This window comes from Ornithorhynchus anatinus, chromosome 2 (genome assembly GCF_004115215.2).
Source record: "Ornithorhynchus anatinus isolate Pmale09 chromosome 2, mOrnAna1.pri.v4, whole genome shotgun sequence".
Taxonomy (NCBI): Eukaryota; Metazoa; Chordata; class Mammalia; order Monotremata; family Ornithorhynchidae; genus Ornithorhynchus; species Ornithorhynchus anatinus.
Genome location: NC_041729.1, coordinates 42654254 through 42798432, shown reverse-complemented (window position 1 = coordinate 42798432; position 144179 = coordinate 42654254). Strand labels below are relative to the sequence as shown.

Below are 144179 nucleotides of genomic sequence, written 5' to 3'. Positions count from 1 at the left end.
CAAAAACTCCTCACTAGTGACTTTGAAGCTCTGCATTGCCTTGCCCCCCCTTACCTCACCTCCCTTCTCTCCTCCTTCTACATCCCAGCCCGCACACTCTACTCATCTGGTACTAACCTTATCACTGTGCCTCATTCTCACCTGTCTGGCCGTCAACCCCTGGCCTATGTCCTGCCTCTGGCCTGGAATGCCCACCCTCCTCAAATCCGCAAATCACACTTCCCCCCCTTCAAAGCCCTACTGAAGTCTCACCTCCTTCAAGAGGCCTGCAGTATATTAACAGCCCATGAATATCTTGCTCCTGCCTTCTGGAGGCTGGGACCGAGACTCTGAAATCTTAACAGAAACCCTCCCCCAAACATCCAGTTCTATATCACAGGGGTTGTATTCTTGAGAAATCTCACGTGAAGGAAATCTCAAGCTGTAGAACTCAACAACTCTGCCGTCATGCGAATGCATCCAAGGAGTTTGCTCAACCTCCTGATTTGCTGAGCTCAAAAAGGCTCCTGGTGTTGGAAGAGCACTCCCCCATTCTCTAATCACATTTAGGCATGAAATCAAGCACCAGAACACATAATAATTTTGACACTCTGTTCCAGGCACTGTACTAAGCAGTGGGTTAGATACCAGATAATCAGGTCAGATACTGTCCCTGTCCCATATGAGACTCCCAGTCTAAGGGGGAAGAACAGATATTGAACTCAATACTGATATTGAATTTCATAGATGATGAAATTGAGGCACAGAGAAGTTAATCGACTTGCCCAAGATCACATAGCAGGCAAGAGGCAGAGTCAGGATTAGAACCCAGATCCCCTGCCTACCAAGCCAGTGCTCTTTCCATTAGGCTACACTGCTGCTATCTGTTTACATTCCCAATCCCATTCTCTTCTATCTGGAATATTACAATGAAAGGCATTATAATAGAATACATTAGGAGGAAAACTATGAAAATATCCTAAGGCATAATTTTTTTCATTACAGTTGAAGAATCCACCCTCAGCTATGCAAATTAGACCAAAGACACAAAGAAATCAGGCAGCGTACAAATCCAGAAAATTAATGAATACTGAGCATACAGCCTCCCAGTTCTGATGGTGCTCTCCTCCTCAAGTGACTGGGGCACCTCAGCTCCAAGATCTCCGAGCCATGCCTGAGGGAAGCCGTTGCTGGGGAGGATGGCTGCAGGCCTGAAGGTTTTACAAAAAAATACTTGTGCCCTCAGAGAATTTCTGAATCCACCAAGAAGGTTGTCCTAATGATAAAATTACTCTTCAGGGAGGGCAGTCTGCCATCTTTCAGCTTAGGGCCACAGAAACAGCCAACTTATAATGGCCAACGGGGGCAAGGAAATAAACAAGGAGAGGGAGAGAAGGAGAGGAAGAGGGAGAGGAAGGGAGAGAGGGACAAAGAGAGAGAGAGATTAAAGTGAGAGAGAGGAGGGAGGGAAGGGAGAGGGAGAGGAAGAAAGGGACAGATGAATATAGAGACAGAGGGAGAGAGGGAGGGAAAGAGAGAGACACAGAGAGAGAGAGAGAGCTGTCAAGGCAATCTCACTGCTGAAGAAAAGACTGCACTGAACCCTGAGGGATCCAGCTTCTTCGACTTTTCAATTTCCATGACCAATTTGCAAAAAGAAATTGCAATGTGGCTCAGAAGGTCAGATGTCAGGAGGTTTTGAAAAGGGAGGAACTTGGTTAGATGAGTATATTAGCCATGGTGAAGTTCCAAAGGGCAGTCTGAGCATGTGTACCATGTGGTGAATCAAACCCGGGCATTAGCCCTTTCATCTCAGAAAATAAATAGAAAGCAAAATGCAGCAAGTGTTCTCTCCCAGTAACACCCCATCACAGTCCTACATGTATAGCTTCACCCTTTAATTAGCATGGGGTAAAGCAGCAGACTCCACACCTGAAACCAAAAAAAAAAAATATTTCCAGGCTTCCAAATTACTCCCTTTTCTCAAATTTCCCTTGTTCACACTGTACCTTTTGCATGTTCTTGGAGAGAATTTGTGGCTTCCGCGTAACATTCCAGCCACAAAATACCCATTCCCCCTACCAGACAGCTTGAAATTGTGAGTTTACAAGCCACCTTGTTTCTACACTTTGATGCCAAAGGTGGAAATCAACTCAGCCTCTCACATTCAACCAGATGTGACCTGCTGTTACGTTAGCTTGCATCATCGTAGTGGTGCCTAGTTGATTCGCAGACTCAACAGACCAAGCCCTCCTTATTTAAGTTACGAAGCAGTGTGACAAGCAGTGTGGCCTAATGGATAGAGCAAGAACCTGGAATCCTGAAGGACCTGCTTTTTAATCTCGCCTCGTGTCTGCTGGCTGACCTTGGACCAGTCATTTAACTTCTCTGTGCCTCAGTTACTTCATCTGTAAATTGGGGATTAAGACTTTGAGGCCCATGTAGGACATGTATAGTGCCCAGCCTGATTACCTTGTATCTACCCCAATACTTAGAACAGTGCCTAGCACATAGTAAGTGCTTAACAAATATTATTTCAAAAAGTTAGCTAAGCTCCATTATATTAGGGAGCATGTAGGTGTTTGGGTCTTTTTCTTTGACTCCATAAGTGGATTCCACTGATTCCCTCCATTTCTGACAACCTGCTCAAGTCAAAGCCAGAGAGAGAGAGAGGTTGCAAAAATCCAGATTATCAATCCATCAATCATATTTATTGAGATTTATTCTATGCAGAACTCTGTATTTAGCGCTTGGGAGAGTACAATATAACAGGCTTAGCAGACACATTCCCTGCCTTTAAGTAGATCATTTAGTTCCCTAAAAGTTATTTCATCAATGGTGAAATTGATAATGTCCCATTAAGAAGGCAAAAAGGAATTGAAAGTTTAGTAGATAGAGCACAAATCTAGGAGTCAGAAGGACCTGGATTCTAATCCCTGTTCCACCACTTGTCTGCTGTTCTTGAGCTAGTCTCTTAACTCCTCAGTGCCTCAGTTACCTCATCTGTAAAATGGGGATTAAGACTGTGAGCCCCACCTGGGACATGATTTTTGTACAGTCTGATTATTTTGTATCTACCATAATGCTTAGTACAAAGCCCAGCAAATAGTAAATGTTTAACAAACACCATTAAAAAAGAGAGCTTTTAATATAGAGTATGCATTGCTGTTTCTGTGTATACTTTGTGTCTGTCTTCCTCCTCCACCCTGAGGGCAAGGACCATATTCCCATATACCTCCTATATTGCTCTGCACTTGGTAGCCTCCCAGTGGATTCTAGTAAACAAATAATCAAAAATGAAGGATTGTTATTCAGGTGTGTGAATATCCGTCCATATAATAATAATGTTGGCATTTGTTAAGCGCTTACTATGTGCCGAGCACTGTTCTAAGTGCTGGGGTAGATACAGGGTAATGAGGTTGTCCCATGTGAGGCTCACAATCTTAATCCCCATTTTACAGATGAGGTAACTGAGGCACAGAGAAGTAAAGTGGCTTGCCCACAGTCACACAGCTGACAAGTGGCAGAGCCATGATTCGAACCCATGTCCTCTGACTCCCAAGCCCGTGCTCTTTCCACTGAGCCATGCATATGTGGCTATCTCTTCCCAGCCCTATGGCAACTTTGCTCTGAAAAAGCCCCATCAGGTTGGTTGAAGAATATCAAGTCAATCTCTCCGCTGATGGTGCTTCCCAGAATCCCACAGCTAATCTAAGTCATACAAAACAGTCTTTGGTGCATTAATAACGAAGCCCATCCACCTTTATCATATATCCCAAGCATCAACTGTTAGAATTCCCAGGTCCTCCAAGGATCACTGCTAGAACCTGAGACGATGTCAGCAGGAAAGTGAGTCCTTTTCCCACCTCCCTGCTATGTTGTCCTTCAAGCTGGAGGATGAAGCTACTAAGATTTTTTTAAAAAATCAGAATTTGGAAATATGCCTGGTATGGCCAATATGTGATAGTGAAATCCTTCCAAATCGAAGCAGGTAATATTTATTAAGCATCAACTTGGTACAGTGCACTGGAATAACTCGTAATAATTGTGGTAATAATAAATAATAATTGTGGTAGTAATAATAATAATAACTGTGGTATATGTTAAGTGTTTACTATGTGCCAAGCACTGTTATAAACTCTGGGGTAGGTATAAGGTAATCAGGTTAGACCTAGTACCTGTCTCACATGGGGCTCACAGTCTTAGTTCCCAATTTACAGATGAGCTAACTGAGGCACAGAGAACTGAAGTTGCTGGCTCAAGATCACACAGCAGACAAGGGATGGGGTCAGGATTAGAACCCATGACCTTCTGACTCCCAGACTCGGTCTCTATGCTTCTCATGTATTTAAGTATTTTTAATCACTTTATGTCAAGCACTGAGTTGGGCATTTTGGTAGCTACATGAAACAGACCCAGAGGACTAAAGGAAGATGAGCAGAGGCGCAAGAGGGGAGAGAGGGGAGCGGGGACAGAAGGACATAGAGCCACTTGGGAAATTCAGAATAAAAGAGTGACATATTCCCTGCTCACCGGAAAAGGCTAGTAGTAGTTGTAAAAGTATTCATTAAGTGCTTACTGTGTGCAGAACACTGTACTGAGTCCTGCAAGCGCATACACAGGTGAGAATTAGACATGGTCCCTGTCCCTCGAGGGGATGTTGCCCCTTGCTGAACTCTTGCATTTCCTGCCTCCATGTAAGTTGATAGCACTAGATGGCAAATGACCTTTATTACCCCTAGTTTCCCAGGAACCCCTAACTGAATCACAGCATCACAGCATTAGAAATGAAGGGCACCTGACCAGCAGCAATCCCCAGCCCTCAAATTCACTGGGCACTTGTTATAGATGGCGGTGGGGGAGGGATGGTCAGGAAGGCTTAGGCACCACCAGAAGAGGTGCTTTAGGGATCTGCAGACCTCACAGACTATGAACACCTCCTCCCCAGACACCATCAAGTTACCCAAATAACCAGTCCTCTAAAACTGCAAGCCAACTTCTTGCCCCATTCACCAGAATTTATACCCTGTCTGCACTTTGTCCTGCTCACTATTCTGTTGAGCACAAGAATCTGGACATTTGCACCTGGTGTCTTTTACTCATTGCAGGCAGTCTAGTAAAGTAGTTAGTAATAATAATAATAACAATAATAATAATAACTGGTATTTGTTATGCATTTACTATGTACCAAGCACTCTAGTACCCACAAAGATAATTAGGTCAGACATAGTCCCTGTCCCACATGGGGCTTACAGCCTAAGGCAGAAGGAGAATAGCTATTGAATCCCCATTTTACAGGTAAGGAAACCTAGGCACAGAGAAGTTAAGTGATTTGCCCAAGGTTAAACAGCAGATAAGTGGCAGAGTCAGGATTAGAATCCAGGTCCTCTGACTCCCAGGCCCGTACTCTTTCCACCAGACCATGGTCCTGCGTCTCCTCATTCTGAAGAACCCAACCACTCTGGCATCCACCCCTTGTCAGTTCTCCAAAAATAAATGATCCTGGGATTTTCCACTGGGGATTGGGTGCTGATAAACAAGCTCACTAGCATTAGGGAAGCAGCATGGCCTAATGGCAAGAGCCCAGGCTCGGGAATCAGAGGACTTGGGTTCCAATCTCAGCTCCTCCACTTAACTGTCATGTAACATTGGGCAAGTTACTTAACTTCTCTGTGCCGCAGTTACCTCACCTGTAAAATGGGGATTAAGACTGTGCGCCTCATGTGGGACAGGGACTGTGACCAACCTGATAACCTTGCATCTACCCCAGCACTTAGAACAGTGCATGGCACATAGTAGATGCTTAACTAATACCATAAATATTACTCCCACATAAAGCAGGCAATACTGCACCTTCCCCCTATGCCAAGGTCCAGGGCCAGGAACGGTGGGCTCTCAGCCTTCTCACAGTATTTTCCAAAGAAGCCGTCAGCCTTCTGATTACCACCCCAGCTCTTGTCCTTTAACTCTGGACCCCTCCAGAAACAATGGGTTGACCTCCTCTGCATTTTCCCCAGGTGTTAACAGAGACATTTCTGATTGTTTTGTATTTGGTTTCGAAGCTTCACTGGCCACACTCAAGCTCATCAAAGTTCAGTTTTTCCTCTTCTTTTTAGACAAAGGGCCATCTGCTTCCTCTACACACCAACACCCACACACACCCATCCTTAGTCAGGGCAGCCCACACCCCAGGGCCTGGTACTGTTTTGGTTTCTTACCTCAGCCTCCTGAAGCCACTAAGGCCAAGAGAGAGGAATATCAGTACTGTTACTTCATAGTACTGTTCATCTATCTATTTTGCCTTTGATCTAAAATCCTTGCATTTTAAATGCCCCCACTGTCTGTAATTTATTCATGTTTTCCACAAATTTGTCATCCCACCCCCTAGATGATGAGTCCTGGGTAAGATGGGGCCAGGTCTGAACTCTTTCATCTTGTATTCTCCCCAGCATTTACTACAGTGCTGGGTACATAGTAAGCACTTAATAAATACCATAACTAACTTTATGTTTACCCTATTTCAGCTCACCAGGGAACAGGTGTTTCTCCTCATGTGTCCTGTCTGGCAAAAGAGTAGTGGCAAGAACGTTCCTTTGATTCTGGAAGATGGACAGTGTTCCTCTAGATCGTGAGTTTGTTATGGACAGAGAACGTCTGCTAGGTCTGTTGTATTTTACTCTCCCGAGCACTTAGTACAGTGCTCTACATACAGATTAATGAGGCGATTAATTGCTCCAGCTACATTTTTTTGTCCTACTACCTCACTATCTCTTGTGAATTCTATCTTCCCTGGTACACCCCTAAGCTCCTTGAGGTCAGGGATCACAACTCCCAACTCAAAATATATTGTACTTTCCCAAGTACTTAGTACAGGGGTCTGCACAGTGTAGGCACTCAATAAATACCACTGATGAGTGGATTAGCGGAACTGCTCTAGAAGTTAAATGTGACGACTGGGGGAGCATCAAGTCTGACAACCATGAATAAAATTGGACCCTAAAATAACCCTACAGCCTAGAGGATAGCTCCATTGGGGGCGTCAGGGACAATTGCCTCCACTGGGATGAAACAGAGGGGACAGAGCTAATTAATGCCTTTGCTTCCAGAGCATTTAGTCCAGCATGAGCACCCATAGCAAGCATCCTGCACCCTTCCCCTTGGAGTCAAAGAGGGATTGGAGGTGCATCCTCAATGCTAACACCTCCTTTTGTCCCCTTTCATCAGAAGGAGGGAGAAGAAGAGGATGCCACTGCTTCTTGGATCTTCACCCAGGCACTGAGTTTGGGGGCAAGCAGCTCCCATTACCCGTTCATCCTGCCCCAGTCCACTTAGTTGAGAATAAGATGGCCCCTCCCACCTGGGTTCCTGAGGAGGGAGGCAGGAGGGGCTTGACCGTGCCCAGCAGAGACCCAGAAAGTGATGGTGGTGGTGGTGGTGGAGGAGGAAGAGGATGAGGAGGAGGAGGAGGAGGAAAAGGAGGAAGAGGAGAAGCACCTGTGAATACATTTTTCTTCCTTTTGGCATAATGGATAGAGAATGGGTCTGGGAGTCAGAGGATCATGAGTTTTAATCTGACTCAACCATTTGTCTGCTGTGAGACCTTGGTCAAGTCATTTCACTTCTCTGGGCCTCAGTTACCTCATCTGTAAAATGAGAATTGAGACTAGGACAGGTACTGTGTCCAACCCAGTTTGCTTGTATCCACCCCAGTGCTTAGTGCAGTGCCTGGCACTTAGTAAGTGCTTAACAAATACCACAGTCATTATTATTCTCCCTTCACCACTTTCACCTTTTTCTTCCCCCTCTTCACTCTTCCTCACACCTAGTTCTCCTTCCTCCCCACATCTGCCTATGTTCCCCTACTTTTCATCCCTGATCCTCCTCTTGTCATCCTTTCACCACCTTTCTTTGTTTGTCCCCTCAAAACACCATTTTAATGTCTAGCATTCCCCTAAGATTCCACTCCCAGGTTTGCCACCATGCTCACAATGAATAAATATCCCTCTGGCTCTGCAGCCTTCAGCTCTTTGATCTGAATCTTCACTACATTGGTACCATGTTCTGTCTCTTTGTCTGTCAAAGGACCTATTAGCCTTTTTGGTTTGTTTTGCTCACTCTTTGTCCATTCTTGTTTGTGAAGACAGGGTGCTGTTTAAGTAGCAAACTTGGGAGCAGCCTGCATCTCAATGATGATGATAGAAGCATTCATTCATTCATATTTACTGAGCCCTTACTGTGTGCTTCCCAGTGGAAATAGTACAGGCATGGGAGACAGAAGACCTCAATTCTAATCCTGGCTTTTCCACTTTGCTGTATGACCTTGGGAAAGTCACTTAATTTCTCTGTGCCTCAGTTTCCTCACCTGTAAAATCGGGGGTAAAAACTACCTATTCTCCCTTCTACTCAGACTTTGAGTTCCATATGGGACAGGGACTGTGTCCAACTCAAGTATCTTGAATCAACCCCTGTACCTTAATACATTGCCTTAATAAATACCACAATTATCATTATCATTATTATCAATTAAACAACATGAGTTGCGTGCAAGGTTATGAACCCATCGGCACCTGGAAAACCCAGAGTTTCAGGCAATGTCAGTCTTTTGCACTTTGCTGGTTCTTTGGTTTTTACCATGTTGAATTGCCTTGCCAGACTGGGAGCCAGAAATAGTGACTCAAACTCAACGTCCCAAGTATACAGAATCCCCAGCCCAGTCCCTGGTGGACGGGATCAGAATCAACCATTTCTTAGGCCAATATGGACTCCCAGAGTTCACCTCCCAATGTCCCAAAAGATGGATTTCTAGTGGAAATCCCAGGTTGCCCCAGTTCTGATCTAAAAACCAAACAGTTAGAGAGAAACAAAATTACACCTGAGAGCTCAGAGAGGAAAGTAGTAAATCATTTGGCTACTGGCTCATTTCTTCTACAGATCTCTGTGAACTAGAGAAGCAGCTTGGCCTAGAAGAAAGATCACAAGTATGGGAGTCAGAGGACCTGGGTTCTAATTCCACCTCTCCCATTTGTCTGCTGTGTGACCTTGGGCATATCACTTATTGTCTCTATCTCAGTTTCCTCCTTTGCAAAATGGGAATTCAATACCTGTTCATCCTTTTCTTTTGAATATGAACCCCATGTGTCTGACTGTGTCTGACCTGATTGTCGAGTACCTACCCCAATGTTTGATACATAGTAAGCATTTTAATAAATATCATTATTATTATGATGATTATTTCATAGACATCTTCCAACATATGTGGCTTCATGGGTAGTGCATTCATTACACATGCTTTCTCACTGGGTAGAGGCTGCTTATCCATCCACATCTCCAAGTACTATCTCAGCAAAGGATACTATATCTGTCCAGAGAGATATATTTTCAGTTGTGAAGGGAAGGGATTGACTTCATATCTGTCTCTAGGAAAAATATTTAGTCTGGAGATTAGACTCTTTTAGGTTTTAGTCAATTTTGAAGGCATGTCAATGAATACGTGCTAGTATGGTAGCTCATTCTGGGACATACAGTCAAGCTCGCAACTTGCCATTTCATCTTCATGAGCTATAGTCCATAGAACAAGTTTCAGCAAGAAAGCTTAAACAAAGCCAGATTTTATTTTGCTTAGGAGTTAGCTATTTGTCATGACTTCAACCTGATTTCCGCTTTTTAATCAAATCTAGAAAACAGTGCCAGTCTGTGTAAACAATCTGTGTTTGCACAAAAGGGGCAACTCTGCTTACTTAACTGAGAACCAAATATCAGTGAAAATCTAGGAATGAGGATGGACTGGTGACCCATGCCACCTCCATGCTCTGCCTGCAGCCTCTTCTCTCTTCGATCAGTCTCGTATCACCTTTCCAAAATGCCAAACAGACCACGTCACTCTCCTCCCCCAAAATTTCCAGTGGCATCTCACATCAAACAAAACATACTACCTATTAACTTCAACACTCTCCATCAGCTATCTCTTTGTTACATATCAACGTTCTTCTCCTGCTATGACCAACTCGTGCTCCTCCCAAGAAAACCCTCTAAATGAATCTTGTTTGGGTCTCTCCTGCCTTTGATCCAACCACTCAGTCCTTTCCGCCTGCTTGAACTGCCTTCCCTCCTCGGCTTCGGCACATTACGTGACTCCCCTTCTTGTCAGTACTACTAAAAGTCACTTCCTTGAAAAGCCATTCCCTAAAACCGATCTTCCTGATCAGGCTATTCCCTCCTCCACATTAGCATTCCTGTATCTGTAGGAGTCTCAGAATATATTTATAGACATATGCTCACACACTCACATACACATATTCATTTGTTCATTCAATCATATTTATTTAGCGCTTACTGTGTGTAAAACACTGTACTAAGCACTTAGAAAATACAATTCAACAATAAGGAGAGACAATCCCTGCCCACACCCAGGCTTACAGTCTAGAAGGGGACATTTAAATATATATGTGTGCTTATTCTTTGTATTATTTATGTTTATTATCTCACTTTTATCCATTGAATATTTGCAAATTTTTGTCTATTGTCTTCCCCACTATACTGTAAGCTATTTGAAGGTAGAGGTTGTGTTTTGTTCTACTGCTGTGTGTTCCCTAGTGCAGTATCTTGCACAAAACAGCTGCTCTGTGATTGTTGTATTATTTCATATGAATATACACATTTTATTATACATGTTTTACCTCCAATCTAAAACCTTCCTGCTTCTCTGGGCATATAGCCTGTTATAACATCTGTTTCTCTCATATATCGTAAGTTCCTTGAGGGAAAGGATTGTCTCAAGCAACATTATTGTATTCTCTCAAATGCTTAGTACAGGGGTCTGCACACAGCACTAAATAAATACCATTGATCAATGGATTGATCGATGTAGATAAGTTTATATTTAGCAAAAAGTTCAAAGGAAACTCTTTGCATGATTTTAAGCACATCTATATTAAAGTTTCAAGGTAATTACAGTTGAGTATTGTCATGAATTTGTATTGGCTTATGTTATTTTAATGTTATTTTTAAAATTACATTTTGCTTCCAAAATTGGATTGACTTTTCTGATCCAGTGACCAGATACATTCATGTAATGTTGATGCCAATGGCATGAGGTTTGCCTAGGTGATGGCCAAAAGAAACAGAGCTTGGTTAATTAAAGGTTAAAGCAGCCCACAAATTATACCATTCATAGGTCACACAGTTGCCTTTACAAACTTGTAGCTTACGGCTGTGATGCATATTCCCTCAGCTGCATAGAGGTTTAAAATACACCCCATAAGTTGAAAGAGCAGTTTCTTCAGGTGGATGAATTGATGCCACTAAATCATAGCTTTTATTTTTAGGAAGAAGAAAAATCCAAAAGGGTCCCAAGCTCTGAAATACAATTTGCCAAGAATCATTGACCAGTTTGTTGAATAATCCCAGCCTTTCCAAAACAAATCGAATGTATAGGAATATTGCAAAAGGGGACTGTTTTAACTCGGGAAAAGGAGTTCAGACAGATGTGAAATGTCTTGCACTAATAAGGATGGTATTTGTTTAGCGCTTACTATGTGTCAGGCTGTCCCCGGAAATAAACCAGAGTTGTGGGGAGGAAAGGGAAATCCACCAAAGGAGGAGGAGCATTTAGTGGTGGGAAGAACGTTTTATCTGGACACTCTAGAAGGCACCTTTTGACCAGGATGGGGATGTAGTGACAAAGGCAGCTTTGTGGAGTGTCCAGAAGCCCCCTACAAGCCCTTGATGACATTCATTCCTGGCCACAGGTGCCCCTAGCTTAAATCAATGGAAACCTAAGGTATCTCAGATCAATCAGAACAGGATAAATCCTACTATTAAGGAAAAAGAGGAGTCTGGTTTGAGTGATTCAGCTACTTACCCCAGTCATCGAAGGGTGAAGAAAACATTCTGGAAAGATCTTGTGCTCCAACTTGTGACCGACTCTTATCTTCAAGTTCTGAGGTTCCGGCGATAAGATACTTGGCTTACCGAGGTTGCAGGAGGTAACATTCTATAAAGGAGCAATTACTAGTTTCATGGAGAAAATAAGCGACTGTGATGAGGAAGTGTTGCCATTCTTTTCTTTAACTCAATTCACATGTGTGGCAAGAGAGGTATTTAAAGAATAATATGGTGATTAAATATCTGTGATGATGAGGGTTAAAAATGTTGGTATTTGTTAATAATGTTGGTATTTGTTAAGCGCTTACTATGTGCAGAGCACTGTTCTAAGCGCTGGGGTAGACACAGGGGAATCAGGTTGTCCCACGTGGGGCTCACAGTCTTCATCCCCATTTTACAGATGAGGTAACTGAGGCACAGAGGAAGTGAAGTGACTTGCCCAAGGTCACACAACAGACAAGTGGCAGAGCTGGGTTTCGAACTCATGACCTCTGACTCCAAAGCCCGTGCTCTTTCCACAGCCACGCTGCTTCTAGAGTAGTAGAGAGAGTAGTGCTGGGTGATGAATAAAAGAAAGATTTCACTATCCAAATGTTTTCCCTAAGAAAGAGAATTTAATTTAATGATGTAGTGAATTTTGTCAGAGGCTAGAAAAGATGTTTGCCATTTTCTGAGCGCAAATAAGGGAGTTGTCATTCCAAAAAGAAAGGAAAATACAAAATTTCAACAGGTAAATAACGCTCAGAATAAAACAATAAGCAGTTAGTTGTGGTCAGGGAATGTGTCTATTATATTGTGCCACTATACTCTCCCAAGCATATAGTGCAGTGTTCTGCATTCAGTAAGTGCTCAGTAAATACGATCAATTAGTTAATTGGTGGGTGGTGGATCTCCATTTCCTTGGAAGACCAAAGGAGATGGAATATGTACGTCAGTGCAACTGGAAGGATATAGGACCTAGGTGAGACAATAGAAGAAACTGGCCAGTTCGGCCTCTGCTACTACTGTCTCCCTCAGATAATGTCAGGAAAGAGGTAGGCACCTATCTAGTAGGGTTTGGTGCAGTCCATCCAGGAATCGAAAATAAATTGGATGATCTCATAGTCATTCAGGAATCCATGATTCATTGATCTATTCTAATGTCTGGCCCTCACGACCTTGAAAAGAGAAGGGAGATTATTAATGTACTAGGTTCTATTCCTAAAGATGACGCCGCTAACCTAAAACAAAGGGCTACAATTAGAAATAAGATGGTTGTGTATTAGATTATGACATGGCAGTTGAAAGCTTGAATACCGACCAAACCGCTACCAGTGCTGAGCCGTAATCCTGGCATAATAAATACATTAAAACCTCCTCAGATGACTGTATTACACCTTGGGTCATAAAAATTACAAGGTTCTGATGTCTCGTTTAAAGGTTCAGCTTAGCAGACCAATAAAAATTCCTTACCCGGAATCCTTCAGGACTCCCCTGGTCATGTCATAGGGGGAATAATCAGCAAAGTTAACTGTGAAGATAATGCTGCACGTTCATAGGCTAACTCATTGTTCTTTTCTCAACCTCGCCTTGAATTTTATAGAGCACAGGACAATGTTGCCCAAGTCAGTCAAGTCTAGAACCCCAGGATATTCATCCATTGTCTGTCCCAGGGTCCTCGAGGACGGGAAATCCTGATGAGGAGGTGGAAGGTTCAAGGGTGAGGAACTGGAATGGAAGAAAGGAGAGAGGAATTGAATCATGATTTTATAGAGCAAAGGAATCAGGCTTTCAGGGGCAGAGCCTAAGGTTTGGGGGACTCTGGCCCCGCTCTGCATTCCCTTTTGCCCCCTGAGCCAAGGGTGGGGTTGCAAATGGCAGTGAAGATTTGTGACCCTATAACTTAGGAGTGCCTCCTCCCTGCTCCACAGCAACGAGCAAATAGTGCTCTGTCATAACCCTGAGCTCCAAATGCAGAAGCGATAGTTGTAATAGTCTCGAGGAAACTCTGGGGGCAGAAAAGGTGTGTGAGGAGAAAGAAACCGTGCCCTGGACATTGGAAGGTGAGAAACCGTTCACTTTATGAAATAGTCAATCGATTAAAAAGGCATAGGGGAAACAGAGTGGTCTAGTGGAAAGAGCACAAGCCTGGTGACAACATACCAGCAATCAATTGGTGATATTTACTGAACACTTACCATGTGCAGAAGACTGAACTAAGTACTTGGTAGAGTACAATAGACTTGGGAGACATGATCCTTGCCTGCAAGGAGCTGACAGTGTAGTTGTGGGGCAGGAAGTGGAGATAGATATTAAAATAAAATTACAGATTGGGAAAACTACAAAATATAAGGGTATGTACATAAGTATTGTGGGGGTGAGTGTTGGCTGAGTATGAAAATGCTTAAGGGGTATCGATGGATTCCCCCGGTGCCAGAAGGGAGTGAAAATAAGATGGGGTTAATCAGAGAAGGCTTCTTGAGAAGGTATAATTTTAGAAGGGCTTTGAAGATGTGGAAACAGTGGACTGTTGGATAAGAAGGGAGAGGGGGTTCCAGGTAGGAAGGAAGGCCTTGGCTAGGGGTCGATGGCAGAATAGATGAGATTGAAATACAGGAAATAGGTTGGTGTTAGGGAAGTGAAGTATGTGGGCTGGGTTACAATGGGAGAGGACCGAGAATAGGTGGGGAAAGAGCTGATTGAGTGTCTCAAAGTCAGTGGTGACGAGTTTCTGCTCGATGCAGAGAACAGTACCACGGGCTTTGACCTGGACAAGTCACTTATATTCTCTGTACCTCATTTTCCTCATTTCTAAAATGTGGTTAAAGTATCTGATCTCCTTTCCACTTAGACTGTGAGCCCCACATATGACAGGAACTGTGTCCAATCTGCTATCTTATGTCTACCCCAACACTTGATACAGTGGCTGGCACACAGTAAGCATATAATGAATACCTTAATTATTATTATTACATGAGAAAAAAAGAGATTGAAGTACAAAGAGTAGAAGAAAATTTATTATATAAATGTCTATCTCCCCCTCTAGACTGTAAGCTTGTTATGGGCAGGAAACGTTTTCCCTAATTCTATTGTATTGTACTCTCCCAAGCCCATAGTACAGTGCTCTGCACATAGTAAGTGCTCCATAATTACTACTGATTGATTAATTGAAAAGGGAAAATTACATTCCCCATCCCAAGGTGACACAAAAAGCATCGTCCAATAACCATCCCCTGTTTCCAGTAGAAAATCCACTGCAGAGGTCTGTGGCTAAGGCCCAAGCAAGGCGTGTCCCACATGGACGTTCCTGTGGGAACGATTTCAATCTACATCCATTTTTACTAGATTAATGTAGTTGGATCCTTTCCTTGTGCTGAAGGAGATGAAGGTTCCAAAAACTCCATTTACACCATTTTCCTAGCTGTGTCAGCAAGACGTAACATGTCCAGAAACCTCAGAAGTTACCTTTCCTACCCAATTCATTCAGTTTACTTAGGAGTCAAAAAGTCTTCCCCCCGGCCCCGCAAAAAGTAGCCTGTTTGGCCCTCCCCAGCCCCCTCCAAGGTATTTGACCAACCTGTCAACAAGAGGACGACAGAGAAAAACACTGAAGAAGGAATGTGAATTGAGACACCGATTACCAAAGGCAAAAAGGTAAAGTCTTTGTTTAAGACCAGAGGATTTTGAGGTTAGTAGATGGGACTAAAACCAATCCATCAGTTGTATTTATTGAACACTGACTGTGAGCAAAGCACTGTACTAAGTACTTGGGAGAGTACGCTTTAGCAATATAGCAGACACATTCCCTGGCCCCTCACTGGCCAGTGAGTTTGGCAGAGAGCAACATGGCCTAGTGGATAGAGCATAGACCTGGGAGTCAGAAGGACCTGGGTTTTAATCCCAGCTCTTCCACTTGTCTGCTGTGTGACTTTGGGCAAGTCACTTCACTTCTCTGGGCCTCAATTACTTTATCTGTAAAAGGGGATTAAGACTGTAAACCCCATGCAGGACAGAGACCGTGTCCAAGCCAATTTGCTTGTATCTACCTCAGTGCTTAGAACAGTGCCTGGCACATAGTAAACACTCAACAAAGTACCTCAATTATTATTATTACCATAGAATTCAAGGCTGAGGCACCAGTGTGTTTTTCCCACCTCTGAATCAATCAATGGTACTTACTGAGCACTTACCATATGAACAGCCGTGAACTAAGCACTTGGGAGAGTATAATACAATAGAGTTGGTAGACATGTTCCCTGCCCTCAACAAGCTTACAGTCTACAGGGGAAGACCGATTTTAATATTAATAAATATTATAGACATGTACATGAGTGCTGTGGGGCTGAGGGTGGGGTGAATACCAAATGGCTAAGGGATACAGCTCCAAGTGCATAGATGATGCAGAAGAGAGAGCAAGCCAGAGAATAGAGAGCTTAATCGGGGAAGACCTCTTGGAGGATATGTGACCTTAATAAGGCTTTGATGGGGGGGGGGAGAGCAGTCAAAGCCCAACTGAGAGCTCACCTCCTCCAAGAGGACTTCCCAGACTGAGCTTCCCCTTTTCCCTCTGCTCCCTCTGCTGCCTCTCTGCCCCCCCTTCACCTCCCCTCAGCTAAGCCTCCTTCCCCCCTTCCCTCTCCTCTTCTCCCTCTCCTTTCCCCTCCCCTCAGCACTGTGCTCAACCACTCATTTGTATATATTATTACCCTATTTATTTTGTTAATGAGATGTACATCCCCTTGATTCTATTTATTGCTATTGTTTTTGTCGGTCTCCCCCGATTGGACTGTAAGCCCGTCAATGGGCAGAGATTGTCTCTGCTGCCAAATTGTACATTCCAAGCGCTTAGTACAGTGCTCTGCACATAGTAAGCACTCAATAAATACTATTGAATGAATGAATGAATCTGGCATATACGGAGGGGGAGGGTGTGTTCCAGGCCAAAAGGAGGATGTGGAAAAGAGGATGGGGCGAGATAGCCGAGTACTACTTTACTACTTCCTGAGCTGAGTCTTGGAACTGCTTCACCACCCAAGCCACCAGATGAAAATAACACATTCTCCCAAATTGGCTGCTCAGCATTTCCTTCATCCCCTCAGCCCAACTTCTGCAAACTTATTAATGAACAGAAAACATCTTTCTCTCGGAATCCCCTTGGCCCCATCCGACTATTTCCAAGTTCCATTTGTGGAACTCAGAGGTGAGAGCAGGGACAATTTTTCCAGAATTTCATCCTGGTTGACTTAGGTTGGTTCTGCTAAAACTTGGCTCTGTCCCTACAGCCTGGAATCTGTCCTTCAACAGTGGCTTCTAATAGCGTCCGCCCCTTCTGGAGAAGCCAAAAATATAGGCCAACAGGTTTGGCCAATCTTGTGTTGTTTTATGAATGTGGGGAGCGGACGGAGGCAGGGAGAGGAATAATAACTCGATCTATAGAGTGAAAACGGTCCAGTCCCTTTGGTCAAAAGTGGGAGAGCGGGTTACCATGCTATTCAGCTGGGCCACGACATGCCTCCTTTGATGCCGCAAATACTGGCCCAGTTCTTTTCCACTGAAAAGAGATGGCACAAAAACAACCCTTAGGGTTTGCAAGTTAACCATTGATACCCCTAGTTGCTCATCAGAGTCTGAGTCAGGTGATCTGAGGGAAAAGTTAGGAATTGATGAATCTGCTAAATGATCTCGTTATATCCCGGCTAGACTACTGTGTCAGCCTTCTCTCTGACCTCCCTTCCTCCTCTCTCGCCCCGCTCCAGTCTATTCTTCACTCCGCCGCCCAGCTCATCTTCCTGCAGAAACGATCTGGGCATGTCACTCCCCTTCTTAAACAACTCCAGTGGTTGCCTATCAACCTCCACTCCAAACAAAAACTCCTCACTCTAGGCTTCAAGGCTCTCCATCACCTTGCCCCTTCTTACCTCTCCTCCCTTCTCTCTTTCTACCGCCCACCCCGCACGCTCCGCTCCTCTGCCGCCCACCTCCTCACCGTCTCTCGGTCTCGCCTATCCCGCCGTCGACCCCTGAGTCACGTCCTCCCGCGGTCCTGGAACGCCCTCCCTCCTCACCTCCGCCAAACTGATTCTCTTTCCCTCTTCAAAACCCTACTTAAAACTCACCTCCTCCAAGAGGCGTTCCCAGACTGAGCTCCTCTTCTCCCTCTACTCCCTCTGCCATCCCCCCTTTACCTCTCCGCAGATAAACCCTCATTTTCCCCTTTTCCCTCTGCTCCTCCACCTCTCCCTTCCCATCCCCACGGCACTGTACTCATCCGCTCAACTGTATATATTTTCGTTACCCTATTTATTTTGTTAATGAATTGAACATCGCCTTGATTCTATTTAGTTGCCATGTCTTTACGAGATGTTCTTCCCCTTGACTCTGTTTATTGCCATTGTTCTCGTCTGTCCATCTCCCCCGATTAGACTGTAAGCCCGTCAAACGGCAGGGACTGTCTCTATCTGTTGCCGACTTGTTCATCCCAAGCGCTTAGTACAGTGCTCTGCACATAGTAAGCGCTCAATAAATACTATTGAATGAATGAATGAATCCATGAACTAGAAAATAAAGGGCAGGGAGGACACAGGATCAGAATGTAGCCTGGATGGCCTGGGTAAGGCCCAAGGCGTATAATCTCAGCTCTCCTTACACAATTTGGCCGATATCTGTGAATCCCACTAAAGTGAAGTTCTTCTGTTCACTCCCACTAGGCACAGCCTCTCTTACGGAAATAACCTTTCACCTTTGTGATTTAATTCAGTTTCCTAATGGGGTGGACATCCAAGCAAACCTCTATAAATGACTGAGCCTATGTTATATTAATGTCAGTTAATGCCAATTTCAGCCATGTTGATCCAGCTGACCTTTCTGAAGCCTTTGACCATTTTCACTGGAAGATGGTTCATATACATTAGCATTTTTGAAGTTTATGACTTATTTGAAAAGAGCTAAAAGCATCCAAGGTGCCATTTTTGCCCTTGTTTAACCTGGCTGCAACACTGCATTCTGTGGTAAAAAATGAAGGTAGCATTTCAGCTAATGATTTTGCTGGAATCTATTATTCTCCCAGCTTTTTTTGAACATTATGGAAAGCAAATTGGCCCAACACACCTATAAAACTAATATTTTAACAAACTAACAAAGACAGTAGCCTGAGACCTCAGTATTTTCCCACTGAAAAACTGTTTTTAAATGGAAGTCCCTGTGGTTACTCCAACATTCCTCCAGCCAACGAAAGAGAAACCTAGAAAATGCATTCCTTTAGGTATCTCCTGGAGTTCATCCTTGGCTTAAAAAAAAATAAAAAGAGATGAAGCTGACATAAATTTACTAAAGTGGCTGAAACTGATCAGGAAACTGACATTTATGCTTAATATTAGCCAGGAAAAGTTCTCCAAATTCTTGATATTTCTTTGTTCATCTTAAACCAGCAGAGGATGTGACTGAACAGGCATTTCAACAGCACGACAAATTTTAAATACTTTGAAGGCCAGGACAAATAATTACCTGAAGGTAAGGAGAGGAGAATGAACTGGCTGTATTTCCAGTGGTCTTTTTCCACAACCTTTTTCTATTACAGCCCTTTTTGATGTTTATTTTTACATTTGTTGAGCACTTACTATGTGCCAGGGACTGTACTGAGTGCTGGGTAGATACAAATAATCAGGTTAAACACAATCCCTGTTTCACATAGTGCTCATAGTCTTAATCCCCATTTACAGATGAAGTAACTGAAGCTCAAAAAAGTTCATTGTCTTGCCCAAAGTCACACAGCAGGCAAGTGGCAGAATCAGAATTAGAATTCAGGTCCTCTGACTCTCAGGCTCATGCTCTTTCCACTAGGTCATAAAGGCTTTCTTCACCTTTGGGAACAACACCTTGAGAAACTGGTGGAAAAGTTCAGAGAAGGAAGAGAAAATGTGCAGCAATCAATCAATCAATAGCATTTATTGAGTGCTGACTGTGTGCCAAACACGGAACTGCTTGGGAGAGTATAATAGTCAGTAATCAATCAATCAATCATATTTAATGAGCACTCACTGTGTGCAGAGTACTATACTAAACTCTTGGGTGAGCACAACAGAGTTGGTAGACCCGTTCCCTGCCCATAGACACCATTCCTGCCCGCTGGAAGTTTACCATCTAATGGAACATGTCTGATACTTCTGCAGTACTTTCCCAAGCACAAGAAGCGACGTGGCCTGGTAGATAGAGCACGGGCCTGGGATTCATTAGAACCTGGGTTCTAATCCCAGCTCTGCCACTTATCCGCTACTTATCTGCTGTGTGATCTTGGGCAAATCGCTTAACTTCTCTGTGCCTCAGTTTTCTCATTTGTAAAATGGGGATTGACTTTGAATCCCATGTGGGACATGGACTGTGTTCAAGTGATTAGGTTGTACTTACCCCAGTGCTTACAAGACTGTTTGACCCATAGTAAGCACTTAACAAATACCATTAAAAAAAGCTTTTAGTATTACTGAACCCATCAGTCATTGGTGTTTTTTGGGTGCTTACTTTGTGTAGTGCACTGTACACTACTCACTATTGACTTCAAAACGCTCCATCACCTTGCCGCTTCTTACCTAACCTCCTTTCTCTCCTTCTACAGCCCAGCCCACACACTCTGCTCCTCTGGTGCTAACCTGCTCACTGTGCCTCGTTCTCTCCTGTCCCGCCATCGACCCCTGGCCACTTCCTACCTCTGGCCTGGAATGCCCTTCCTTCTCACATCCACCAACCTAGACACCTCCCCCCTTCAAAGCCCTACTGAAAGCTCGCTTCCTTCAGGAGGCCTTCCCAGACTCAGCCCCCATTTTCCTCCCCTCCCCATCGCCCCGACTCACTCCCTCTGCACTACCTCCCCTCCCCACCCCACAGCACTTGTACATAAATGTTACATATTTATTATTCTATTTATTTAATTAATAATGCATCTATATCTATAATTCTATTTATTCATATTGATACCACTGATGCCTGTTTACTTGTTTTGATGTCTGGTCTCACCCTTCCTTCTAGACTGTGAGCCTTTTGTTGGGTAGGGATTGTCTCTATTGGTTGCTGAATTGTACTTTCCAAGTGCTTAGTACAGTGTTCTGTACACAGTAAGCGCTCAATAAATACGAATGAATGAATGAATGAATGAAGGAATGAAGGAATGAAGGAATGAAGGAAAGAATGAATGAATACTAAGGACTTGGGTGAGTTCATTACAGTTGAAAGACATAATCCCTGCCCTAAAGGAGATTACAGTCTAGCAGGAAATCTTACAATTGCATCACACTCAGTAGGCCCTCAATAAGTACTATTACTTATAAAGAAAGGAAGGGAAAGAGGAGGAAATAAAGCAATAACACTAAGGCCAAAACAAACCAAAAAAAAAACTTCTGGCTTGCCAACAGCCGAATCCTACTGGGCAGCTAAACTCACTCTGGGGAGAAGATGATGGCAAAGCCTTCCACTTGCACAGAATTCTTTCATCTTCCCTGAGCTTACTAATTGAATAATTATTTTGAAAATTGATGTGTTGAGCACTTGGCTCAGTAGAAGACTTACACAAGACTTACACAAGACGTGATCTCTACCTTAAGGACTCACCACCTAAGGGAGACAAACTATTCAGAATAAACTATTCAGAATTACATATGCTGGGATGGGGAACTGATTCCAAAGAGGTTATTCATTTGATTTGTTGTGGTATTGAGGAGGGGAAGAGGAGGCAAAGGGCGGAGGAGGCATTGGGGGAAGAGGAGAAAAGAACCAGGAGGAACTTGCTTAGAAAGAATCTGTGGAAGCAATGAGTTTTTCAGAAGGATCTGAAAAAAGGAAATAGTGGCCAACCAAAAGGGAAGGGAGAGACTGGTTATTCAGGTATTAAGAACAGGAGGGAGGAAAGGGCCGAGAGGAAATGAAAGTCCTGCCTCTGGCCTGGAATGCCCTCTCTCCTCAAATCCGACAATGACTCTCCCCCATTTCAAAGCCTTATTGAAGGCACATCTCTTCCAAGAGGTCTTCCCAGGCTAATCCCCACTTTTCCTCATCTCCCACTCCCTTCTGCATCACCCTGACTTGCTGCCCTGGCTCTTCGCCCCTCCCAGCCCCACAGGACTTATGTACATAACTGCAATTTTATTTATTTGTATTAATGTCTGTCTCCCCCACCCCCCACCCCAGACTGTAAGCTCATCATGGGCAGAGAATGTCACTGTTTGGTATTGTGTTGTACTTTTCCAAGCACTTGGTACAGTGCTCTGCACGGAGTAAGCACTCAATCAATATGATTGAATGAATGAAAGTATGAATGAAATGAGTGAATGAAAGTAGAAAATAAAAGTTAAAGGTGGCCAGCGTTTCCAGATGGAGTTATGGTGCAAGGTAGGGAACAGCAGGAAAGGAGCAGACACAGAAGCAGAGAATGATTAGAGAAACCCCAGAATTGAGAAATCATTAGTGATGTGATGATTCCAAAAGAGTAAGTATCATTTTGTGACTGAAGACCTTGACCGAAAAAGCCTGGTGGTCAATCAAATGCCTAAAATATGAAATCAAGAATTCCCTGCCCTTCAGTTTGAAGCAGTATGGCCTGAAAGAAAGAGTCCACAACTAGGATTAAGGAGACCTGCGTTCTGACCCCAGCTCTGCCACTTGCCTGCTGTGTGACTTTGGGCAAGTCACTTAACTTCTCAGTACCCCAGTTTCTGAATCTGTAAAATGGTGATTAAATATAATTTCTATCTCCCTCTCAGACTGTTAGCCCCATGTGGAACAGAGAATATGTCTGATCTGATCATAATAATATTAATAATAATAATGGCATTTGTTAAGCGCTTACTATGTGCAAAGCACTGTTCTAAGCACTGGGGGATACAGGGTGATCAGGTTGTCCCATGTGGAGCTCACAATCTTCATCCCCATTTTACAGATGAGGTAACTGAGGCACAGAGACGTTAAGTGACTTGCCCAAAGTCACACAACTGACAAGTGGCAGAGCTGGGATTTGAACCCATGATCTCCGACTCCCCAGCCCTTGCTCTTTCCACTGAGCCACGCTACTTCTCTAATCATAATCTTCTCTGATCATCTTGTATCCACCTATGCACAGCGCTTGACATAGCACTTAACAAATACCATAACTATTATTATTAGACACTCCAGTATTCCCAGTGATCACCTGGGGGGGGGGGGGGGGCGGGCTGATCCATTGCCTAGTTTGACCGAGAGTGGCCCTTGAAGGATACTGGTTGAAGAAACAGTAAGCTCTCAATAAGTACGATTGAGTGAATGAATGATTCATCCATTCCTTCATTCATAATTATTGAGCACTTACTGTATGCAGAGCACTGTACTAAGCATTTGGAAAGTATAATACAGCAATAATAATAATAATAATGCAATAATGTTGGTATTTGTTAAGCGCTTACTATGTGCAGAGCACTGTTCTAAGTGCTGGGGTAGACACAGGGGAATCAGGTTGTCCCATGCGGGGCTCACAGTCTTAATCCCCATTTTCCAGATGAGGGAACTGAGGCACAGAGAAGTAAAGTGACTTGCCCACAGTCACACAGCTGACAAGTGGCAGAGCTGGGATTCAAATTTATGACCCGTGACTCCAAAGCCCGAGCTCTTTCCACTGAGCCACGCTGCTTCTCTACCTACGAATCCCTGCCCACAGCGAGCTCACAGTCTAGGGGGAGACAGATATCAATACAAGTAAACAGGCATCAATATAAATAAAAACAATTACAGGTATATACATAATGTGATAGTGCATGCTTTACACTGAGCAGACAGTACAGCGCCAGAAAATCTTACACACCACTTTGTCAAGTTCACTCAAATCTACACCACTTCGTCGGGGAGATTCTGATGACCTCACTTCGTATCCATCAATCAATGGTATTCATTGAGCACTTACTAGGTGCAGAGCACTGTACTAAGCACTTGGGAGAGTACAATACAACAGAATTAGCAGACATCCTCCCTGCCCACAATGACCTTACAGTCAAGAGGAGAGGACAGACAATATGAATAAATAGGTAATTTATATATAATTTAGAGATATATACATAAGTGCTGTGGAGTTGGGAGTGGAACAAACATGAAGTTTCCAAAGGCCACAGATCCAGGTGCATAGGCGACACAGAAGGGGGAGCGAGCCAGGGAAAAATGACTTAAACAGGGAAGGCCTCTTAGAGGAAATGTCACCTTTATAATGCTTTAAAGATGAAGAGAGTGGTCTGGTGCATACAGAGGAGAGGGAGTTCCAGCCTAAAGGGAGATTGTGGGAAAGGGGTCAGTGGCGAAATGGATGAGATCAAGGCAGAGTCAGTAAAGTGGAGCTAAAGGAGTGGAATGTGTGGGCTGGATTGTAGCAGATCAGCGAGGTGAGGAAGGATGGGGCGAGCTGATTGAGTGCTTTACAGCCAATAGTATTTTTTTATCATTATTATTTTTGCATTCGTTAAGCAATTATTAAGTACAGTGTTCTGCACACAGTAAGCGCTCAATAAATACGACATTGAATGAATGAAGCACTGTTCTAAATGCCGGGGTGGATAAAAGTTAGTCAGGATGGACATAATTCCTGTCCCACTTGAGGCTCACAGTTTAAGAAAGAGGACTTAATCCCCATTTTACAGTTGAGGAAACTGAGGTACAGAGAAGTTAAGTGACCTGACCAAGGTCATCCTGCAAGCAATTGGCAGAGCCAGGCGTGGACCCCAGTCCTCTGACTCCAAGGCCCGTGGTCTTTCCACTAGTCCATGCTGCTTCTCCTTGTTACAGCTTTCCCACCCGTGGTCCCTGTGGACCAGGAAGCCATTTTCCCAGCTATGGAACTTGGTGCCAGGAGCCATAGTGGAGGAAGACGGGACACTGAAAATACCATTCTGGACATTCAGGAGCAAGGGGCTGTATCCGTTCTGGGCAGGAGTCAGACCAGCTGAAAATGGGACAACTGCCCACCGGAGCCAGTTCCATCTTCTGGAATTGCCATGCCACCCTAAATAAACAGTAGCCTGAAACTGGGCCCCAGATAGAATCAAAGGAAGAGGAGAACCAGATGATGTGTAACCTGCTTTGTTAACCTTTGCGGCAGGAGCAAGGCAGGAAGAAAGTTGTTCCCAGGGAGGGAACTAAAACCTCTGTTTGATTTAGGGTGGGCAACCTCCCCAGAGCCTTTGGAAACCTTACTCCCCTCCCTCCAGTCTCTTCCTTATCAGGAAAGGGGGAGCTGCCCAGCCCCTGGGGCGTCTCTGGGAGGCAGATTCATGAGGCAGCATTGACAGTGACCTTCAAAGCAAAGGATTAGTCCGCCAGCCTCACCCAGGTGATTAGTAATTGGAGCCGCCTCCCCTGCAGGAAAGAGAAGGGTTTATTGGCCACCCAGAAAGAACAGGAGGCCTCCCAGAATACAGTTCTTTTTTCCCCTCAGCCTGCAGAATACGCTTCAGGCCACAGGCCTTGAGGGTCTTGGCCCAGTTCGATCCAAGGCCGAAGCTTCCTAGGCAACCCAAGCCCAGAACCCCGGCCAAGAGCTCTGGAGTGGGGCAGTCAGTAATAATAACTGTTTTTTGTTAAGTGCTGACTGTGTGCCAAGCAGTGTACTAAGCACTGGGGTAGAAACAAGATAATCAAGTCCCACTTGGGGCTCACAGTCTAAGTGGTAGGGACAGCAGGTGTTGAATTTTGCAGATGAGGGAACTGAGGCACAGAGAAGCTGAGTGAGTTGCCAAGGGACTAGAACCCAGGTACTTTGGACTCCCAGGTTCGTGTTCTACTGACTAGGCCTTGCTGCTTCTCATTGTGTTGTGTTGGGTCAGTAAATTTTGTAGAGAATGGAAGCTAAGGGATTTTCATGAAGCAAGGCAAGAAAGGATTTAATTAGTGGACTCCTGCAAGATAGACCCAAAAGCCACATCTCGAGGGAGAGATTAAACCACTATGAGGGCCACAGGATAAACTGCATATCACTCGCTTATTTCCACCACAAGTCAGTCAGTGGCAAACCAGAACTGGAACCCAGGAGAGCTGAGTCCCAGTACAGTGCTGGTTCCCTCTGTTGCAGCTGTGCACTCAGGATCTGTCTGTCCTTGCTAGGCTCCACAAATTATCCCCCTGACTCAGTGCGAAAAGTGATTTGGTTGAAAATAAAACGTGCCCAAATTAGCCACTGCCATTCACTGTCATCGCTTCTGTCCATGTCTCTAATTAGCTTTTCATTAAGACTTCAGCTGGAACCAACTAATGAATAATAAGGTTAGGTGTGTATAAATCCTTGGGTAGACCAGACTCCATGGCAATACAGAGGTAGCTGTATGTTCCACGGCTATGGTCTTTCCTCCGTTCTTGGTGCCACCCGTGAAATTCTCTTTCATATCAGGCACGCGAAACGAAGTCTGGGCTTCCATTTCCCTGGATTTGGAGTATTTCTTCAGGCCTGAACATATTCAGATGGAATGCCCTTTACAAAGAATTAGCAAAGTGAAACGTTCCCACAATGACTCATGGGGATTGAGAAGAATTATTCTGATAATTTGGGAATTCCTCTTTATCCACTGGGCAATTTCAGACCCTGACCATATTGCAATATGAATAATAATAAAATTTATTTATTTTTGGCACTTACTCTGTCTAGGCATTGTACTAATCGCTGGGGTGGATACAAGCTAATTGGGTTGGACACAGTCCATGTCCCACATGGGGGGGGTCACAGTCTTAATTCTCATTTTTCAGACGAGGTTACTGAGGCCCAGAGAAGTGAAGTGGCTTGCCCAAGGTCACACAGCGGACAAGTGGTAGATCTGGGATTAGAACCCAGGTCCTTCTGGATCCCAGACCCATACTCTATCCACTAGGCCATGCTGCTTCTCATTATTATTACTGTAGTATTTGTTAAGCCCTTGCAATGTGCTAAGCCCTGTGCCAAGTGCTGGGGTAAATACAATCACTTGAGACACAGTCACCATCCCACGTGGGCTAACAGTCTAAATGGAGGGAGAATGGGTATTTAATCCTCATTTTGCAGATGAGGAAAGTGATGTACAGAGAAGTTGAATGACTTGCCCAAGGTCACGCAACAGGCAGGTGGTACAGTGTAGGTCCTCCGACTCCCAGTCCTGTGCTCTTTCCACTAGGCCATAAGAAGAGCAAGAGTGGGGTGGATGGGACCCAGGGGTGGTGATGGGGAGAAGAAAAAAACATCAAAGAAAGGGGAAACCAAAAAAAGTAGTGGCTAGTTCATGCAATCTGATCCAAGCTTTCCAAACTCACTGTGGGCAGGGAATGTGCCTGTTTATCGTTATATTGTACTCTCCCACAAGTTTACTACAGTGCTCTGCACACAGTAAATGCTCAGTAAATGCGATTGACTTGCTTAATTTGCTTGCTTCTTCACCCCAGGGACAGCAAGCAACTAAATGAAAGCCTGAAAGACAATACTTCAGAAGAAGAAGGAGGTGGTGCCGAGACCCAAATGGAGAGAGCCAGCTGAAAGAATGACTGTCCTGTTGTTTGCTAGAAAGGAAGCTGAATGTGTGATAAACGATCCTTGATTCACTCGTTCAAGATTCTACTTTTTGCTGGCTCAGTAGGCAGAGGATCTATTTGCATGAGGTTCTCGGGGTGTTCAGGTGGAATTCACATCCTTTCTTGATATAAACAGCGTCACCACTAAAGGAATTTCACTGTATTTCCTACTGCCGGGTGGCCGAGTTCCCAGAGGCCAGTTCCTACAGGATCTGCGCCAGGATTTCTGGCCAGCCGCCACCACTACCATGGCCTGGGCTGGGCAGTGCATTTGTGACAGCAGCTATAGTTACCTACACTAACCTTCTGCCTCTCTAATAATCATAATAATTATCATAACTGTTAGGTGCTTACTACCTGCCAAGCACTGTTCTAAGCAATGAGGTAGATACTAGTTGATCAGGTGGAAAACAGTCCCTGGGGCTCAGATTCTTAATCCTTATTTTACAGATCAGTTATCTGAGGCCCAGAGAAGTCACTTGCCCAAGATCACACCATAGACATGTGGCCAAGCCAGGATTAGATCCCGGGTAATAATAAAGGTATTTGTTAAGCGCTTATTATGTGTCAAGCACTGTTCTAAGCAATGGGGAAGATATAGGGTAATCAGGTTGTCCCATGTGGGGCTCACAGTTTTAATCCCCATTTTACAGATGAAGTAAATGAGGCACAGAGAAGTTAAGTGGCTTGCCCAAGGTCACATAGCAGACAAGTGGCAGAGCCAGAATTAGAACCCACATCCGCTGACTCCCAAGCCACTAAGCCACTCTCTTTCCACTAAGCCACACTGCTTCTCGGGTCCTTCTAACTCCCAGACCCATGCTCTATCCACTAAGCCAGAGATAATAATAATTAATAATAATTGTAGCATTTGTTAGGCACTCAGTGTCAAGCACTGTTCTAAGTTCTGGGGAAGATACAAGAGCTTCTGTCATACATAGTCTTTGTCCCATACGGGGCTCACGATCTAAGTAGGAAGGAAAACATGTATTGAGTCCTCATTTTATAGGTGGAGTAACTGAGACACAGAGAAGTTAAGTGACTTGTTCAACATCACACAGCAGGCATGTGGCAGACCTGGATTAGGACCCAGGTCCAGTGACTCCCAGGTCTGTGTTATTTCCAAGAGGCCATGCCGCTCCATGCAGCTCTGGAGGTATTTCTCTCTCTTTAGCCTGCGTTTTTGGTAATAATAACTTCAATTTATATAACAATCTTATTTTCCAAAGTTCTTTCTCATTACAAATGTCATTTTTGTCCTCCCAGGACCCCTGGGAGGGATAGGCAGGTTTTCTTCTCCTCATTTTATAGATAAAGAAACCAAGGCAGAGAGGGAGGTTAAGTGACTTGTCCAACATCTCCCCACAGGGCACTAACAGATCTGGGAAAAGAAATCAGGTCTCCTCATATCTTTTCCTACTGTTTCCACTATACCATGCTACCTCTGTGTGATTATGTATAACATGATTATGTGATGATGTATCCATGAGAAGCAGCATGGCTCAGTGGAAAGAACCCGGGTTTAGGAGTCAGAGGTCGTGGGCTCTAATCCCGGCTCCGTCGCTTGCCAGCTGTGTGACTTTAGGCAAGTTACTTAACTTCTCTGTGCCTGTTACCTCATCTGTAAAATGGGGATTAAAACTGTGAGACCCACATGGGACAGCCTGATCACCTTGTATCTCCCCAGCGCTTAGAACAGTGCTTTGCACATAGTAAGCGCTTAAAAAATACCACCATTATTATTGCGTATCCGGTTGAGTGTTAGGGTTGAAGAAGAGAAGAAATTATGGTAGTTTAGTGAGTCACCAATAATAATAATAATTATGGTACTTGTTAAGTTCTTACTATGTGCCAACCATTGTGCTGAGGTAGGTACAAGTTAATCAGCTTGGACACAGTCCCTATTCTATATGGGGCTCACATTCTTAATCCTCATTTTATGGGTGAGTCACTGAGGCCCAGAGAAGAGAAGTTCCTTACTCATGGTCCCACAGCAGAGAAGCTGTAGAAGTGTAGAAGCCAGGATTAAAACTCAGGTCTTTCTGGCTTCCAGATCCATGCACTATCCACTAACCTAAGCTTTACCAGGACAGGAAAACTGGGACCAGTTTCTCCCTCATCCCAGAATTTAACTCTATCTGCCTCTGCACAATTCAGGACTGGCCACAGCTGCTTCCAAGCTTTAGAAGGAATCCTGCGTTTAGGGCGCAAAGCTCTTGCCATTTTGTATGTGACCTTCCTGATCCCAGCAGTCAGTTGCTACCTACGAACCATCTTCCAGTCGATTACAGGGCTTGGAGAGGCAGCCTTGATGGACTCAACATCTACTGGTTCTTCCTACATGACATATCCCAGGTCCGTTCATTCCACTCCACCCAAACAGCTACCACTGAGGTTCAAGCTCTGGCCACATCACAGTTATGCTTTGCTAGTCTCCCTGCTTCCAGCCTCTCCCCTCTCCCAACTATAGTTTATGCTGTTAGGCAGATCACCATCTTGAAGAATCATTCAGCCCACATCGCATCACTCCTCAAAATCACCTAATGGCTTCTCATTCATTCATTCATTCAATCTTTTTTATTGAGCACTTAGTGTGTGCAGAGCACTATTCTAAGCACTTGGAAAGTACAATTCGGCAACAGATAGAGACAATCCCAACCCAACAACAGCTCACAGTCTAGAAGGGGGGAGGCAGACAACAAAACAAACCAAGTAGACAAGCTTCAATAGCATCAATATAAATAGAACTATAGACATAGACACGTGAGGCCCAGAGAGGTGAAGTGATTTACCCAAGGTCACACAGCTGGTCACTGGCAAAGCTGGGACTAGAATCCTGGTCTCCTAGGGCCCTGTTGCCTACTCTTTCCACTAGGCTAAACTGCCCCTCCAGTCAATTAAAACTATTTCCTGAGCATTTACTGTACAGCACTGTACCAAGCACTTTGGACGAGTCACTTCACTTCTCATGCCCCTTCACCTCAAACGATATCTCTTTACAGTCAGTTTCAAGGTTGTCCACCAAGTCCTCCCACTTAACCTAGCTGCTCTCTTCATTCATTCATTCGATTGTATTTATTGAGTGCTTTCTATGTGCAGAGCACTGTACTAAGCCCTTGGGAGAATACAACAAAAAAAGATGCATTCCTGCACCACAACAAACATTGTCTAGAGGGGAGACAGACATTAATGTAAATAAATAAATTATGGATAAGTACATAAGTCAGTAAATACTATTGAATAAGTGCTGTGGGGCAGGGAGGGGGGAAGAACACCTCCTCTCCAACCCGCTCACAAGTCAACCTTCTAGCTCTACCTCACTCTCAAGTATCCCACTTCCACCTTTCACTCATGCTGTTTCCCCATCTTAGAGCTCCAACCTTCCTCACATCAGACAGACAACAGCCCTCCCCTTACTCAAAGCCCTTCTGATACCCCACTTCCCCTGATTAATTCCCAGCACCCCAAATCCTATCAATGCATCAGTCATTACTAGCACTTACAAATTTTTTTGTACTTATCCTCAGGACTTCTGTGTTTGTTTTTTTTAAATCATAAATTCAATATTTAGATTACCCTATTAAAAATGTTTTAATTTTTGTTTCTTCCTTTAGAGAGTAAGCGCTTTGCGGGCAGAGGATATGTTATTTCTTTGATGTGCATTTCCCAAGCGTTTAGTACAGTGTATTGCACCCCTTGGGCTCTCAATAAATGAATGCTCTCATCACTACTACTAATATCGGTCCTCTGTATTGTTAGGAGCATATCTTTGGCTTATGTTGTACTCTCCCAAGGATTGGTCAGTGCTCTGAACACAGTAAAAACTCAATAAATGCCACTGATTAACTGAGATACCTACATATATTTTACCTATTTTATATGCCTTTCTATTATGTAGAGCTATTAAAACTAGAAATTTAGGTTATGTTACAGACTAGCTATGGTTCTGCCCCTTAAAGAGATCACAATCACCTGTGTGTTTGTGTATCTGATCATACACTCAGACATGCAAGATAGAATCTTTACATTGCTTGCATGCTTTGTTGTTTGGGGCTGGGGGTGCTTTCACATTCACCTATTTAAATGTGAAGGAGTAGGGGAAAGGTGAGAGAGTGTGGAGGCATTGCTGGGCAGGGTCAGTACTCAACATTTGCTTCCTCTTAATTGAAGAAAGATTTAGAGAGAAGTGGGTTTAGTGAAAAGCTTTAAGAAAGGAAAGAGACAGGTGCACTACTTGCATTTGAGCAAATTATAGTGAAAAGAAATAAAATATCCTGCAAAATGATACGTAGTAGTCCTACAGTATAATCATACATATCACCCACAAGAATGCTGTGAGGCACAGAGAAGAGAATTAACATCCATAAGTGATCCAGTTAGGGTTCTTTGATTCTCACTCACTGCCCAGGGCTGTCTACTGGAGCTTTTGGAGATCCCAGAATGGTCAGTTCCCAGTAACTAGGCTACAAGAAGTTTTTATTATTATTATTACCATTATTATTGCAATAATAATAATGACAGTACTTGTTGAACACTTACTAGGTGCCAAACACTGTTCTTTGCTCTGGGGTAGATACAAGTTATTCATTCATTGAATCGTATTTATTGAGCGCTTACTGTATGCAGAGCACTGTACTAAATGGTGGAAAATTCTATTATGCAATAAAGACAATCTCTGCCCACACCGGGCTTAAGGTTTAGAAATCTAGAAGTTAAACAGGATGGGAACAATCCCTGTCTTACATGGGCCCCGAAATGAAGAGGACTGAGCTTCTGATGGAGTTTTACCAATGATTTAACTTGCTCTTGGGAAAGTTACTATTGCCTTTGAGAGTTCAGATTATTACAGAACCAAGACCCCTGGTCTTTTGATTAAATATCCTTCTATATGTATAAAAAAAAAACTGAATGCCCAACCCCCCCTCTTTTTTAAGAGTAAAAATTTGAAAAGAGTGATTAAGGATGGATACAAGAAAACAATAAAATCATAGAGGGGAAAATCATCAGAACCTAGAAGGATTTTTTTTTTTAATCCTGGCAACGGTGACACAAATAACAAAGCCTTCAGCCATCTGGGGGAAAGGTGAAGGCTAAGGGAAAAATAGAATAATTTATGAACAGGAACAATATGAGGCAGAACATAGACAGTTCAGGAAGAATTAGCATGTAATTGCCAGGACCTCTAAAATGGATCAAAAATTATCTAGAAGAAATATCTGAAGTTTAGCGTGGTTGCCAATGGAAGGGATATGCGAGACAGCTTCCAGATCATGGAAAAAAAGAAGCATTGAATAACAAACATGATTAAGAATCCAGGAATGGATAAGGTTCATTCTAGGTTACTTCACCAGTTAAGTACAAAACTGGTGTGATCCTTAGTAAAAGTCTGCAATTTTACTTAATGCTTGCTTGGGGGGCACCAGAAGAGTGGAGAAAAGGATAGACAAGATCGAGCCAACTTTGAAAGAAAAGAGCCAGGGAATGCCGGGAGCCACAGAATGGATACTGACTCCAACTCTTGGAAGGATGTGAGCAGTGTTTGTTTGAGATGAACTAGTGAGCTCCTTAGAAGAAATGTGAGTGACAATGGAGACATTTCATTCTTTTCTATGCAGCCATTCATTCATTTGGGTTCAGAGAGAAAGTGAGCCGCAGTAAAACGCAGCCAACAGGGTATTTTCAGATTATTGGTTCGTGCTTCATTTTCCTTCTTCCAGGTCCTTTTGGAGAAATATCCCAAAGTGTTATATTTTCACTAGTTCAGGGGTGCTAGTGTTGGTGGCGGAAGCTTTGCTTAGGAAGAGTGCAAAAAGTCCGCCAGCACATACAATTCAGTGAGAGCAACGAACCTATTAATCAATCAATCTGAACTCTTTCAGGTCCCAGGAGACTAACCAACAGCCCAGGAATGTAGTCCATCTCCTTGAATATAAATGTTTTCCACCATGACCCAGTTTACCTTTACACCCAGGACTGCTCTGACTGAACCCTGTAGTCAGGGAAGCATTTTGGCCTAGTAGGAAGCTTGGTGGGAATAAGAGGATCTGGGTTCTAATTTTGGCTCTGCCACTTTTTCTGCCATGTGATCTTGGGCCAGTCACTTCACTTCTCTGTCCCTCAGTTCCCCCATCTGCAAAGTGGGGTTTCAATACCCATTCTCCCTCCTACTTAACTGTGAGCTCTGTATGGGGCCTGATGGCCTTGTTTTCACTCCAGCACTTAGTACAGTGTTTGACACATAGTAAGAGCTTAAATACCACAATTATTATTATTAGTCTGTGTTGAGATAGTGTTTCTAGCTCCCTTTCCTCTATGAAAGGAAACTTAACCTGGTTGGAAGTAAATATTACCAGGAAGTCAGGAGAACCCACAGGTAGAGTCCCGGCTCTACCACTTGCTTGCTGAGTGAACTTGGAAAGGTCAATTCACTTCTCCGTGCCTCAGATCCCTCATCTGTAAAATATGTCCACCCCCTTAGAATGTGTGTCCTGTAGGACAGGGATTGTGCCCAAACTGATTATCATCTATTTAAACCAGTGCTTGGCATACAGCAAGCACTTTATATATGCTATTATTATTGTTATTCATTCCTACTTCTTGTTAAGGGATTAAGGATGCCAAGGGATGTCCAGAAGTGAGTTTAATTAAACTCATTTCTCTTTAGGACTAGATGGGTTGTCCAAAAGTAGCCGCTTAATCAGACAACTGAAAGGAAACTTTAAGTGTATGGCATGACTTTTTCAATGCCATCAGCTTGCTTTGGTAAAGGATACTCAGTGGTCCATTTTCACTGTGAAAAGTGTGTGGGATGACTTCTCTTTGAATCTTATTGACTCTTGTTCTTAACAAGAATAAAGACTAGTGTCCAGTCTCCCAATTTTGTCCTTGAGAATCTGGATTTTCATCTGGTGTGTCCTCTGCTGGGTAAGAATATGACACAGGCACCTTTGGATCTGGCATTTTTAAAGCCCAGCGGCCATCCACCTCAGCTCCAGTGGCCAAGTTCTGTTAATTGATTCATTCATTCAATCGTATTTATTGAGTGCTTACTGTGTGCAGAACACTGTACTCAGCACTTGGAAGAAGGCAAAAGAATAATAGAACAGACAAAATCCCTGCCCACAATGAGCTTACAGTCTAGAAGGGGAGACAGACATTAATAGAAATAAATTATTCCCAGATTGGTCATCCATTCAGTCATATTTATTGAGCTCTTACTGTGTACAGAATGCTGTGCTAAGTGCTTGGGAAAGGACAATAGAATAACATAACTGCCCACAACAAGCTGACAGTCCTGTTCCTCTCCTCTAGACTTTCCTACCTGAATGGGTTTACCCCACCCAACCCCCTGTCCTGTCTCCCATCATTCATTTATTCAATCATATTTATTGAGTGCTTCCTATCCCAAGCCCCTCCCAGTCCAGGACTCCCTCTCCCCTATCCCCCGGCTCATTCTACCCATCAGCCCCATGCAGCTTTCCCCATGGTTCTGAAGCAGTGCCTATATTCCCAGGGACTTGGGTAGGGAGCACCTATGCTTTGGAGCAGTTCAGGAGAGGAGGGTCATGGGCCCCCCCATGAAAAGTACTCTAAGTTCAGGTGGTCTTGAACAGATTACTATCAAAAGGTGTGAATGACATCTATACTTTGTGCGGTTTGTCTGGAAACACTCTTGTGATTCCATGATTCGCAAATCAAGACTGGAGGTGCAGGCTATAACCCCAAAGCAAAATGAACAGATTCAGATTGGCAGCTATCAAATGGTAAATGGAATCCAATTTAGAATGCCCTCAGCTTCCTTCCTCATTAGCAGGGAGTACTGCTCCCTCCTTGAGATGAAATATCCTGCCCACCCTACTGTGATTTAAGAAGCCCAGAAATGAGTATTTTGACCTAGTACATTGGCAGCTTCAGTGCCTACTGGATTCCAATTTAAATCCTGGAAGCAGGACTCTCACTTAGGCTTCTCCTGTTTATTGACAGGCAGAAAAACATTGTCTCAGAGCCCAGAAATGGGGCAAAGCTGGAAAGGCCCTTTCAGACTTGGTGATTGTTTTTCTGCCTCCAGCTGTAGGGTTTCATTGAAAAGTGTCATCTCTTCAGCTGAAAGGGAGTTCTTAAGACTGTTTCTAATCACTGGCCATAATAAGACATTTTCCGTGCTGTCATCATCCTTGAGTTCCTTATAAGCATTGACCCTTCATTACGGGCTTCAGCTCTCTGTGCGAGGGGAGGGTCAAAGCTGAAAACAGACGCATAGGGATGGAATGCAAACTACCCTCCCTACTATATTGACAGCAGAGTAAGTTAACAGCTTTGAATTTGCCATACCAGCCTAGGATTTTTAAATTAAAAAGAACATTTTTGAAAAATACTTTACCTATGATTTCCACCCAGAATGAAGAGATAGACTGCCTGCATTTCCCCTCTTCTGACTCAGATAATCTGAAACAAGTCCTCAGGGTCTTATAGGCTGGCTGCCCACTTTGTCCCATTTATCCTGGTGACTGGTATGCAATCTAGAAAAATTTTAAATAAAAGGAGGGACAGAGTGCTGGCTGAATTGTCTTCTATAACATAAACAAGATCAATCACAAGTCTGCTAAAAGCTCCTATAAGTAAAAAGGGAAGCACCAACTTCTAGAAATTATAGATTGGCCATTTTTAGCTCTACTAGAATTCCAATAGGAGTCCAAGAAGAAACTCAACTCTCAACTCTAAAGAAGCTGACAGGGAGGGCTAATTGTTCATCTTACCAAAGAATAGGCTATGGGTTTGAGTGAGTGATAATTGTGGTATCTGTCCAGTGCTGTGCTAAATGCAGGGTGGATACAGTATAATCAGATCAGTCTCTGTCTCACATGTGCATCACAGCCTAAGGGGAAGAGAGAAGATCCCTATTTTACATATGAGGAAATTGGAGCACAGAGAAGTCAAGTGACTTTCCCAAGGTCACACAGCAGGCAAGTGGCAGATCAGGGATTAGAACCTAGATCAACCAATCAAAGAATGGTATTCATTAAATGCTTCCTGTGTGAAGAGCACTGTATTAAGCTCTTCGGAAAGTATAATGCAGTAGAGTTGGTGAACACCAACCCTTCCCTCAAGGAGCTTACAGTCTAGATCTCCGGATTCCCAGTCCTGTGTTTTTTTCCACTTAGCCACACTGCTTCCCTCCTGTACTTGGGATTTTGCCTTTTCCTCCTCAGTCTACCCTTCCAGCCCATAATTTAATGACTATCTTGTTGGTTAAATGAAGTGGGAAGTGGGGTGCAGTGTGGCTCAGTGGAAAGAGCATGGGCTTTGGAGTCAGGGCTCATGAGTTCGAATCCCAGCTCTGCCACTTGTCAGCTGTGTGACTGTGGGCAAGTCACTTAACTTCTCTGTGCCTCAGTTCCCTCATCTGTAAAATGGGGATTAAGACTGTGAGCCCCACGTGGGACAAGCTGATTCCCCTCTGTCTATCCCAGCGCTTAGAACAGTGCTCGGCACATAGTAAGCGCTTAACAAATACCAACATTATTATTAACTCCTCAAAAGTCTTTATGGCTTTACCCCTCCAAAAACTCACTCAGGAGGGTTTGAGAAGCAAAGCAGGGGCTACTGAGGTAAATCCTGGGTTAGATTAGAAGGAAACCTTTCTTTTGGGTTTGGCCTGCTCATTCCTCAGGTTTCCATGGACATTCTTTGCCCAGTGACATGAACAGCTCTTGCTTTACTTTTGTTTTACATGTCCAAAATTTGGATTTGCTCCCTTTTTTTACCCCTCCCTCAGCCCCACAACACTTATACACATATCTGTGATTTATTCATTTATATTAATGTCTGTCTCCCCCTTTAGACTGTAAGCTTGTTATGGGCTGGGAATATGTCTAGCAACTCTATTATATTGTCCTCTCCCAAGTGCTTAGTATAGTGATCTCCAAACAGAACACATCAATATGATTGATTGATTGATCATGTAACTGAAGCAGCAACTACTTCAAGAATACTCAATCACCTAACTATAAATACTAAGTACTGGAGGAGTGAGCTAGTTACCAGAATGTGGGCTAAGCCTGCCTAACATCAACAAAGCCCCTAAAACAAATGATCTCACATGAAACAAGGGAAAATGTGCTTTGCAAAGTTTAGCTACAAAGAAGAGTAAAGGAAGGGAATGAGGTCTCATTTTCCAGTCCTCTAAAGTAAGACAAATTGCACAAATTTGGCTTTGGGAAAATCAATGCTATATCTGGAGAAGGCTAAGGTTGCTGTTGATTAAACTAAATTGATCCTTTAACTTAATAATTCACAAGTAGCTGGAGTCTGGGGAAGGAATGGCTATTGCTTATAGTGCCCTATCCCCTTCCACACCTCATAAATTAGAGGGGAAGACGAATGGGCCCGTGGTCCACTGGGTTAGGGATTTACCAGGCCAAGAATTTCCTTCTGTATCCACGATGTGGTTCCATTGCTAGAAGTGGTGGCTGAGGTCAGGCATCAGGGATCCCAGGTCTGAATTAGCAGAGACTGAGGGATCGATGCTGCTGGATAGTAACAGAAATTAGAATAATAATAATAATAATTGTGGTATTTGTTAAGCACTCACAATGTACCAGGCACTGTACTAAATGCTGGGGTGCATACAAGTAAATCTGGTTGGACACAGACCCTTGCCCTACAAGGGGCTCACATTCTTAATCCCTATTTTGCAGATGAGGGAACTCAGGCAGAAAGAAGTGAAGTGACATGCCCAAGCTCACACAACAGACAAGTGGCAGTGTCAGGATTAGAACCCAGGTCACTCTGACTCCCAGGTCCTTGATCTATTCACTAGACCATGTTGTTTTTCAGAAGATGGCAAGGGGGGAAGGAAGTGAGGTTTAGAGGATATTGTTTGCATCTGAGCATGAAGTAAATGAACTGCAAAATTCTGTGAAAATAGCATTCGAACTAACATCTCTTTTCTGAGTTTCCAGCGAGAGGATAGGTTTTGCACCATATGCTACCTAATATCTCTGTGGTGTCAAATGAGCGACACTCCCTGATTAATCCACTTAGCCAATTGAGCAATCATCCATTGATTTGTCATTGTACTCTGCATCCATGAGGCACTCAGTAGATACTGATGGCAAAGATGACTGATTGTTCCATTTGGGTTTGATATTTTTAACTATTCTCACATTCTTTTAACTACTGTATAGGCATTGGTTTATTACTGCTTGTCTTATCCCTTCCCCACCACCCCAACCCTGATAGATTGTATGCTTTTTGTCTTAGATTTCTGAATGTTCCCCAAACACCTAGTACAGTGATCTGCACCCAGCCAGAGCTCTATCAACATAACAGCTAGTGATGGGGAAATCTGAAAATGTCTAGGTGCCATAGGGCAGCATTTAATCAGCTCTGATTACGAGGGTTAATCAGTGATCTGGAGTAGGCTGAAGGTGTTATACAGGCCAGGCCTGGCCCTAATATGAAAAACAATTTTGGCGATTTTGCTTTTCTCTCTTCCTCGGCCTTGAAGCCACAATGACAGAAGATTCATCCCGGATTTCCCTAGCATCTGAGGGGCCTTTCAATGCCTCTTTCATCCAAGCCCTGCGTTCCTTTATTATTCCCCCAAGGAATGAATTCTGAGCCCTCTAAATCTTTCTTCTCCGAGACCTCTCACTTCCTTGGCCATCTCCTTCCCTTCTCAGAGGAGGAGAATGTTCATACTCATGTTCCAACTTAGACTGTGAATCTCTTGTGGGACTGGGATTGTGTTGATTATCTGGATAATACATAATTCACTGCCTGGCACATATTAAGCATTTAACAAATACATTATTATTATTACATTAAGTAAGAAGATAAGCTTTTCTCAGAGGAGACAGTTCCTAGGGGTTTCCCTGCTCCAGAACCAGGCCTTGGCTAGTGACGACTCAACCTTCCCAGAATTCTAAATGTTCTAAGTCAGGTTTTAGGATCAATCAATCAGTTGTATTTATTGAGCACTTGCTATGTGTATAGAACCGATCTGGGCACTTCGGAGGGTATGATACCACAGAGTTGGTGGACATGTTCCCTGCCCACAATGAGCTTATTACAGTCTAGTTGGGGGAACAGTCATTAATATTAGGTAAATAAATTAGTGATGTATACATAAGTCTGTGGGGCTGAGGTTTGGGTAATTAAGTACCTAGAGAAACAGCATGGCATAGATAGAGCACTGGCCTAGGAGTCAGAAGGTCATGGGTTCTAATCCCAGCTGCGCCCTTGCCTCTGAGTGACCTTGGGCAAGTCACTTCAGTTCTCTGGGTTTCAGTTACCTCATCGATAAAATGGGGATTGAATCGCCTTGATTCTATTTAGTTGCCATTGTTTTTACGAGATGTTCTTCCCCTTGACTCTATTTATTGCCATTGTTCTTGTCTGTCCGTCTCCCCCGATTAGACTGTAAGCCCGTCAAATGGCAGGGACTGTCTCTATCTGTTGCCGACTTGTTCATCCCAAGCGCTTAGTACAGTGCTCTGCACATAGTAAGTGCTCAATAAATACTATTGAATGAATGAATGAATGAATCTGTGAGCCCCATGTGCATCAGGGACTGTGCCAAACCTGATTTACTTGTATCCATATCAGCACTTAGTAGAATGCCTGGCACATAGTAAGCACTTAACATATACCATCATTATTATTATTAATACCATAATTATTATTTGGAAACTCCACTCCTCCAGGGAAAGGGTTGATCTTCATCAATGTCAGACAGGAGTAATCAGGCAGTACCCCCATGCCTCGGGACTCTGGTGGGCACCCTGGTGGATGGAGCTGCCGCGCCCACCACAGGAGGGTTGGATTCTCTGTTTCAGGGAGTGAGGAAGACAAGCAAGCACTAGGGGAAAAGGAGTTTTCTACAGGCTGAGAGATCTTTCTAGCTGGCCCAAAGGATGATGAGGACCTCACTCTGACCCTAGCTGCATGGACTAGTGGAAGGCCACAGGCCTGAGAGTCAAAGGACCTGGATTCCAATCCTGTCCCTGCCACTTGCCCGCTGTGTGAGCTTGAACAAGTTATTTAACATCGCTGTGCCTCCGTTTCCTCCTCTGTAAAATGGGAATTTAATATCTAGTCTCTCTCATCCTTAAGCTGTGAGCCCTATGTGGGACAGGGACTGTATCAGACCTGACTATCTTATATCTACCCCAGCACACAGTAGGTGCTTAAAAAATACCACAATTATTACCATTTTTTTTATTACTAGTTCTTCCATGTTTCATTTTTTCCCAAGCCAGTTTTTTTTCCCTGTGTCTTTCTATATTTTCAAGTGCAGCTACCTCATTCTCTCACCTTGTACATAAGTGAGCTTAGGCTCTCCATCTTGTGATCATGCCAGCAATGACCAAGATGAAATAATATACTGCTGCAACTTTTAAAGTGCCTCCTAAGAACAGTGCCAGCTCTCCTACATGGTATAGGAAAAATAATTTACGTTCCCTGCCTACTCTTGGGCCTCTCTGATTTTAGGACAACTCAACTGCAGTGCTTACCTGATCTGCTGACTTCAGGTTGAGAGATATTGATTCAGGGCCCAGAATAAACAGCATCTAGTTCTTTTCTTTTCCTTGAAGCTCATTTAAGAACCACTTGTCCTTTAATTCTGTTGCCATCTGCTTAGATCTGCATAAGTGATAAATCAATCTGTACTCTTCATACATATTTACACTTAAAATGACTAATGAGTAAAAGTCATTTCTTAACTTTTTTTTCCTGTTTTTCCTATCCTCCCCCCATATCCACTCCAGTACCGTCAGCTCCCATTCCAAGGCTTCCAAGGGCCACTTGACCTAGCCTACCAGGCGGAATCTTGCATTAAAGTGGCTGAGCAGAGTAGCCCCTGAACAATAACTTGAGATTTCCTGGCTGGAAGCAGAACCATCATATTCACCTCCTCCATGGCTTTCCGGAACAACTCCATTTGACTTACGAACCTCTGACTTTTCCATATACTCCAACCCCTTAATTCTACTTCTTTAAATCGTGCTTCTCTCCTTCTATCACTTGCCCTTTACATCTTTGTACATTCATTCATATTTATTGAGCACTTACTGTGTGCAGAGCACTGGACTAAGCACTTGGAATGTACAATTCGGCAACAGATAGAGGCAATCTCTGCCCAACAATGGGCTCACAGTCTAAAAGGGGGAGACAAACAGCAAAAAAACCAAGTAGACAGGCATCAATACCTTCAAAATAAAGAAAATCATAGATATATACACATCATTAATAAAATAGTGTAATAAATAATATATACAAATATACACAAGTGCTATGGGGAGGGGAAGGAGGTAGAGCAGAGGGAGGGAGAAGGGGGAATGGGGAGAGGAGGAGGGGCAGAGGGAAAAGGAGGGCTCACTCTGGGAAGGCTTCATGGAGGAGGTGAGCTCTCAGCAGGGCTTTGAAGAGGGGAAGAGAGTTAGTTTGGTGGATGTGAGGTGGGAGGGCGTTCCAGGTCAGTGGTAGGACGTGGGCCAGGGGTCGACGATGGGACAGGCGAGAACGAGGGACTATGAGGAGGTTAGTGGCAGAGGAGCGGAGCGTTCTGGGTGGGTTGTAGAAGGAGAGAAGGGAGGTGAGGTAGGAGGCGGCAAGGTGATGGAGAGCTTTGAAGGCAAGAGTGAGGAGTTTTTGCTTCATGCGAAGCTTGATAGGCAACCACTGGAGGTTTCTGAGGAGGGGAGTGGATTCACCTACCTGCCCCTATTAGATGCTGAACTCCTCAAGGCAAGGACTATGTTTTATTCTTTCTGTTAAAGTGCCAAAGCCTTATCCAGAGTCTTGTACCCAGTATGCATTTGATCCATTCTATTGACTGACCTCCTTGGCCCATGAACAAAGGAAGACCCAACCTAAGTGATCTTTCCAACATGGCCTGAAATAAAATGTGTTTTCGCCAGATGTGACCTGCCCAGGACAAAAGGACCGTAACCTCACTAAGGGCCGGGAATGTGTTTATTGTTATATTGTACTTGCCCAAGTGCTTAAAACAGTGCTTTGCACACCGTAAACACTCAATAAATGTGATCAAATGAATTCGTGAATGATTGATTGCAAGGAAAGTGATTCAGTGATGCTTCAAAATGTTGGATAGTGAACTTTCTGTCTGACCCCTGTGTCTCTCTTCCAACAGTACAAATTAAAACTTTGCAAGACCTGGCCAACTTTTACCTGTATTGATCAATGTAAACCATTTCAAGCCTCAGCTCAATCCAAGTTCCTTGATGGTACAGATTGTGTCCACTGACTCTTTTGTATTGCATCCTCTGAAGGGCCTAGGACAGCACTCTGCACACAGTAGGTGCTCAATAAATGTCACTGACTGATGGATTGATTGATTTCCTGAGGTCAGGATCTGCTTCAGACAGGAAGCAGGCACTTCAGCATCACTCACAGTCAGAGAGGATGACTGCTGGGCAGAGGTGGTTGAAAATTTGAAAGCACCCACCTTCCTTTATCCAAATCAAAAGCAGTGCCTGCATTGATGGGAGCCTGGAGGGAAGCACGATGGCTTTGGCTCAAGTGAGGGAGCTCTCCTATGAAACATGCTCTAGGTTTGGAGTGTTGGCTCACTTCCGTTTGGGGTGATGATGTCACATGGTGTGATGCAAGCATTGAAGCAGATAATGTCTTCTGGAACAGGAAGAGGTGGTAAGTTTTCCCCTGCCTCAGGGTGGACACATATCTGAAGCCAGCCCTGCTGAAGGGAAAGAAAGCTGAAGCACCACAGGGAGGCAGGAACAGATTGACGATTTTATTTCTTTCCATCAACATTTTTTTTCTCATCTCCAGCCTTTACAAAAACCAGGCATCCAGTTCCCTTCTTTCCTTTCCCAGCCCTGTTTTGACAACCACAACCCCTTCTCCATCTGGCCGTCTCAAGTGATGTGGAATGATCTGCAGTAACGCCTTAGCCACACAAGTGATTAATTATATCTTTCTAAGGGTCTTTCGCTGCTCTAGGTCTCCTTTGCTTGGTGGCAAAACATATTTGTGATTGATGGAAAAGTGTGAAATATGACAGACTTCAAAGGAACTAAATATGGTATTTTTTACATGCTTCCTTTTTCATTGTTAGCCATTTTTCTGTTTCTCTGATTAAAATGACCAAGTAGTGTTTCTTACCTTTCTTTAAAGCTAAGCATGGCTTTGCTTTTTTGCTCTGAGGCACTGGGAGGTTTGGAGTGTGGTTTATAACAGATCCACCTATTTTTTGAGGGAATAGTAAGTTCTCATTGATTCAACCCTATGTCAGTATGTTCGGCCTTATCATAATAGACAGGAAGAGCATACATCCATTAGATGGCAAACTCAGGGAGGGCAGGGACTTTGTTTTTCTTCTGTTGTGCATGCCTATAATAACATATAGTGTCCTGTAATAACATAACCCACTGTAGTGCCCAATAACCCACTGAATCAGGGGACCTGAGTGAGTCAGCGGACCAGTGTTCAAATCCCAGCCTTGACACTCTCCTGCTGTGTGACTGTGGGCAAGTCACTTAACTGTTCTGTGCCTCAGTTTCATCATTTGTAGAATGGGAATAAAAGACCTGTTCTTCTCCCACCTTAGATCATGAGCCCCTTGTGGGACAGGGACTGCAACCGATCTGATTATCCTGTATCAACTCCAGTACTTAGCACAGTCCTTGGCACATAGATCACGGGCCTGGGAGTCAGAAGGTCATGGGTTCTAATCCAGGCTCCACCACTGCTGTGTGACCTTAGATAAGTCACTTAACTTCTCTTTCCCTCATTTACCTCACCTGTAAAACGGGGATTAAGACTGCGAGCCCCATGTGGGGCAGGGACAGTGTCCAAACTGATTAGATTGTATCCACTTAGAACAGTACTTGCCACATAGTAAGTGCTTAACAAAATACCATTATTCAACAAATATCATAGTTATTATTATTACTGAATCAATAGTTGTTATGGTGTGGTATTTCCATCCCACAAAGTTCTTCAAGGATATAACTACCTTATAATAGCAGAAATGACAATTCTTATAATAATTCTTTGAGAAGCAGTGTGGTCTAATGGAAAGAACACAGGCATGGAAGTCAGATGACCTGGGTTCTAATCCCAGCTCTGACACTTGTCTGCTGTCTGACCTTGGACACGTCACTTCACTTCTCTGTGTCTCAGTTCCTCCCTCATCTGCAGAAAGGGGATTCAATGCCTGTTATAATAATAATAATAATGTTGGTATTTGTTAAGCTCTTACTATGTGCAGAGCACTGTTCTAAGCATTGGGGGAGATATAGGGTAATCAGGTTGTCCCATGTGAGGCTCACAGTCTTAATCCCCATTTTACAGATGAGGTAACTGAGGCACAGAGAAGTTAAGTGACTTGCCCACAGTCACACAGCTGACAAGTGGCAGAATGGGAATTCGAACCCATGACCTTTGACTCCCAAGCCCGTGCTCTTTTCACTGAGCTATGCTGCTTCTCGGCATCAGGCCCCTTGTGGGACCCAATTGTCTTGTATCTGCCAGAGTTTAGAACAGTGCTTGACACATAGTACTTAACAAATATTATTATTACTACTACTAATAATAATACACAATGGGCTATAGTTTCTCCAAAGCACTTTCACCCTGATTATCTCATTGAGGAAGTTTTTCTAATTCAGTATCTTGTGAATGGGTGGCAATCCCAGGGACTTAGAAACCGAGATTGCGGGCCTGCGGGATGGGAAGGATGGTCGTGCCATCCACGGTGATGGAGAAGTCTGGGAGCGGACCGGGCTTGGGAGGGAAGATGAGGAGCTCAGTCTCGCTCATGTTGAGTTTTAGGTGGCGGGCCGACATCCAGGTGGAGACGTCCCGGAGGCAGGAGGAGATGCGAGCCTGAAGGGAGGGGGAGAGGACAGGGGCGGAGATGTAGATCTGCGTGTCATCTGCGTAGAGATGGTAGTCAAAGCCGTGAGAGCGGATGAGTTCACCGAGGGAGTGAGTGTAAATGGAGAACAGAAGAGGGCCAAGAACTGACCCTTGAGGAACTCCAACAGTTAAAGGATGGGAGGGGGAGGAGGCTCCAGCGTAGGAGACCGAGAATGATCGGCCAGAGAGGTAAGAGGAGAACCAGGAGAGGACAGAGTCCGTGAAGCCAAGGTGAGATAAGGTATGGAGGAGGAGGGGATGGTCGACAGTGTCAAAGGCAGCAGAGAGGTCAAGGAGGACCAGACTTCTCCATCACCGTGGATGGCACGACCATCCTTCCCGTCCCGCAGGCCCGCAATCTCGGTGTCATCCTTGACTCGTCCCTCTCGTTCACCCCACACATCCTATCCGTTACCAAGACCTGCCGGTTTCACCTCTACAATATCGCCAAGATCCGCCCTTTCCTCTCCACCCAAACGGCTACCTTACTATTACGGGCTCTCGTTATATCCCGGCTAGACTACTGTGTCAGCCTTCTCTCTGACCTCCCTTCCTCCTCTCTCGCCCCGCTCCGGTCTATTCTTCACTCCGCTGCCCGGCTCATCTTCCTGCAGAAACGATCTGGGCATGTCACTCCCCTTCTTAAACAACTCCAGTGGTTGCCTATCGACCTCCGCTCCAAACAAAAACTCCTCACTCTAGGCTTCGAGGCTCTCCATCACCTTGCCCCTTCCTACCTCTCCTCCCTTCTCTCTTTCTACCGCCCACCCCGCACGCTCCGCTCCTCTGCCGCCCACCTCCTCGCCGTCCCTCGGTCTCGCCTATCCCGCCGTCGACCCCTGGGTCACGTCCTCCCGCGGTCCTGGAACGCCCTCCCTCCTCACCTCCGCCAAACTGATTCTCTTTCCCTCTTCAAAACCTTACTTAAAAATCACCTCCTCCAAGAGGCCTTCCCAGACTGAGCTCCTCTTCCCCCTCTACTCCCTCTGCCATCCCCCCTTTACCTCTCCGCAGCTAAAGCCTCATTTTCCCCTTTTCCCTCTGCTCCTCCACCTCTCCCTTCCCATCCCCACAGCACTGTACCCGTCCGCTCAACTGTATATATTTTCGTTACCCTATTTATTTTGTTAATGAATTGTACATCGCCTTGATTCTATTTAGTTGCCATTGTTTTTACGAGATGTTCTTCCCCTTGACGCTGTTTAGTGCCATTGTTCTTGTCTGTCCGTCTCCCCCGATTAGACTGTAAGCCCGTCAAACGGCAGGGACTGTCTCTATCTGTTGCCGACTTGTTCATCCCAAGCGCTTAGTACAGTGCTCTGCACATAGTAAGCGCTCAATAAATACTATTGAATGAATGAATGAATGAATGACTTTTTTATACAAAGAGAAGCTGAGCTGTCCTTTCCACCAAGATTAATATTTCCACTGTGCCCAAACACACCATAGAAATTGCCTTGTTTGGGGGACAAAATTTATTTGTCAGGTACTCCTGAGCAAAATTACAAACTGTTGATAAATCCGATAAAACCGTATTGCTGTGTCAACACCCAGAATTAAGCAGTTTGTCTAAAACATATTTTGACACACAACGTCCCCTATCTTCAGCTAACCTAAACCCCAACTCATTGCCTCTTTATTATATGCTTGGAACCTACAGCCCCATTCTCATAAATAAGTCAGCAGTGTCTTCAGCTCACTTAATGATTTTCTTTGATGTCCTGTATATATGGCTATTGATTTATATCCACCAACATGTTCTCTTTTTTAGACCAGATTTCTATTTAAAAGAATGTATAATGATTTCACATCCATTCCATGACTCCACATGTCGCAAATCATTTCAATCTGAAATTCTCTGAAAATGGAGAGGGTGATATTGGCTTGGCAGAGAAGGGCTAGACATCTGAAACTGGTCAAGATGTCAGCCCTTATGCTCCAAAGGCCTACAGCAGGGTTATTACCTATTTAGATTTTCCAAAGCAGGAAATCCACAGGCTAGCAATGATTGGAGGATCGTGGCCCGAGGCATCAACTGATCGCTTCCCAACTGCCTTTTTGGAAGCTAAGATTTGATGACTGAATTTTCCATCAAGTTCTTCTCACTTGTCAATCACAGCAATCAAATAGTTGGGCAGAAAGCATTTTGGGGGTATCTGCTTTGGGCATGTGCATTTTCTGAAGTTTTTTTGGTGTTTTTTCTTTTTTAAAAATCTGTTCAGAGTCCAAATCTCCTTAGGCAATCCTAACAGTAAACAATCTCCCAAAGTTAATTGTATCTGTGCTCAACCTATAAAATGTGGGTCAGGGTTTGGAGTGCTATCTTCAAATCTGTCCTGGAATATCTATCTCCTCAATGACCGATTGCATTTTAGGATTTTCTACCACCCCAGGTCTGTCCTCCCATCCCACTTCTGCCCTGGAGAGCAAAAGAGAACAATTCCCAGAGTCCCTCTCAGCAGGTGCCAGAAGTGAGGGGAGAACCCAAGTCTAACAAGATTCATGTCTATGGTACTGTACTCTCTCAAGTGCTTAGCACAGTGCTCTTCACAGTGTATTCACCCAAGAAATACCATTGATTGATTGCTAAGGGCATTCATTGGCAGCAACTGTCAATCAGGGATATCATCGGTCCAATCAGACAGTTTAACACAAGACTAATCCAATGCCCAGATCCCCTCAAAGCCTTACTGAAGGCACTTCTTCTCCAAGAGGCCTTCCCACACTAGACCTCTCCTTTTCTCCCACTCCCTTCTGCATCTCCCTGACTTGCTCCCTTTGTTCTTGTCCCCCTCCCAGCCCCACAGCACTTATGGGCATATGTGTAATTTATTTATTTGTAATGATGTCTGTCTCCCCCACCTAAACTGTAAACTCCTTGTGGGCAGGGAATGTGTCTGTTTATTATTGCATTGTACTTTCCCAAGGGCTTAGTGCAGTGCTCTGCACACAGTATGTACTCAATAAATACGATTGAATGAATGAATTTACCATTTTAGCCCTTTGGTGCTGAATTGTGACAAAGGATTATTCATAGCTGGCTAGTGCTGAGATACTAAAAGCACAAGATATTATTGTACCCTTCTAAACATGCCAGTAGACTTCCATGTTTGCTGAGTGCACACAGGATGCCCATTTCCTCAAGGAGCTTTTGGAAATCATGGCAAAATTTACTCATGAGCCTGCCCTCAAAAAACTTGGCATAATCTAGTGGAAAGAGTTTGGACTTGGGAGTCAAAGGGAACTTGGGAGTTCTAATCCCAGCTCCACCACTTGTCGGTTGTGTAGCCTTGGGCTCGTTACCTAATTTCCCTGTGCCTCAGTTACCTCATCTGTATAATGAAGATTAAGGCTGTGAGCCCCGTGTGGAACTTGGGCTTGAGGTCAACCTGATTATCTTGTACCTTCCCCAGCTCTTAGTGCAGTGCCTGGGACATAGAATATCTTTGAGGACTTACATTTTCCTTCATTACTGAGTATCTCCATCCTAATCAAATGCTCAACCTTCCCCCGCATCAAGTTTTCCAAATTTCTTCCTACCTTTCACTGAAACCTAGCTGATAAAATTTTAAACGAGTCAATGATTGTCCTTGCTGCAGATCAGATAGGCATTTTATCAATGTCTTCATTCTGTCCACAAGGTGCAGTTTGCCAAACCATTCTTCAAATCAGTGTCAATGAAAATTAAAGGTGTTTCAGCACATTTTATCAACAGAATGTAATTTTGCTTGGATCTCTCTGTCAACAGAGAGGCCTGCCAAACTCAAATCATTCTTTGAGCAAAAAAATATGTCACCTGTTGCCTTTTGAAGGGGGGGAGAAATGTAAATCCCCCAAACTTCATGGGCAGACCCAAGGGAGATTGATGAGCTTAGCTGAAATATGAATTTTATAAAGGACACCACAGGTGTAGAATGTAAAAAAAAATCATTCAGAGCTGAATGAAGCCAGACCCTTGTAGCTATTTTTTTTCCCCCTGTGTCAGTGAGATGCCAGCTGAGGTACTGTATTTGAGCTGGGAAAGTAGTGTATAATGATGGGTTAAGTTTTACTAGAGGCGGGTTGGTTAGGGCTATGTGAATAAAGTTGATATTTTGTTTTCCAGCTCGTGAAAACATTTTGACATTCTGCAGGTGCATGCTCCAAATTACACAAGAGCAAATTGGTTTAATTCTCTTCCCCGATTTCACTCATCTCATCAGAACCTGAGAGGACACTTGCAACTATCATTCTCTCAGACCCGAAGTTTTGCTGCCTGTGGTGGTCCGCTTGGTCTTCCCTAGGATCTCAAACTCTCTGTGTTTTATATTTTTCATGAACTTGAAGGCAACATGGCCACTCTCCTTCCTGTTACTTGAAAGACTGAACTTGCCTTTTTTCAGCTTTGTACTGTTTGTTTTGCAGATCAGAGCACAGAAAAGACAGGAAAGCAATGCACAACAAATGAAAGCATTGGATCAAAGAGAAAGTGATGAGCCATGGGTCCTTACTAAAATTGTCAGTCCCTGGTTTGGTTTGGTGTGGGGGCGGTTTGTGTTGTGGTTACTGGTCTTTGCATTGTCTCAAGACTGAAAAGCTGAAATTAGCATTTCAGTCCTATCTCTCTGATCACCCCAAACTCTTCTAAATATCTGCTCTTCATTGCTTCTTCCACTCTCCACTAGTGAGCATCCTTCAGACCTCTGGCAGATGGGGTCAGAGAGGAGAAACCAGTGAAACTTGAAGCAAATCACCTGCCACCTTTGAAATTCATCTGCTTCTCCACAGTACTTCATGTCCAACTTGCCTTGTTTAAATTTAAATAGTCACCAATGAATAACTGAGGGCAGAATAAGATTCTGAAGTTGCATTCAGGCATCCTAAGACGCAGATATCTCTGAATGCAGTTAGTGAATGCTTGCTAATATCTGGACTGTTCTGTTCAATAGCTAATGTGTATACATGACTTCAATTACGACCTTGCCCAGAGAATTTCGTTGTCTTTTGGGTCCCAGAGAGTTTTTAAGACTTTACAAATTAGCCTTGGAATGTGTTTTCTGATTCCAATGGAAGTCTCAGGACCTGGGAGCCTTTATTTCCCCCTTCAAAATACTTTGAATTCTTTTCTAACAAAGATAAGGTACTTCCAAAAAAAGAGAGAGCAGCATGTTAAATACTGAGGTCTTCTTAAAGTAAAGCACATGCTATTCATCCCATTCTCAGCCCATAACACTTACAAACATATTCATTATTTATTTAAGGCCTGTCTCCCCATCTAGACTGTAAGGTCCTTGTGGGCAGGGAACATGTTTACCATTTCTGTTACCTTGTGCTCTCTTCTAAGAACTTAGTACAGTGCTCTGCATGCAGTAAGTGGTCAGTAAATACCACTGATTGAGTTAGACAATACACTTTTCTAGGGAAGGGGGTTGTCCAGAGGGTGAACAGAGTGTCACTGGAAAACTATGAGTGCCCGCTCAGTCAATCAGTCAATCAGTGATATTTAATGAGTGCATACTGTGAGTGCATACAATGAAGCAACAAGGCATAATGGAGAGATCACAAGCCTGGGAGTCAGAAAGTCAGAGGTTCTAAGCCTGGATCTGCCACTTGTCTGTTGTGTGACCTTGCGCAAGTCTTTTTGCTTCTCTGTACCTCGGTTACCTGATCTGTAAAATGGGGATTGAGACTGTGAGCCCCACGTAGGACAGGGACCATGTCCAACCTGATTTGCTTGTAACTGCCTCAGTATTGACTACAATGCCCGGCACATAGTATTTCTCTGTACTTCAGATTCCTCACCTGTAAAATGGAGGTTAAATACCTGTTCTCCCTCTTCTATCTACTGCAGTGCTTAGAACAGTGTTTAGCCCATAGTATACTCTAAACAAATATTACTATTAATTTTATTATATAGTCATACTTGAATTAGAGATAACTGTCTGCTTTCTGAACATTGGTTGCCTTGTTCTATGAGGTACTCAAACTTTCTCGAGATGGGTTATAAGATGACCTGAGTTTACCCAAATATCATATAATAAAAATCCTCCAAGTCATGTAGGCTATCTTTGCTCCCATCATGTTAAGGATGGCAGCAACCTTGCAATATTTGAATTACTGCCTGGAGCCAACGGAAATATATCAAATCTCCCTTCACCTCTGCACAGCTCTAGCAAATGTTATTACCTCTGATTGCAGCCTTACCCATCCGGCTTGACTTTCAGTAAGCCCTGAAAATAAACTTAGGTAGGATTCATCATTCTTGTGCTGACTCTGTGATCCCTGGCATATCCTCAGCCCGGCTTTATGGTCAGTCGATCCATGCCTACACACATTTACATTCTCAGGACGCCTCGCTCCATACAAAAGGGAGTGGTACCCCTTCTGTATAAAAGGCAAAAGTCACATTCTTCCACGATATAGAGTGAACACTCTTCCAAATCCCTATTTGAATGGTTCCTGTGTGCAAAGCACTGTACTGAGTGCTTGGGAGAGTTCGATGCAACAGAGAGAAAGTTCTCTACTCACAAGAGGTTTACATTAGAATTGATGATGTTTCATGTTTCCTGATGTACTACACCAGGTAGTCCATCTGCTCTTTCTTTCATTTCAAACCATTAAACCAAGGTTTCAGAAGTTTCAATGGAGGAGAGCCATTTCATAGGTGGGGCCCAGGTGAATTTCATTTTATGATCAGTCCTGAAAACAACAATCAGCAATGAATTACATATCTTTTATATATGTTGCCTTGACTTCCTTTCTTCTTTCTTTAGCACATTAAGCCTTATTATAAATTTTTTATAAATGCTTTAGGCCACCCAAAGTGCATCTCTATATTTGGCGGGAAAGCAACACTTGGGAAATCCCTCCATCACAGATGAAGTAAAGCATCCTGGATCTATTCCTGACTCTACTGCTAGCCTACTTCCCAAAATATTATTATTGTTATCATTATTATCACCATCATCATTAACCAGCATCTCGTAGGCAATGAAGATACTGAAAGGAAATCCAATGACCTGATCTTTAAGCTCGCTGTGGGCAGGGAATGTGCCTCTTTATTGTTATGTTGTATTCTCCCAAGTGCTTAGTACAGTTTTCAGCAGACACTGTAAGCTCTCAGTAAATACAGTTGACTGAATATTTCTTAGCAAATGTTTTCCTGCCAACTGCTTAGTACGGCACTCTGCTCACAGAAGGCATTTAATAAATACTACTGACTGATTGACTTGGCAGGGTTCTCTCCCCAAAGCTACTAGAAGTTTTGCATTCTCTCTAAAATACCCCTGGCCCCAAGATGGGAGAGCCAGAGCCAGGCTACCTTGGAACACATGTGGCCAGGAATAGCCCAGGTGATAAAGATTCCACTTTGGCATGTACCCAGGTACTAATTGAAAAACAACATTAAAATAATGGCAAAGGAAAAGAGTAGGGAGCAAACACACTGACTCTGCTTATGTCTCCAATCCTCTGCCAAGCAAGGTCTGTCAGCACCTTTCACTTAGATAGAAAGCCGGGACAAAGCCCACAAAAGGAAAAAAATCAAAGGAGAAAGGAAAATAGGTCCAGTATTGGGATCATTTACCTGTTTAATATAATTGCCTCATCAGGACAGGTTCTTTCTGTGGAATCCTTTCTGCCAATCAGGGAAATATTCAGATATGCACCCCTCCAAAGAGAAATCACTATCTGTTCTTTTTTTTTCCATTTTTGACTAAACTGCTTTTTCATCAGAGAGTCTCCTTGTGCCTGAAAATTTTTCAGCCATTAAGAAATGAGAGGTCTTAAAGGTGGAAACCCCCTTGCCTGAAGCAGGTGGAGCAAGGTGCTTCAGAATGAAAAAAAAGAAAAAGAAACCAAGATAAGATCCAATTCATAGTGGGAGATTTCCCACAAGTGTTGGGATTTTAGCTGTAATACTGTGAGGGGAGAAGGGCTGGGAAATTTCCCAAGAATGAAAAAAAAAAATCTTCAAAGTCAACACACCCTTCAGCAGTTCTCAAAGTCCACACTGAAAAGAGGCTTCTCAGGAGAAGGCCAGAGAGTGAGACCTCCAGCTGCTGTGTGTAAATGCTCCGGGTGGATAATCCCTGTCAATGTGGCAAGAAGAATGCAAGTCCAAGAGACATTCTTCCACAAGGTCCCCAGAAGGGTATCAGAGAGTGGGCCCCTCACTCAGGGAAAGGGATATTAAATCAGACTGCCTTGGCCAGCGGACTGTTCCTTTAACCATCAGCCATCATAAGATGGGTGCCATCTCAGTGAGAACAAACTCCCTATTTCTGGGAAACTCAGAACCTGAGTTTCTGGAACAAACTAGTCTCACTAGAATGAAACCATTTCCAGGCTAATTTGTTTCCCTCTCCACCCACCCCCACTTCAACAATCCTCCAAATGGAAAGGGCGTGAAGAAATGACAGGCCCATGGGGTGGAGTAGCCCAAGGGGGCGTGAGCCAAGGCCCTTTTCAGATGAGTTGATCATTCTTGCTGGAAATAACTTAAGACGTGACACTGAGGGGCCTCTGACTTTCCAACAGACACCCTGCAGTCCCTAAGTGACCCCGGGTGTAGCCTGTAAAAGATAAAGTGCTCTGTTTGACCTGTTTGAACAGGCAATAGGTATCCTACATGACTCTCCTAGATGACGGGTGAGAAATGGATGACCAGACACAGGAAGCATGAGTGACCTCAAACACTATATCAGGCAGAGGTCTGTCTTAGGGGGAAGGAAGGGGAGGAGGAAGGAAGGAGGTATCTGTGCCCAGGAGGACTGGCAGGAGGCCCAAAGAGGGGGAGAGATAAGGGTCAAGAAGGCCATATGCAGGATTTTATCCTGGACAGTCCAGTTTTCAGATAGTCTGCTCTCTGACTGGTACAGATTCCACAATAGACATCTTAAGATATATTTTAATAATAATTGTGGTATTTATTAAGAGCTTATTATTTGCCAAGCACTCTACTAAATGTTGGAATAAATATAAAATCATCAGGATCTGCATGAAGGAGGAAGAACAGGCGTTGAACCCCCCTTTTGCCAATGAGGGAACTGAGGCACAGAGAAGTCAAATGACTTGCTCAAGGTCACATAGTAGACAAGTGACAGAGTGGGGTATTAAAACTCAGGATATGTGACTTCTAGGACCACCCTTTTTCCACTAAGCCGTACTGCTACCCTATTTTAGCTCTGTCTAGCCTCCTTAGACCTCCCCCTCTCTCCTGCTGCCAAGTTCCACATCTCAGAAGCAGCACTCGTATTCTTCCGCAAAGAACCATGTAGAAGAGCACAGTTCAAAGGCTCCCAGAGAGAAACTCTCTGGGTTCGGGAACTTCTGCATAAGGTCCATTAGACCTTCATCATCAAGATTGGGTAATGGTTAAATGCTTACTACATACCAAGCACTGGGCTAATAATAATAATAATAATAATAATTATGGTATTTGTTAAGCACTTACTATGCACCAAGCACTGTTCTATGTGCTGGGGTAGATGCAAGGTAATCAGGTTGTCACACATGGGGCTCACAGTCTTAATCCCCATTTTACAGATGACGTAACTAAGGCCCAGAGAAGTTAAGTGACTTGTCCAAAATCACAGAGTTGATAAGGGGCAGAGCCAGGATTAGAACCCATGATCTCTGACTCCCAAGCCTGTGCTTTTTCCACTAAGCCACGCTACTTCTCCAGTGCCATATGGGGCTCACAGTCCCTCCCATATAAGGGGGAGGAGGAACTGGTAGCAGAAGAGGGAACTGAGCCACATAGCTTAGTACAGTGCTTTGCACAGAGTAAGCACTCAAATACGATTGATTGAATGAAAATAGAATAATAATAATAATGATGTATTTGTTAAGTGCTTACTATGTGCCAAGCACTGTTCTAAGCACTGGAGTAAATACAAGGTAATCAGGTTGGACACAGTCCCTGTCCCACATGAGGCTCACACTCTTAATCCCAATTTTATAGATGAGGTAACTGAGGCACAGAGAAGTGAAGTGTCTTTCCCAAGTTCACACAGCAGACAAGTGGAAGAGCTGGGATTAGAACCCTGGTCATCTGACTCCCAGGCCCATGCTCTATCCATTAGGCCGAGCTGCTTCATGTGGCAAAACGAGCACAGCCCACACAACACAAAATGAAACTACTACTTCCATGTTGGCAAAGGGGCATTGGTATCCAAGAATGCTCTCAGAGGCCATTCAAGGAGACGTAGTACTTAGGGGATCAAATATCTGAGCCTTGAGTGGAAGTACTTGAAGGGAAGGAAGTGGGTGAAAAAAAAATCAGTCACACCCTCTACCCTACCACAGTGCTCTCTGTAATCAAGATGGACATAGGGCTCAACCCTCCCCAACTTCCAATCCTTTTCTCTACCTCAGGGAAACACTAAAGCCAACAGACATACAATTCTGCAGAAAATACCACTAACAAAACCCCAGGCTCACTGTCTCCAACTTGATGCCCCAAGATGTTGGGAAAGACCTATAAAGTCTTTGGATCTGTCATCTTTGAACATTTGATGCTCTCCCCACCCCCAGCCCCCACAACACTTATGTACATATCTTTAGTTATATATTATTATATTATAATATATGAAAAATGACTAATTTATTCATATTAATGTCTGTCTCCTCCTCTAGACTATAAGCTCATTATGGACAGGGAAAATGTCTAATTTTGTTGTATTATAGACTCCCAAGTGCTTAGTACAGTACTCTACATATAGTAAGCACTCAAATACCATTGATCGATTCATTAATTATAAAGAACTTTATACATCTTATGCTGTAAAAGACTGAGAACACAGCATGTTCCCCTAAGGCAGTGTTGGACCCGGGATGAAGCTCACTGTCATCAGGGAATGTGTCCCCCAATTCTGTTATGTTGTACTTTCCCAAGCACTTAATACAGTGCTCTGCACACCGTAAGCACATAGTGACTGATTAATTGAATCAGCTGGTGTGAGATCTTGGAAATGGCATGGGTCTAGGGGAAGGGAGTGGGCAGCTCTAGAATGTAAACTCATTGTGGGCAGGAAATGTGTCTGCCAACTCTCTTGTATTGTAATCTCTCAAGTGCTTAGTATAGTGTTCTGTACAAGATAAGCACTCAATAAATACCATTGCTTGAGTACAGGGAAGATTGAAGGAGCAGAGCCAATAATCGAAAAGAAGGTTGGGCTTGCGAGTCCAGGAGATGCAATCTGTACTGTTACTTTTAGCCTCTCTGAGCTCCAGCAGCCCATTTGAATAGCAAAGCCCTCCAAAATGCAGGAGGAGAGGCAATTTCCCCTCTCCATCCCACCCTGCAGGCAGTTCTGCTTACAGCAGTGGACTCCACCAGGATTTTTCCAAGGATCATATCCCATTGTAGGCTCTACCTAACAGAGTCTGAGAATATCTGCCAAAATATTTACTTGTGATCCAGAGAGTCTGGGCCATTTATTTGCAAGCTAAAATGGAATGAATGCTTCCTCTAAGGTTGTTGTTTTATGGTATAATCTGCCACAGTCATTGATCTCCAGCCCCAGAAGAAGTACGGGCTAGAGGTTCTAGTCTGTGAGCCTGTTTTGGGCAGGGATTGTCTCTCTTTGTTGCGGAATTGTACTTTCCAAGTGCTTAGTACGGTGCTTTGCACAGAGTAAGCACTCAATAAATAGGATTGAATGAATGAAATAATAATGATGGTATTTGTGAAGCACTGTTCTATGTACTGGAGTAGATGTCAGGTTGCCCCACGTGCGGCTCATAGTCTTAGTCCCCATTTTACAGATGAGATAACTGAGGCACAGAGAAGTTAAGTGACTTGACCACAGTCACATAGCTGACAAGTGGCAGAGCCAGGATTTGAACCCACGATCTCTGACTCCCAAGCCCATGCTCTTTCACTTTTTTGAATCCAGGCACAAGATGAGGCCAAAGCAGTGCTCCCAGTTGAACTAATAATGTTAATAATAATGTTGGTATTTGTTAAGCGCTTACTATGTGCCGAGCACTGTTCTAAGCGCTGGGGTAGACACAGGGGAATCGGGTTGTCCCACGTGGGGCTCACAGTCTTAATCCCCATTTTACAGATGAGGTAACTGAGGCACCGAGAAGTTAAGTGACTTGCCCAAAGTCACACAGCTAAGTGGCCGAGCCGGGATTCGAACCCATGACCTCTGACTCCAAAGCCCATGCTCTTTCCACTGAGCCACGCTGAACTGTGATATCACAAGCCCAGTCACTAAAAGAGGAAGTGAAAGAGCATGGACCTGAGAGTCAGAGGACCTGGGTTCTATTCCCAGTTCTGCCACTCGCCTACTACATGACCTTAGGGAAGTTACTTAACTTCTCCGTGCCTCAATTTCCTCTTCTGTAAAATGGGATTTTGATAGCTCTTCACCCTCCTATTTAATCAATCGTATTTACTGATGGCTTTTTTTGTATAGAGCACTGTATTAGACACTTGGAAGAGTACAGTATAACAGAGTAGGTAGACACCTTCCCTGCCTACAAGGAGCTTACCGTGTAGAGGAGGAGCTTACAGTCTAGAGTCTATTGGACTGTTAACCTCATGCAGGACAGGGACTTCTATCTACCCCATTGATCTTGTACCTACCCCAGTGCTTAGTACAGAGCTCGGCACATCATAAGCACTTGAATACCGTTACTGTGAGACCAAAGATATGCTGAGAGAACATACGGAAGGTAAAGGGAAACAACAAGGGCCACTAGGCTAAGATCTGGAAGCCGGTGGCTTAAGGCTCAGGCTTTTACACATTTTTGATTGTATGAATAATAAGCAGAACAAAATGGAAAGGACTCAGAGAAGATCCTTTGGCCTAGAATTCAATCAGGCCCATTTCAGGAGTAGTCATGGGCCATGCACCCCCTGCAAGCCCTCATTTTCTGTGGGAAAACACCGTGTGTTCTCCCTAGAAGAAGGAAGCCTGAGGGATATTCACAGATGTTGTTGTGCCCATTAATGTGTTCTCAAGCCTTTTCCTTTCCAAAAAAAAAAAGAGAGAGAGTCAGTTGAGTAGCACAGTCTGCTAATTGCCATTCAGCCTGGAGAGTTGTTGAGTTGGAGCCGGAGTTCTGAGCAAACCTTGTTTCGAGTTCTCCCCAGACGGATTTGCAAATGTAATTCAAAAAATGTACTTCAGAGCCTCATGCTTTGTGAGCATGGCGTTGCTGTTTCCTGGAGCTAGGAGCCGGTGCCAAAGCGGATGGCAACCTCAGACTCGCTAATCTGCCGTAAACAGCACATCTCAGCCCCAAACCACCTGTACATGCAATGATTTCTTCTCAAAACAAACGTAAAGCAGGTATCTGCAAGAGCAGAAAAACCAGCAAAAGCCTACTCTTCCAAAGACACTGGAACAGGTGGCAGGCCAGGAAGCCAGCCAATCAACGAAGGACACTGGAATGTTTGCTGCCAAGTTACTCTTTTTATTTGATGATTTGTGTGACTAAAAGCACCCCTGAAAAAGAAAATGGAAGTTCATCTCTGTGGGCAAGCTTGTGGTTTTGTTTACAGGTTGCTTCTGGAAATCAGAAGTCAGGCTACATTATGCACGGATCTATTTTAATGAAGACTCTTCAAGCTTCAATTGTGCATCAGAAGTCAGGAACTGTCTCTTTCCAGGTCTATTCCTAACCTGCACTTCTGGGCATAATGTATCTTCCCTATTAGCATAACTGTAGTGTGTCTATTTGTTTAACAAAAGTAAATGCCATTGCAAACCTAATTATTTTATAAAATGATCAGCAGACGATTTCCCCACCACCTTTTATGGCCATTTTTCCTACAAGTTTGTTTTATTTTTTTAAATACAAACAGTCCTTTACCAAATTCTGAGGCAACAGCCACAGAATCATGAGCTCCAGTTCAAAGCTGGAATAACTATGTAACAGGCTACAGTAGCACCTTGAATCATGGGAATACAACAGTGCCCTGCATCCCCAATTTAGAAAAGACTTTTTCAAACTCTTTTCCTTGAATGGAATTTGTCAATACAAGTTCTGCTTGACTGCAAGACCTGAGACATTTGGCTTTTTTGCCTTATGTGTTAAAGGTTTGCTTTTTTTCCGGGTCAGAGCCTACCGGCCCTCCCGTATCTCCTGAAAATGTTATAGGAAGGCATGGTAGCTCAGGTTGTGGTTCACGGCAACTATTCTTCACTTCTTTGAATCCAGGCACAAGATGAGGCCTAGGCAGTGCCCCTAATTGAACTGTGATATCACAAGCCCAGTCACTAAAAGAGGAAGTGTAATTTGGAAAAGCTTAAGGCACACATGTCACACAGAGACAGAGAGAGACAGAGAGAGACAGAGAGAGACAGAGAGAGACAGAGAGAGAGAAGGGAATTCTTTCTTTAGTCATAAATCAGATCAGACAAGTGCAGTAGTTAGGGTGATGGAAAAGATTCTCTTCCAGAGTAAAGATCCTTCCCAGAGATAAGAAACAACAGGAGAGGAAGAAATATGGCCAAGCCAAGGGCTGACCACGAGAACAAAAAATAAAAATAAAAGAGCCACCAATACAAAGTCTTTAGAGGGCTCATTAAGGGAAGACTCACAAGCCACTCATGAGCAGAAGCTTCCTAAGGCCTTGTGGCAGGGGGATGGAAGAGTTGACCTCTCATGGTCCTTGGCTGTCTTCACGGCTTTATTCATTGTCTTAATTTTGCTTTTCCTGCCCAGTCAGAGAGGCAGGGGAGACACAAAAGGGGGTACAGAGGAGAAATGAGAGTTATCAAGACTAGGGGCAGGGGAGCAGGGTTCTTCACAAGGGCCAGCTATACCAGGGAGACTTCGACAGTTTTCCCTGGCTTTTATAGTCTTTTGGCAGGTTCCACTGTCAAGCAGGCAGCATCCAGATTCGGCAGACCAGGAGTGGGAGAGGATATGGGGGCGAAGGCACCTGCAGCTCTCCCCTAGACGAATCACCTGATCCTAGGAAAGAAAGAACAACAACAAAAAAAAAACAAAAAAGAGAGAGAAGAATATTTGAAGGTTGAAGAATTGAAAAGAGTAAAAGAGTCACCTGCTGGAGGAGAGAGAGCCTGGTGGGGAAAGAATAATAGCTACAGGCGAAGCAGCTGCAGAGGAACAGAAGAGCCGACAGCCAGGGAGAGGAGATGGTGAGGCCAGAGATTGTGGGTGAAAGGTACCCAGGAATGGGAGAACCACCCCCCATGCTTCACATAAAACATTGGGGAGTCGTGCGTCTAAGGAGAAGTCATTAACACGGGAAGGAAAGTAGAAGACTTTGTGTAAATGAGGAAGAGGGGTTTGGCTAGGTGGCAGGAATGGGCCCTGTGGAGCTGTGTCCTGGGCGGCATGCTAATGGCATGAGGAAATCCTTCAGGGGAAAAATGCCATACCACAGAGCAAAGAATCTGGGGCTGGTGCCATGAGAGCAGGGTCAAGGGGTTAGTCCCATGAAAATGAGGTCAAGCTTGCTGGAAAGGCCAACCAGGACAAAACCAGTCAACAAATATATTTTCGTATGTCTTTTGAACCAAGGTGTTGGGATTCAAATGGCCCCTTTTTAAATTATTCCTAAACCAAGACCTTTTAAGTCAACAACTTAAATTCCCTCATATTCCTCTTCCTGTGCCTAGTCCACATTGCAGTCATGGAGTAGCAATTTTTGGCAAGGAAGTAGTAAGGAAGTGGATTTCATTGACTGTAACACCTATAACACCTGTCTTCCTCCGGAAGAAGGAGGGTCAGAAAGAGAGATGGGGAGGCTGGTATATTATTTCCAAGGGTGCTATAATTTTAGTTTGTTCACTCCCTGGAATTGATTTAGTCTTTTATATTTGAATGTGCTTCAAACTGACTCTCAATGTTAACAGTTGCAGCAGGCAAATGAGTAACTTCCTTGGGCAGAGGGGAAACAGAGGCATAGGGAAGTCTTGTGATTGACTCCAGATGACTCAACAACTCAGAGGCTAACATAGGATCCTCTGACTGCTACCCGCCATTCTCCAATTAAAATGCGTTGACTCACTCAAGACTCTAACATCCATTCCAGTGTAATACTTAATGAAAGCTCATTCTTTGCCTTTCTTTTTCCCCCCCTCCCTGTTGTTCTGGGAAGCCTAGTGGAAAGAGCACAGGCCCGGAAGGCAATCTATCAGTCAATCTTATTTACTGAGAACTTACCTTGTGCCTCATTGATCATCAGTGGTATTTATTGAGTACTTACTGTGTGCAAAGCATTGTACTGAGCACTTGGTTACACATAGTACAGCTGAGTTGGCAAACACGTTCCCTGCCCAGAATGAGTTTACAGTTTCGCAGGGGAGATGGATATTAAATTAAAGACATGTGCATTGGGGTGAGTAATGGGTATAAATCCAACCGCAAGAGTGGCATGGAAGGAAGATGGAGAAGGGGAAATGAGGGTTTAGTTGGGGAAGGCTTCTTGAAGACAATGTGATTTTAAATAAGACTTTGAAGCAAGTGAGAGTGGTAGTCTGTCAGGCAAGAAGTGGGAGGGAGTTTCAGACCAGAGCAGGCATGGGTGAAGGGTTGGCAAAGAGATAGACTAGGTCAAGGTATGTTAAGTAGGTTGGCATTAGAAGAGCAAAGTGAGCATCCTGAGTTGTACTAGGAAATCAGTGGGAAAGGGCAAGGTGATTGAGTGCTTTCAAGTCAATGATAAGGAGTTTCTGTTTGATATGGCAGTGGGTGGGCAGGCCCTAAATGTTATTGAGTAGTGGGAAGAAGGCATGGATTCTAATCCCAGCTCTACCACTTGCCTGCTATGTGTCCTTGGGTAAGTCACTTTAACTTTTCAGGGTCCTCAGTTTGCTCATCTTATCCCTTAGATTGTGATCCCCATGTAGGGCAGGGATTGTATTGGACCTGATTATCTTTTATCTAGTCTAGGTCTTAGCACAGCTCTTGACATAGAGCAGGGATCTAACAAATACCATAGTTACAGTTGTTATTATCTCCTATTCCCCCAGTATTTTTATGGCTGATTCACAGATCTAGCCACAGGTTCTGACCATTAGACATGACTTCAGATTAAGCAGTTTCACCAGGAAGATGACCAAATCAGATCATGGAAAGTGTTTTCCTTTCTGCTTTTATTTATTGTCTTGCTAGTTTAGATAAGTGGGGGTTAGGAGTTATCCTCACCAGCTGCCTTACCTGGAGCCTTTAACAATCAGGTGAGTATGTAATTAGTTCGTAAGACAATTTAGACTCTCCAGGAAAAAAAGGACTAAGCAATTATCCCATCTGAGGAATGTTGAGCTTTCCCATATAGCATCTAGTATGAAAACTATAAAAAAGTATCACTCACCCACTCCCCAAAATTACTATTTCCATCACCATTCAACAATGCTCACCCACCCGGTTTAAGGCAGGAAATGAGGAAGAGAATTCAGTCCAGGGGAGAGCGGAGGTGATAAATGCCCAAAAGAGAGTCCAGATTGCATTACTTCTAGATGTGACAAGCAATGAGCCTTGGGTCACGAAGATCTCCGGTTGCTTAGCTCATCAGAGAAAATAAATCATTATATGGAAAGTATGTGGTTGGGGATGGGAGAAGAGGAAAAGCAAAAACATAAGAGAAGAAAGACTGTGTTTGCCAACTCCCCTTGGGAGCAACAGATCGGTCTTCAAAGGCCATAAGAATTGGAGCCATATAACTGAGGGTTACATACACACTTTAGTGAGAGTGATCCAAGTATTTTAAGCAAAAAAAAAATCCAAACCATAAAATATTTAGATGAATTAAGCCCAATATCTAGATGGGTCAGATAGCTTGTAGAGAGTCCAAATTATCTGGACAATTTGCTTGCTTAGATGCAAGCACAATGTCCATGGTGTCTACCAACTCTGTTACAATGTACTTTTCCAACCACTTAATACAGTGAGCTGCACAGAGTAATTGCTCAATAAATACAACTGTTTGATGTTTTGCTTGGGATCTAACATATAAGTACACAGTAAATAATATTTCCACTAAACTAATCAGCAGCAGCACAGTTCTCCCAGAATGGACTTTGCTACAGTTTTATTTAACAGGGACTTCCAGCTATGACTCAAGTCAAGGTGCCAGTCTCCCTTTCACAGAAATAATCCAATAGTGGAATATCAGATCTGAATTGACATCTTCCAGGAAGAACAGAGTCCATGGAAGTTGGCTCTGACTTCTCACAAAGCCAGAATGGCTGTCTGTCACTTTTCACCTTGATGGACTACAAGAGTTGGAAGTTGGTTATCCAAATTAAGTGAGACCCAATCCAATTTAAATATTGAAAGTTAGGATAGAACCAAAGAAATGAAGTTGGTCAGCTTGATCAGGAGATGGCCTCATTTTGCTTTAATTATCTGAGCAAATCCTGCTCTAGATAACCAGTCAGTACATGGAGACATGTAGTTCACCAGCTTTCTATTCTTCTACCCAAGAAACAAGACAAGTTCAGACCAAAACAGGTAATAATACAGTCATAACTATACCTGAGAGCTTCCCCTGGAGAGAATTCCAAAAACTCCTGCCAATTATCTCCATCCACCTGTTGGAGAAAAAAGGGCCAGACCCACAAAAGTTCATAGCCCAAAGTCAGGGATTCCCCTCCCCCCACAAACCCTAGATCATCATATCCCAAACAAAAAAAATTCCCACCTTTAATGCCCATTGGAAAAGTCTAAGATTTTCCAACTGCAGGTCAGAAGACCAGAGCAGAGAGTCAGGGCAAAAAAATTTCTGAACAGATAAAATTCATCAAAAATGATCCTAAAAGGTTAAATTTCTCCATCAAAGCGTGGACTCAATCAAGCACTCAGGCTTACGTTCTACTCCCCGTGACTGCTCATTAAATAAGTTCGTGATTGGCTGACAGATCAACCTGCCTTAATTAATCAATCAATTAATCAAGGTATTTATAGAGCTCTCATTGTGTGCAGAGCATTGTACTAAGAGGTTGGAAGAGTACAGTAAAACAGAGTTGGAAGACATGGTCCTGACCACGACAAGCTTACATTCAAGCAGTAGCCATAATTCTGAATTTCCCTTCATCGTTCAAACAATTCAGTGTAGAGAAAGGTAGTGGTCTGATTTGAAAATCTAAGTAAATAGATTGCTATCTTTAATTATCTCAAAATGCCACCCACTGCACCTTTCCCTTGTCTTAAGATGAAAAGTTTAGGAAAACTTTGGTTTTCCTGTATTTCCTGGTATTTGACTATCATTCACTCAATCATATTTACTGAGTGCTTACTGTGTGCAGAACACTGTACTAAGCACTTGGGAGATTACGATAATAACAGTAAACAGAAGCATGGCCTAGTGGATAGAGCATGGACCTGGGAGTCAGAAGGACCTGGATTCTAATGCCAGCTCCACCACGTGCCTGCTCTATGGCCTTGGGCAAGTCACTTCACTTCTCTGTGCCTCAATTACTTCATCTTAAAATAGGGATTGAGAATGTGATCCCTATGAGGAACAGGGATTATGTCCAAACTGATTAACTTCTAACTACCCCAGTACTTAGAACAGTGCCTGGCACACAATAAGCACTTAACAAGTACCATTAAAAAAAAACACCTCATTCCTATACCCAAAGATCTAATAGTCTTTCCTCTCTTTCTGTTTATACCTAAGAAAACCTCAAAACTCTCCAAGCCTTTCAAATCTTTTTGGGGGCAATCCTCAGGTTGGGTATTTCACATCACATAACTACAACCCCCTAAACTATCATTGCTGGGAACAAAAACATCACGCCAGCATGCACAAGGGAAACAGCTTTTTGATTTAAGTATAAACTGTCCAACTAGATAATAGAAAAACTTTTGCTGTTCGACAACTTGAAAGTAGCAAGTGAAGTCTGAGTCAGCCAGCTGCTTTTCAGTGTCTCTTTTATGAATCCAGCGTATCTCAGCTTGCCTTTCACTCCCTGAAAAGTGAGGCATATGTCTGCTTCTACCTTCCATGAACAAAATGAATACTTTAGCCCAGGGCTAGGGATGTGCTCAAAAGTGAAGGGAAAAATGTAAACCAAGCCCCTAAGAAAGAAAAACAATCTTTAGAAATACATTCAGCTGAAGAGCATTAGGAGCAGGAAAGCTGATGTCAAAAAAAAAAAAAACCAGAAGAAAAGAAACTTAAAATGTATGCAATCAACTTTGATACGATATAGTTAAAGAGCACACAAAAGGTTTATACTAACTAATGAATTGATTTAAGCTCCACTAGGTGATATACAATGACATATTATTTATGTAACCTGTAGTTTTCTGTTCACATAGTAATTTTCACCTCCCATCCTGTCAAACAGAAGAAAAGTTTTCACCTTAAATCTTAGATGATGATCAACCAAAATAGCAGGAGAGGATGTATAAATGAAAGTAATTTAGTGAAGTGGGCTTGACTGACAAGTAAAGACAATAAAAGTTATGATAATGTTCGGGATATCAAAGCAAAAACCAGGTGGGCAGACTAGATCAGACAAGTTCTCAAGTAAATCTGAAAGTTGGTCTTCAATGTTGAAGAAAATCCCACAATTTATTTCCAAGCTTAGCGCTCTGTGGGTCAAAAACTGCGTATTAAATGTGGAATACAAAGACTGCCCTTGTTTAACAGCGTATTTATTTTTTGAGGAGTAGAGAAGAAACGTTCTTAACCTTGTTTTATTAATTCCACTTTTTTTTGGTCGATTTGTGTTAGTAGTAAATAGTATTTATGAAGCACTTACTATGTGCCAAAGTACATGGGTGGGAAATAGACGTAGTTCCAGGTTCTGAAGAGGCTCATAATCTAGGTGTTTGTCCTAGTAATATCGGTTCAAGCAAGCAAGAAAGTTTTGTTGAGTTTTAGGTGGCCTAGTGGAAGGAGCACAGGCCTGGTAGTCAGAGGACCTGGGTTCTAATCCCCACTCTACTACTTGCCGCCGTGTGACCTTAGGCAAGTAATCTAACTTCTCTGTGCCTCATTTTCCTCAAATATAATGTTCTTCTCCCCCTCGTACTGTGAACCCCATGTGGGACAGGAACTGTTTCCAACCTGATTATCTTGTTTCTACCTCAGTGCTTAGTAGTGTCTGGGCAATAATAAGTGAATAAGAAATGCAACAATAATAATTATAGCAAAACCTTTTATGTTTGCTTCTAACCATGCAGCGGTATTTTATTTGGGTGGTTTGGATCATGGAAGTGGTACCAGTTAAGGAAGTTTCAAACTCTTCATTGAGATTGAAGATAACTCCGATTAGAAAGAATGAAGAATTTCACAAAGGGAATTCATTCTCAGAACACCTTCTCTGAACTTCCTCTGGTATTATGCCATTCATCTGACAAGTGTGGAAGAATAACCCTAAAATTTTAGCCCAGGGACACCCTAATGGCACCAGGCTTAGAACTTCCCTTCCTACCATGGTGAAAACCCAAATCAGGCATCAGTGGTTTTCAAGTCCAATTTACTTACTGGGTGGCCTAGTGCAAAACACTTCACCTCTTTGTATCTCAGTTTCCCCTTGTGCAAAATGGGTATAATAAGGCTGACCTCCTTTGCAGGCAGGGATGTTGTAATTTTAATGAGTTAATGTTGGTGAAACACTTTGAGAGTCCTAGATGAAAGGTGCTACATAAGTGGAAAGTCCTCCTATTATTGTTATTATACACACACACACACACACACACATAGACACAACTTGTGCTTCATGGGATTTGTATTGTACTTCAAACACAGTGCAGGTGGGCTGCAGGAATTGCTCTTTAATCCAAGTTTTGGCAGGGGATGAGGGGCAACTAAGCTACTGAGGGGCTCCGGGGGGTGAGATGGCTGAGAACAGAAGAGACAAGGAAAACATGAAGGACACAGCCCAAGAAATTCCAACCTGCTGGCAGGCTTGGGCAGTCTGGCCAAGACAGTCTCTGTCTTTGTTGTTGCTGTTGTTGTTGGTAAAGAGAGAGAACTACAAAGGAGCAGGAGGGATATAGGGTGTCTATCCCACAAACACTCAACTTTGTTTTGTTTCTTCATTGGGTTCCAGGAATAATATAAACTACTGCTAATAATAACAATAATAACTGTAATATTTGTTAAGCGCTGTGTGCTAAGTGCCGGGCTACATACAAGATCATCAGGTCAGACACAGTCTCTGTCCCGCATGGGGCTCACAGTCTATGGGGGAGGGAGAACAAATACTGAATCCCCATTTAACAATTGAGGAACCTGAGACACCGAGACATTAAGTGACTTATCCAAGGTCACACAGCAGGCAAGTGGAGAAGCAGGGATTACAACCAGGCTGCCCCGAAGGCTCCACAGCATCATGGGTTCCAGTTTCATCCTTTCTCAGACCACCACAGAAGTTTTTTTTGTTTTGTTTTGTTTTCCCCTAGGTGGGACTGGGGAGACTAGTCATCCAGTTCTAAACCAGACTGTCTAGTTTTCAGCTGGTCTGCTGGACATTTATATGTCTGGACTTTTATTTGAAGCAGCCAGCCTCCCTCATTATCAATCGGTCAATCAACCCATCAGTGGAATTAACTGAGCACCAACTGCGTGTAGAACACTGAGCTAAGCCCTAAGAAGAGTATAATACAATTGAATTGGTACACATGATCCTGGCACTCATGGAGTTGAATTCTGCAGTTCCAAAGTGGCACTTGAGTTTGCCGGGATGTGGGAGAGGAACACAGAAAACAGCAGAGCTGGGACTCAAACCTGGTTCTCCAGACTCCCAAGTCTAGGCTCTATCCAGAAGGCCACACTGCACCTCTAATCACTGTGTTTGCCAGGGGGCTCACTATCTTTGACTCAAGGGTCCCCAAAAGAGTGGGCCATGGAAAGTCCCACCCCATTACTCTTATCCACACCTAGACCAGTCAGGATCAGGGTCATGTAGGCTCCCTACCCTGGGTGTAAAGTACTATGAGGTCTCCTTGGGCCTAGCATTTAGTCTGAATGCCTAAATGGCTGATTACAGAGGTACAACATTCCCCAGGTGAATCTGGAGGACTATTTTTTAAGCAGAAAGGACAAGTCGAAAGCTTGGAGTCCTGTTTCTAATGACTACTAAGCTTAGAATGGGCTGAAAATTCAAGTAGGCAACAGTTGCCTCTTTACTCATAATCATGATGGTATTTGTTAAGCGCTTACTGTGTGTCAAGCACTTTTCTAAGTGCTGGGGTAGATACAAGATAATCAGGTTGGACACAGTCCCTGTCCCACATGGGGCTCACAGTCTTAATCTCCATTTTACAGATGAGGTAACTGAGGCCCGGAGAATAATAATAATAATGGCATTTTTTAAGCACTTACTATGTGCCAAACACTGTTCTAAGCACTGGGAAATGAAGTGACTTGCCCAAGGTCACACAGGAGACAAGTGGTGGAGCCAGAATTAGCACCCAGATCCTTCTGACTCCTAGATTCATCCTCTACCTACTAGGCCAAGGTGTTTCTCATCTTCAGTGGTTTTAAATCATGAATGAGGAAAATAAACCCACTCCCTAGATGCCATTCACCTTTACTTACCCACCCACATTACATAACTAAAAAGAAAGTAGGTATTTTGTCCTTGGGGCTCACCCCGGACTCCAGTCAACTGAAACATACACATAATGTCTGCAATATCTTTTAAAACAAAACTCAAGGAATTGCAAGGTCGAAAATATGAAGTGCGGTTGCTGAAATAACACCCTGAGCATTGATATAGTAGCAGACTGCCCATCTGGTGTTAGTATTCTGTACTGCAGCCAAACTGCCCTAGGACTAGATGGAACCTACTCCCATTCCCAGCCCATTGGATAGAGCTTTTCTTAAGAGCCAAGCATCTCTTGGAACCTACTCTACCATTAATCACTGTCAGTGGCCCCTAACTGTGGGACTGTCCCGATGATTTGAACCTCTCGAAAGGGAGGGGGAATGCAAGGAGGTGGTGCATGGACAAGGAGAGATTCTTATGCGTTAAAATCGCATTTACACTGCCATAGACACCCAGCTTAAACAGAGAAAATCTTCCAAGAAGCATATCAAAAGGCAACAAGCTAAGAAGCAAATTCCTTCCATTCATTAGGCAGAAGCAAGAGCCAGGATGGAATAATACTTGTGATGAAATGATGGGTGTTTTAAAAGTGGATTTTTTCAAGTATTGGTCCTGTTTCTGGGCTTTACAAACAGTGTTCCCTTTTCATTAAAATCTCTAGAATAAGCCACACCGCGCATAGGCAGTGTCTATGGAGGGCAAACTTAGCCACGTGTTTAAAAAGTTTCCCAGAATCCACGTGGGTCTGAATACTGAATAACCTGAATCCTGAGCCAGCTCAAGATGAGGATCTTGGTTTAACCAGGTCTTTTATAACGTGTGTTTTCACTACACGTTTCAGATAGAATGCTATGCAGGAAGTAGAGAACATTCTTCTGACAATGCCTGTACTTCGGGGTAAAAGATACAGAGTTGGAAGGAATGGCTTCATGCGTGCACATGGGGTCAATCAGAAGATGCAATCCTTGCATCAAGTAGTGACTGTAATACAGAGTAAGCACCTTGTGAGCAAGAAATACATCACTTGCTCATTTTTTTACTCCCCAGCCACACACGCACTCAGGTGAATTTCACCATTGGTGGTGTCATTTTCAGTTACAAAGAACTATCATATAGATATTTTTTTCCATGAAATCATGTCAGAGGGTTTCTACAATACCACCTAAAAGACTTAAGGCCTAAATGTATGGAGCACGGGCCTGGGAATCAGAAGGACCTGCTTTCTAATCCTATCTCCATCACCTGTCTGCTACATGATCTTGGGCGAAGTCACTTAATTTCTCTGTGCCGCAGTTCCCTCATCTGTAAAAGGGGATTAAAACTGCATCCAACCTGATTACCTTGTATCTACCCCAGCACTTAGAATAGTAAATGCTTAACAAATATTATTATTATTATTATTGTTAATAAGGGAGAGCCAGGAAGTGCCCAGGACTTGCCAACAAAGCTCCCCATTGCTCCTGGCCCCTGACTTGATATGACCAGCAAGTCCCCTACCTCCAGGGCTCAGTGGTGTGGCAAAGAGCTTGAGTGGCAGGATCATGGCAGTGTTTTATTCATCTGCAACAGCATCTATGTACATATTCATTCATTCTATCAATCATATAGTGAGTGTTTACTGTGTGCAGCGCACTGTACTAAGTGCTTGGGAAAGTTCAATACGACAATAAACAGTGACAATCTCTGTCCACATGAGCTTACAGTCTAGAGAGCTTACGTATGTGTGAGCCCATGTGTGTCTGGATGGATGTCTATATATTTCCCCTGCTCTCCATCCTCCTATTCCATTTTGTGTCCTGATCTCCATCCTCCTAATTCTCCCCACCTCTCTCTCTCTCTCTCTTTCCCTTGCAACAAGCCAGTGATACCACCCCCATCACAGTCTAAGAGGGAGAATAGGTATTAAATCCCCATTTTGCATTTGACAGAACTAAGGCACAGAGAAGTTAAGTGACTTGCCCAAAATTACCCAGCAGGCAGAACCAGGATTAGAACCTAGGTCTTTTGACCCCCAGGCCCAAGCTCTTTCCCAAAGGCCACTCTGCTTCCCAAGACTTAGTTATGTCTACTAACTCTTTGGTAGTCACCCAAGAGTTTAGTACAGTGCTCTACACACAATCGTCATTCAGTGAATACCAATGCTTTGTTGCTTGGGAGAAAGAGCAAAGCATGAACTTGGGGAGAAAAAACAAAAGAAAGAAAACCACCTATGAAGTCCCCCACCCTGAGCCAGAAAGAAATTCAAGTCACTCCCTAGAGGAGTAGCCAAAAGAGCAGCTGAATGGAAAGGTCACATTAAAGCAGGATCACTGTGTCATGATTTCATTCAGAAGATGATTCAGGTGGCAGGGGGAAGACCAGGAGAAAAGCCAAGGCAATATGATCAGTCCCTCAGGTGAGCGAGACCGAAAGAACAAGAACAGGGTGTGGGGGATACCCAGATTACATCCTGCCTGCCCTCCCTCCCCCTCCCTCCGTCCGGGAGGCTTTCACGTCCTGGGCTTCAGGAACTGGAGCTAGATAGGAATGAGGTGATCAAGTGAGTTGCTGAAGCACAGTAAGAGAGACCTAGGAACTGGCCAGTGCAAACCGCTTCATAAAGCTCTCCCTAACTCGTCCCCAGGATGACCCCTGGGAGTTGGGAATCAGTCTTACCAACAAGGAAGCGAAGGCAAGGGGTGTGGAGTTGGGGGAGGCAGTTGGGGGGGAGGGAGATGGAAGGTGACTCAGAGTGACACAGCAAGCCAACAGCCGTGCCAGGATTAGAGCTCAGATGTTCCTGGCTTCTAATACCCAGATGAGGTCACTAGACCTCTCTTGGGGTAAAGGAAGGAAATCCCTGAATGGCCCCTTCTAAGTGCATCTAAAAATATGAGAACCACTTACAACCTTTTTTCCCCCAGGGTCGAAAGAGGGGAGGGTCATCAGAACTCTTAAGATCTCCTTGTTTGCTTCACTAGAATTGCAGGCTGCTTTTCAGCCAGCAGCCAAGCCTAGGCCTTGGTTGATTCTGGAGCTAGTACTGCTTTTCCTCACGGTGTCCCGTAGACAGGGGGATTGCTGGGTTGACCCCAAGGAACTCTTTCTCCTCTCCAGGACAATATCATGCCCAGCTGCAGGAACTGGAGCCCTGGTTCTTCCTTCTCTCCTCCACAACCACCCTACATACCAGTATGAGAAATCCTGTCAGAAATCTTCCAAAATTGCATCAGTATTGTACACTTTAATATCTAACTCCCTAGAGAGAGGGACAGGGTTGGGTGTTGGGGAAAAAGAGAGAGAGGGAGGGATAGAGAGAAAGAAGGAAAGAGACAGAAAGGGAGGGAAAGAGGGAGAGAGAGAGGAAGGAGTAAAGAGGGAGCATCAAGAGAGAGAAGGAAGTGGGATAGAAAGAGAAAGAGAGAGGGTTGGAAAGAGAGGGAAATAATGATAATTCGTATTTGTTAAGCACTTACTATATGCTAAGCATTTCACTAAGTGCTGGAGTAGATACCTGGTAATCAAGTCAGACACAGTTCCTAACCCTCATGGAACTATGGAGAAAGAAGGAACAGAAGGAGAAGAAGAAAAAGAGAGAGGAGAGAGAGAAGGAGAGGGAGGAAAAGAGGAAGAGAAAGAAAGGGAGATGGGGGAAATGTGGAAAAGAGAATTAGAGGAGAAAAAGAGATAGGGGAGGGAGAGAGAAGGAGAAGCTGAGGTGTTAAGTTGTATCTTGGGGGAGAGAAGAGAGAGAGCGCACACCAGGTGCAGGACTGAGGTGTCAAGCCAGGTCCCAGGGAAGCCGCCAGAACCCCAGGGCACAGCCCCATTTCTTACATAAAGTCTTGAGAGAGCCGTAGCACAAACAGGGTTTTGGCTTTCAAGGCCCCTACGGTAGCAAACAGCCTGCTGCTGTATTTACCTTTCTTGGGAGGATGAAGGCCCCAGTCAAGCCTGCCAGGAGTTTGAACCTGCGGTGATTAAGAAGTGCATTTGCCAAAATTGTTACTGCTGCTGCTCCCAAGACCACTAAAAGCGAAGCTGCCTATTCATTTCTAGGACTTTTTTTTTCTACCCTCTCCTCAACCAAATTAATACCTATGGACAGCGAAAACACAGATCTTAGTTGAAGGCAAAACAAACTCTCAAACCACGAATAATTAAATATTATGCTTTTTGCCTTTAGAGTATTCAGGCACCTTCCATTTTCTAAAAGCATTTTTTTTCCAATCCTTTCTATAGACTTTCAAGAAACCTGCCCAGGAATTAAAAGCAATCTGGAGGCTTTGCAAAATAAGAAAAATCATTGGCTACTACTTCAAGAAATTTTTCTGAATTGCAAGGATTTTTACAAGTTCAGGTTGTGTGTATTGGCCATTGGGAACTCAGATCCAGTTTCTCTCCCAGACCATGTGCTGTTTAGACCCCTTTCCTCAGGAAAAGTCACGCAAAAATTGGTTGCATTTGAACCTTCTGCCCAGGTGTACTGGACACCTCTAGAAACTGTGGTGCTGATGAAGAGGAACTAGCTTACAGATCTTCAGCAATTTCCCTTCACCAGAGTCAGACTTCTGGATGTCTATTTCCCTGGATTTCGTTACCCTATTTATTTTGTTCGTTACCCTATTTATTCTGTTCGTTACCCTATTTATTTTCTTAATGAATTGTACATCGCCTTGATTCTATTTAGTTGCCATTGTTTTTACGAGATGTTCTTCCCCTTGACGCTGTTTATTGCCATTGTTCTTGTCTGTCCGTCTCCCCCGATTAGACTGTAAGCCCGTCAAACAGCAGGGACTGTCTCTATCTGTTGCCGACTTGTTCATCCCAAGCGCTTAGTACAGTGCTCTGCACATAGTAAGCGCTCAATAAATACTATTGAATGAATGAATATTTCAATGGAAAGAGGTCCTAATTTAGGGACAACCTAAGATGTTAAAGCAGTGTTTGTGTTTCCCACTAACTCCAAGCAACAGCAAAATCACAGTGTAAAATCTTGACAGATGAACTAGAAATAAGAGTGGTGTATGGAAGTAGTGTGGCCAAGTGGAAAGATCAAGGGCCTGGGAGTCAGAGGACTTGGGTTCTGATTCTTTGTCACTTACCTGCAGTGTGATGCTGGGCAAATCACTGGCTATTCTATGCCTTAGGTACCTCATCTGTAAAATGGCAATTAAATACCTCTTCTCCCTCTCCCTTAGACTGTGAGTCCCATTTGGGACAGGGACTGTGACTAACCTGATTATCTTGTCTCTAACCCAGTGCTTTAGTACAGAACTTGGAACACAGCAAGCACTTGACAGATATTACTATTGTTATTATTACAGCAATTGTCCTTTTTAATCCAATCAATGTAGACAGTCCATCAGGAACTTCTGGGCTCCCAAAAAGACTATTCCTCATTAGTAGGGATTTTTGCCTAAATTGTCTGAAATCTACCTCTGCTGTTCACTTTTCAGAAAGAGAGACAGACAGAAAATTAAAGAGGGAGGGAAGAGAGAAAGGACAAAGAGACATCTCCATAATTAATTTCTTTCCATTTTCTCTCCCTGTCTCTATATTGAGGAAAATGAAAACTGTGCTTTCTATACTTATACTATGTCTTAATTTGGAGGAAATATAACCTAACTGAAAGTCAGGCCACTATGTCAATGACAATAATAATAATAATTGTGGTATTCATTAAGCACTTAGTATACACCCTTCACCATACTAAGTGCTGGGTAGATAAAAGATAACCAGTTCATCCTCAGTTCTTGTCCCCCTCAGGACTCACAGTGTAAGGGGGAGGGAGGAGGGGAGCTAATTTGCATTTTATAGCTGAGGAAACTGAGGCACAGGGAAGCCAAGCTATAAACTCAAGGTCAAGTGGCAACAACAGGCAAGTGGCAGTGCTGGGATTAGGACCCAGCTGCCCTGACTCATAGACCCAGACTTTTTCCACTAGGCCAGGTTGCTCTCTTCTTTGGTAAATTGAAAAACAGACCATCCTGGGGCTAGGGCTGAGTAAGGCACAGTTGGTTGCACCTCTTGTTTTCTAAAGAAACAATCTCCTCCATTTTCCCTCCAAAACTGTCCTTCTCATTCAAGGAAAGCACCAGAGACTGCAAAGTTCACATATGAGTGTGTGTGTATGTGTGTGTGTACTAAGAAAATGCCAAGGGACTTACTGTCGCAGCCACACCTTGCACACAAACATGTGTGTATGTGTGTGTGTGTATGTGTGTGCACGTGTTTGTGTGTGTGTGTCCTTGTCTCATTCCTTAAGAAACTTTGGCTCCAGGAGTCGTGTCAGGCTCCAGACTAAACTTAAGGTCTCCTGAGCTGAAGTGCTATTCAGTGTCCTTAAGTCTGTGAGATTTGAACCCCAAACAGGCTCTATATCCAGCTCCTTGAAGAGTCGCATCAGCTCCAGTTATGGTACAAACCTATTATCGAATGACAAGTTCTAGAACAAAGTCAGTCTCCTGCATCGAAGCTGCATTCACCTCAGTGCAGCGATGCTGGATAAGACACATAGAAAAGCAGCATAGTCTAGTAGATAGAGCACCAGTCTGGAAGTCAGAAGGACCGGGATTCTAATTTGGATTCTAAGTGACTTTGGGCAAGTCACTTCACTTCTCTGTGTCTCACTTACCTCATCTGTAAAATGGGGATTAAGACGGTGAGTCCCTGTAGGACAGGGACTGTGTCCAACCTGATTAGCTTTTATCTACCCCTGTGCTTAAAACAGTGTTTGACACATAGTAAGTGCTTAAAAATGCCATAATTAAATTATAATGTATTATTATTAAGGACCTGGGTTCTAACCCCAATTCCTCCACTTGTCTGCTGTGTGACCTTGGGAAAGTCACCTAACTTCTCTGTGAGCCAGTTACTTCACCTTTAAAATGGGGATTCAGACTGTGAGCTCCAGATGGGACATGGATTGGGTCCAACCTGATTTGCTTGTATCTAACCCAGTGCTAAGTACATTCCCAGGCACATAGTAAGTGCTTAACACATAGTGTAAAAAAAGATACACGAGTCGAATAAAAAACAGCAGGATACCCAAACGACTGCTGGATGAAAAGCTGAAATTGGAAAACTGAAAGCCAAGAGGACACAGGAAACATTTTAAGGACATAGCTACAATGATCCTTCAAGTGCTTGTTATATCCCAACTGGACTACTGCATCAGGCTCCTTGCTGATCTCCCTGACTCCAGTCTTTCCCACTTCAGACCATACTTCACTCTGCTGCCCAGATCATTCTAAATTATCACCCTGCACTCATCTCTCCTCTCCTCTCCTCAAAACCCTTCCAGTGGTTACCCATTTCTCCTCACTTCAACTAAAAATTTCTGACCATTGGCTTCTAGCAACTAATCAGCTCTCTCCCTCCTAGAGAAGCAGCGTGGCTCAGTGGAAAGAGCCTGGGCTTGGGAGGCAGAGGTCATGGGTTCTAATCCCAGCTCCGCCACTTGTCAGCTGTGTGACTTTGGGCAAGTCACTTCACTTTTCTGTGCCTCAGTTACCTCAACTGTCAAATGGGGATGAAGACTGTGAGCCCCACGTGGGACAACCTGATGACCTTGGATCTCCCCCCAGTGCTTAGAACAGTGCTTGGCACAGAGTAAGCGCTTAAAAAATACTATCATTATTATTATTATTACTGATCATCAGTCCTCTCCCACTACACACCAGCTCATGCTCTTCACTCCTTTCAAACCAACCAGTCAATCATGCCTCATTCTCATCTCTCTCACCCCTGCCTTATTTCTTGCTCCCCCCTTCCTTTCTGCCTGGAACACCCTCCCACTTCACATTCTGAAAACCACTCTTCTCCCTACTTTCAAAGTTCTTCTGAAATCACGCCTCCACCAGGAGGCCTTCTCTGATGTATCTCTCATTTCCCCATCCTAGTTCCTCCACTCTATTGCCACTTCAGCACTTCCGCATTAAGCACTTGAACATACACACACACACACAGCACTTAAATACGTATCTTTTTACTCTGTTGCTTCCTACTTGTAATTTATTTTAATATCTTTCTTCCCCCTAGGTTGCAAGCTCTTTGAGGGCAGGGATCATTTCAAATAATTCTGTCATATTCTCCCAAGTGCTTATTATGGTGCTCTGTGCCCAATAGGTGCTCAATAAATTATAATGATTAAGAGGAATGCAGCGTGCAAGCTGTGGGGAAAGGAGAAGGGAGGGGATGGGTAGGAGGGCCTACTTTAGGCATTTGGCTGCCCTGATACAATTGCCCCTCTCTATGTTTCCCCACTCACTCTTCAAGAACCTCGAGCAGTTAGCCATACACCTCAAACAGAAACCCTTTACAATCAGCTTTAAAGCAGTTGATCATCTTGCCCCCTCTTACCTCATTTCACTGCTCTCCTACTACAACTCAGTCCACACACTTCATTCTTCTACTGCCAACCTATTCACTCTGCCTCTATCTCATCTATTATACCACCTTCCTCTCATCCAGGTACTCTTTCTGGCCTGGAATACCTTCCCTTTTCATATCCGACAATCACTCTTCCCACCTTCAAAGCTTTATTGAAGGCCCTTCTCCTCCAAGAGGCCTTCCCAGATTAAGCCTTCATTTCCTCTTTTCCCACTCCCTTCTTTGTCACCCTGACTTGCTCCCTTTATTCACCTCTTCCCCCCCAGCCTGCACCATCCCACAACACTTATGTACATATTAGTAATTTATTTTTATTAATGTCTGTTTCCCCCTCTAGACTGTAAGCTGGTTGTGGGCAGGAAATGTGTTTGTTTTATTGTAAAGCACTGTCTATATGCCAGGCACTGTTCTAAACACTGGGGTAGGTACAAGTAATTTGGGGTGGAAAAGGTCCCTTTCCCACACTGGGCTCACAATTTCAATCCCCACTTTACAGATGAGGTAACTGAAGCATGGAGAAGTGAAGTTACTTGCCTAAAGTCACACAGCTGACAAGTGGTGGAGCTGGGATTAGAACTCACGACCTCTGACTCCCAAGCCTGTGTCCTCTCTACTAAGCCACGCTGCTAGCCACTATGCCATGCTGCTTCTCATGTTGTGTTGTGTTCTCATATTGTTGTGTTGTACTCTCCCAACTGCTTAGTACAGCATTCTGGACACAGTAAGTGCTCAGTAAATTCGATTGATTGAATCTCCCCCCATTCTTCATGATGTCATTATGTTATATTGTAATTATAATAATAATAATTATGGTATTTGTTAATGATGTCATATAGGAGTCTGTGCCAACCTCCCAAATCTAGAGTGTTTCTCCAGGGTTATCTTTAGGCGCCCAGTCTTGCTCTGGAGCTGTTATATAACCCCTCCACATACACACCCCAGGTGTCTTTAAAAACAGGTACCATTTCCAACTCCAGTGGAGGGAAACTGGGTTCTTTCAAATTTCTGGCTGCCTCTGCAGCTCAGCAACTCACTCTGCCATAGTGCCCTGACACAGCTGTAATTCTCAATTGCTGTCTGCAGTTAATGCTGACAATCCCACTGGAGAAAAGACCATATCTTAGGTTCTAAAAGCCATATTTAAAAAGTCCCTCAGAAATAATAAGCAATGTCTACACGAAAGTCCGGAAAGCAGTGGATAGAGCATGGGCCTGGGAGTCAGAAGCACCTGGGTTCTAATTTTGGTTCCACCACCTGTCTGCTGTGTGACCTTAAGCAAGTCACTTAACTTCTCTATGCCTCAGTTATCTCATCTGTAAAATGGGGATTAGGACTGTGAGTCCCATGCGGGACATGGACTGTTTACAACCTAACTAGCTTGTATCTATCCCAGTGCTTAGTAAAGCACCTGGCAACTAAAACACACTCAAGAAATACCATTAAAAAACCCCCAAAGTTTTAGGTATTTAATCTATTTTAATGTTTTCCTCCTCTTGGAGACTGCAAACTTCTTGTGGGCAGGGATCACATCTACCAAATCTGTTTTTATATACTTTCCCAAATGTTGAGTACAGTGCTCTGCATACAACTGCTCAATAAATACCCCTGATGGACTGAAAAATCCGGATTTCATCTCACGCATTTAATTACCCAAAAATAGCTAAGCTTCAGGGAGCGCGAAGCCATATAAAATGTATGATTCTGGTAGTGACAGCACCGCCTCATGTTACCTCTAAGTCTTATTTTCCATAATGTGATTTAATCTCTTGTCATGTCCCATCATGAAGGAAAAGTGAGAAAACTGCAAGCCCAGGAGGCAAAAGAGGCTCAGGGAAAGTTTCTGGAATTCGGAACGTGGCAATCAGAGGAACCCAGCAATTCAACTGCAGGCTTAGTTTTCTATCCTGCAACCATGAAAAAACCATAAGTGGCACTATGTTTATGGGAATTTACCAGCTCCTCTTAGTGCTCTAGCTCTTCTCTTGCAAGGACTCTTTTTATGTTTATGGGAATTCACCAGTTCCTGGTTAAACCTCACCTGGCATGAAGATCAAACCTTAGGTGTTCTAGCTCCTCTCTTGCAAGGGCTCTTTTTATTTCTGGGTGGGTGAATGGCAACAACACCCATCTGTTACATATGCACGTTGTTGCTAAGTGAAAAATATCCCCCTCTGACTTTCACAAAACTCAAGTCAGAAGCCGAACGTTCTCCTAAGTGAGTTTGTGTACACACTGTCTGTGTGGGAGAAAGATCACTAATGATCTCGGGTTGCTCCATAGACAAAACAGTTACTCATTGCCAGAAGGGCTGGCTTACCTACCCTAAGGAATTCCCAATTTGCTCTTTATCATTTGCAGATAAAAGAACTCTGCACTGTTCCACTTGCCATTCTAATTATTTGACATCATCCCTTCCCTCGGTTATCAAACACAAACAGCTATTCCCCCTAATGAGTTAAGGAAAGCATCCAGGGAATTCCTGAATTCTCAGTGCTTAAACCTATCAGTTACAAGCAGAGAGCCACTTGCTAAACAAATAGCAGAAGGATCTCTAGGTGCCTGCTGGCTTCCTATCTGTTTTAAAAGTGTAACTTCAACAGTGAATGATTAACCACTCTAAGCAGGCTTGTTAATAAAAGCCCGTTTGCAATGACTTTGGAAGTTTTATCCTGCACCTTTCTCAGGGTAGTGCTCAGTAAATGTTAAATGTAATACTGTCATCGCTACATGATTCAGTGTCTGATTCTCCAGTCTATGGATTCTGCTTCTCCTCTTTCTCCCTCAGGCTGCCTGTCTTTTGGTCATTTTACTGCTCAGTATCATCTCCTAGCCAAGTACAACAAGGAGAAATAAGGAAAAATTAAACTTAAACCAATTAACTTTGTTTCCCACCCAGGTCCTCCAAAAAAGAAAAAAAGCCAACAACTCAAGGATAGTCAATTTGAGAAAAGAATAACAATTAAAATGTAACTGTTACCGAGGAAGAGCAGGAAAGGAGCAGCTAAAAATAAAGGCCTACAAATGCTGAAGGGTATTTTAAAATGGCACATTAAAATCAAAGTGAAATGTGTACTGCAGAACAACAAAAAATATCCCAATTGAAACCCTGCACGGCTGACTGGCTAAGCAAAAGAGACCGTTCCTTCTACAAAAAGAAAGGGTCACCTGAGTGAGGTAGACAGAAAAAGCCATACTGACTAGCAAATTAGATTCAACTAGAAAATTGGGTAGACCAAGAAGGAGTATAAGACATCTTGCAAGAGGGAACAGAGCTAAGAATAAAAGATTCTTAGATAATGTCAAAAGCAGAAAGTTGCCTAGGAAACCCATGGAGTCACTCCATGACCATGGTGTAAAAGGTGTAATCAGAGATGCAAATTGAAAAGCTCAATTCAGTTTCAGCTCATTTTGGTTTTTTTTTTCCTTCAGGCTTTATCAAGAAATGTGTTCTAGAACTCCCCACACCTATATTATGTTTTGCTGCAGAGTTACAGAATTGAATTAGGGTTAAAACATGGTATTATTTTAGACCAAACTGATAAATTAGGTAAAAAATTGATTAAAAAGGATGGCACCCCCTCCAAGAGTTGTGAAAGAACTCAAGATGTCGTAGAATGACCAGCAAGTGTGTGTAACCCATTGTATAAAAAGTCACCTTACAGAAGGATTAGCGACCTACTAATGGAATTCCTATCGATGATATGAAGTTCAGGTAATTGGGGATTCTGGGTAGGAAAATTTCACTTCTGTACTGGCAAAGGGGTAGAATCTATAGTAAAGATTAGGATAAGTGAGCACTTAGGTAAATACAGCCTACTGAAGGAAAAGCAGCATCTTTAAAAGAGGAAAAATCATGCCTTACCAATCAATATGCAAGTGTTCTTTGAAGGAATTCATCAGTATTGGATGGAGGAAAAAGTAGGAAAAGCAATATAATTAGGTTTTAGAAGGCTTTTACCAACATTACACATTTTTTTAACGGTATTTAAGTACTTACTATGTGCCAGTCAGTGTACTAAGTGCTGTGGTAGACAAGATAGTCAGGTTGGGGTACAGTCCCTGTCTCACATTGATTCATTCATTCATTTGTATTTATTGAACACTTACTGTGGGCAAAGCCTGTACTAAAAGCTTGGGAAAGTACAGTGTAACAATAAGCAGACACATTCCTTGCCCACAACAAGTTTACAGTGTAGAAGATGGGGTGCATAATCTTAATTCCCATTTTACAGATGAAGTAACTGAGGCACAAAAGTTAAGCGACCTGTCCAAGGTCACAGAGCAGACAAATGTTGGCACCAGGATAAGAACCCAGGTCCTCTGACTCCCAGGCAAGCTGCTTTCTTTATCAAAGACGTTTGAAAAAACTGAGGTATCATGAGATTGGAGGGAATCAATCAATGGTATTTATTGAGTGCTTACTGTATGCAGAGCATTGTATTAAGCACTTGGGAGAGTGCAATAAAACAGAGTTAGTACATTCCCTGTCCAAAACCAACATGCAGTCTAGAGGGAATGCTTGCTAAATGATCAAAAAATGGCTAAAAGGCAACAAAGCAGAAGAATTAAGCAGTCATGTCTCTGGATGAGAAAGTATAAATAATTGGGTCCCCTGTTATATTGTACATCATCAGGAAGGGTATCCAAAGCAGAACAAAAAACATCATTTTACCAGAGCCCAAGCCTACAATTTTCTGAGAGACCAGTGATTAGCATCCTTTTCTAGATTTGAATGTTAAGATAGAAATCTTTCATCTATTCCAGAACTTCTGGAATATCTAGGGAGAAAAAAAAAACTTCACTGACCTTTAGATATGAAAAGAAATAAAACCTCCATAATTAAAACGAAAAGAAGGTGGGGTAGTTAGAGGGAAAGTTAAGCAATCAATAGAGTACCTACTGTGTGCACAGCACTGCACTAAGCATTTGGGAAAGTACAATAGAGAGAGAAGATGCAATCCTTGTCCTCAAGGAGCATTCAATCTAGTGGAGGAGACAGGCCCAAAATAAATTGCAGTTAGGAGGAAGAAGAAAGTGGAAAGTGGAATAGATGAATGAGTAAGTGTTTAAACAGTAGACCATTATGGAACCTATTTATAAGCATAGCAAGGATTCATCTTGGGCCAGAGTTTTAATGATTGACAGATAAAAAGACACCAAATCCTTCTCCAGCCCCTCTCTGCTTCTTCTCTCCCTCCTGACCTCTCAACTTTCTTCTTCCGGACCATCTGAGGAGGACTTTCCAGCTCTTTCTGCCCCTCCAAAGGAAGTGCCCACTTGGAAACCATAGGAAAAACTTCCTGATTTAAGCTGTGGCTTGAGTTATTTCACTCTCTAACTGCACCGCTTCATCTATCCCTGTTCTGATAGTACAGTGCTCTGCACACAGTAAATGCTCAGTAAATGAGATTGAATGAATGAATGATAGAGTTGATAATGTAGCCACGGAGGCCTGCCACTCAAATGAGTAGAGTTCAAGAATCCACTCAATTTCATTTTGAGGAAATGGCCAGGGTCCAATCAATAATCTTAGTCCTTTGCTTATTAGTAAATGAGTGTCAGCACATAAGTCTGTCTCAAAGAAACCCATCATTTTGAGACACCTGAGAAATTCCAGTGCACAGCAAAGCAGTACATGCAGTTACTTGTGCCTTGTGCTATCATTATGGTTTGCTTGAGAGGTTGAGATAAAGTGGGGCACTTCAAAAGCAAACCTGCACTATGAAAACTCAGTTAAACAAACAATGATCTGCTTCTCTTTCCCCTCCCCCTTTGAAGATTTGACTTGATCAAAGTCGAACGTTACAAAAGGCATCCACCTCTGGGGTCTGTACAGCCCTCACAGATAATGGGCATGCAGACACATGTGACATCACATGCATCACACAGTGTTGTCACATGAACCATTTTGCAGAAGTCTGTCTGAGTCCACCTGAAGGAAGTGATGACCACCTTCCTTACTCCAGAGCCTTTGGGTTTTCTCCCCAAATCCCAGTGAACACAGGTTCCACCTCTGAGCCAAAGCCATTTGGCAGTGAGAGTTTAAGGAGGAGGAAGGCTGTGAGCTTAAAATAAAATCACCAGACAGAAAGCCTTCTACCACCTGTCCATATTGGATGGTACTGGTTGGGAACGGACCTGCTGTAAACAGGGCTGTCCAATATGAACTAGGTGAATGGTCCCTTCTTTGGGTGGTGTTGAAATTCTCCTCCAATAGGTAAGAAGGGGTCCTAAGTCCCTATCATGCTTAACACTGGTTTTCCTAATAGCGGTATTCCCTCTGATAAACCTTTGCTTTAGATTGCTATTTATCCCCTCTTTTCCAAAAGAAATAATGAAGAATATCCACATAAAAAAATAATCTGTCCAGATCAGAGTTCCTTCTGGAACACAGGTGTCTAATACAAGGAAGACCTATGGCAAAAGAGTGAAGCACAGATCTTGAAAAAAAATGACATTAAAAGTCAATCTCCAACCAGGTTCTGTTCCCTGTTCTGCTAGGCAAAGTATGATACCCAGTGGCAATCAGGTAACTGAAATTTTTGACTTAGTGGTCCAACACATTGGAGAATAATTGCCATTAGTTTCACTCTGGCCACATTTCCCAAAGAACCAAATTAAATGAGTTTTTCTTCTTCTCTGATATGCCTTATGGGCCTCACTTATGAGACTCAATGCCTTTCACTGGGGAAATGCTACATAATAACTGTGGTATTCATTAAGCACTTACTATGTGCCAGACACTAAGTGCAGGGGGGTAGGTAGAAGATAATCGGTCAGACACGGTCCCTGGCCCACAGTCTTAATTGCCATTTTACATACAAGGAAACTGAGGCACAGAGAAGTGAAGTGACTTGCCCAAGGTCACACATCAGACAAGTGGCAGGGCTGAGATTGGAAAATTTCTCACCACTGGCTTTAAAGCACTCAATTACCTTATCCCCTCCTACCTCACCTTGCTACTCTCCTACAATCCAGCCTGCACAATTAGCTCCTCTAATACCAACCTTCTCAGTGTATTTCTATCTCTCCACTGACCCCTCACCCACCTTCCACCTCTGGCCTGGAACACCCTCCCTCCTCAAATCCGACAATTACCTTCCTCCCCTTCAAATCCTTATTGAAGGTGCAGCTGTTCCAAGAGGTCTTCCCTGACTGAGCCCTCCTTTTTTCCTTCTCCCTTCTGTGCCACCCTGACTTGCTCCCTTTATTTATTCCCATCCACCACCACAGCACATATAGACATCTGTAGTTTATTTATAATAATGTCTGTCTCTCCCCAACTCCCCCAATGCTCCCACCCCCACCCCGCCCCAGCCACTAGACTGTAAGTTCACTGTGGGCAGGGAACTGTCTATTGTGTTTGTCTATTGTTGTATTGTACTCTCCCCCAAGCACTTAGTAAGGTGCTCTGCACACAGTAAGTGCTCAATAAATGCAACTGAATGAATGAACCCAGCTCCTCTGACTCCCGAGTCCATGCTCTTTCCCTAGGTCATGTTGCTACATGTTTTTGATCTCAGGCTCATCGTTACAATAGACATAACTAAATGGGTGACCTAGAAAAAATGATGCTCATTTTTCGGTGATTCAGGTCACACTCATGCTCCACAATCACTTTCCAGTACCCAGAAATGTCCGCTCAACTGAAAACCATAAAGGAGATGTTACTGCACAATTGTTCTTTTACCATTTGTTAACTATGAATAGCATGCTTCTTCCAAAGAGCACAGACACTTAGACTATCGGTTACTCCTTTCTAAATTAGGACTGTTCCTTGGAACTTACCCAAATATTTTGAGAAAAAGAAAGAAAAGGAAAACAAAGTAGTTGCTATTCACCCAGTTTTGTCTGTGACTCAGCATTTACTATAATTATCTATTGTATTAAGAAACTGATAGGGATTAAATACCCAATCACGTCCCAGTCAGCTTGCCAGTGACCACAGTTGGCTTCTCCAGGATTCACACCAAGCAATAGCAACAACAATAGTAATAAAAATGACAATAATAATAGTATTTGTTAAGTACATACTATGTGCCGAGCACTGTGCTAAGCATTAGGGAAATTAGCAGGTAAGCAGATTAGACACAGTCCCTGTCCCACATGTGACTCACAGGCTAAAAAGGAATGAGAACAGGTAATGAATCTCCATTTTACAGATGAGGAAACTGAGGCACAGAGAAGATCAGTGTCTTACCCAAGATCACAAAGCAGGTAAGTGGCCTAGCTGAGATTAGGCCCCAGGTCCCTCACTCTAAGGCCCACGCTCTTTCCATCAGGCCAAGCTGCTTCTCCTCCTGATTCTAGGCTCAGGATTACAGTCTTTGGTCTCATATCTCAGGCACCTCTTAATCATGGGGAATTACCCAGCCCCATTACTTCTGCTATCAGTTCTTGTTCCTTGTATCATCTCAATTAAAGGAAGCAAAATTAGTGAAATTCTTAAACAATCGGTTTTAATTTTTATTAGCTGCAGGAGTAAAGGCAGGAGAAAGAGTAGATTGTACCTAGTAGCTAAAATGAGTTTACTGGATGATCTGTGGAATTCATTTCTCCAGGGTTTCCATGTTCCTGCTTACCATGGATAATTGAGAGTTGATGGCAGTCTGTTTCACTGAGAGGACCCTCCATTTCTTCTCCCACAGCAACATACAAACATTCCACACCCAGTTTAGATTTCATGGTTTGCTAAATCCTTCATTTACTGTATTTGCAGCTGTTAGCTCAGCAGTACTGTGAGGAAAGCCTTGTTCACCCTGTTATCTTTTCTTTTTCCATTACTATAGAGTCAAGTTCCTATCGGAACAGCTCTATTAGCTGGGGAAAAGCCAAAAATGCTATTTCCAAATAACACGAACAAGTTGAGATTGACCACTATTAATAGATGAAAATTAGCTGACATATTCGGGGAATGGAGACCTGATGGTTTGCTAATCCCTTTAAGTGCAGAGGACTATAAAAGAAAAGTGCTCCAATAAATGTCCTTAAAGGTTAAATACTTGGACCCACTCTGAATTTACATTAGCTGTTCATAACTAATCATAAATTTGCTCAGCAGCAAGTGCCTAATAGGAACACTAGCGAAAGGTTGTACCTTATGAAAGCCGAAGCAGAAATGGGAACCACAGAGTCATTTCCCGAGGAGTGTTCTTCTAGCCCAGGGGTCAGTAACGTGTGACTCCACTGCTGAGTCTGGCTCTCCTTGAATCAGATGCGACTCTCCAGGCAGATAGTGGAGTTGAAGCGTTTAAACTCAGGCTAAGTCAAGGGTAGGCTGGAGGCTTGCTGAACACCCACAATGCACTGTTCCATCCCACGCCACCACGACCACGACCTCCCACCAAACCCTCATCAGACAACCCAGGGTGGGGGTAGAAAGGCTGTGGGGGATTCCAAGGTCCAGCAGCCCATTCTAGGTGGGGCTGGATCCACTCTTCTCAGATGTCCCACTGCACTGTTCAGCCTAGGGAGGGTCTTCCACCCCTTCACCAAGAGGAATTGCCACCCATCCTGGAGGATCCTGGGGGTCCAGCAGCTCTTTGGAGGCCTACAAGGTGACTGAAGAGAGGAAGAGGATGAGCAGTTGTGAGGCGAAGAGGTGGAGGAGCAGGTCTCAGTCCACCTTCAACCTCCATCCTTGGGTAGCACAGTCAAATCTGCTGCTACCCGTGCGTGAATGGGAAAGACCAGTATCCTGTTCCTAGCTGGGGAGAACAGGGTCCACCTGCCCCCAGTGACCACACTGCAACCCCCTTGGGGGAGAATAGGGGAGTCCTACCCCCTGCTTTTGGGCCTAGGCAGGGAGAGAGGGCCTGCACTACTGTGGCCCATGCCCAGCCATGTGAGAATTGAGCGCTGCCCCTTCATATCGCTGGGGCAAGGAGAAGGGAGAAGTGGGGAGGGAATGAAAAGGGAAATAAACTAGCCTCTAACCTGCTGGTCCTTCCTGCTGCCCCTCTCTTCCCCTCTCCTCTCCTCCTCTCCCCTGCTGACAGCAACAGCGGGGGCTAAAAAGCAGTCACAAGGCCCATGCGCAATGTGATGTAATGATGCCATGGATCACATGGGGGCTCCATAAAACCAAGTTTCCCTGGACCCCCTTGGGGAGATTCTTCCAGCCCTGCCACTGCCAAACAGGCATTGTGAGAGGACTGGGGATCTGGCAATTAAATCCACCACCACATAGAATTGGGGTGGGGAGAGGATGGGGCAGGGATGGTGGGATATTTAAAACTGCTAAAATCACAATGAACTGGGCTCCATTAATTTGCCTTTAAATTGCATGATTGGCTCTTTCTGCACCAGTTGCTCAAAGGTTTCAATGTGTTTGTCTCTTCTGCACAAAACTTTGCTCACCCTTATTGTAGCATATTACTTCTTGGAAGTTGCACTGGAGTACCCAGTATAACAACTGTGGTGTTATACTTCCCCTTGACGCTGTTATGTCTTCCCCTTGACGCTGTTTAGTGCCATCGTTCTTGTCTGTCCGTCTCCCCCGATTAGACTGTAAGCCCGTCAAACGGCAGGGACTGTCTCTATCTGTTGCCGACTTGTTCATCCCAAGCGCTTAGTACAGTGCTCTGCACATAGTAAGTGCTCAATAAATACTATTGAATGAATGAAAGTGTTTGTTTGGCCCTATGTGCCGGGCACTGTACTAAGTGCTGGGGTGGATACCAGCAAATCGGGACTCTGTCTCACATGGGGCTCACAATCTTAATCCCCATTTTACAGATGAGGTAAATGAGGTGAGAAAAATTAAGTGACTTGCCCAGAGTCACACTGGAGACAAGTGCTGGGGTGGATACAAGCAAATCAGATGGGACAGAGTCCCTGTCCCACATGGGGCTCACAATCTTAATCCCCATTTTCAGACGAGGTAACTGAGGCGAGAAAAATTAAGTGACTTGCCCAGAGTCACACTGGAGACAAGTGGCAGAGCTGGGATTAGAACTCAGGTCCTTCTGACTCCCAGGCTTGAGTCCTATCCACTAGGCCACGCTGTAGTATCCCACTCGCCCAGACAAGCAGGAAATAATACTGATTTTATTCACTTATGTCCTGTGACTTTTCCTAGGAATCGGGGAGAATGCAAAGGTTTTTAAAGTGCAGAACTCAAGCACAGTGCCCTAATGCCAAGACCCAACTGGAAGTTGCTTTAGTAGGTCCTGCAGCCTATGTGAGCAAGCTATTTTTCAGGATTATTCCATGAGGTCGACAAATCATGCAACACCCTGGGTGGTTCTTTGGTCAGAAACCTTCACCACTGATGGTGTAACCCCACCAGACATTCCCCTACTTGTAGAGTCAGGATTGGAACCTCCGGTGGCAACAGCTGCATTCAACTCCTCTCCCCTATAGATTCTGCTTAACTGTATGCTAACATAGCTCTTGTCTGCATCTCTTTAATGTGTGCGTGACTAAGCGAAAGTATGGGTGTTTACGCCTTGTGTGTGTGTGTGTGTGGTATGTTTGTGGGAAATTACTTGTGTGTCTCTGTGAGAGTGGTTTTCTCTGAGTGTGTGTGTGTGTGTGAGAGAGAGAGAGGGAGAGAGAGAGAAAGGGAGAGAGAGAAAGCACGCATGTGAATCTATGTGAACTGGTGTTCATACCCTGTTCATGTGGATATCTATACGTTAGTGTCCTTCACTCCATGTAGACTGTAACGTCCTTGTGGCCAGGGATTGCATCTACCAGTTCTATTATATTGTACTTTTCCAACCACTTAGAACAGTGCTCTGCAAACAATAAATAATCATTGAACCCCAGTGATGGAATGATCCTACTTGCACTTGCCTCTGCTCCCCTCCACCTCACTAGTAACTTTCTCAAGCTTCATAAGTCTTTGTTCTGGGTATTTACCCCTTGTTCCATTTAGGACTTGGGAAAAATCTCATCACTTTTAAACAAATAGGAAGCAGTAAGTAGACAAGGTCTTGGAGAAAAATGCTTATCAAAGGTAATAATAAATAATAATCGTGGTATTTGTTGAGCACTTAATATTTGCCAGGCACTGTACTAAGTTCTGGGGGGAATACAAGTAAATCAGGTTGAGCACAGTCCCTGTCATTCATTCATTCAATCATATTGATTGAGCACTTACTGTGTGCAAAGCACTGTGCTAAGCACTTGAGAGAGAATAATATCACAACAAACAGACACATTCCCTGCCCACAATGAACTCACAGTGTAGAGGCGAAGACAGATATTAATATAAATAAATTACATATATATACATGTGTTGTGGGGTCGGGAGAGAGGATGAATAAAGGGAACAGGTCAGGGTGATGCAGAATGGAGTGGGAGAAGAGGAGAAGAGGGCTTAGTCAGGGAAGGCTTCTTGGAGGAGATGTGCTTTCAATAAGGCTTTGAAGAGAGAAAGAGCAATTATCTGTCTGGTGTGAGGAGGGAGGGCATTCCAGGACAGAGATAGGATATGAATGAGAGATCGGTGGCAAGATAGATGAGATGGAAGAACAGTGAGAAGGGTAGTATTAGAAGAATACCAGTGTGCAGGCTGGATTTTAGTAGAAGAGTAGCGAGGTGAGGTAGGAGGGGACAAGGTGATTGAGTGCTTTAAAGCCAATGGTGAAGAGTTTTTGTTTGAGTTATAGTCCCACATGGGGCTCCCACTGTTAATCTCCATTTTACAGATAAGGTAACTGAGCCCCTGAGAAGTGAAGTGACTTGCCCAAGGTCACACAACAGACATGTGGCAGAGTCAGGATTAGAACTCATGACCTTCTGACTCCCAGACCCATGTTCTATCCACTAAGCCACACTGCTTCTCCTAATGATTTTTCTAGCACAGTGTTTGGCACATAGCAAATACTTTACAAACACTATAATTATTGTCATTATTATTCAGTAAGAGTTTATGCTTTCAGAGTTCCAAAACTTGGGTCCAAACTCCAAAGTCTGGTTCCAAATTTTCTGGCCCATCAATGCTAATAGAAGCCACATTAATGTTTGGTGTTCCAATGGGAAGCATGATCATTCTACCTGAGACTACTGTTTGTCTTTGAATACTGACTGTCGGAATGACCTAGTGGACACTACAACAAAACAGATGCAGCCATGGGTCTGTATTTTAACACATTTAAAAAGTCTTGCCACTGAGTAGTGTTACTGAGGTCTCATTAGAAGCAAAAGAGGAATTCCAATGTGGCTCCTGGCTAACACACTTTTCTAGACTTCAAGATTAGAACTGATTCTGATAAAGGCTGGACCATTTTTTTAAAACATCATGGCATAATGAACGTGGCGCAGTGGATAGAGCATGGGTCTGGGAGTCAGAAGGTCATGGACAACCTGATTACCCTGTATACCCCAGCACTTAGAACAGTGCTCTGCACATAGTAAGCGCTTAACAAATAGCAACATTAGTCATGGGTTTTCGTCCCAGCTCTGCCACTTGTCTGCTGTGTGACCTTGGGCAAATCACTTTTCTGGGCCTCAGTTACCTCATCTGAAAAATGGGAATTGAGACTATGAGCCCCACATGGGACAGGGACTGTGTCCAACCTGATTTGTTTGTATCCACCCCAGAACATAGTACTGTGACTCATACATGGGAAGTGCTTAGCAAATACCATAATTAGTATTATTCATTCATTCATTCAATAGTATTTGAGTGCTTACTATGTGCAGAGCTCTGTACTAATCGCTTGGAATGTACAAATCGGTAACAGAGACAGTTCCTGCCCTTTGACGGGCTTACAGTCTATATTCTCACTACTCAAAAACCTCCAATGCTTGCCCAGTCCTCTCCTCATCAAGCATAAACTTCTAACCATTGACTTTAAGACCTTCAATAAGTTCTCTCCCTACTACTTATCCTCTCTCCTCTCTCATCATACTCCAGCTTGCATGCTTTGCTCCTCTTAAACCAACTTATGTGCTGGGCTTCGTTCTCATCTCTTTCACCACCAACCTCTTGCAACTGCCCTCTCTCGTACTTGGAACACCCTCCCTCTGCCCATCTTCAAAGCCCTACTGAAATCACATCTCCCAGAGACCTTCCCCAGTTCATCTTTTTATCTTCCTATCCTATTCCACCCACTACTGCTACTTCAGCACGTCCCCAGCACTTGAATAGTTGGGTACCCTATTGCTACCTAATTTGATTGACTGAACTCCCTATTACTGGATTTCCAGAAGTAAAATCTATCTAGTTCACAGACCATTGCAACATTGTTTCAAATCTGTGGGCCAGAAACTTGCACCCGGTATTAATGAAAAATCTTTACACAGGAGGCCCACAGTCAGGGCTCGATTTTAAAAGAAAACTACACCCCCCAAAAATTGAGCCCTTACTAAACTGCCCTCAGGAGTTCCAAGTGGAAGAAATAAATAGTCTCCATAGAAAAAATAAATCTCCATTCAGTGAGATTTTAGAGAGTCTCTTATGATAGATCAGGACCTATGACTCAGCTGGTTGGGGAAAACCCAAATCCCTGCCCAGAATGTGTGTTTGAAATAAATGTCTGGAATGGTCTGATTCAGTGACTTTCTCCCTTGTTTCCCCACTGGATTCAGAAATGACAGCCATCTCCTATAAAACCGTGGGAATATTAGGTCATTCACACTTGGGGCTGTTTCCTTCTTGCCGTTGACATTTCTTTTGGACTGGCTTCTGGGTTCCTCATTCTAGTCCAATTTGGTTCAAGTTCCCTAAGACCTCAGAAGTCCCAGTTCATGCAGGCGATAACAGACAAAAGATTTTGACACAGTTTGTTTAAATTTGCATTTTGGTTCCAAGAGGCCCCGGCTCCAAGTGGGAAAGATTTTTACAAAGTCAACTCATGCCCAGACTGCCTGTACATTCAAACTCAAAAGTCAGGACTTACTTGTCCAGGAGATTCGGGGGTTTTGAGGCAGCGTCTGGAGGGCCAGGGTGGGTAGGGATTGAAGGGGTGGATTGGAAGAACGGACATTCTTTGACTTTTTCCATGCCTCTTCACTCCCTGGATCAGGTCCAACAGGCTTGGGTTAAGGCTCCACCCTGACTCTGCCCACACCAATCCATCAGGGTTTTGCTCAGCCCTGGGGGCCCTGAGAGCTGCAGAGTCCAAAGCAAACTGCTCCTGTCCACCTGGGATGAACTGGCCCTAATCCATGCCCCGAGTCCCTATTAGACTTTGAGCCCCCTTTTAGACTGTGAGCCCGTTGTTGGGCAGGGATTGTCTCTATCTGTTGCCAAATTGTACATTCCAATAAATATGATTGAATAAATGAATGAAAAGCCCCTCTCCATACCCCAAGACTATTTAGCTGAAACAAGTCAATCAACTTTTGCCTCCAGAGCCTGCTGCTGCCCCCTCTAACCCCAACCTCTGAACACCAAACAAAGAAATGTCCATGACATTAGGCAAGTCAAACCAGGCATGCAGGGTAATGTGGTGATATTCTCTAGACTGTAAGCTCATTGTGGGTAAGGAATGTGTTTGTTTATTGTTCCACTGTACTGTCCCAAGTGATTCTTTACAGTGCTTTTTACATGGTAAGCGCTCAATTAATACAATTGATTGAATGAATGAATCACAGGAGTCACTTTCCAGAGGGTGCCATTTTCATGCAATCCTAGAACATTTCTCCTAGGGGGTCCCTGAACCCCCACTTGCTCTAGAACATTTGCATTCGCCACCCAGAATAGTGTAAAAGTCTAGCAAAGTAGAACACAGCAGCCAAAGCCATGGAGGAAGGAGGCTCAGTCCCAAATCTAAAACTTCGATCCTGTGGCCAGACAAAAACCAGATTGTCTGATATAAACTGGGTGGTTGGCCATCCTCCTTCTGTCCTGAGCTGGTATCCTAGCCTACCTTAGCCAGCAGGCATCAGTGGACCAGATATTATCAAAGCCGGATGAATTATAGACACAGAGACTGGGCAGAACGTGGCCCCTGAAGCTAAATCCTGGAAGCCTCTCCCTTTTAGGGAGGGTAAGAAGTAGAATTGCCCTAGGCCTTAAATCCAGGCTAAAGTCTTGCTCCGCTCTCCCACTTTCCCAGGAGGCCTCCAGGTAAGTCCTATTTCCTCTCCTATCTCAAAGGCGATCTCTTTGCTGGGGAAGGGATAGAGCAAAGGAAAGACTTTCCAGATTCTTTTCAGATTCCCCACGGGACACGAGCTTACAAAAATTCCATCAGGTTTTCAAATGGGAAACCTGCCCATCTGGGGATTTTGAAATCACTGTATTTTTCAGCATCTTGGAAGACAGGGCAGTGACTTTCCAAAAGAGGCAGATAACTAAGCTGAAGTTTTAAAGCATCACTCAGCAGGGTCCCTTTAAATGCAGCTTTGCTCTGTTCCCTTTGGAGCTTTCTCCATTGACTAATTAAGAGCTTGGATTACAGTTCCAGGATTATTGAGGTACCACACTGCAATTACTATAATGATGACTATGGCAATTACTAACCAGCAGAGGAGACAACCTAAATTAACCCACTCCGTGCCAAAACCCTGCAAAGGCACCCGGACATTTTGGGTCTTAAGGGGCTTCTTCAGATTGAGAGGGATCTAAATTGGGTTAGTCCAGCTGTAGCTGGGGACCTGTCTGGCTAATTATTCTCAAGTAAAGGGCAGAGACTAATTCTGTGACTTGCCATTTTCTTTGATTAAAAAAAATTAGCATTTAGCTCATCAGAGAGAGCTGCCTCCTTCTGCCAACCCACATCACGCTCCAGTCTGAACACTCCAGCACACAGTATGTTTCTGTTTTCATTTTCCAGCAGGAAGGCTGCTCTTGGAATATGGGAGAGGCGCAAAGAGAGTTCCCATCATGAGTGAGTGACATCACTCCTAAATGACTGGAATGAATGAAAAGACCCCGTTCAGAGAGAGAGAGAGACAATCCAGAAATAACCGACACTGGTGCAACCAGTCTGCCACCCCCCGAAATGAATGGAATAATGTTCTGCTGTAAAATAAGGCCATAAGGATCCCCTAACCTTTTTCCTCCTAGACCAGAGAAGACTGGTGCCCAGTAGGGACAGTGGAACGTTCTCTTGGAAAGAGTTGCAGGCTATCAACTGTATCCCCCAAATTCAGATGCTTATCTAGCCCCTTGATATGGCAATCCAGGCTGATGGCAGAGGGAGCAGTTGTTAAGAATTGAATAAAAATCAGTAAAACTGCCATGGGATGATCTCTGGTTCCTGGTTTGTTGACCAGATTAATTAGAGGCTACATATTGCCTTGGGGCACAGTGACAGTTGTGACGGAGAAGGGCTGCACTACATATTCTTATGCTGGTGAGGGCTATGAATGGCATAGCAAGAGGGTTCCCTCCCTCTTTGTAGGGGCAAGTACACACAGCTCCTGTGGTGGAGCTGGCGTTAGACCATTAGAAGGAGAACACTGATAGCTTTACATCATTCTCACAAAGGCAAGGGAAGACTCATGCAAGAGAAATTGCATTATACTAGCCACAGTTAACTTTGATTCTCTGGGAACTGGTGTTCATAGGTACCACTGTAACCACCATTTGTTGACAGAAAGCCCTCTTCTACTGTCTCCACTGTTTGAACCCTCTACTCCTCTACTAGTTATTATGCTGTAAAAATTGCAAAACCGCAAAAACACAAAGCATTGCACGGTACAGTAAGGTGAAGGTAAAGGCAGAGACTGATGCCCTATGCATGCCCACGACCGTTTTTTCTTACACTGCACCTTCTTGTGCCAATTTGTGGAATGGTATAGCCAAACGTATTCATGCTGGGAACAGAACATTTCCTAATATATCCACTGTGTAAAGTGAAAGTCATATCTTTTAAACACATATTAAAGCAGAACTGCCTGTTCTCTTCTCACCTTGAGAGAGCCCTGAAAGAAATCCAGCTGGAGGGGACAGGGTGAGTAGGGGACTCTGCATACCAAGTTAGCTACAATTTCTCCTCTCCAACTCCTTACTCTGGGTGGAATTGTCCACTGGACTAGGTGATTGTTCTTTAAGGCTCATCACCTTCTGCTAGGGTGTTCCATCACAGTGTTCCTGATAGCCGTCCCCTTACCTACTCTCCTCTCAACCCTTCTCCAGGTCTAACGATAAGCCCAGCAGTGCTGGAAAAGACAATAATAACAATAATAAAAATAGTACATGTTAAGCGCCTATTATGTGTCAAACACCATTCTAAGTGTTGGGGTAGATACTAGTTAATCAGGTTTGACACAGTCCTGTCCCACATGGAGCGCCTACTTTTACTCTCCATTTTACAGATGAGTTAACTGAGGCCCAGAAAAGGTAAGTGACTTGCCCAAGGTCACACTGCAGACATGTGGTAGAGCTGGAATTAGAAACTAGGTCCTTCTGACTCCCAGGCCCATGCTCCATCCACTAAGCCTTGCTTTTTTCTCATAATGTGTGTGTGGCAGAGGATGGTGATGCCGGGGGTTGGGGGGGAGGTTCTGATTGTGGACATTTCAGGGAGGGAGCAGACTTTGTCCTGGGGATCCAATACAGCCCACCTAGCCCAGGACCTGTCAAGCTTTGATCTGGTCCTATTTTTGCCCACTCACAATCTTAGGCATTCTCTTGCCCTGAGACTGCACTTCTAAAGTCCAGCCCAGCAAAACGCCTCTCTCACATACACATACACACACACACACACATCTCTCCCTCTTCTTCCAGTGATAGAGATGGCATAGAAACTATGACCAAGGCTTGCCCCCCTAACTCTCAGGCTAAAAAGAGGCTGAATCCTAACAAGACTATGAGTTTTTCTTTACTTTGGAATCACTGCTCCCCTTCATCAGGTAGAACCTCCAAGAGGGAGTGCTACTGAGGCATTATTTATTCATTCAATCATATTTGCTGAGCATTTACTATATGCATAGCACTGTACGAAGTGCTTGGGAGAGTGTAATACAGCAATAAATGGTCACTTTTTAGCAGTTTGGCTACTCAGATGAAACTGGGGTTCAGTCCCAGAAATGACACCGGAGTCCACCCCTCCACTCCCGAGTCCCCAAGCAACAATTCCTCCCCGGAATTCCAGCCTTCCCTGTCCGGCTGGACCAGGAGATCTCCCATTAGTTGACCCTAGTTAAATTGAGAGCAAGTGTCAGGAGATCAGTCGGGATGAGGATCAAATTCAGAGGGTTGGTCGGCAAAAGGAGGATTTTTGTCCCTCCCTGCCTGGTGTCTTCTGCATTGTCTCCATGGGGCTGAGATGGCTTTACGGGGCTTTGGGAGGGTTTTACCCTGTAAAAGCCTAAATCTCCAATAACAGATCACATAAACTTTAATCACCTTTCAGCCCAAATGCTCTTAAGCCTCTTGCCTTTCCAGAGTGACAGGGTTAGCCACCACTAAACTAAAAAGCAAATCGCTTCATGCGGCACTGGGGGAGTTTCTTTCTCTTCTTCCATTGTGTGGAAAGCTCCATGAACTAGAGAGTAAATCCATCTTTACAAGCCCTGCCTCCCCCATGAACCTCAATTCATGATGGCAATAGCTTTATAATGCTGGCATGTATAATATGCATTTTAGGCATATTATGTCAGTAAGTTAAAATAATAACATTATTCACGACTTCTTCTTGATGGTTTAAAAGGGATGAGTATTATGTCCATTAACCCAGCAGTATTTCTGAAATGAGGATGTAATAGAGAAGGTTTACATGTCTTTTTATCACCTGGAAATCTATAGATCAAAAGGGCACTCTTAGGACAGCTCCGCTCAGAAACTCAGGTTGCTTTCAAAGATGTGTGCCTTCCACTAGCATTCTGCACTTGATAACTCCAAGTAAATATAATTAAAAGACATTTGTGGGCATTAAGCCATTTGGACGAAGGAAATATTTTCCATCCTTACCAAGAACAAGTCTTGACAGTAGAACTTGGTGCAAAATATGATTAATGAACCAGATTGCAGCTTTATGCACGAGCTGAAGATTAATTTCAGTCACTGATAAATGGCAAGAGCTCAAAAATCACAGAATTGTGCTTTGCCTGAGTGCTGAAGCCAACGCGTCTATGCTGATATTTTTGTTTCCTGAAGCAAAAGAGACTGACTCATGCTAGAAGGGAATGAAAAGTGTAAAATGGAGTTCTGCTGGATGTGGAGAAGAGATCATTTCAAGCCACCTCCAAACCTCTAGAAGGTTACTGGAAGAGTTTAAGCCTTCAGATTGTCAAGTTACCAAGCACATATTGAAGCAAGTCCATCCAGCACCCAAGAGAAAAGCCCCAGGAAGCTCTTCCCATGTTTAAAGCCTGAGAATTCAAAGAAAGCTCTCAGAATTATCAGTTAATTACTACACAATCCGATGAGCGTACTTTTCAGCAGTTGACAATGTGGAACAAAAGGAGACGCACACTCCAATTGCTTTCAGGAATTCAGCCTGAATTTAGGCAGTTTCAGAATTGAGAGGGGAAAACTGGGGGCTCTTCCAGGGAGTAAACTGAAAAGAGTTGGGGGGCAGGAGGGAGAAAAGGGGGGGGGGCGTTGTGTGTGGCTTCTTCAGGTCAGTGTACCCTGAAACAAGTGTGCGAGTTCACAGGAATTGAAGACAGCTTTCCTGAAGATTACCACCAGCACCTTCAATCCAATCACATAAAATCTTTAATAAAGCTCTGGGGATCTCTTGGGGAAGATTGAGAACCATGATGCTATATTCCAACCTGATTTGAAAGGCAAGTTTGAATAGCTAAAATCAAGAAGACACAGCTGTAACATCTCCCCCTTACTTATCAACATCAGATAACTTACCACTGCTAGTAGAAACAAAAGTTCTTCAGGATGTTGGTACCCCCTGGAATGTCCCCAAAAGTTCACTAGACAGCAACAAAGACCTCAAAACCGAACTCTCAAAGGAACATATGGCTCTTTAAAGGGGGACTATCTACCCCCACCAATCCTCCCCTCACCCCACAAATAACGATAAGAATGAAAACAACCTCATGCCATTAATGCTGTCTCTATTCAGGACATAAAAATATGCATCCATGCCAAGATTTCATTTCTTACAGTTTCTAAAGGGAAGCTAGGCCCTGGGTTACCAAACTCCTAAATGGTACTGGGCCAAAGAGAAAAACTCGTTTCGGAGGACCAACTCTATAGGTAGCTCAGCTCCTTTGTAAGGAGACTCCTTCTCCTTCATTTCCTCAACTGGCCCAAAGAACACACTTCTCAGAGAAGCAGTGTAACCTAGTTGAAAGAGTCCAGGCCTGGGAGTCAGAGGACCTGGGTTCTAATCCCAGCTCTGCCATGTACCTGCTGGGTGACCTTGGGCAAATCGTTTCACTTCTTTGTGCCTCAGTTCCTCCATCTGTAAAATGGGGGTTCAGTACCTGTTCTCCCTCCTCCTTAGACTGTGAGCCCCGTGTGGGACCTGAGTATCTTATATCTTCCCCAGTACTTAGTGCAATGCTTGGCCTTTAGAAAGTACTTAACAAACACCACAATTATTATTATTCAAACCCCACATTACTGAGCGATGGGACATTCCCTTCCCACCCCCACTTCCTCGCTCTCCCTCCCCCTAAAACTCCCCCTGCATCCCAGGAATTCAAAGTGGGGTCAGATCCAGGAAGGCCCCCAATCCATTTCTCTTCCCAGGGAGGATGGCTCTTAACTGTAGCTTTTGGCCGGCAGCCACTCCACCTTGTGCTCAGTCCTGTCAGCACTCACCAGTTAAGCAGGGTCAAGCCGGGTCAGGACTTTAAATGGGAAGCCCCCTCTAAGGAATGCCAAAGGGCCGGAGGAAATGAGGTGGGTGGTTCAGGATGTGGCTCTCTTCCGCCTGAGTCAATCCCGGAGCTCAGCGCTGGGGGGACTCGGTAGTCAGGAAGGGCTGCCTTTCAAAAGCAGAGCGAGACCATGTTTGGTCAAAAAGAGAGGCCACTGTGCTTTAAGGTGGGGACTCAGCCCAGAGGATTCATCCAAACATCCACTTGGGTGCAATCTTGGCATTCCCTTAAATTTAGTGCCCCTATGATCACTAAAGAAGTGAAACGACTTGGCTGAGGTTTCCCCCAAGAAGCAGCTTCATTTCCGGGGGGAACGATTCTGTCCCTGGGGTCCAGTTTACATTTTGGTTCTGTTCTCTCCGTAAAGTACAGAGTGATCTCTGTGGATAACAGTTCCTTTATACATGTAGTATTAATAGTCTATTTTCCAGAGCTTCGTCCAGTTCCATTTTCAATATCTCAAACCACAGACCGACCATCATCTCCCTGGGCAGTGACCCTGCAGGCTGACGTACTTCCGAGACAGGCTCGATTTGGGCCAAGACAGGGTGGACATGCAGGTATTTCCTTTCCTTATCAAAACAGTACCCACAGAATTTCCTCCATCTCTCTCGATTTCTACTAGCCAACTACATCAAGAGGAGAGGGGCAGAACCAGAACCCATGGAGGTAAAATGTTCCCCTTCACTGGGTATAGATGTTATTCACTCAGGAACCCCAAGGGAAATGCCTAGAAAACTAGTAATGATAAGCACCATGATTTTTGTTTAACACTGAACTATGTGCCAGCTGATGGAGAGGCTCTAGGGAACCTGGCAAGAGGTAGGCACTGAAGCAGATAGTGATATATTTGCACACCTGAGTTATCATCATCCAGCAGCTTAGTTTCTGTGCCTCTGTTTTGAAAAACAACCAAAAAAAGAAAAATGATTCAGTCAATCATATTTATTGAGCCCTTACTGTGTGTAGAGCACTGTACTAAGCACTTGGAAGAGTAAAGTGTAACAGAGACATTACAGGCCCACAGTCAGCTTACAACCCAGAGTATGGTCTAGATTCCCCAACAAGGATAGCCCAGGAAGGAGTGAAATTCTTCAAAACATGGAGTGGAAAAGCACTTGATCATTGAGCCAGTCCTTTGACCTGGGTCTTTCCGGTGGCAATGTCTTTTATTTAAGGCATTGTTTGGTTATAATAATGATAGTAATTATGGTATTTGTTAAGTACTTATGTGTCTTATGTCTTATGTCTTGTGTCATAAGTTATGACACATAACTTATGGTTATGTGTGAAGCACTGTTCTAAGCACTGGAGTAGACATAGTTAATCAAGGAGTTAATCAAGTCCTCACTCTAGGCTTCAAGGCTCTACATCACCTTGCCCCTTCCTACCTCTCCTCCCTTCTCTCTTTCTACCACCCACCCCGCACGCTCCGCTCCTCTGCCGCCCACCTCCTCACCATCCCTCGGTCTCGCCCATCCCGCCATCGACCCCTGGGCCACGTCCTCCCGTGGTCCTGGAACGCCCTCCCTCCTCACCTCCGCCAAACTGATTCTCTTCCCCTCTTCAAAACCCTACTTAAAACTCATCTTCTCCAAGAGGCCTTTCCAGACTGAGCTCCCTTCTCCCTCTACTCCCTCTGCCACCCCCCCTTTACCTCTCCTCAGCTAAACCCTCTTTTTCCCCTTTTCCCTCTGCTCCTCTACCTCTCCCTTCCCATCCCCACAGCACTGTACTCGTCCGCTCAACTGTATATATTTCCATTACCCTATTTATTTTGTTAATGAATTGTACATCTCCTTGATTCTATTTAGTTGCCATTGTTTTTATGAGATGTTCTTCCCCTCAACTCTATTTATTGCCATTGTTCTTGTCTGTCCATCTCCCCCGATTAGACTGTAAGCCCGTCAAATGGCAGGGACTGTCTCTATCTGTTGCCGACCTGTTCATCCCAAGCGCTTAGTACAGTGCTCTGCACATAGTAAGCACTCAATAAATACTATTGAATGAATGAATGAAAGTAGGACACAGTCCATGTCCTACATGGGGAATCATAGAACTAACTCTCTTCCCCTCTTCAAAGCCCTAGTGAGAGCTCACCTCCTCCAGGAGGTCTTCCCATTCTGAGCCCTCCCTTTCCCTCTGCTCCTCCTTCCCTCCCCATTCCTCCTTCTACCACCCTCTGCTCTTCCCCCTTCCCCTCCCCACAACACTTATGTATATTTGTATGTATTATTTATTACCCTATTCATTTTGTTAATGATGTGTACATATCTATGATTCTATTTATCTTGATGATATTGATGCCAGAATACTTGTTTTGTTTTGTTCTATTCTGTTTTGTTGTTTGTCTCCCCCATTTAGACTGTGAGCCTGTTGTTGGGCAGGAATAGTCTCCATCTGTTGCCGAACTGCACGTTCCAAGCACTTAGTACAGTGCTCTGCACATAGTAAGCGCTCAATAAATACAACTGAATGAATAAATGAAGTAGGATGAAGAATGGGTATTTAATTCCTATTTTACAGATGAGGAAATTGAGACATAGAAAAGCTAAGTGACTTGCTAGGATTAGAATCCAGGTCCTCTGACTCAAGCCAAATCTCTTTCCATTAGGCCACACTGCTTCTCATGGAAATGGAACATCCCACTGTAGCCTACCAAGATTTCTTCTAGGTCCATAGATTCTGAGCTAGGGCTGCCACCTGGCTAGGTTAGTTTGACATTTATGAAGTAAATATAAAATCCCCTCCCCGCTGCTCCTTGCTACTTATTCTTCCTCCAGACTCCCTTCAAAAAGGATGACTATTAATCCAATCAACCCCTACTTCTGCTGAAATTTATAGGTGCTAATTGCCATCCTTGTCTGGTTTCACCGAAGGCAAAACCTTTTCCAAATGAAAGAAAATGTCGGGAGCTGAGGTAGCTCAACAACCTTCATAAATCCAGATTTGCAACAATTTGTCCTTTCCCCTTTGGAAGGAAAGATCCCTTCCTGAGGGCTCAGTAGACCCTAATCTTAATCTTATTTGTCATTAAGGCTTGAAATTCTGCAAACTGAAGAAGGAGCCCTATAGATTAAAGGCAATGCAGTGAGCAAACACAGAGGGAAAACACATCTGAAAGTTCAAAAAGTTACTAATGAGATACTTTTCCTCTCAGCATTTCTTTCTGAGACTGAGGGGAGGCAAGGTGTTCAGAAGGGAAATACAAATACAAAATATCTATTTTCTTATGAGTTTTTGGCAAGCCCTCCCTTAGCTGGGGTTTGTAATGGTGGGTTGGAAATGGCATCTGTATCGATGAACTTTTAGCGCGGCCTCTACAAGAAGACCTAAATGTCATTTTGGGTAGCATTTTGGGAAAAATGAGCCCATTTGAACTGTGCTCTCTCTTCTATTTTTTTGTTGTTGCTGGGTCTTTGGGGGCAGGGGCCAGGGGCGGCGGGGGGGCGGGGAGGAGGGGAGAGGTGGTGGGTGGCAGGAGGGTAGTTGGAGAATCAAGAAGGACACTTCTTGGTTGGCTTCCAGAAATTTCCAGTGATTGCTGATTAATCCTGGCCAAGAACCATTCCATGTCATATCCTGGGGGGATGGCATGGGGATGAGGATCAGAGAGAGATGAGCGGGGGAGAGGCATTCACATTTCTGGCTTCCATGCTGCCTTCACTTTCCAGCCCTGCTGAAACTAGTTTAGAGGAAGGCTATTCATCCACGCTCTGTGTGGCGCTGAGAGATTTTCAAGGTCTCCGAGAGCCGGGAGAATCCATCACTGTTCCTAGGGAGGACCCAGAATAAGGCGGGAGAGGGCAGAGGTGGGCCAGAGGGCGGATGACCCCTGAGGGAGCTAACTGACAAAGGGTTTCCTGAAGGGTTCCAAGTGTGGAGATCAAAGCACTGCCGGCAGGTAGGCTGGGCCAGGTCCCCTAGAGCCTCTCCATCAGCTGGGCGGGAAAGACGCCTAAAGCTCTCACTCACCAGGACAGTGATAGATTCCTCCCTGAGGTTGACCTGCCTTTCCTGCACCTACGCTGTCAGCAAGGATTTTTTTAGTTGAATGTAATGTCATCTGCACACTATTTATATCAGTGAACTTCTGCATATCAAAATAGCACCGGTGGGACTTGCTTCATAACAACACTCCGCTGCGATCAGCTTACGTTTTAAAATAAATGTTTCTTTAACTTACATCCAACAACAGGCCAAGGGATGAACCTCTCCGCCCCATCACTCACAGGGACAACGTGGGCTGGAATCCCACGGACATCGGCCTGCCAACTGCAGAGGCTGAATTGGGCATCGATTGGAGTCACAGAGCTGTGCTTTGACTGTGGCATAGCCAGGCTTCAGGAGTCCTGTGGTCTGATGCTTTCTCAAAAATAATGCACAGTGGCTTAGCCTCTGAGACCTAGAGAAGGATCTTCCCTCCCCCTGACACCGGAAGCCCCATGCAGGACAGGGACTGTGTCTGAGCTAATGAATAATAATTATGGTACTTGTTAAGTGCTTACTATGTGCCAAGCACTGTTCTAAGCACTAGGCAGATTCAAATTAATCAATCTGGACACTGTCCCACATTGGGCTCACAGTCTTAATCATTATTTTACAGATAAAAAGTGACTGAGGCACAGAGAAGTTAAGTGATTTGCCCAAGGTCACACAGGAGACAAGTGGTGGAGCCAGGATTAGAATCCATGACCTTCTGACTCCCAGGTCCATGCTCTATCCATTACACCATGCTGCTTCTTGTACTGCAACTTCCCCAGGGCTTAACGCAGTGCTTGGTCCATAGTGACAGCTTAATAAATACCACAGTTATTAAGCTCACCGTGGGGAGGGAATGTGTTTACCAACTCTGTTCTATTCTCCCAATTACTTAGTACAGGGCTCTGCAGACTGAAACTACTCAATAAATGCCATTTATTGATTGACGAATGATTATCATTCCTTGTTCTGAAAGCTCCTCAGGGACCATGTCTTCTATTTTTTTATGTCAAACATCTACTACGGTGTTCTGCACGAAGTAGGCACCCAATAAAGTGATGATAACCATGATGATGATTATGGCTGTTAATAATGATAATTTTAGTATTTATTAAGGGCTCGCCCTGACCTAACCACAGGGGTAGATACAAGGCAATCAAGTCGGACGCAGTCCCTGTCTCACACGGGGCTCCCTGTGTAAAGGGGTCAGAAAGCAAGTATTGAATTACCGTTTTACAGATGATGAAATTGAGGCACAGAGAAGTTAAGTGATTTTCCCAAGGTTACCCAACAGGTACATGGCAGAGTTGGTATTAGAACCCAGGTCTTCTGACTCCCAGGCCCGTGTTCTTTCCACTAAGCCATGCTTTTGGCTCCCTGCTAAACAGTTGTGCATGAGGACAGGCTTTAGATTTCGAGGAACAAGCAGGTGAATTGTGATTTTTCTGGAACTAATTTCATTAACACTTTTTTTTTATCTGATGATTTACAGGGAAGCCTGTAATTTACTAAGTACATAGGGAAGGTTTGTTTATGCCAAAGACATTAAACGGGTCATTTTCTAATTACATTTTCTCCTGCCACTGTGAATTATGCCCCGCTCTCATCGATCCATTAAGCCTTATTACAAGATGGAATCCAGCCACTCATCCCATGTATGTTGCATTTTTAATGCAGAAAAGCACTTACCCATCCCATTAAAAATCCTAGAAAAAGAGCTACCCTCCTCTGTCGTGCCTCTCCTGACTACAATAGTGCTTACCCTGATGCACCAGGCTTCCTCAGACCTCCTCAGTAACCTCAGAAAAATGCTCTTCCAGAGGAGGGGTATGAGGTGCTCAGAAGCATCCATGCAGCACCAAGAAGTGAGCATTGTTGGGGGAGGAAGGAGGGAGAAAGAGACATGAAGAAGGGGAAAGTTAGTAATAAGGAAAACCAAATAGTAATAATAACAATAACAGTAATGGTATTTGTTAAGCGCTTACTACGTGCCAGTTACTCTACCAAGTGCTACGGTAGATACAAATCTAATCAGTTTAGACACAATCCCTTCCCACAAGGGGCTCACAGTCATAATCCAGATTTTACCGATGAGGTAAGTGAGGCACAGAGAAGTAAAGTGACTTGCCCAAGGTCCTACAGCAGGTAAGCGGCTGAGTCAGAATTAGAACGCAGGTCCTTGACTCCCAGGCCTGTACTCTTTCCAGTAGGCCATGCTGCTCCTCGCTAAGTAAATGATATCTTCAAAGAAGATTAACTGATGTGAAGCCAGTACTCCAAAGGAGAGTTCAGGCTTCTACGTAATGTACCTTGGTCTTTATGGAGTAGAGAATAGTAGGGCTGGCAGAGAAGGAGAGGCATTATATCAATCAGTGGTTTCTGCTTGGTGGCACATTCTTTCTGTGCACTAGAATGAGTAGCCCTCCCAATCTACAAAAGTAGAGAGGAGCAGGGAATTAATCAACAGTATTTCTTGAGCACTTACTGTGTGCAGAGCACTATATAAGTGCTTAGGAAAGTACAAGAGAATTGGTAGACATGTTCCCTGCGCACAATGAGTTTACAGTGTCTACACTGTAAAGAGGGAAGGACAGGATCATGCGTCTCTAAAAACATCTGGCACCCCTTCTGCAGCATGGCTTAGTGGATAGACCATGGATCTCGGAGTCAGAAGGACCTGGGCTCTAAACCCAGTTTTACCACATGTCTGCTGTGCGACTTTGGGTAATTCACCTAACTTCTCTGGGCCTCAGTTACCTCAACTGTAATATGGAGATTAAGACTGTGAGCTCCACATGAAACAGGGACCGTGTACAACTTGATCAACTTGCATCTACCCTGGTGCTTAGAACAGTGCTTGGCACATAGCGCTCAACAAGTGCCGTAATTAGTATTATAATCATCACTCCCAGGTGCATTTTCTATTTGCTTGGGCTCCGTTGCACTTAAGGAGTGAAGATTGGACCATACCTAAAACATTCCAGAAATAGATTTATCATAAGGTCCTTGAGGGCAGGGAAGGTGTTCTCCATTGTTGTATTCTTATTGTATTGTATTCTTATTCTTATTATTCTTATTGTATTCTTATTGTATTCTCTCAAGTGCTTAATACAGTGCTCTGCACAGAGTGTGGACTCAATAAATGCCCTTGTCTGATTAATTGATGAGATCTCCAGATCAGGGAATTCCTCAACTCACCTCAGCCTCCAGTTCCAATGATATCCCCCTATGCCAGGAAATTCCTCTTTGAAGCTAATCACCGTCCCTCATGCTGCAGAATAAACCCATTTCCTCTGGGTCCATCTTCAGAGAGAGGGAGACCAGCTGGGCATCAGCTCTTTGTAAACTAATCTTCCAAATCTTTGAAGATCATTTGTGAGTCACCCTGAAAATCTTACAATGAAATCAAAGGAGTGAGGTTTGTGATTGTTCAACGAAAGTGAGTAGCTCATTGGCAAGAGGGAAAAGCACAGATAATGCACCTAGCAGTGCTAAACCAATCCAGATTACTATGGGGAGAGGAAGTTTAATCTCTTTCCATTCTGCCTGGATTAACACCAATCTAATATCCTACTTAAAGCAGCAGCAAACACTGGGTGTGTGGCATTAGTGTCCACCCTCCTCTCGACAAAGCCACTTCAAACACGAGAACCAAACAAAACATTATTTTATCAGGATAGAAAAGTAACATTTCCCCCTTTTGGCCATGTATTATTAAGTTATTCATAGGAGATTTGAAAGCATTTCTAGGCATCTAATGAAATAGAAAACCCTAAGTGGTAGTACAGATAAAAGCTGCTGCTGTGGGCTCTCAGATGCTCTCCACCGCAGCCAAGCAAAGCAACCATGGTAACCATGGCCTTCTCTCCTGCCAAGAGGGCCCTTGCTTCCAGCGTGCCGTGCGACAGCCACACTGCCTCCTTGGGAACTGGTTTTGACTCTCCTCTGCACCAGAGGAGACTCCATCCCATCCTGCCTTCCAACAACTCAGTGGGTAAGAGAAAAGCATCCCTAACATGAGGCCTCCACAAAACCTTGGGAAGATTGGCAGCTGCTGTAGTGGTCACTAAGGCTAGAAAAGCAGCGTGGCTCAGTGGAAAGAGCCCCGACTTGGGCGTCAGGGGTCATGGGTTTGAATCCCAGCTCTGCTACTTGTCAGCTGTGTGACTGTGACTTTTTGTGACTGTGGGTAAGTCACTTAACTTCTCTGTGCCTCAGTTACCTCATCCATAAAAATGGGGATTAACTGTGGGACAACCTGATTACCCTTTATCTACCCCAGCGCTTAGAACAGTGCTCTGCACATAGTGGGTGCTTAACAAATACCAACATTATTATTATTATTACCCATAAGCCTTGCACTCTGAGCCACGAGAAGCCTAATAGTCTTCTCCTCTAACCACAGCCCCTGATGATTTGGGCTTTTATTTTGTATAAATGTCTCTACATCTTTGGCTGTTTTAGTGCCTTATTGCTTCATCACTTCTGATGGATCTGTCCCTAGCCCCTTCTCCCTGCTTATATTCTTTTTATGCTTTGGTTAAAACACTTTCTAGAAGCAGTGTGGTTCAGTGGAAAGAGCACGGGCTTTGGAGTCAGAGGCCATGGGTTCAAATCCCAGCTCTGCCACTTGTCAGCTGTGTGACTGTGGGCAAGTCACTTCACTTCTCTGTGCCTCACTTACCTCATCTGTAAAATGGGGATGAAGACTGTGAGCCCCACGTGGGACAACCTGATTTCCCTGTGTCTACCCCAGTGCTTAGAACAGTGCTCTGCACATAGTAAGCACTTAACAAATACCAACATTATTATTATTATTACTTTCTATGGGCCAGGCACTGTACTAAGCACTGGGGTAGACACAAGCAAATCCAGTTGGACACAGTTCATCTCTCTCATGGGGCTCACAGTCTTAATCCCTATTTGACAAGTGAGGTAGCTGAGGCACAGAAAAATTAAGTGACTCGTCCAAGGTCACATAGCAGACAAGTCGCAGAGCAGGGATTAGAACTCAGGTCCTCTGACTCACTGCTCTTTTCATTAGGCTGCTCTGCTTCTCTTGTGCTTTTAGTATGTGGTCCCTCCAAGGGACAGTGAATATGCTTAAACCCCCACCTGGGTATTCTTTCCCAGCACTTAGTACAGTGTTCTGCATACTGTACTTAATAAGTACTATGACTATTAGAATATAGAGGTCTTTTTTATGGTACTTGTTAAGCAATTTCTATATGCCAGGCACTTTACTAAGCGCTGGGTAGATCTAAGGTAATCAGGTTGGACACAGTCCCTGTCCCACATGGGGCACATAGTCTTAATACCCATTGACAAATGAGGTCAATAAGGCCCAGAGAAGTGAAGTGACTTGCCCAAGGTCAGACAGCAGACAATTTTTTGGTGGAACCTGGATTAGAACCCAGGTCCTCCTGACTCCCAGGCCCGTGCTTCATCCACTAGGCCATGCTACTTCTCTTGTATTAGGACTATTAATCATTGCTCTAATAGGCTTTGGCCCTAAGTTTTAGAAAGATGCACTGGGCCAGATCTCCTTGAAGAACAATTCTCTGTGTCAAGCCAATCACTGGCCCTTTGGGATTTATGATCCGCACAAGCTACACTATTCATCTTTCCATTGCTATTGCCACTGCATCCTTGTTCTCCCTCCTTCCGTCACTACTGGTAAGTCAATTGTGCCATTATTATTACTATTAGTATTATTATTATTTCCCCTATCCCCAATCTACTTTAATGACTGTCTCCCCACTGAAGACTGAAAGCTCCTTGTGGGCAGGGATCACATCTATCAACTCTGATGCACTGTACTTTCCCAAATGCTTACTACAGGGCTCTGTACACAGTAAGTTCTCAATAAATTCCACTGATTGATTGACTTAGATTCTAGTCCCAAGTCCACCACTTGCAGGCTGAATGCTTTCAAAGCACAGATAGACCAAGTAACTCGTCCAGTTTCCAATCCTGTAAAATGGGGATCTAGCACTTAGAACGGTGCTTGGCACATAACAGACATAACATAGGACTGTGAGCCCTACATGGGACAACCTGATTACCTTGTAATAAAACAGCGCTTAGAACAGTGCTCAGCACATAGTAAGCGTTTAACAAAAACCATCATTATACTTTTGTTGCCTACCTCTTAGGTGATTCATTTAATCATATTTATTGAGCACTGTGTGAAGAGCACTGAACTAATCGCTTGGGAGAGGACCATATGACAACAGGCACATTTCCTGCCCACAACAAGCTTACAGTCTAGAGACGAATTTACAGTCTAGAGTATAGGCGATGTACCCCCCCTCACCCCCGGGACCCTCAGCCAGGACTGTGTCAAGTCTGATTATCTTGTTACTACCCCAGCCTTTAGCATAATCTTTGGCACATAGTAAATGCTTACTAAAGTCGCCATTACCACCATGAAATTATTCCCCGATTCCTCACTGTTCCTTTCTCCCCTACACTTCATTTCTAGTTTTGGGAGTGAAGCAAAGGTCTGACCCTGCCCCCATCGCAATGCATATACCACAGGATGTATAGCAGGGAGGAAAGCTTTGCTGGGTGGCTGTGGTGGCATCTGCTCTAGCAATAATGATTCTAATAATTAGGATATTTGTTAAGTTCTTACCTCATGACAAGCACTGTATTAAGTACCAGGATAGATACGAAATAATCAGATTGGACATAGTCCCTCTCCCACATGGGGCTCACAGTTTAACTGAGGAGTAAGATTTAATGTCCATTTTACAGATGGGGAAACTGAGGCACAGAGAATAATAATAATGTTGGTATTTGTTAAGTGCTTACTATGTGCTGAGGACTGTTTTAAGCACTGTTTTATTACAAGGTAATCAGGTAGTCCCACGTAGGGCTCACAGTCTTCATCCCCATTTTACAGATAAGGTAACTGAGGCACAGAGAAGTTAAGTGACTTGCCCAAGGTCACACAATAGACAAATGGCAGAACTGGAATTAGAACCCAGGTCTTCTGACTCCCGGGGTCATGCTCTTTCCACTAGGCCATTATTACTTCCATCAGTCAGTAGCAATTTTTGAGTGCTAACTTTGTGCAGAACTCTGCAGTAAGCTCTAGGGAATGTGATAGAAATGATCCCTGCAGCATGGGCCTGGAGTAAGAAGGACCTGGGTTCTAATACTGGCTCTGCCATATGTCTGCTGTGTGACCTCAGGCAAGCCACAACTTCTCTGGGCCTTAGTTACCTCACCTGTTTAAATGGGAAATAAGAGTGTTGAGCCCCATGTGTGTCCATCCTGATTGACTTCTATATCTCCCCCTATGTTCATCCTCACTGACTTTCCCCAGTGCTTGGCACATTGTAACTGCTTAACAAGTACTTTTATTATTAAATATTACTATTACAAGGAGCTTACATTCTCAGGGAGGGGGAGACAGACATTAAAACAAATTACAAATAGGAGAAATGGCAGAGTGTAAGATACATCAAGTGCAGTGGGGCTGAGAGTGGGGTAAATATCAAGTGTTTCCCGTACAAAGACATAGAAAAAGTTCCAGTGATGGGGCTCTGAAGGGCAGCTCCAGAGAAGGGCCGCAAGGTGCATGAGTTGCCAAATGGGACTCTCCAACTGTGGATTGGCCTCATTGTGTCCAGTGGAATCAACCCAGAAAACACCATCCCTTCCCCCACACCTTTCCAGAATGGTCCATCAGTTTGCTGGGTGATACTGAGCAAGACAATTACTTCTCTGGGCCTCCTGTTTCCCATCTGTAAAATATATTTTTAGTATTTGTAGTTTTCCATCAGTAAAATAGGACTGGTCATACCCGCCCTTCCCTAAGTCAAAAGGGCGGTTGAGAAGGAAAAAAAAAAAAAGACACCTTTTGAAGCACTGTGAAGTCCTGGGACAAGAGGCGCTATCTGAATTCAGGGTATCATTGTCATTATGTACAGAGCTTAATAAGTGTGCACAACAAAGGAAAAGTGACCACAAAAATACCCGTTTGAGCCAGAAGCTCCCTCTGTCTTTTTCGTCCTGCATGTACAGATTCCACATTGGCTCAGCGTATTTAAGGATGGTTGCTGAGAGCCAACCTAAAATTTGTCCCATTAGGTCCAATCAACTGCAGAGTCTTTTATTGTGGCTTCTGAGCCAGGCGGGGCTACCTGATTCATTCAAGAGCACTTTGCTTTCCATCATTTCTGAGCCTGATAAAAGCCCAGAACTCTGCGGTAATTACCGTCCAATCTCATTAATCAATGCAGATGGTGAAATGACTGCCAAGCCTGGAGTTGAGAAACTAGATCCCATTCTTCCTGAGTTTAGACACCCAAATCATGTAGGGTTTATAAAAAGGAGACAAGCTAATTACAACATTAGGCTCTTTTTGGATCTGATATGCATTAGCTAAAATAGAAAAGAACATGCTGTAGCTATCTCACTCGATGCAGGAAAGACGTTTGAAAATGTGACTGGGAGTTAGTTGCTCCAAGAGCTGAACAAATTGGGATGTGGTCAGAAATACTGTAGGTGGTTTCATTAGGCAGGGAGGGAGATGGGTGGCAAGGTTTTGGAGGGGGCGGGGAGTGGGGGGAGTGGTAAGAGCTGCATTCTGTCAAAATAAACCACTAGGTATCTTTTGATTCCTTTAATTAATATAATTAGCTCAACTATAATGGCTGCAATGTTAATTATCTCCCTTGTTGGTATGTTTTGTATCCATAAGAGTGGATACCGTGTGGTTTTTTAACTCTGTGATCATGGTTTTCTCGTCAATCTTTCTGTTGACACTTTACTTCTCCCCTTGTCTCCTTCAAATGAGCTGGGAAAATTAGGGATGGGTTTGTCGGGAAAGAGTAGGCAGAAGCTAGCCCTTTAAATTAGATAAAAACAGTTTAGCATGGAGGGGATAGATTTCTTAAGATAATAATAATAGTAATAATAACCGCGGCATTTGTTAAGTGCTTACTATTTGGAGCAAATGGAGGGCATGACATTCATTCAGTCAGTCAATCGTATTCATTGAGCACTTACTATCTGCAGAGTACTGTACTAAGCGCTTGGGGGAGTACACTTTAACAATAACACTATACACTATAACATCCCCTCCCCACAACGAGTTTTCAGTCTACAGGGGGAGGCAGACATCAATACTAATAAATAAATTACAGATACATACATAAGTGCTGTGGGACTGGGAGCGGGGAAGAGCAAAGAGAACAAGTCAGGGGGGTGCAGACAGGTGAGGGAGAAGAGGAAAGCGGGGTGCTTAGTCTTGGGAAGGCCTCTTGGAAGAGATGAGCCTTCAATAAGGCTTTTAAGAGGGGGAGATTTAACGTTTGTTGGATTTGAGGAGGGAGGGCGTTCCAGGCCAGATGCAGGATGTGGGCTAGAGGTCGGTAGCAAGATAAGCTTGATCGAGGCGCTGTGAGAAGATTGGCACTGGAGGAATTAATCTGAAAACATGTCTAATTCCCACCGCTCAGCATTAGTTCCAAACATCTCAAGACTGTTGTCCAGGCACATCAACCCCCAAGTAATAGCAATAGCAGTAATAGTAATTGTCTTCATTAAGCCCCTACTAGATGCACAGTAATGTACTAAGCACTGAGAAATAATACACAGGTAGGAACTGGCAAGGAACACATCTATCAATTCTGTTATATTGTAATCTTCCAAGTGCTAGAAGACTGCTCTGCACACAGTAAGTGCTCAATAAATATGATTGATTGCTTGGCTGAATTACCCAAACCTGGTCAGTGTGGGCTGGTGGGATTGTATATGCAGGACTGCTCTAAGTTACTTATGAATTTCTTCCTAAATGAAGAGATTGAACGAATGAATTGAAAAATATACTATATTTGAATTAGCCTCTTTTCTAATCTCCCTTGACATACAGGTCTTCATTGATAATTGTGCTTGAAGGGCTGGTTGGTGCCCTTCTGCCATCCAGTTCGGCTAATAAGGGCAGGGCCAACATCTGTCCATCGCATAGAAAGGGAAGTTTGAATCAAAAGATATTCCTTTGTCCCCAGAGGCATGTTGAATCAATTTCTTCATTTACAATTGTTTTGAATATTCCCTACTACTATACAGCCTATGTAGAATTTACCACTTTAGGAGTCAAACCAAACATCCTTGAAATAATCAAGCAAGAGAGAGAGCACAAATTGGCTTCATGACACTTTTGACTGTGGTTGGCCTGAATGGTGAAATGAGATAGACAATGACCTGCCTCTGGTCTCAGCCTCCCCTCCTCTTACTCTGTGGTGACATCTGGGCATCTTCTCCATGCTTATCCTGACACCCTTAGTGGATACAGCACGGGCCTGGGAGTCAGAAGGCCCTAAATTCTAATCCTGGTTCCACCACTTGTCTGCTATGTGACCTTGGGCAATTTACTTCTCTGTTCCTCAGTTACCGCATCTGTAATAAATGGGGATTAAGACTGTGAGCCCAATGTGGAACAGGGGTGTGTTCAACCCAATTATCTTGTATCTACCCCAGCCCTTAGTATAGTGCCTGGCACATGGTAAATAATTAACAAATACCATTATTATTATTATTACTACCCCTTAATCTCTCATTTGGGAATAGGTGGGTGAAGGCCTGCTAGCATTCGCTTGGTTTGTTTTCTTCTATAGTTTGTACAAGGTATGATCTTCAGTTTACCTGGGTCGTCTTGGTCTGCAGCCAGGTTTGGCAGAACGCTAGAAAGGTGCCCACCAGGTCTGTCCAAGATGCTTTTCTTAGTCCTATTTCTCCACATCTTCTGAAAAAGATCTAGGACCTAATAGATCTTGCTGCCTAGCCCTAAGAAGCGTTGACTCTGATATAGATTAAAGCATGAATGTATGGATAATAAGGTTGATTTCTCCAGTCTGAATTCAGCCCGGGGCATTTCATTTCCACAGAAAAGGCAAGACTTGGACAAGAGAGCCCAATTCCTGCCCTAGTCACTCAATCATATTTATTGAGAGCTTACTGTGTGCAGAGCACTGTTCTAAGCACTTGGGAAAGTACAATATAACAATAAACAGACATTCCCTGTTCATAATGAGTTTACAGTCAAGAGAGAGAGACAGATATTAATATAAATAAATTACAGTTATGTATATCAGTGTTGTGGGGCTGGGAACAAGTTTTTTCCCTTGGTTACCTCTCCACCTCCCACTCAGCCTCTAACTCCTCAAACTTCTTAAAACAGTCCATTCAGGCCAGTGGTCCATTTCAAAGGAAAACCCGCTCCTACCTGAAGACCTGGGGACCTCCACAAGAAAGGGAAACAAGAGTAGAGTTCTCTTTCAGAGATTAAAAGACTTTTTGAGTAAGATAAGGGTCAGTTTCCTATTTCCTTCAAGGGCCTAACAAGAGGAAATGGACTCAGCTTGCAACAAGAGCAGGATTGCTTACACAAGGAAAACTCGGAACAGTTAGGGTCATAAAACACCAGCACAGGCAGCCCTGGGAAGCTATGGAAATTCCATTCTTGGGGACCTCTAAAAACCAACTCTTCTAAATGGATTGGACATTCACCACTCTGGAGCAGGGGTCTGGAGGTCTCTTTTCCAACTTAAATGATCCTCAGGACTATGGAAGCAGCTGTACATTCAGCCATGAGGATCAAAGCATCTCTCCTCAGTACCGGGACAACCAAAGCAACCATCACAGACACCTCTTCTCGAAATTTTGAACAGGTTAGTCCAGTCTCCATCCCATATCATCCCTCGAGTGAAGTGTGGATGGCAACAATTCTCTCCAAAAAGAATCCCTAAAGATTACAGTAGTTGCCACTTGGAATCAGAAATCTAATTAACAGTCCTGACAAAAGACCAGTAAATCAGCTTTTCTCTTGGTGATACTTAAATCTATGATTAAAAGTAGTGTTTCTCCCCAGTGTGACCCAGGGATCTCCAAGGATCAGCAGCATTTCTCACTAGAGCCCTCGGGGCTGATACGGACTATGGAGCAGAGAGAGGTGAGTGGAAGATAAGACATGAGGAGAGAGATGAAAGGAAGGAATATGAGATGGAGAGGAAGACAATACTGAAAATTATTTGTGGCAATTGATGGATATGAGAAAAGACAGTGGGGGAATAGGAAGCATTGCAAAGCAGAAAATTTGACAGGGAGAGAAATCAAAAGAAATAATGGATAGAAAAACCTTACCTATAATATAATAATGATATTTGTTAAGAGCTTACTATGTGCCAGGCACTGTACTAAGAATTGGGATGAATACAAGCAAATCATTTTGAACACAGTCCCTTTCCCATGTGGAACTCAATCTCAACCTTCTTTTACAGATAAGATAAATGAGGCACACAGAAACGAAGTGACTGGCCCAAGGTCACTCAGCAGACAAGTGGCAGAGCCAGGATTAGTACCAGGACCTTCCGACCCCCAGGCCAATGCTTTATCCACTACACCAGTTGAGGCTCCCTTGGCTAAAAAAAAAAGGTTTAAGAAGCTTGCACTTAGTTCACAAAGAAAAACACTGCCTCTAAGTTCTTCTCCAAAATCCATGTTCTAACCCTTTCTGATAGATCAACAGACTCCTGTGTGAGTCACTAGGCATGTTGGGTAAGGGGGCCTGTGGGATTTATTCTAATCCTAATGTGCATGACTAGTTCCTGCAAGATTAATGAAGGAGAGACTATTAACCTTTCTTTTTCCTGTTGTTGCCTTGGTTATCTTAAAAAAAAAAAACTACCATCATCAGTCTATCTTGTTGGGGTCTTCAAAAACAGAAGTTAAAATTCTTCCTCTAACAAAGTCCAAAATGTCACTAAACCTTTTTCAAAATCTCTCCCATTATGTTCAGAGAGATGAATTCTGTCACTCTCAGGCAGCTGCAAATGGGAAACTCACAAGTTTTCAGGAGAGTGTAGTTTTCTAATGAAATATAGCCAACCACCAGTTGCTTATGGCAAGGAAGAATATGAAGACTGTGGGCAATTGAAATCCTCAGATAATCAAGAAAATCCATTTTGGCCCCTTCAATTCAACTTCCTCTCCTTCTTGTCCCAGCAACCTTTTGCCCAGAGCTGGGTAAAAGCAGCAGAATAGTCTAATTTGAGTGTTGCTCCTAGCCTTTCTTTTCCCTGCTCTTTTCCTATACAACCTCAGGTGGTGTGCCAGGAAATGCCAGAAGGAAAGGAGAGGAGAAACTAGGCCTCTGGTTCATTCACTCATTCAATTGTATTTATTGAACACCCACTGTGTACAGAGCACTGTACTAAGGACTTGGAAAGTACAATTCAGCAATAGAGACAATCTCTGCCCACAATGGGCTTACAGTCTAGAAGGGGGTTAATCAATCCCTGAATACCTGAGTGTTGGCTGGAGTCTTGCCCAGAAAAGAACACTTCAGAGACCTATACACTGATAGATATTTGATTTGCTGGATTTCCTTTTTTTTTTCTTCCTTTCTTTTTCTGGCAAACCCAGGCCCTCCTGGGATTACAGCTCCTCCCTAAATCCACCTCCCATTGTCATGGTGAGTCATGGGTGTGTGTATGTGTCAGACGGCAGTATCAAGCCCCAAAGGAACTGGTTGTTGAGGGGTTTCCCATTTTGCCTTTAATAGAGATAAGAAAGCTCAGTGCAAGGGATTACATCATGTTGACACTGCTGAAGTCACCATTGCCATTCATCAAAGACATTGTTCTGGGAGTCACTTAAAATCCCATTCTGGAGAATGAAGCCTGCTATATCAGCTCCATCTGCTCCATCCACTTATCCTCTCTCCATGCTAGTGTTGATTCTGCCAGTGTCCAAAACCACACTTCCCAATAATTGCCTAAAATTAGGAGCGAGAGGAGCCTCTACTCTAATAATAATAATAATGTTGGTATTTGTTAAGCGCTTACTATGTGCCGAGCACTGTTCTAAGCGCTGGGGTAGACATAGGGAAATCAGGTTGTCCCACGTGGGGCTCACAGTCTTAATCCCCATTTTACAGATGAGGGAACTGAGGCACAGAGAAGTTAAGTGACTTGCCCACAGTCACACAGCCGACAAGTGGCAGAGCTGGGATTCGAACTCATGAGCCCTGACTCCAAAGCCCGTGCTCTTTCCACTGAGCCACGCTGCTTCTCTAATAATAATGTTGGTATTTGTTAAGCGCTTACTATGTGCCGAGCACTGTTCTAAGCGCTGGGGTAGACATAGGGGAATCAGGTTGTCCCACATGGGGCTCACAGTCTTAATCCCCATTTTACAGATGAGGGAACTGAGGCACAGAGAAGTTAAGTGACTTGCCCACAGTCACACAGCCGACAAGTGGCAGAGCTGGGATTCGAACTCATGAGCCCTGACTCCAAAGCCCATGCTCTTTCCACTGAGCCACGCTGTACTCTCCATTCCTATCTCCTTCTGGTGCTCTCCATTCAATCGTATTTATTGAACGCTCACTATGTGCAGAGCTCTGTACTAGGCTCTTGGTGAGAACAGTGTAACAGAGTTGGTAGACTCGAACCCTGCCCACAATGAGTTTACAGTCTAAAGGAGCAGGCATTGATGTAAATAAATGAATTATGGATATGTGCATAAGAGCTGTGAGGCTAAGGGTGGAGAGAACAAAGGGTACAAATCCAATGCAAGGGTGACACAGAAGGGAGTGGGAGAAGAGGAAATGAGGGCCTAGTCAGGGAAGCTCTCTCTACCTATTCATACCTCCTCCTGGGTATAGACAGTGGCCTTTCTTTAGTTTAGCCCCAAACATTTAAATTCAAGTTCTCTCTGGAACATTTGTCCTATTCCTCACAACCTCCCTGAGAGCCCACACACATTCAAGATGTAGAAGCAAAGAGGTTGAGTGATTTGTCCTAGGTTACACAGCAAGTCAATGGGATTCAGGTTTCCTGACTAACTACTGTTCTACCAACTGCAGGCAGCACTGCATCTCGGTCTATTATTAAGAGAGGGTATTTTTAAAAAAGCCCAATAACATAAGACAGGAACAAGAAGGATTGCTGAATATGGCACTGGCCCAACCACAGAGTTTAGGATCTCAATTATGCTTTTTATAGTTCCTGAATCTTGTTCTGGCTTCCTGTTGTATCCTTTGGTGCTAGTGTGAGCAGGGGTGGGGGATTAGTGCTTAAATCTAAAGGGCCTTTCCTATTCCAGCCCTGAAACCACGGCAGGAAATCTAGAAAATTCAATTGGCCACTTCCCTCAAGTGAATTTCCTGTTAATTCCAACCAAAGAACAAGGAGGCTGATTTGGTCTTCGGCAAGGCTGTGGTCGCTAGGTTTCTAATGGTCAAACACTGAACCTAAAAAAAGTGTGTCTTCTTTGGTTTGTGTGAAAAGCAAATCGAGCACTTATTTTCTACACCTACTCTTTTTGTGTCAATCATGATCCTCATTCCCCCCACCCGGTGAGGAGCTGGTACTCTGTTTCTCTGACTAAGCTTGACTTTGTTTTCAGTGGCATGATTAAGGGAATTACTTTATGTGGGTCCCTGTCTCTAACAAATCTCTTGCACACCATTCTTCCCACCTCTCATTTCAGCATTACATCAATCAATCGATAGCATTTATCGAGCATTTACTGTGTACAGAGCACTGTACTAAGCATTTGGGAAAGTTCAGTATAATAGAGTTGGTAAACACGACCCCTGTCCACAAGGAGCTTCCAGTCTATAGCAACAGACAAATTAAAATAAATTACAGATAGAGGAAGAATTCTTAAATATCTGCTAGATTTCTAGAAATTTACTTCTAATTCTATTCTTGCCTATTCCTCTTGTCTATTTCCCTTGCAAAAGTGTTTGAAGGGACACCATCTGCAATTTACTAAATTGCTCTGAAAGGAAGTTCTGATCCCAGAACAAGCCCAGTACTCTTTTTCAGATTTCTCATTCCGATCCCATTAAAGCTTCCTGGTTGATTAAAGCCTTACCTTCCCTGCTACCTAAGCTCTATCTTTCAGCAAAAGATGATTATCATTATCCAGATTATTAAGCATTTATGAGCCCTGCGGATATTCCAGGTGCTACTCCATTTATTTTTTTTTTGATTCACTAAAAAGCCATGCAATCTCCAGTCAGAAACCAAGCCAAAACCAAGCCAGGTCACCCAAGCCAGCCAGTAAAAAGGGATTCCCTTCAGACTTCTCGTTAGACTGACTCCCAGAGAGAGAAAAGCAGAGATGACTCTCCTTAACAACCATCATCAAGTTTAGAAGAAGAATTCAGCCTCCTATGCTTTTCTAGAGATCTCCATAGTTGGGAATCAGCGCAGTCAAAACCGCCGTTTGATCTGGTGGGAAATCCATTGTCAAGACACTGACACCATGGAGACTTGTGGCCTAAATAACTTTGACACCCAGGCATCAGGAGTATTAATCAACAACTCGGAGCCACCCAATCCTGGAGAAAACCAACAAAAGAGAAAAGTCCATCAGAATGCCAGCATATGACAACAATGAAAACAAAACCATCTTTCACAAGCTGGGTGATTTTTTTTTTCCCAGCGAATCCGTCGGCCAAGTTCAGAGTCATTTTTTAAAATTTCTGCAGACTTGGGTGGGCTCCCACTCCCTAGAAGCCAGGGAAATGTTGACTGAAGAATAGATCCAAGGTAGTGGAGCCTAAATGGTTTTGGAATGACTGTGATCAGGTTTGACATGCTGAGTGATACCTAGGACAGATCACTCAATGTCATTGAAAACACCAGTCATTTGTTCAACAATCACCCCACCGACCTGAGGCAATGGGAGTCGTGTGATTTAAAAGAGGTTACTATCTGCGATCGTTTTCTATTCCTTGCCACAAAAAAGTCACTGGTCAGGAGCTTCTATTTGAAGGCATATATCAAATCTCTTCCTCTTACTTATCCACTCTATTCTCCCACTATGCCCAGTGGCTGATAAGAATGAGAGGATGGGAGTGTGTTGTGCAAGGCTCTAGTAACACAATCAGTTCTTCAGTACAGGCCTCCAGTCCTGAAGTGTCAGGAACAAGGCTTATCCATTGTTTTGGAGAGGAGACTGCATCATCCTCCTTGATTCAGGCCCATCCTCAGCACTTGTGCAGTTGTAATCATGACATTTATCAAGCACTTACTATGTGCTAAGCTCTGGGGTAAATGCAAGATTATGAGACTGGAGAGAGCCCCTGTCCAATATGGGGCTCACTATCTCTGTTAGACCCTTTACAGATGAGGAAAGTGAGATCCAGAGAGGTTAAGTAACTTGTCCAAGGGCACACAGTAGGCCAATGACACAGGTGGGATTTAGATCAGACTTGCAATCCTGGATTCTTTCTGGGCACTAGGCCTTACTGCCTCTCGTGTATAATCAATAGCAAATTCAAGTACTTATTCTGATTACTCCATTTATAAATATCTTCATGACTGTCTCTCTCAATAGAGAGTAAGCTTCTTGTGAACAGGGAACATAGTATCTCATATTCCTGCTGGGGTTTCCCAAGTGCATACTACAGAGCATTGTATTCAATGCAAGCTCAGTAAATATCATTACTACCATAGCCCAATGGAAAGAGTAGCAGCCTGGGGGGTCAGGGGACCTAGGGTCTAGTCTTGGCTCTGCCAGGTGCCCGCTGTGTGACCTTGAGAAAGTCATTTAACTTCTCAGTGCCTCAATTTCCTCATTTGTAAAATGGGAATTCAGTGCCTGTTCTCCTTCCTACTTAGACCGTGAGCCTCGCTTGGAATGGCTGCCTTCAACAATGTGGATCACCCTTTGTCCTGGAAATATTAACTAACCTAGGCTTCGCTTATACTGTCCTCTCCTGGTTCTCTTCCTATTTCTCTAGCCACTCATTCTCTGTCTCACAGGCACCTCATCTGCCTCCTACCCCCTAACTGTGGGTGTCCTTCAAGATTCAGTTTTGGGTCCCCTTCTATTCTCCATCTACAGCCTCTCCCACAGAGAACTCCTTTGTTCCCACAGCTTTAACTACCATCTCTCGATGGATGATTACCAAATCTACTCTCCAGCCCTGTTCTCCTATTCTGTCGTGTCTTATTTCCTCCTGCCTTCAGGACATCTCTACTTAGATATCCCGCCAACATGTCAAACTTAATATGTGCAAAACTGAACTCCTCATCTTCCCACCCAAACCCTATGGTCTCCCTGACTTTCCCATCATTGTAGACAGCACTACCATCTTCCCTGGCTCACAAGTCTATAACCTTGTCATTATCCTTGACTCATCTCTTTCATTCAACCTACACATTCAATCTGTCACCAAATCCTATCAGTTCTACCTTCACAATACTGTGAAAATATGCCCATTCATCTACGAACTGCTACACTGATACAAGTACTTATCTTATTCCAACTTGAGTATTGCATCAATCCCCCTCCCTGACCTCCCTGTCTCCTGTCTCTCCCCACTCCAGTCCATATGTCTCTCTGATGTCACTTTACTGTTCGAAAAAACTCTCAGTCCATGTATCCCCGCTCTTCAAGAACCTCCAGTGGTTGCCCGTACACCTCTACATCAAACAGAAACTCCTTACCCATGGGTTTAAAGTGCTCAATCACCTTGCTCCCTATCATAATTCATTGATTTCCTACAACAACGCCGCATGTTTACTTTGCTCCTCTAATGCCAACCTACTCACCATACCTCCATCTTGCCCAACTCACTGCTGACCCCTCACCCACCTCCTGCTTCTGGTCTTCATATCCAACAGATGATCATTCTCCCCACCTTCAAGTCACATCTTTTCCAAAAGGTCTTCCCCAACTAAATCCTTATTTCCCTTACTCCCTCTTCCTTCTGTATCTCCTTGCACTTGAATTGGTATCCTTTATCACCTCACCCTCATTTCCACAGCATTTAAGTACATATCTTTAACTACTTTAATGTCTGTCTCCCCATCTAGACTGTAAGCTCCTCCTGGACAATGTGTCTACCGTTATATTGCACTCTCCCAAAAGCTTAGTATACTGCTCAATAAATATGACTGAATGGTAATTACCCAAGGACTTAAAGCAGTGCTTGATACCTACAATAATCATACTACTACTAGTTATAGTAACCCACTTTTCCATATATCTGACTTTGGACTTTTCATCCTCCTATCTGTAAATTATTTTGTGATGATCCCCTACTTTGGATCGTAAGCTCCTTGAGGGGAGGGATCATATCTTCCAACCTAACTGTATTCAAGCCCAAGAGCTTAGTATAATTCTCTGCAAAAACTAATAATAATGTTGGCGTTTGTTAAGCACTTACTATGTGCAAAGCACTGTTCTAAGCACTTAGGAGGATACAAAGTGATCAGGTTGTCCCTCGTGGGGCTCACAGTCTCAATCCCCATTTTACAGGTGAGGTAACTAAGGCCCAGAGAAGTTAAGTGACTTGCCCAAAGTCTCACAGCTGACAAGTGGCAGAGCCGGGATTTGAACCAAGTAGGCAAACTGATATCGTTCAATCATATTTATTGAGCAATGTACTAAGCACTGCATGGCCTGGGAGTCAGAAGGTCATGGGTTCATGTCAGGAGTTTTTCCACTCAGAATCTGGTAGTGGTCTCCTGGTGGGTCCATGCTTCCATCTGAAAAAAGGTTAGGGCTCTTGCAAAAAGCTTATGGGAGCTATACTAGAAGAGCAGAGAATAGCAGTGAATGGGAAAATGAATTATGCCACAGTCCATTCAGTCTTAATTCTGCAAAGTTAAACACACAGCTCTCCTGGTAGGGTAAGTTGATAGAATACACAAGCCATTTTTCATGCAAGTTCAAGAAGCAAACCCGTTTAAAGATGTCTTCATTTTTTAAAATGTCCCAGTTCAGCTTCAGCAGAAGCTGTGAACATAGAGGAACAAGAAGATTTTCCATGCTGGTAGCCATATGTTTCAACCTGCCAATTTGTTAATAGAAAAATCAGCAAAACCCTACTAAAGGCTAAAAATCAGAAACAGAGAGCTCATTGGATCACATTCTACATTAATTATTTAATGGCATGAGTATTTTTGCATAATTTACTCTGTGCAATAAATCTTTTTTTTGTTTTAAATATGTCAATTTCCCCCTTCTTCCCCCCCAAATCTTGAGAAAATCTCATTTCACAGTTTCCCATAGAGCCAGGTGCAAAACAGCTGCAGCATGCATGGAGCAATTCTTAAAGAACGTCGTCCTTGGGTTGGTATCAGTAGCCAGCGAAAGAGCATGAAATTGGGGGGGATTTCGATAGGTACTGGTATGATCACTCGAGAAGGTAAAATGCAAACTGACTGAGTTTGAGTTTCTCACTGGAGAGAGGGAACCAAGAAGCAAGAAAGGCAAAGCAGGCTCATGTTTGTCTAAACACTTCGTACCGTAGAAGGATTGGTTCCCACCAAGGTCCAGTTCTGATTGAGAGAAAGCTCCGTGTCCCCTGCCTGCAGTTTACAATAACAATGCTAATAGTACACCTATTTCTCCTCTAATATTGGGGTTGTTTCTTGTGGAATGCACGTTAAAGAAAACTCGTAATGTAACGCTCACCCCTTGTACAACCCTATGCCCGTGAGCACGACCATCAAGCTGTACCCAAACTGCTATATGCTATCAGAAGAACAGTCCTTAATTCTGCCATCTTGCTCTATTTGAAACCCATAGTGCAAATGTGTGTTCTAGAAGAACTGAATGTACCTTGTATGTATACAACACTTTTTCTCAGAGTGTTTTCATATCAGTGATTTCATTTTATCCTTATAATATCCCATTTGTATCTACTCCTGTTCTCAGCAAACAGTAAGTGCTTAAATACCTTTTTTTAAATTAATTGGTATTAAATATATAATAATTGTAGTATTTGTTAAGTGCTTCCTATGTGTCAAACACTTTACTGAGAGCTGGGTTTGATACAAGATAATCAGGTCTCATTTGGGGTTCACAGGCTGGGTAGGCGGGAGAACATGTACTGAATCCCCAGTTTACAGATGAGGTAACCGAGGCACAAAAAAATAAAGTGATTTGCCCAAGATCACATAGCAGAGAATTGGTGGAGCTGGGATTAGAACTCAGGTCCTCTAACTCTCAAGACTATGCTCTCTCCACAAACACTTAGTACAGCACACTGCATATAGTAGCACTAGATAAATATAACAATAATAATAATAATGTTGGTATTTGTTAAGGGCTTTACTATGTGCAGAGCACTGTTCTAAGCACTGGGGTGGATACAGGGTAATCAGGTTGTCCCACATGAGGCTCACAGTCTTAATCCCCATTTTACAGATGAGGTAACTGAGGCACAGAGAAGTTAAGTGACTTGCCCAAAGTCACACAGCTGAGAAATGGCAGAGCCAAGATTCGAACCCATGACCTCTGACTCCTAAGCGACCAAATAGGCCATACTGTTTAGTTATAGTTTAATAAATACCATGACTAATATCCCTGTGAGGTTGAGAGTGACAGATATTATTTATATTATACTTTTGATTATTATCCCTAAGTTACAGATGAGAAATTTTGGATCTGTTCCCTCTGGGCATTAGGTATTCACCCCACTCTCAGCCCCACAGCACTTATGGACATATTTCTAAATTATTTATGTATATGAACGTCTGTCTCCCCAACTAGACTGTAAGTTTGTTATGAGCAGAAAACATGTCTGCCGACTCTGTTGTAGGGTACTCCCCCAAGCGCTTAGTACAGTGTTCTGCATACAGTAAGTATCTCAATAAATACCATTGATTGTTTGATTGATTAAAGCCCAGAGAGGCTAAGTGACTTGTTCCAGATCACACAGCAGACCATGGCAGAGCTCTGACTGGAGTCCAGATCTCCTGAATCCCTACTGATCCTGGTCCACAAGAACATGTTTTCCTGTTTTCAAGAAATCAAACTGAGGTTTCCATCCGTTGTACTGCCCCAAGCGTTTAGTACGGGACTCTGCACATAGTAAATGCTCAATAAATATCATTGATTGATCCCTTCCAGATGGGAGGTGCTAAAAATCGAAGAGATTCTGCAATTATCACAATGGGCAGAATTTCCATCAGTTTGGTTAGGAGCTTAAACCCAAGAATCAGGTCCCAGGAAGCCCAGGTCCCCGGTAAGTTGTAGGACCCCATTCTTGCCCCTTTCTGATGCCCAACCACTTAGACTCTGGAAGCAGAGTGCCTGGGAGGCCAACTGTCAGAGATCAGGCCTCATGACAAGGGGCAGAAAAGCAGAATAGGGAATTATTTCCCTGCAAATCGACAGTACTAGCTAAATACCTACTGAGTCCTCAGTGCTTGGGGGAGTATGACAGAGGCAGAACACGTGACCCCTGTCCATAAGGAGTTTACCATCTAAAGGGAAAAATGGGCCTACAACATTTCTTTACAAATATTGGGCAAGCAGAAACAAGGATAAAATAGCCTGTAATATGATAAGGAGAGAATCGAATACTAGAGTAAATCAGAATAAGTAACTAGATGTTCAATGGAATTAAAAGCAGCATGGCTTAGTGGCAAGAACACCAGCTTAGGAGTCAGCGGTTGTGGGTTCTAATCCTGCCTCTGCCACCTATCAGCTCTGTGACTTCGGGCAAGTCATGTAACTTCTCCATGCCTCAGTTACCTCATCTGTAAAATGGTGATTAAGACTGTGAGCCCCCCGTGGGACAACCTGATTACCTTGTATCTACCTGGTTCTCAGAACAGTGCTTGGTACATAGAAAACGCTTAACAAATACCATTATTATTATTATATCTCTCTATAAGTGAAAGGAAGTGTAGGGGTGGCTCCTGGAGTATAGGAATAAATCAGGGAAGGCTTCCTGGTGGAGGTGCAGCATGGCCTGGGGGATAAACCACAGGCCCGGGAGCCAGAAGGACCTGGGTTCTAATCCCAACTCCTCCACTTGTCTGCTGTGTGACCTTGGGAAAGTCACTTAACTTCTCTGTGCCTCAGTTACCTCCTCTGTAAAATGGGGATTTAGACTATGAGCCCTTGTGAGACAAAGACTGTGCCCAGTCTGATTACCTTGTATCTACCCCAACTCGTAGTGTAGTGCCTGGCATACAGTAAGCACTTAAACACCATTAAAAGTTGTGATTTTTTTTTTTTGTAAAGAAGGATTTTGAAGATGGGGAGGGCTATGCTCCCGTGGAGTTGGATGGGAGGAGTTTCAGGAAAGGGGAATGATGTGATCAAAGGGTCAGAAGAGGGAGATCCAAGAATAAGGTACAGTTAGAAGGTGAACTAGAGAAGAGTGAAGATACCTGTCTACTTGTTTTGTTTTGCTGTCTCCCCTTTTAGACTGTGAGCCTGTTGTTGGGCAGGGATGGTCTCTATCTGTTGCCAAATTGTACATTCCAAGTGCTTAGTACAGTGCTCTGCACACAGTAAGCACTCAATAAATACAACTGAATGAATGAATGAAAGTTTCAGCTGCACCCAAGATCACTCTTACTTCTTAACCCACCCTGAGTGGCCCAAACTCAAAAGAGGTAAATGCAAGTCAGCGGAGCTCAATAGAAACCAGTCATGTCTCTCGATCCCCACAAAACCCTACTGAAATGACCCCGGAACTGACCACCCGCCATGCTACCATGACATACAGCCGACTCAGGAGAGTGTCACTGCCAGACACAAGGCCACCATGAACCTCTCCCAATTCCTCCATCAGCCACTCTGGATCTCGAAAGCTTCAGTTCCTTCATTCGCTGGCCCTCCCAAGTTGCTTCAAACTCCAAGCAGGGTAGAACAGAGAAAAAAGCCTCTCCCCACTTACACGCGATCATATTCAAGCTCGCAGAACCCTCCAAGAGACCTCACATGGTGATCCCCTTGGTTATCGCAACAGGAATATCAAGCCCAGGAGTGATTCATCTCTGAATGTTAGCCAGCCAGAAACAAACTGCCGCTTCTCTGTCCCTCTTTGCTCAACTGCTTCCAAACGCCAGGTTCTGAGCTCGGGCGCACCTATTTATATATTGGTTTCCAAGAAGTGAGAAGATCCTATCTTTCAGAAGCTAACAATTCACTTCTCTAATTAAACAAATCATCTTGGGCCGCTGCAGAAGCAAAAGGAAGCAGCTGCATTTTTCTGGCTGCAGGCATGTGTTTTCCAAACCATCTCACAAGTCCTCTTGTGTTACCCCTTGGTGGTTATCAAAAAGCAGGAAACGTTAAACTACCAGTGAGGTGTTGTCCATGTGCAGGAGGAAATCATAGCATATGTCTTTTCAAAAAAGAATCGATCTAATTTTAATGTCTGAAGAATAACAGTATTCTTTTCGATCTAGCTTTCAAGCACAATAATAATGATATTTATTTGGCATTAGTCTATGCTAAGCACTGGGGCAGATATAAGGTTATGGGTTTGCACGCAGTCCCTGTCCCACTCGGGGCTCCAAATCTGTCTGATTTTACAAATGGGGAAACTGAGGCCCTGGGAGATTAAGTAATCTGCCCAAAGTTATATGGCAGGCCAGTGGCAGAGCTGGGACTAGAGAAGCATGTGGCCTAGTGGAAAGAATACCAGCCTGGGAGTCAGAAGACCTGAGTTCTAATCCCGACTCTGCCATTTGGTTACTGTGAGACCTTGGACAAATTGCTTAACTTCTCTGTGTCTCGTTACCTCATCTGTAATATGGGGATTAAGACCATGAGCCCCATGTAGGACTTGGACTGGGTCCAACCTGAATATTGTGTATTTATCCCAGGGCTTAGTAAAGTACCTGGAACAGAGTGAGTGCTTTCCTTATGCCATCAAAAAAAAAAAAACAAAAACAAAAAGCCTGGATCTTCTGATTCCCAGCCTCAAACCCTCCCCAAGAGGCCTCACTGAAGCAAAATGGAGTAAGTTCCAATTGCAATTGGACAAACAAATTATTTATTCCAGTGCCAGGTGGAGCTGGTCACGTTAGCAGCAAGAAAGGTTAATGGGGGAAGGGGGGGTCGTTTTTCAAGAAATGGGCCTCATGTACAGAGTTCTCCTTAGAGGTTGGGCACCTGTCTTAATAGATGATCTTGCAATCACTCCAGCACTTAATACTTCCCAAGTACTTAATAAATGCAGATGGTAATAATCAAGGAGAAAAAGGCAAGTTCCTGTAAGAGAGGAAAAGTGCTTATTCAGTCATTCCCCTGAGTTGCCTTGTGTTCTTTATATCTCCCACATCAAAAATATTTGTGGGAGAGGGGATTTGGAAACAGTAGGAATGAAAGGGTCTTCCTTTATCTAGTACTGACATAAAATCCAGAAGCATTACTAATAATCCTGGTTAAACTTTCATCCTCTAGGTTGTGAGCTCATTGTGGGCAGAGAGAATGTCATTGATTATTGCTGTATGATACTTTACCAACCACTTAGTACAGTGTTCTGCATACAGTAAGCACTCAGTAAATATGATTGAATAATGAATCCCCAAGCCTATTTTCCCTTCCTACTGCCTCACCCATGCACTTATCCCCACCCACTAAGCATTTACGTACTCACTCCAACCCCAACCTCACAGTACTTAGGTACATATCCTTATGCTCATTTGCTTCCCTTATCTCTAGTTATCATCAATAGCATTTATTGAGCATGTACTGTGTGCAGAGCACTGTACTAAACACTTAGGGGAGTGCGGCACTTGGTAGACACGTTATCTGCCCACAATGAGCTTACAATGTAGAAGCGTTCATTTTAATGTCTAGCTCCCCCATTAGACTCTAAGCTTGACGGCAAGGATTATGTCTGCCAACTCTACTGTACTCTTCCAAGCTCTGCATAAACCAAGAGTTCAATAAATACTATTGATTAATTGACTGAAGTCTAGTTCCCAAATGAGTTCTCCTACAAGCCTTCCAGTGAATTGGCATGTGATAGGCCTCAGCTTGCCAGGTCCACAAAGAGTCAACCAATCAATCCAGAGTATTTATTGAGTGTCTTCTGCATGTAGAGAACTATATTAAGTGCCTGGGAGAGTACAATGAATAGGCATGATCTTTACCCTCAAGGATATAATCTAATCAGGAAGACAAATATAAATAAAATTTCCAGACAGGAAGAAGCGGCAAAAAGGGACACGTATGTGTGTTAAGTGTTTAAGTAAATGAATATGTACGATGTGTAAAGAAGTGCTCTGACCTGGGGGAGAGGCCAGTGGTTTGTGAGTTCGCCAAGGCTTAGGTGGCAGAGAAGTGCTAAAAGTGGCAGTAGGGGAGGAAGCAGGTTGGGAAGATAAGAGATCATTTCAGGAAAGGCCATTAGGAGAAGATGTGATTTCAGAAAACAGAGATCTCTGCTCGGTCAGATTTGAAGTGGGAGGGAGTTTTAGAAAGAGGACAGGTGGGAGTAAGAGGTAGGAGTTCTAATCCCAGAGCCACTGCTTGTCTGCTCAGTGACCTTGGGCAAGTCACTTAGCTCCTCTGTGCCTCAGTTATCTTAACTCTAAAATGGGGATTAAGACTGTGAGCCCCATGTGCTATATGGATTGTGTCGAATCTGATTAGCTTGTATCTACCCCAGCTCTTCGTACAGCGCCTGGCACAGAGTAAGCACTTAATAAACACCATTAAAAAAAATGGAAAAGAGGACAACGAAATACAGTGACTACATTAATGTGAGAGGAATGAAAATGTGAGCTGGGGTATAGTGGGAAAAGAGTAAGGATAAATTGTATTTGGATCTGTGACCTTTGAGCATTTGATATTTGCCCCACATAATCTATGCAAATATCTATACATTATATATCATAAATTATATATCATCATCAGTGGTATTTGAGTGCTTGCTGTCTGAAGAGCGCAGACGTTTATATTACTGTCTGCCCCCTACTCTAGATTGGAAACTCGTTGTGGGCAGGGAATGTGTTTACCAATCCATTATATTTTAATCTCCCAAATTCTTAATATAGTGCTCTGCACAAAGAAGCACTCAATAAATACCATTGATGATGACAAATAGAGGGGAAAGAGCTGATTGATTACCTTAAATCCAGTAGCCAGGAGATTCTGTTCGACATGGGGAGGAATGGGTAACCATTGGTGGCTTTGAGGAGTGCAGAAAGTTTTGCACAGTGATGTTTTAGAAAAATAATCTAGATAGGAATTGAAGTATAGAGTGGAATAAGGCAGAGACTGGAAGCAGGAGCCCCATAGAGGAGACTGATGCAGTAGTAAAACCAGGATATGACAAGAGCTTGGACTAGAAGTTGGTGGTCTTTTAGATAGAGAGGAAGAGGCCAATCCTGGAAATGTTTTGGAGGAAAGACAAACAGGATTTGGCAACATATGAATATGGGATTTGAAAGAGAGCGACAAGTCAAGGCTAATGCCAAGTTTGCAGGTTTCAGAGATGGAGAGGATGATTGGTTTCCTCTGCAATGGGAAAGTGAGAAAGAGGAGAAGGCTTGAGGGGGAAGAGGAAGGGTTCAATTTAGGCATTGAATTGTGGTAACAAAAATATTTCAGAAGCCATCTGTCCAAACCATACTGAACTGAAATTGCTTTATTTTTTCCTCACAAACCTGGAGACACGAGTGCCAACTCTTTGGAAGTGATGAGGTAGACTGCGCACATAGCTTTTTGATCTGGACCTTAAGGTCTATGACAAGATACAAAAGTTTTCAATTGAGGCTGAAAAGGTGCCCAAATGGTGAATTCCTGGACTATTAGCATTTTGAATTCTCAGACCTTAGTCCTACCTCTGTGCAACTTCAGGCTCAAAATCAAAAGCCAGCACCCATGCCTCGAGGCTTTAAACTTGGTGTAACTGCAGGATCTCAACACTCTCCAGGGATGAATCCTGGAGCCACACAACTCTGCTTCTTATTCTATAGCTCATATTTTTTGTCAAAGACTTGAGGGATAAACAGTGAAAAACCAAGGCCCTCAAAAATACCTTTTGTATGGGTTTTGTTGGTGGAGTCTATATTTAAAACCATTCTCTTAATCCTTGAGCAAAGTAGGTAGTTTCTCTTGCAGTTTAGCAAGGCAAAGAATGAGGTTTAGAGAGGGCCCTGGGTGTTATAAAATAAAGAAGGAAAAACTGAATGTCAAATTACCAGAAGACCAGGAGATAAGTGGGTGGGGTGTGCAGCTACAGATGAAACAAATTAGAAGCTCTGTTTCCTAGAGTCATCTTAACGGAAGAGGGATTTGTTCCAAGCATTCAGTGAAGCAGCACACAACAAATTGGCTTCCAAGAGGTTTTGGCTTCTACATGTACATATCTTCCCTGTGCTCAGATTCACAGCTTTGATGTTTTTCCTTCCAATACCCTTGATATTGAATCCCTAGAGTTGGGTAGAAGCCATTTCAACTCATCCCTATAAAAATAAAATAAAATCAACATTTCCTATATGCGGGTTAAATCAAAGATTTTTCTCCCATCTTTGACACAGTCAAGATAAATTATGGGCTGTAGTTTCTTCAGGTTCAGTCATGAAATGTTGCTTCCCCGAGTCTCCGAAGACCAAACTGAAGGAGAGAATCAAGACAGTAACCCAGTTTATATAAATTGGGTTATTGCCTCGATTTATATATGTTATACATATATATATGCATATGGGGATGGTCCATAAAAGAGCAACAAAAGCCACTAAAGAAGTAGAAACCAGGTCACATGAGAAAAGGCTAAAGGAGTTGAGGCTCTTTAGTCTATAATAATGATGGTATTTATTAAGCACTTACCAAGTGTCATACACTGTACTAAGCCCTGCTTGTCAGAAGAGACACAGTCCCCAAACCACAAGAGACTCACAGTCTAAGGGGGAGGGATAGTAGGTTACTTTATCCACATTTTACAGATCAGAAAACTGAGGTCTGGAGGAGTTAAATGACTTATCCAAGGTAATACAACAGGTAAGTGGCAGATGTGAAACTGGAACCCAAGTCTCATGAATCCCAGTCCCAAATTCTTTCCACTAAGTAAAATGCAAAAGGTGTTATTAATTGTCTTCTAATCTATGAGAGACTATTATCAGGAGGCTGCTCACCAAGGTCTCTCCATATTCCCAAGGGTCTAAATGCTAGGAACCTGGTTTGCATTGCAGCAAGAGAGGGTGGGGAAGACCACAAGGAAGAACATTTTGACTGCTGGGGTGATTAAAACTCTAGGCAGACTGCAGAGGAAACTGTTCGTCTTCGAAGTCTTGACTAATATTAAGTCAGCAACTCTCTTTCCACCTTGGGGGAGCCAAAAGGTCAAGTGAGAGTCATTTCCTGGAGTCTTAGATGTACAGAAAAAGAGGGATTAGTTTAGCTCAATAATGGAGACCTGAATTGGTGGTATATATTCTGACTAGGATTATTTTTTTTTAAGCTTGGGGGAAAACATAGACTGAAAGAACCTATTAGATGGCAAATAACCCTTACTAGTCCTAGTTCCTTGGGAGATGAAGTCTGAGAACTAGGAACCACAAAATTGAAGGTTACATATCTTTCAGTGCACCATAAATGAAGGAATCCCCAACCAGTGGCCAACCCCACAATCAAATTTAGCAGGCTGTTGTCAGAGATGGGCTTTAGTAAGGTTGATATGTTATCCAGTCATCCCTGGGCTTTAGGAAGATGCCAGTCAGAGGCTAAACAATCCACAGCCCAAAGCTAAGAATTAACAATAAAATTAGATATCTGTTGAAAATCAGACTGCACCTAAATCTTGAGAAGAGGAACTCAGATATCTATGAGGCTGATACCCTAGGGGAGGAGTGTGGCCTAGTGGAAAGAACACAGGCCTGGGAGTTGGAGCTCCTGGATTCTAATCTGGGCTCTGTATCTTGTCTGCTGTGACATCTTGGGTAAGTCACATCACTTCTCTGTGCCTTGGGTCCCTCAACTATAAAATGGAGATAGAATGCCTGTTCTCCCTCTTATCTAGACTGTGAGTTTCAGGCAGGACAGGGACTGCGTCTGATCTGCATATATTATATATACCCCAGCACCTAATATAGTGCTTGAAACATAGCAAGAGCTTAACAAATACCATCATTATTATAATTACTTATGTATCTTGAAAAAACAATTCCATGCCAGTCATTTTTAAAGGGCCAAGATTCAGGTTTCAGTGTTCATTTGAATTAATATCTGACACATCCTCTCTCTGGCATCTTTATCCTATTCAAGTGAAGAATGGATTCAATTTTGTAAGGGGGTCTCTTCTTTTACTCCTTGGCCCCATGGCTGCTTGTCAGTGGTGAGATGACTTCCAGTCCCTTACTCTCCAAAGGCTTTTAAAGATATATTATTAATATTATTATTATTGTTCTTATTAAGCACCTGGGTTCTAATCCCAGCTCTGCCACATGTCTCCTGGGTGACTTTGGGCAAGACATTTAACTTCTCTGTGACCTAATCTGTAAAATGGGGATTAAGATTGTCAGCCCTATATAGGTCAGGGACAGTGTCCAACCTGATTACATTATATCTAACCCAACACTTAATACAGTGCATGACACATAGTAAGTGGTTAACAAATGCCATAAAAAAGCACTTACTATATCAAGTTCAATTCTAAGAACTGGGGTAGATATCTTAGATAATAATCTTAGATAATGGGGCAGATATAAAATAATCAGGTTGGGCACAGTCCCTGTCCCTTAAGGGCTCACAGTCTAAAGAGGAGGAAAAACAGGTATTATTGCTCCAAAGTTATTGTCATTTCTCCAATGAATTTGAAATGGAAAACAAACATGATGGGCGGTGAGGGGAGGATGTGCAAAACCAGTCAGATTGTGAGTTTGTCTTCTATCTTTTTTTTCCAAAACAGAATAGTTAGGGATGAAGGACCTGACTACATATTAAAATACCATTCAAAGCACACTTCACATTGGGTGTTCGTCCAACCCAAAGTGCATAGCTCAGTTACCTTTTTAAGCGTCCATTATTTAATGCTTAAGTGAGATTTATCATGGTGAGTGAGAGGTGAGAGAGGGAGAATTTTCCCAGTCCATCTTTTTGTTGAAGCTCTGCTTTCAGTTGCTGCAGAGATTCCGGATTATTTTTTCCTCCCAATTGACATGAAACTTGAAAGAGGGAAGTTAGGTAGGAGATGGATGAGTGAAAAGCTGTCAGCTGAGGTTCAAGGCTGTTTGCAGAGATCAGTAATGGGTTGCACATCATTCTTCCTGCTGGGACAGTGTTTCCAGTGTGCAGTATGGTCATGTGGTTAGCTGTGAACAGAGCCATGCCAGTCTCTTCCTTCCATCCTGCCTCTACTCTTCACCTTCTTCCTTGTGCTTTCAGGTCAGTCCCATTTGGGTACCCGGGGAGTAGAAGAAAACAGGAATGCTAATAGGTGGTGGAATGCCAATAAGGGCCTTAATTCTGGGGGAGGCGGGGCAGAGGCAGTACTATTGAGATCGAGAGCTGCCCACAAATGCCAGGAGTAAAAAACAGCTGAAGATACTTCTTTGGTCTCTGCACACTCCTCGGTTGGCAATCTAAGGGCTCTCCCCTGCCCCCAACTTGGAATACTCTAGCTTTGCAATTCACGCTCTTCCTCAGAATTCATCTAGTGGCATAAGGGGTTGTAGACATGGCTCCTCAATGCCCAAGTCGTCTGCTGCCCCTTGGAACTCTGGGGGAGTATTGAGTTTCTTCTCAGAGCGTGAGCTCTGCCTTGCGAATCGAGATCTTGACCCTTTAGCATCAGCCCGTTAAAAATAGCACTGCTGACACGGTATCTTCATTAAATTCTGTGGGAAATAATCTGTCTGCCGAGGGCCCAGTTCTCTGGGCCAGACGGGAAGTAAACTTGATAACTCATTCAGAAAATGTATGAAATGTGGAATGAATTCCATCCTGGATCAGTGCCCTGCTGGTGTGAGCTCTGGTAGCAAATACTCTGCACCGTCTTTCAAGGGTTGCAGTTTTGAGCACTTCAAATGGCCTAGTCTGTTCTGTGTATGCAACAAGCCGGAGCGGCAGGAAGAATTTCAGCACTACAGTCATTCAGACTGAAGCCCTTATCATGGAAAATTTCACTTACGTGATCTGGCATCTGCAGACTTCATTTACATAAAGTTCTTTCAAGTCAAAACACTTGCAGACAGAACTGGCGAAGTGACGAAGTAGCCATGCACCAACTGTGTCTTATAGATTGCAATAAGGTTATACTGGCCACCCAGAGTTTTCCCATGTGATCTGAAAGAAAGGTATGGGGCGCGAGATACCAATCCGGGGCTTCCACAGAATCAGGCATGACTCAGAGATAGAGCATTTGAGGTAGAAGAAAAGCCACAACAGCAAGACTTGGACAGAGTTAGTAATGGGAGGTAAAAGAAATGAAACAATAAAGACTTCAAGGATTGAGGAACAAATGATTTTCAGATGCTGGAACCAGACTGCTTAGGTAAGGGAAGCAACAGTTCGACAATTTCATTGATAAACACCCAAACAGATGCTGGAAGTAAGCCGGAACTAGGCTCCCGTAAGTGTGCTCTATAGATATAGGATTTTGACAACGTCCATAGATGGTTGCATTTGAAAAGTTTCCCAGTGAATCAGAAGCTTATTCTGACAGCAGCTTCTTCCAGGCCCTTTGACGTATGCTCAAGCAAGGTGGCATAGAATAGGTCTACTACATACCCTTGCTTCACTCTCATGGGAAAGGTCAGTCAAAGCATGGGACAAGAAAAATCTCTGTCTCAATCAATTGGCTCATGAGACTGTAAACTTGTTGTGGACTGGGAACATGTCTACCAAATCTGTTGTACTGTTCTCTCCCAAGGACTTAGTACAATGTGCTGCACACAGTAAGGGCTCAATAAAATCCCACTGATTTGGTAGATCATCAACTTTGATTTAGTAAGCTATTCTTTTGAGGCCTAGCCTTAGGGTCTTAGTGAACCTTTCTCAGTGTAATCTCTGAAAGGGTTGTTATACCAACTCAGAAGAATATCTACTAAAGTGCCCTGCAAGTGAGAATACTGAATCAACAATATTAGCTACTAATGATGTTAGCAAATTACTCAATAAATGGTATTTATTTAGTGCTTACTGTGTGCAGCACTAAGTGCTTAGAGTTAGCAGACTCCTTCCCTGCCCATAAAGTGCTTACAGTCTTATGTAAGAGTAAGAGTTTCTGTTGGGTAAACAGAGGAAAAAGTGCAGGACAGATTAGCTCTCTAAATTCAAAAGAAGACTAAATTAATGTTATTTGCCCTCAGTCAAAATATACAGATATATGAATAGCTAAGCACGGTAGATACCAAGACCATGGACAAGACTCTCCAGTTTCAAGCAGTTTTCACCATTCGATCGTATTTATTGAGCACTTACTGTGCGCTGAGCACTGTATTAAGCGCTTGGAAAGTACAATTCAGCAATAAAGGGAGACAATCCCTGTAAACCCGGGAGTTTATCTAAAAAAATCAGGTGGTAGGATAAATACCATTCTGCCATCATGTGAGTTTTCACTATCCATTTTGCATACAAAATGTTGGGAAGTTAGGAACCGTTCTTCCATAAACTCGACCCTGTTTGATCTCAGCCTGTGGCTCTGTCGGAAGAAACTGCTTGTGACTGTGTTCTTGTGCATGTGTGGTGTTGGGACAGGTCAATGCCCTAGTGCATGTTTTCCTCAATGCCTGGTTTTGCAATAAGAATAATAAGTGCGGTATTTGTTAAGCGCTTAGTATGTGCCAAGCACTGTATTAAGTCCTGGTGTAAACACAATTTAATCAGACACATTTCTCATCCCACACGAGGCTCACAGTCTATGAGGAAGGGAGAGCAGGTATTGAGTCCCCATTTTACGGTTGAGGAAACTGAGGCACAAAGAAGTTCAATGACTTGCCCAAGGTCACATAGCAGGCACATGGAAGAGCGACGATTCAAATCCAGGTCCTCTGACTCCCAGACCCGTGGAGTATATGAATTCCACTAGGCCTTGCTGCAACAATGCAATTCCTGTATTATAATAAAACTGGGTGCATATTATTTCTACAGGAAGAGTATGAGGGAACGCAAACACATTTAGTTAGGAATTTTAGTGATCCTATTTGAGATAGTGCCGTCTACTGCCTGATCACCTGACACCCTGTGTTCCTTACAAGCCCCTGAAACAGGCACCGGTGACCAAGGCTGTATCAACCACCTTAATGGGGACTTGAAAGGTGGTCAGTCCATAGGGGGCGATGAGCCTTTGTCTGGAAATCCTCCACATCTGGGCTAGCTGCTAACTCAACCCGGAGAGGGAAAAGCACAGCGGGAAAAGCAGTTGTTCCAAATTTGACCTCACAAAGAAAGAGGCCGAATTCAGGAATTGTGTTTCCCAGGCTAGAGGGCCCATCCCAAAATGAGAGATCAAGCTAAATATGGTTCCCGGGGTGAAGTTATGGGCCGTTCAGGTTGCCAAGACAAACACTGCGCATCCCAAAGCAGCAAAGGTTATAGGGATAGAAACTGGAGCGATCCCAAGGGAAGAACAAGTAACAAACATGGTGCCATTATTCTTTAGCTCTGAGACAGCCCGGGCCACTTTGGGCTACCCACAGCCATTTCATCTGTAGGGAAGAGCCTTGAAAACTATTTCAAAGGCTCCAATAGTCCTCAGCTAGTTAAAGCCTGCCAGTGATTTCCAAAGGAAATGCATTATTGCAATAATCAGCTGGAATTCCTAAGTCATATTTCTATTCTAAGGGGACTGTAGTGGACATTCCTCTCTAAAAAAGCTAGATCTTATTTCAAAATAAAAGGGCCACATTGTAAAGTAAGGACTGAAGGTGCTCTCTGCTGAGAGCTTCCTAATTTTTTCACCTCCCTTATCCATAATTTGCTTTAATGTCTGTCTCTCCCTCTATATTTTAAGCTCCTTGTGAGCAGGGATCATTATTTCAACTGTATTTATTGAGCACTAACTGCATGCAAAGCACTGTACTAAGTGCTTGGGAGAGTATAGCAACAGATACATTCCCCACTCACAACAAGCTCACAGTCCAGAGGGATGTCTCCTAACTCTGTGGTATTTGTTAAGCACTTACTATGTGCCAGGCACTAACCTAAGCACTGGGGTGGACACAAGCAAATCCGGTTGGACACCATCCCTGTCCCATGTGGAGCTCACGATCTCAATCCTCATTTCACAGGTGAGATAGGCACAGAGAAGTGAAGTGACTTGCCCAAGGCCACACAGCAGACAAGTGGTAGATCTGGGATTAGAACCCATGACCTGACTCCCAGACCCGGTCTCTATCCACTATGCTCTGCTTTTGTTTTGTACTCTCCTAAGATTTTAGTCCAGTGCACTGTGCAGAGTAAACACTCAAATATCATTGATTGATTAATGGGATAGGTGATGTTACAGGGCTAGTGCTTCAAGCCCGACACTCAGAACTCCATGCTTCCTTTCCCGATTCAGGATATGACCTAGGTCCGATGTCTCCGGGCCTCAGCTCTCCCACGTGGGTGGGACTTTATCCCCATCTACCTTCCTCACAGCACTGTGGGATACCTAATTAATTAATGCTTATAAGGCCCTTTTAGATCCGCAGATGAAAGGGATCACCAAGAAGTACGTTATTATGAGATGTCTGTTTACACAATTGCATTTCTACAGAAGCAGAATGTTGTGTTGAGGACAAGGAAGCTGATTGATGTGGGCTCCCTGGCTTTGTTTTAATGGAGAGAAAAACCCCTCAAATATCATGCAAGTGAGGGCAGAGTATAACCTTCGGTGCCGACAGCACCATGAAGTAGGGGCACATGAGGGGAGAAAAGGAGGAGCAGAAAAGCAGATGGGAAAGCTAGCCAAAGACCTGGAAAGTAAACTGCAAAGTGATCAGAGGCAAGATAAGAACATCAAGCCACCCAGGAGGTCAGCTATTGGACTAAAATAAATCACTCCTTTAAGTATTCTGGAGAAAAAAAAAACAACCAGAATTTGTAAAGCTGATTATCGAAACCGAGGAACAGCAGCCTTCATCCATGAATGTGAGAGATTCTCTAGCACAATCTGTACTTGAAAATAGAGTCATGCCCTTAGCCATTCAATGCCTTCCCCAAGAAATATAACAATAACTGGTATTTGTTAAGTGCTTCCAATGTGCCAGGCACTGTAGTGAACACTGGAGTAGATACAAGGTAATCAGGTGGGACAAAGTCCTTTTCCCATATGGGGCTCAAAGTCTTAACCCCCATTTTAATGAGGTAACTGAGGTACAGAGAAATGAAGACTTGCCCAAGGTCACAGAGCAGACAAGTGGCAGAGCCGGAATTAGAACCTAGGTCCTTCTGACTGCCAGGCCCTTGCTCTGTCTACTGGGCCTTGATGCTTCTCAAGGGATGTGAGAATACTAGCATGTGGTATAGTTGGGGCCTCAGAAATCTTCAGTTCTGGGGCCATGGACTTGCACCCATTCCCATGAGCCATTGGATACAAGGGGACAAGGTGAGAAAGTGTGGATGACTCAACAAAATACCATCAACCACTAATAATAATGGCATTTGTTAAAGTACTTGTGTGTCAAGCACTGTATTAAGAAGGATAATCAGATTGGACACCATCCCTGTCTTCCACGAAGCTCAAAATCTGAGAAGGAGGGAGAGCAGGGATTTTTATCCCCATTTTACCCTGAAAAGTTAACTGACTTGACCAAAGTTACGGGTGGCATAATCAACGGTATTTATTGAACACCTAATCTGTGCAGAACACTGTACTAGCACATGGGAAAGTTCAATACAACAGACATTGTAGATGCAATCGCTATTCATAAGAATCTAAAAGTCTACAGGTGGAGGAAGCAACAAGGTCTAGTGGAACAAACATGGGACCGGGAGTCAGAGGATGTGGGTTGGAATCCCAGCTCTGTCACATGCTTGCTGTGTGACCCTGGGCCAGTCACTTCACTTCTCTGCCTCAGTTACCTCATCTGTGAAAGGGGGGTTAATGTGGGGCAGGGACTGTGTCCAACCTAATTACCTTTTATTTACTTCAAACGCTTAGCACTTAGTGCTTAAATACCACGATTGTTGTTGTTATTATTATTATTAGGGATAGGTGAAAATGCAAGACAAAGAAATATTTACATGCGTACCTTGGGGCTGGGGTGAGCATTAAAACACCTAAGGGAGTACACAGCCAGGATTAGAGGCCAGGTCTCCTGCCCCTAGTTGTGAATTCTTTCCACTAGAATACACAGCTTCTCAAACAACTCGGGCATTCAGTTCTGATGGATAAATACGGATTGATGAGGTTTCCACACGACACTTGCAAAAATGTCTTCACCCCCAAGGCATACTAGAAAAAGAATCTGCCTTCTTCCCCTCCTTTAGATAAAAGGTTTTGTTCCCCTCGCAAAACTTGAACAGGGCAAGGGTTTCAGTTTCACAGGAGGGGCTAAGACAGTGCTGTGGGGAGATAGGAGGGAAAAAGAAAAAAAGAGAAAAAAGGCTAGGCTCTGATCATTCCATTTCACGAACCAGAGTTAAGCAAGTTTACCCAGGAACACAACCCAAAGCTTACAAGTGGGCAAACAGAAGATGTAAGAGATTAGAAGCCCTCTCAGACATCCCTTAAAAAGCCCTGCTAAGCCACGATGGCCTTCCAGACTCGTGGGAGCTGTTTGGGATGGAAGCTTCACTGCCTCTGTGCAGAGAGGAGTCACCCCCTCGGCCATCACATCCGTTTGCAAGTTTTCTAGCTGCCGCCTCCCTCGGAGGAGCAACCCATATTTCTTCGCCTTTGGTCAGCAAACAATAGGCAAGGCAACCCAACACCTTAGCCAAACAGGGAGGCAGCGTGACCCCGTCCACTCAACAATTTCCTCTTTCTCCACATGGAATGCGTCGGCCTCCTAGCAGAGGGTCAGGTATGTGGGTGAGTGCAGAAACCGTGTCCCATGCCGTCTGGCCTGTGAGAGGACTCCCTCCGTCAGTGAACTTGCTCTGCCCCGAGCGCTCCAGTTTATGACAATGCTCTCTTCCGGCCTCTTTACCCAACTGCAGAAACTTGTTAAGTAAAGAGCAGTGGCAAATGGGGTGGGGAAGGCCAGGCGACGGTGGGTTATTTTGGGTTCTCCTGCTCAAGTTTGCAGCGCCCACCTTTAGTGCACAGCTGCAGCGAGTCAGGAAAACAGGAAGCCAAAGGAAAACAAGTGTAAATCACAGAAGACAGGGCCGTTACTATATCTATGCCTTTTGCCCGGATCTGTCCTTCTACGGCAAGGTTAGCCAACATCCTCTGCTTCGTTCAAGATGATCCCAGATGGCCAGGTGCTCTCCAGGGTTGTGGGGAGATGTTGACTCGCCTTGGTTTCCCACCCCACTGTGTCACCTCCTTCCCTTGGACTGACCGGGGATCGAAAAAGCCTGCCCTGCCTTTGAAATGGAAATCAAACAGTAGTGGACAGACAGGAGGGTTTCAAAGTTGCCCATTAACCAGGACGGAAGGGCTGGGTCAGCAAAAACAAACATCTTCAAGTTCAAGTCTGAACCACTGAACAGTTGAAAGGAGACTCTTCCCTGTCCCCTCCACCCAAAACCTTCAAGGTGGAGTTCCTTCCCACCACGGAGGGAAACGTTTAGTGGCCTCAGTGGCCCAGGTGTTTGGGTGGGAAAGGAACCCCGATTAAAGAGATCCAGGAATTAGTTCAGAAATATCTGCTGGGAAAGCAACTCTTGCAGTTATCCACAGCTCCTAATATTACCCAGGGCTGCCTCATCTTGCAAGTTCCTTGCTCAAGACAAGATGGTCAGCAACAGCCATGGAAGAAAAGCTGTCAGGAGAAAGAAATTTGGGTAGAGGTAGGACACTGTAGGAAAACAGAGCACCTCTTACTTTCAAAGGGCTTTCTCACCACTTTACTACACTACTGTAGCCCTGTGCAATATCAGGGACCAGATGAGATGTAAAAAGGGGTGGGGGGGAAGCCCCCACCCATTTAATAGAAGAAACAACAGAGACCAAGAAAGGTTAAATAACTTGCCCCTGGGGCATACTGCACCGCAGAGCTAGGATTATACCTCCCCACACTGGCACATCTTGCAACTGCTTAATCCATTTGAAGCGCTTGGAGCAGAATGCTGTCCCACTGACCTGGTTCCTCAACTCTCAGTAGATTTAGAGTTGGGATTGAATACCAACTAAGCCCCACAAGCCGAACTGAGCAAACACGCAGCATGGTCCCTGTCCCCTAAAGAGGTGCACGTTAAAATAGCAACACATACACAACACAGAATAAGCCTCTAACACATAGTTATCCAGACCTGAGAGGACACTTGACTCCAATCCAAAGGACACCCCATAATCTTCCTAAGGCATCCAGATAACTGAAGACTGTGGGTATTTGAGGGCTGAACTATCCAGAGGGCAACCTGCAGAGATAGCCACATTTCCCAACTTCAAATATCTCCCCAGAACATCCAGACCACTCTCTATAGATTGTGACTTTTAAATGCTCAATCAAGAGTAGAAAGTAGAAGTAATAAGGAAAAGGTGAACGGCCATGTGCAAAAAAAAAAATTCCCTCTTTCAGGTAATAGTTCCAAAGTAATTTCTGGAAAGAGCATGTCTACCAACTCAGTTATATTACACTCTCCCAAATGTTAGTACAGCAGTGTGCACTCAGTAAACACTTAATAAATGTGATTGATATTATGGTCTCCAAGGAACTGAGATCACTTACCTCTTCTTCTAAGAAGGAAGTTTAGCAAGGGATTCCAAATCCAACATACTAGGATGGACCCCAGGGAGACAAAATAAAATAACTTCAACTCTTTCAAGTGCTCACCACCCAGAGGCACAGTCAGCTTTGGGGAGCTCACATTTCTAAAGCCCTTTGAGATCAGGGCATGAAAGATGTGCCCATTCCCATTAAACCTAAGTGATCCATGTAACTGAGCCCCTCCAATGTGCTCCGCTGGCTCAGGGTTTGCTACACTAGCTCAGCTAAGCTGCCTGTTGGTTTCACCTGATAGCAACATCCACCTACTAACAGCCTGGATGGGTGACTTTAAGTGGCAATAGTGATAATTACAAAATGGGCTCAGTGGGGTGGTAATACCCCAACAGCTATTCCGTAAACAAATGAGTTCCCTGCCAGCGCAGTAAACTGGCCTGCTGCTAATTGAGCTATACCTGAGAATACATTAAAAGTAATTAGATGCAAGTAGGGCTCGCCTCCAGCAAATGCTGTCTCTTTCTCTGTTGATTGACTGACTTTGTGTAGCTCTTTTTTTTTATCTTGGAAACCCCATTCTTACCAAGCGATCCCACCTACCCTCCCCCCCATCATTATCCTCACACATCATTGAATGGTGGGAAGAAAGGCCTGACTTTTTCCCCACTTATATGTTACATGTCTACCAACTGTATTGTACCCTCCCAGGCACTTAGTATAGTATTTGGCACAAAGTAAATGCTCAGAAAATAACACTGATTTATTGATTGATTGATTGATTGACCATGGGACAGTGACTTAACCTCTCTGGACTCACTTGCCTATGGGAAGCAGCGTAGCTCAGTGGAAAAGAGCCTGGGCTTCAGAGTCAGAGGTCATGAGTTCGACTCCCGGCTCTGCCACTTGTCAGCTGTGTGACTGTGGGCAAGTCACTTAACTTCTCTGTGCCTCAGTTCCCTCATCTGTAAAATGGGGATTGACTGTGAGCCTCACGTGGGACAACCTGATTACCCTGTATCTCCCCCAGCGCTTAGAACAGTGCTCGGCACATAGTAAGCGCTTAACAAATACCAACATTATTAACTTAGAAATATGATAACACCTTATTCTTCCTCCTTCCCAAGGATGTTTATCAAGCAATGTCAATTAAGGGCTTAAAACACTTTGAAAGGTGCAATGCAAATTCATAGCAACAATGGTCAATCCTCCCGCAAGCTAGACTTCCATCCTATTTGTTTCTATCCCTCCTTGTATATCTCTCAGCTCAATTCCTACCAGCCTGCTCTGACCACACAGGTAGATTACGATTTTGTTGGCCTATGATAGCTGGGTTAGAGAAATTGCTATTAGATGGTAAAAAAAAAAATTCCATTCTCTCTCTTCATTTCTTGGGAAATTGTAATCTTGAAGCTGCTGCTTTATAATGTGTTGCCATGGAAATGATTTTTCTGTCATAAATAAAAAGGATTCTGAGGTCAGAAGATCTCCAGCATAACTAGGACACAGATTCTGAAGGAAGAAATGCCAGAATTCTGGAAACATATAGAAAGAAAACTATCATGGCAGTTTTTTTTGGAGGGGTTTGGGCTGAGTTGATGATGGTGTTGGTATTTGTTAGATGCTTATTATGTGCCAAGCACTGTTCTAAGCGCTGAGGTAGATACAAGGTAATCAGGTTGTCCCACGTGGGCCTCACAGTCTTCATCCACATTTTACAGATGAGGTAACTGAGGCACAGAGAAATGAAGTGACTTGCCCAAGGTCACACAGCTGACAAGTGGCAGAGCCCGGATTAGAACCCACGACTTCGGACTCCCAAGCCCATGCTCTTTCCACTAAGCCACACTGCTTCTCATGTCATCTGAGTTGTCAGATGGCCTGG

The 144179-nt window shown here is 43.7% G+C and overlaps 1 long non-coding RNA gene across 1 annotated transcript; it reads right to left on the bottom strand.

The window, feature by feature from the left end:
• Nucleotides 1-59881: 59881 nt before the first annotated feature.
• On the bottom strand, nt 59882-142584 carry LOC114809180. The gene is made up of 3 exons (XR_003756951.2): nt 142304-142584; nt 63721-63776; nt 59882-60189 (listed from the first exon to the last, which is right to left on the bottom strand). It is a non-coding gene; the product is annotated as an uncharacterized LOC114809180 (long non-coding RNA).
• Between the last annotated feature and the right edge of the window lie 1595 nt (nt 142585-144179).